The following is a 144,179-nucleotide window of genomic DNA, read 5'->3' as shown; positions in this document are numbered from 1 at the left end:
CTGAGTTTCCCAACTTCCCCTTCGTTTCTCTGTCCAGCCAAGTTTTGCAGCTGTTCCCAGCAAGTCAATGGGTCCCTACTGCACGATCTGCCTATGACCAGCTCTGCACTTGCTTATTCATTTACTCATGTTTCCTTGTCCACCTGTGCATTTGTTTTTTTTATTCATCCAACACATTTTCTTGCCCACACCTGTATGCCAGCTGCTGGTCCAGTTGCTGAGCACACAGCGGGAACAAGACAGACAAGAGCCATGTCCTTGCGGGATTTTCATTACAGTGAGAGGAAAGGTCGCTGATTAAACAATACTGACATCGGTGTAAAATGACAATGGTGGTAAGTGCTGCCCATGACAGCAAGTGGATGCAAGAGCAATTAGCTGGGTGTCTTCGTCCCCCAGCTAACCCTGATGTTGCCCCTCCTGGCCTGTTAGTGAAGCCTGTGCTTCCACGTGAGGACAAAGACCACTCAGTTGTAGAACAGCCTCGTTGTGCTGTTAAGTGTTCTGCCAGCTGCAAAACATGCATCTTGAGCACAGATGTGTGCATTGGTTTGTGCCTGTCCCCACTGCAGCACTGTTTTTGGCAGAGGACTGAGGGACGCTCTGGCTGAAGTGGCAGGGATGCATGACACACTTTAGGGGGTGGATTTCCTGGATAAAGACCAAACAGTGATAACACTAGAGGGTTGTAAAAGCCCCAGGTGGTCTCTGCAGGAAGCTTGGGACCCCAACTGTAGTGCAGGGCAGTGGTCTCAAAGGGTGGGTGCCGGGCCAGCAGTACTGCTTGAGCTTTTGAGAAAGGTGAATCCAGGCCCCATGCAGACCTAGTGAATCAGGAGCTGGGAGGGCCCAGCAGGCGGCTTCACCTTGCCCTCTGGGGGCCACTGACGCAGGATGTTGATGCTCCTGGAAGTTGAGAAGCCTGGGACAGGGTACAAACATGGCTCTGGGGACAAGCAGACTTCGCTTTAAGAACTGGCCTTCCACTTAATGAGACTTAGTTCTCTTATTGTTATTGTTATTATTTTTTGAGATGGCGTCTCGCTGTGTCGCCCAGTCACCCAGGCTGGAGTGTAGTTGCATGATCTCAGCTCACTGCAACCTCTGCCCCCTGGACTCCAGCAATTCTCCTGCTTCAGCCTCCCAAGTAGCTGGGATCACAGGCGCGCTACCATGCCCAGCTGATTTTTGTATTTTTAGTAGACACAGGGTTTCGCCCTGTTGGCCAAGTTGGTCTCCAACTCCTGACCTCAAATGATCCACCCGCCTGGGCCTCCCAAAGTGCTGGGATTATAGGCATGAGCTACTGCTCCAGGTCCATTTCTCTTATCTTTAATAAGGAGATAAAAATAGCACCTAACTTCTAGTACTGACTTCTAAAATTGCAAAGATTACATTAGGCAATGCATGTCAAGTGCCTGGGACCTAGTACAAGTTTCATAAACATTAGCTAGTTATTATTTTATTAGAATGATGATTCTTCTGTGTGCTTATGGAGAACAGGCCTCCTTAGCGCAAACATTGGAGCATTAGGAGGTTATCAAGCAAACCTCAGTATAACCGTAGCCCTTTCTTGAGCTGGCTGCCTGCCTGGCCCTGTGCTCTCTGCCCACCAAGCAGAACTGGTGAGGCCAGAGATGCTTCCTGGCTCAGCACCTCCTTAGCCCGAGGGCTTATAGGACAAGAGTTGTCAGGAATCCGGGCCTCAACTTGCTCCAGGAACTGCAGCCCACAATCAGGCTACATTTGCAAACTGTCATCACAACACCAGATAGTGCAAAATCAGTGCCTCATGCATGATGTAAACAAGGGTGTTGGCTTTGTGGGGAGAAGAGGGCACGGGAGGGTGACGTGCTAAATAGGTGTGTGTGAAGGGCAGAGTGCCACAGAGTTTTCCATGGAAGAGCCTCAGCACTCCAGGGATTCATGTGCCAGAAGAGCCGAGTGTGTCTTGCCTCTTTGACTTCTTGATTAGTTTGTCTATTTAAGCATCGCTATTTGTTTACCCAAATAAGAGGTTGCTCTAAGCTGTAATAAAGCTCTCAGCTGTGCCACTGCAGGGGACAGCTGCACAGGCAGGTCAGAAAGGCCAAGGGAGGCTTGCAAATGCACTGAGCTGATTTCCAGAACACGCACATTCTGTCCGCCCCACTCCTCTGTACGGAAGTTTTAACTGAGTGATACTGGAGGAATCCTCCTGTGCCTTTAAGACTTCCAGGGCCTGCAGGGCTCAGTGGCTCACAACTGTAATCCCAGTACTTCGGGAGGCCGAGGCAGGCGGGTCACACGATTACAGAAGTTTGAGACCAGCCTGGGCAACACGGTGAAACCCTGTCTCTGCTAAAAATACAAAAATTAACTGGGCGTGGTGGTGCACATCTGTGATCCCAGCTACTCAGGAGGCTGAGGCAGGAGAATTGCTTGAACCTGGGAGGTGGAAGTTGTAGTGAGCTGAGATCGCACTATTGCACTCCAGCCTGCGTGATAGAGAGAGACTGTCAAAAAAAAAGACTTCCAGGGCTCATTGCACGGTGCGACTGAGTCACAGACACACCTGCTTCCCCCACTTGGGACCCCAGAGCAGCCTTGTGTCAGAGGAGACAGAAATGGGTTTTCCTCAGCACCTTCCAAGAATTCCCTGGGAGGTTGTCAAGTTGTTGGGACAAAGTACCAGGTTCATCCTGTCCCAAAGGAGGAGACACAGACCAGTTTGGGGACTGTCTTAGTCTGTGTTGTGCTGCTATAACAGAATACTTGAGACTGGGTACTTTATAAAGAACAGAGATCTTACAGTTCTGCAGGCTGGGAAGTCCAAGTGTCAGAGGCATGTGAACCAGAACAACTCCATCTTGAATAGGAGCTGGGTAAAATGAGGCTGAAACCTACTGGGCTGCATTCCCAGACAGTTAAGGCATTCTAAGTCACAGGATGAGATAGAAGGTCAGTACAAAATACAGGTCATAAAGAGACCTTGCTGATAAAACAGGTTGCAGTAAAGGAGCCGGCCGAAACCCACCAAAACCAAAATGGCAACGAGAGTGACCTCTGGTTGTTCTCACTGCTACACTCCCACCAGTGCCATGACAGTTTACAAATACCATGGCAACATCAGGAAGTTACCCTATATAGTCTAAAAAGGGGAGGCATGAATAATCCACCCCTTGTTTAGCATATCATTAAGAAATAAACTAAAAATGGTCAACCAGCAGCCCTCGGGGCTGCTCTCTTTATGGAGTAGCCATTTTTTACTCCTTTACTTTCTTAATAAGCTTGCTTTCACTTTGCACTGCGGACTCGCCCTGAATTCTTCTTGCACGAGATCCAAGAACCCTCTCTTGGGGTCTGGATTGGTACCCGCTTCTGGTAACATATTTCTGGCGACCACAGAAGCGACTATACAGCAGAAACCCTGACCCAAAGGTTAACCTGGGGTAAGTGTTGGGGTCCAATAACATCTTTCTCTTGGGCCACAAAAGGGACTGAGGAGACCCCCGACCCAAAGGAAATAGACTGTTGCACTGATTGGAGAGCTTCAGGTAAGTGGTGGGGTACCCGGGGAAAGAATGGGATTGGGTTAGAGGCCCAACTTAGGGGATTAGAGTCTCTAATCGTCCATAATTCTCTTTTTTTGTTGTATCTCTGTCAGGCTTTGGTATCAGGATGATGTTGGCCTCGTAAAATGAGTTAGGGAGGATTCCCTCTTTTTCTATTGATTGGAATAGTTTCAAAAGGAATGGTACCAGATCCTCCTTGTACCTCTGGTAGAATTCGGCTGTGAATCCATCCGGTCCTGGACTTTTTTTGGTTGGTAGGCTATTAATTATTGCCTCAATTTCAGAGCCTGCTATTGGTCTATTCAGGGATTCAACTTCTTCCTGGTTTAGTCTTGGGAAAGTGTAAGTGTCCGGGAAATTATCCATTTCTTCTAGGTTTTCTAGTTTATTTGCGTAGAGGTGTTTATGGTATTCTCTGATAGTAGTTTGTATTTCTCTGGGGTCGGTGGTGATATCCCCTTTATCATTTTTTATTACATCTATTTGATTCTTCTCTCTTTTCTTCTTTGTTAGTCTTGCTAGCGGTCTATCAATTTTGTTGATCTTTTCAAAAAACCAGCTCCTGGATTCATTGATTTTTTGGAGGGTTTTTTGTGTCTCTGTCTCCTTCAGTTCTGCTCTGCTGAACTTTTCATTGTTGGCTGCAATGAGTGGGTCTTTCTCTGGCCTCCCTAAGCTCTTCACCTTCCCCACCCTGCCACAACCAATACTTTCCTTCTCTACTTTTCCTTTCCTATCTTTCCTGTTACTCAGGGCAACCATCTTGCCCAGTGACCACGTGTTGAAACTCCAAGTCAGAGGCTGGATTAAAGATGACGGGGTCTATCTAGGGGCAAATTTAAACTTTGCCAGTTTGATATTGGGTGCTATGCAGAGTGGATAATATCTGTTTTATCACACGTATTTTGTGCTGGCCAGAATGAAAAAAAATAATTTTCCTTTATGATGCAGCTTGGCCCCCAGGGCGATGGTGCCACAAGGCGGATCACTAGGGCCACTCAGAGAAAGGGAACCCAGAAACCTGGTATGCTGACAAAAGGGTAAGAATTTCTTACCAGTCAGATTTCTGGCTTCTCTCTCTGTATGCAAACGGTTGAATGAATGGTTTAAAAAAAATGAAATAAAATAAATCAGTGTTTATCTCCTCTGTAAAGTTTTGATTAATGTGAAAAAGAATTCTAAGGCTAGTTTTAAGCTGGTGTATTTTGTGCTATGCATTCGTTTTTCTGTGTTGAAGGGTACTTCAGGATAAAACACGGGCTTAGAACACCTGTAAGCCCGCTTTTCAAGATGACCTGCAAGCTGGTCAGTAACAAACTTGGCTGCAGGTCCCTGAAACCACCAAAAAAATGGGATGAAGTCTCCACCTTGTTTTATGTCCTTGGGAGCTTAACATTTTAACCACGTGGCTGTACTTTCTCTTGGTCTCTGCCTTCTGGGGAACAGGAATTTTAGGGTTCACATCATAGTTAGCTCTAAAAATCATGTGAGATAGTTAAAAGCCTTTGCAAGCTCAAAGTTAATAACTCTAGACTCCTTCTGGGAAAGTCCCTAGACACTGCCCTGTGCTGTAGCTCAGTAGTGAGGTTTTGCTCTTTCCGGTGGCGATCTGGATTCCATTCCCAGCCTAGAAAGTGAGTTGTTTCTGGTTTAATATCTTCGTGACCTTGTCTATTCTCTTCTCCTCCATAGACCGTCCTAAATTTTCCTTTCTCTAAGCACCTGGGAGGTTACCTTTGGTAAAATTCAAAAGCCAGAAATATCGGCAGTTTGGCATAAGAAATTCTAAAAGTACTTTATTAAACAGTGCTATGGTTAAAATCAGTTTAATTAAAAGCGAATACTCAAGCTCTAACAGCCTGGACTCCTTGGGAAAAGCAGGAAGCATCAGAGACACCTTTCCTGGCCCTATTTTTCCAAGAGCTCCACCGTAAAGCCCGTAATCCAATTAAGAAACAACAACTGGCAAATGAGAAATCTTACAACTACCATAGTAATCTTCTGCCTTTCTGTGTAGCTATATATGTGTTGTGTGTAATGCTTATATAAAAGAGCTCTAATTAATTGGCTTAAACAAAAATAAGCACTTAAATAAAATATTTCAAAAGCAAAATAAAAACTGTAATACCTTTTAGTTCATGTAGCTTTAGTAATCTTTGGGAAATAAAAACGGCTTTAAAAATTATTGATAAGCGAGGCATGGTGCCTCGTGCCTGTAATCCCAGCACTTTAGGAGGCCAGGGCGGGCAGATCACTTGAGGTCAGGAGTTCAAGACCAACCTGGCTGATATGGCAAAACCCTGTCTTTACTAAAAATACAAAAATTAGCCAGGTGTGGTGGCGTGCACCTATAATCCCAGCTATTCGGGAGGCTGAGGCATGAGAATCGCTTGAGCCCAGGAGGCAGAGGTTGCAGTGAGCCAAGATTGCACCATTACACTCTAGCCTGGGTGATAGAGCAAGACCATCTCAACAACAACAACAACAAAAATTATGGATAAAGACATTTAGTCTAAATTATGCAGGTTAGATATTAAGCTGCTAAATACTTTAAGGTCATAAACTCCTTTTTGTTTGTTTGTTTGTTTGTTTGTGACGGAGTCTTGCTCTGTCACTAGGCTGGAGTGCAGTAGTGTGATCTTGGCTTACTGCAACCTCTGCCTCCTGGGTTCAAGTGATCCTCCTGCCTCAGTCTCCCAAGTAGCTGGGTCTATAGGCATGCACCACCATGCCCGGCTAATTTTTGTATTTTTAGTAGAGACGGGGCTTCACCACGTTGGCCAGGATGGTCTCGATCTCTTGACCTCGTGATCCACTCGCCTCAGCCTCCCAAAGTGCTGGGATTACAGGCATGAGCCACCAAGCCCGGCCTAAACTGCTTCTTTAACTTTTAAAAATTGTTCAATTTACCTACCTGAAAGCCATTAGTTTCTAGATAAGACCTGGGACATGTGGAATTAGCCATGCCCCCTAATTATACAATGAAGATTATAAAGAAAGAGATTTTATATAAGAAAGGATCTTGTGTGGTAAGTTCTTGTCCTAAAGTAAAACGAATGGTTGTTTAAAAGGAGGGCAAGTCAGAAAGTCCGAGAATGTCTTAGATGGTCTGTGTAAGTCATGAACGGATTCGTGGAGGGGAATTTATGTAAGAAATGCTGTGCAATTCAAAGGTTGTTTGGCCTCCTAAATGCTTCATAAAATGCCACCATGACTCTTACTGTACAACTTGCCTGCTTCAGTAAGGTGAGGCCTGGGGACATGTGGAGTTAGCCTGAATAGGTTAACTTTCTTAGCTATGCTGGAGAGTGAGCCCTTATCTGCACTTCGGCCTGGTGTGTCCTAGGCTAGACCCTGCACCTAGTACACAGTTAAAATTGCTTACTAGGAAAGTTAATCTATTCATCGTCCCTATTCAACCTGAAGAAGTGGCAGAAGATGGATCTTTGCCCCTCTGCAACCCTTAGGATTAAGGGATCTCTTATAAAAGGGAGGGGGTCAATGTCAGGGGCATGTGAACCAGAACAACTCCATCTTGAATAGGAGCTGGGTAAAGTGAGGCTGAAACTTACTGGGCTGCATTCCCACACAGTTAAGGCATTCTAAGTCACAGGATGAGATAGGAGGTCAGCATAAGATACAGGTTATAAAGACCTTGCTGATAAGGCAGCCTCTGCAGTAAAAGAGCCGGCCAAGCCCTACCAAAACCAAGATGGTGACGAGAGTGACCTCTGGTTGTCCTCACTGCTGCACTCCCACCAGCACCACGACAGTTTACAAATGCCATGGCAATGTCAGGAAGTTACCCTGTATGGTCTGAAAAGGGGAGGCATGAAAAATTCCCCACTTCTTTAGCATATCATAAAGAAATAACCATAAAAATAGGCAACCAGCGGCCCTCACGGCTGCTCTGTCTATGGAGTAGCCATTCTTTTATTCCTTTACTTTCTTAATAGACTTACTTCCACTTTGCACTGTGGACTTGCCCTGAATTTTTTCTTGCTCGAGATCCAAGAACACTCCTGGGGTCTGGATTGGGACCACTTCCTCTAACACAAGGTCAAGGGGCCTGCATCTGGCGAGGGCCTGCTTGCTGCATCATCCCATGGCAGAAAGTGGAAGGGCAAGAGTGCACTTGTGGGAGAGAGAGCAGGAAATCAAACTCACAGCCTCAAGCTCTTTTTTAATTGGCATAAATCCATTCATGAGGGTGGAGCCCTCATGACCTAAACGCTTGCCACTAGGCCCCACCTCCCAACACTGTTACCTTGGAGATTAACTCTCCAACACATGCTTTCACTTTGTAAGGGACACAGGCAAACCACAGCAAGGCCCTTGACTGCTGGGATGAGGTCCTGGCAGGTTGGGATGCAGTGGCCTTACTTGAGGCTGACAGGCCCTGGGCCTGTGTGTACAACCTGCTCTTGACTTAGGTTTCCCTCTGCAGGGGGCTCTAATCCCTTCCCCCACCCGGCTCCCTCTCCACCACTGCACACACAACCAGCAAAGGCTCCAGTACATGTCCCCATGTGCTCCCCTGGCTTCCTCATTGGGGCTCACAAAATGGGGTGAAAGAGCTAACACCCCAGCAAAAGATATGCCAGGTCACAGTCAAAGCAGAGGGAAAAAGAGTTTCTATCCCCTTTGACCTCACATTCAGATACCAGTTTTCTCTGGTTATCCTGATTTCTGTTTTATTATTTATGTTTCTTTTGTTGCCTGAATTCTTGAAAGCCACCTAAACTCATTTATTAAAAAGACTTTTTTTCTTTTTTTTTTTGAGCAAAGTCTCTCTCTTGTCCTCCAGGCTGGAGTGCAATGACTCAATCTCAGCTCACTGCAACCTCCGCCTCCTGGGTTCAAGTGATTCTCTCGAATCAGGCTCCTGAGTAGCTGGGATTACAGGAGCCTGCCACCACGCCTGGCTAATTTTTGCATTTTCAGTAGAGACAGAGTTTCATCATGTTGGCCAGGCTGATCTCGGACTCCTGACCTCAGGTGATCCACCCGCCTCAGCCTCCCAAAGTGCTGGGATTATAGGCATGAGCCACCATGCCTGGTCCTTTTTTTTTTTTTTTTCTTTTTAAAGTAGGTCTACTCTTATCTCAAAAGCAGACACAGTGTGATTCTGGGGAGAATATTATCCCCTAGTACGATTGGGCACCACTGCACTCCAGCCTGGGCAACAGAGCAAGACTCCATCTCAAAAAAAAAAAAAAAAAAATGCAAGGTGGTAAATTTTATACTGTGCATTTTTCCACAATTAAAACATTTTAAAAACCCTGAAACTCTGTACCCTCACCTCTTCTTTTTTTTTTGTTTTTTGTTTTTTTTTTGAGAGAGGGTCTTGCTCTGTCACCCAGGCTGGAGTGCAGTGGTGGGGTCACAGCTCACTGCACTCTCTGCCTCCTAGGCTCAAAGTGATCATCTTACCTCAGCCTCCTGAGTAGCGAGGACTACTGGTGTGTACCACCATGCCTGGCTAATTTTTGTATTTTTAGCAGAGACAAGGTTTCACCATGTTGTCCAGGCTGGTGAACTCCTGGCCTCAAGTGATCGATCCACCCACCTTATCTCCCAAAGTGCTGGGATTACAGGCATGAGTCAGTGCGCCCGGCCACCTCATTTCTTTTTGCCTCTACTTTGTCATCTGTAAAATGGGAATAATCAGAATATCTACCTCCTAGGGTTGTGGTGAGGACTGGCCCAGGGAATCAATTTCCTTGGTGCCTGGCCATCTAGTTGCCCTTGTGTCGGTGATTATGTTTCATGTTGAGAAGGGCAGGAAGCAGGTGTATTAGACGATGAACTTTTCTGAGGAAGGGGTTGGGGTGGAGTTGTAAGAGGGAAGTCTGTTCTGAGTCGCAGGAATCAGCCACACAGACAGAGGAACATCAATGCTTATTTGAACATCTGGATCCCAGGAGAACGGCGGAGTTTTCCTAATTATGTAGACTCTAATAATTTTGAATTTGTGATCATTTATAAAGAGAAGGCAGATGTTCCTGAGTCTTTAACCAGGCAAGAGTGAGGCTGACCTCAGTTTTGACATGTACTAGACACACACTAGGTTTAGTGCAGAAAAGATTTCCTTCCTTCCTTCCTTCCTTCCTTCCTTCCTTCCTTCCTTCCTCCCTCCCCTCCCTCCCTCCTCCCTCCCTCCCTCCCTCCTTCCCTCTCCTTCCTTCCTTCAGTTCCTTCCTTCCTTACTTCCTTTTCCTTTACTTCTTCCTTCCTTCCCTTCTTCCTTCCTTCCTTCCTTTTCTTTCTTTCTTTCTTTCTTTCTTTCTTTCTTTCTTTCTTTCTTTCTTTCTTTCTTTCTTCTTTCTTTTCTTTCTGGGGATCTTACTTTGTCACCCAGGCTGGAATGCAGTAATGGAATATTGGTTCACTGCAACCTCCACCTCTTGGGTTCCAGCAATCCTCCCACCTCAGCCTCCCCGGTAGCTGGGACTACAGATGCACACCACCACATCTGGCTACTTTTTTTTTTCTTTGCATTTTTGGTAGAGATGGGGTTTCACAATGTTGTCCAGGCTGGTCTCGAACTCCTGACCTCAGGTGATCTGCCCACCTTGGCCTCTCAAAGTGCTGGGATTATAGGTGTGAGCACTGGAGCCCGGTGATTTGGTGATTTCTAAATTTCTTAACAGAATAAACTGCCTCCCAGACCTTCAGCAGGGGTTTCTAGGAATACGGTTGCGAATTATCTCACCTTCTAGTTAAGCAGATATTCACAGATATTTTTTCTTAATTCATTCTTTAAAAAAATTTTAATGGTTAATTTTGATAAAATACACATAATGTTTACTATCTTAATCATTTTTTTTTTTTTTTTTTTTGAGACAGAGTTTCACTCTTGTTGCCCAGGCTGGAGTGCAATGGCACAATCTTGGCTCACTGCAACCTCTGCCTATCAGGTTCAAGTGATTCTCCTGCCTCAGCCTCCTGAGTAGCTGGGATTACAGTAAGCAGGCACCACCACACTCAGCTAATTTTGCATTTTTGGTACAGACAGGGTTTCTCCATGTTGGTCAGGCTGATCTCAAACTCCCGACCTCAGGCAATCCACATGCTTTGGCCTCCCAAAGTGCTGGGATTACAGGCGTGAGCCACCGTGCCTGGCCTATCTTAACCATTTTAAAGTGTACAGTCCAGTAGTGTTAAGTGCATTCACATTGTTGTGCAAACCATTTAAAAATATATATTCATAAAAAGTCTCATGAAACTATAAAATGTAATTACATTTAATTAAAAATTTCATTAAAAGAAATAAAATAGCCAGGTATGGTGGTGGTGCACCTGTGGTCCCAGCTACTGTGGAGGCTGAGGTGGGAGGATCGCTTGAGCCCAGGAGTTCGAGGCTGTAGTGAGCAATGATTGTGCCATTGCACTCCTAGCCTGGGCGACAGAGCAAGACCCTGTCTCAAAAAAAGCAACAAAAAATCAAAAACTAACAGAAAGGAAAAAAATCACACCTTTTAAAATCTGGGAGATGTAGACCCCAATTCCGCTGGAATCCCACCATACCAGCCAGAGGTCTGGACTCTCCCGTCCTCCCAGTGCTCGCCGCATGACTGGGAGGGAGTAACTGAGCAGAGTCCCCATTCTAAGGAAAGATCCAGCTGTAGATAGACAGCAAAAGCAAATGGAGCAAAGAAAGGAGATTACTCCAAGGGGCTTTACAGCATCTGTTGAACCAAATGTTTTATTTGCAATAACTCTCTTGGGATCTTACTCTGAGGACTCTAATGACCTAATTTCCCCCTAATTTCCTCCTCCAGCCAACCCTCAGGCAAGCCTGGGACATTCTCCTGAGGTGAAGGGATTGACAGAGCCTGGGGCTGAGAGGGGTGAGGGGTGGGAGGCGCTGCCTGTGATCCAGTCCTGCAGGTGTATATGTGCAAGCGAGTGGGCTGGCACGCTGCCACCAGCAGAGAGACCTCCCAAGTCCTTCAGTGCCTCATCCCCTCCCTCTGCCTCCATCCTAATGTGGTGGCCACAGCACTCATGCTGGGAACACTGGAGACATTGGTTTTTCTTTTTTTTTTTTCTTTTTTTGAGACAGAGTCTTGCTCTGTTGCCCAGGCTGGAGTGCAGTAGTGCGATCACAGCTCACTGCAACCTCTGACTCCCAGGTTCAAGTGATTCTTCTGCCTCAGCCTCTTAAATAGCTGGGATTACAGGCACACACCACCATGCCCGGCTAATTTTTGTATTTTTAGTAGAGATGGGGTTTCATCATGTTGGCCAGTCTGGTCTTGAACTCCTGACCTCAGATGATCTGCCCCCCTTGGCATCCCAAAGTGCTGGGATTACAGGCCTGAGCCACTGTGCCTGGCCAACATCAGCTTTTATCTTTTGGTTTATAGCTTTACTGAGATTATAATTGACATATAATAAACAACATATTCAAAGTATACACTTTGATAAGTTTTGACATATGTATATACCCGTAAAATCATCACTACCAGATAGTGAGCATATACATTTTCTCTCAATATACCCTCCAGCCTCTTGTAATCCTTTCCACCCCCTCCGTACCCCAGTCCCTTCCCCCCACTCTCAAGTAACCATTGATCTGCTTTTAAATTATAGACTGATTTTCTTTTATAGAATCTTATATATATAGAACAGCACATTATGTACTTTTTTTAGTCCATGTTTTTTCACTTAGCATAATTATTTTGAGATCCATCTGTTGTTGCACATATCAATGGTTCATTCCTTTAATAGCTGAATAATATTCTTTTGTATTAATATATCATGATTGATTTATACATTTAACTGCTGATGGACATTGGGTTTTTTCCAGCGTGGGGATGATATGGTCTGGCTCTGTGTCCCCACCCAAATCTCATCTTGAATTGTAATCCAAATTGTAATCTCCACATGTTGGGGGAAGGACCTCATGGGAGGTGACTAGATCATAGGGGCAGTTTCCCCATGCTATTCTCATGATAATGAGTGAGTTCTCACGAGATCTGATAATTTTATAAGGGGCTTTTCCCGTCTTTGCTCTGCACTTCTCCTTCCTGCCGTCATGTGAAGAAAGACGTGTTTGCTTCACCTTCCACCAAGATTGTAAGTTTCCTGAGGTCTTCTCAGCCATGTGAAACTGTGAATCAATTAAACCTCTTTCCTTTATCAATTACCCAGTCTCAGGCAGTTCTTTATGGCAGTGTGAGAACAGACTAATACAGGGGACATCACAGATAAAGCTGCTATGAACATTTGTGTACAAGTCTTTGTATGGACATATGCTTTTATATCTCTTGGGTAAATACCTAGGAGTGGAAATGTTGGATCACATGTTAAGTGCATGTTTATTTAAGAAACTATCTCACCCTTTTCCAAAGTGATTATACCATTTTACAGTCCCACCAGCAGTGCACAAGAGTCAGGTTGTTGTATACCCTAGCTAGTATTTGGTACTGAAAGTCTTTAATTTTAGACATTCTGCTAGGTGTTTAGTAATAACTCATTGTGGTTTTGATTTATATTTCCTTAACAGCAAATAATTCTGAGCATCTTATTTGTCATCTGTATATCTTTTTTGGTGAAAAGTCTATTTAAATCTTTTGCCTATTTTAAAAATTGGGTTGTTTATCATTGAATTTTGAGAGCTTTAAAAAATATAACCTAAGTATAAGTTCCTTATTAGATATATATCTTGCAGTCTGAGATTTGTCTTTTCATTCTCTTACCAGTGTCTTATGAAGAACAGAAGTTTTATTTTTAAAAGTCCAATTTATCTCTTTTAAAATTTTATGGATCATATTTTGGTGTCATGTGTAAGAAATCTTTGCTTAACAGAAGGGCACAAAACTTTTTTCTTATGAGCTCCTCCAGAAATTTTATAGCTTTGGTTTTACACTGATCAATTTTGAGTTAATTTTTATGTAGTAGTCCCTCCTTATCTGAAGTCTTACTTTCCACAGTTTTAGGTATGCATGGTCTGAAAGTATTAAATGGTAAATCCCAGAAATGAGCAACTCATAAGTTTTAATGTGCACACTGTCCTGCTCCATCTCACTAGAGTTATGAATCAGCCCTTTATCCAGTGTATTCACGCTATGCAGTACGTATGCGTAGGAAAAAACATGGTCTATACAGTATAGGGCCCAGTACTATCCCTACTAAGGCATCCACTAGGGGTTTTGGAATGTATCCCCTTCGGATAAGGGTGGTGCCTACTATATATGGTAAAAGGTATGAATAAAAGTTTAGTTATTTGAATTTGCATATCCAATTGTTGATCATTGTTTGTTGAAAATACTTTTTTTCTTCATGGAATTGCCTTTGCACATTTGTTAAAATAAGTTAAGTATTGTATTTGTTTCCTAGGGTTGCATAGCAAATTACCACAAACTTGGTGGCTTAAAACAACAGAAATTTATTCTTTCTCAGTTCTGGAGGCCAGACATCTGATATCAATGTGTCACAGGGCCACCCTTCCTCTGGAGGATCTAGGGGAGAACCCTTCCTGTCCTCTTCCAGCTTCTGGTGGCTCCAGACATCCCTTTGCTTGTGGTAGCCTCCATTTTTATAAGGCCTTCTAGCCTAGTGGCTCTCAGTGTGGCCCTCTTATAAGGATACCTGTCACTGGATTTAGGGCATATTCAAAATGCAGGATAATCTCATCTTGAGATCCTTAATTATATCTGCAAAGATCCTTTTTCCAAATAAGGTCATATTCACAAGTCCCAGTGAACACATTTTTTTGGGTGGGACACAAGTCAATCCACTACACACATTTACGTGCAGGTCTGTTTCTGGATTCTTATTTTTGTTCCATTGGTCCTTTTTGTCAATATTACACTGACTTAGTGTAAACTGTAAACAAGGTATGTCTCTCTATTTATTCACATCTTTTAAAATTTATCTCAGCAATATTTTATAGTTTTCAGTGTACAGGTCTTTCACATCTATTATCAGATTTATCCCTTTTTTTAAAAAAACCTTTTATTTATTTAATTAATTTATTTATTTTAGAAACAGGGTCTCCAGCTTATCATTCAGGCTGGAGTACAGTGGTGCAATCATAGCTCACTTTGGCCTTGAACTTCTGGCCTCAAGCAATCCTCCCACCTCTGCCTTCCAAACCTATTTCATATTTTTTATGTGCTTAAAAAGGGTACCTGATAGGGTTTGGCTGTGTCCCCACCCAAATCTCATCTTGAATTGTAGCTCCCATAATTCCCATGTGTTGTGGGAGGGACCTGGTGGGAGATAATTGAATCCTGGGGGCGGTTTCCCCCATACTGTTCTCGTGACAGTGAATATGTTTCACGAGATCTGAAACATATAAGGGGAAATCCCTTTAGCTTGGTTCTCATTCTCTTTCTTGCCTGCTGCCATGTAAGACGTGCCTTTCACCTTCCACCATGATTGTGGGCCTCCCGAGCCATGTGGAACTATGAATCCATTAAACCTCTTTTTCTTTATAAATTACCCAGTCTCAGGTATGTTTTTATCAGCAGTGTGACAATGGACTAATATAGTACCATTATTTTAATTTCAATTCATTGTTAGCATATACAAATACAGTTGATTTGTATATACCCACCTGAATCTTGCAATCTTGCTACACTCACTTATTAGCTCTAGTGTCTTATTTGTAGAGTCAATCAGATTTTCTTCATCGATGATTGTATAATCTGAGAATAAACACTGTTTAACTTCTTTCTAATCTGTGTTTCTTTTCCTTCTTTACTTATGCATTGGCTGAAGTCTCTAGTAAAATGTTAACAGAAGTGGTGACAGCAGACATTCTGATGGGCTCTTGATCTTCGGAGGAAGGCATTCAGTCTTTCACCATTAAGTCTGATATTAGTTGCAGGTAAGGTGACCAGTGAGCTCGGTTTTCCTGGGACTGAAGGGTTTCCAAGGATGTACAACTTTCACTGCTAAAATTGGGATAGTCCTGAGCAAACCAGGATGTTTGGTCACCCTACTTGTAGGTTCTGGGTCTGTTTCAAAGATTAATTTTCCTCCTCATTATGGATTGTATTTTCCAGTTTCTTTGCCCTCCTGGTAAGTTTTTCGTTGAATACTAGACATTGTGAATTTTACTTTTTGGATGCTGGATTTTTTTTTTTTTTTTAAACAGAATCTCACTCTGTCACCCAGGCTGGAGTACAGTGGTGCAATCTCAGCTCAATGCAAGCTCCGCCTCCTGGGTTCAAACAATTCTTGTGCCTCAGCCTCCCAAGTAGCTGGGACCACAGGCACACGCCACCATGACAGGCTAATTTTTGTATTTTTAGTAGAGATGGGGTTTCACCATGTTGGCTAGGCTGATCTGGAACTCCTGACTTCAAGTGATCCGCCTGCCTCAGCCTTCCAAAGTGTTGGGATTACAGGCATGAGCCACCACACCTGGCCTGGATATTTTTTGTATTCCTATAAATATTCTAAAATTGGAATTTTGTTCTGGGGCAATTAAACAACTTGAACCAGGTTTTTGGTTGTTATTTTTTGTTTTGTTTTTGGTTTGTTTCGAGATGGAGTCTCGCTCTGTGCCCAGGCTGGAGTGCAGTGGCGCAGTCTCGGCTCATTGCAAGCTCCGCCTCCCAGGTTCACGCCATTCTCCTGCCTCAGCCTCCCAAGTAGCTGGGACTACAGGCACTTGCCACCACGCCCGGCTAATTTTTTGTATTTTTAGTAGGGATGGGGTTTCACCGTGTTAGCCAGGATGGTCTCGATTTCATGACCTCGTGATCTGCCTGCCTCGCCCCCCAAAGGGCTGGGATTACGCGCCTGGCCTTGAAACAGTTTTGTATTTCAGGTCTTCAAGATTTGTTAGGTGGGATGAAAACAGTATTTAGCCTGGAGCTAATTCTTTTCCACTGCTGAAGCAAGATCCTCCTGAGTGCTCTCCCCAATGCTCGGTAGATAATGAATTTTTCTAGGCTGACTGGTGGGGCTGGAAAGTAGTCCCAGCCCTGTGTGAGCTCTGGATACTCCTCTTTTATCCTTTTGGATAGTTCTTTTCTTGCACATATGCTGGTCAGTGCTCTGCTCAGGACTTGCAGAGAAGGCTCTGCAGATTTCTGGGGTTCTCCCTCTGTGTGACTCTCTCCTCTTGGGTACTCTGTTCTGTGTGCTTCGCTGCCTCAACCTCCCCAGACTCCCAGCTCTTCCTCACTTACAAAATCTGCTGGGCTCCGCTTTGGTATCTCTTCCCTGCACATTCCTCTCCCAAGACAGCAAACGGCCTTGTAAGGCTTGCCTCGTTTGTTTCCCATCTCTCAGGTATCACTGTCTTTTGTTGCCTGACACACAGGGTCTTGGAAACTATTTTTCCTATAGCCCTCCGTTGGGCTAGGAGCTCCCAGAAGGCAGGGGCTATGCTTTTTTTTTTTTTTTTTTAAATCAGACTGGGTACTACTTGAGAGCAGGCAAGATCTAAGCCTCTTCCTTCCTCCTCATCCTTCCCTTAAAGCATGCAAAACAAGCCCATTCCAACAGATACTTAACGCCATAGCATTTTATGGAGTGGTTATTCTCACCCAAGTTCATGTTTGCTTTCATGTAACACAAATTAAGCTTCAGTCCCTTCAGTTTGCTCTTTCTTCCATTAGGTGTCTCCTGAGGTCACACATCCTCCAGGAAGTGTTCCTGGAGGGAGAAAGATGATGCTTCTTGCCACACTATCAGCCCAGGAGTTTGCAAATCCTCTTTCCTTTGTTTTCCATTATCACAGAGAACGCCTGGGAACTCCTCTCCCCAGTCTCAGGTTTCCCCAGGAACATTTTAATCAACCCTACCAGTCCTATGAAACATCTGTGATTTACAGTTCAAATACCTTTGGGAAGTATTGCCGGCCAAATCTCACCCATGAAGCCTCACAGCACATATGATGATTTTAGAGGCCCTGATAAGTGTGGTAGTACCGAAACCTGTTTGCTTTGTTGACCTGTTTCCTAAATATATTTGATCCCATTAACTCTTATTTGCTCTCAGAATCTCTCTGGATTATTTATTAGTCCTAGGAACAAACTTGAAAGAACACTAAACCAAGTCATCATGAACAAATATGAGATTCTTCTTTTTTTCCCCTTTTCCCTGAGAGCTGCAGAGATTGCATCAGATGAATGTTTGTTAGGTAAATGGTTAAATGCAATACGTGAAATGATTCTCAACATTGTGATTGTAACTGCCCTCATGGATCGGGTTGGATTTCCATGGGACTGCCCTCGGTCTCTCCCACTGCAGGTGCAGCTGTTCCCCCTACCCCATGTTCTTTGAGCCCCACTTTAGTTCGTTTCCTCCTGTTTGGAATTAGTTGAATGCAACATGAGTAAGGCTGTGTGCACAAACTGATAAGAACACAGCTGAAGGGCAGGACCACAGTATTGCACAAGCTCAGTGGACACCCTGAGGTGTCCCTTGGAGTTGTAAGGGAGGGTATGCAAGTAGAAGCTCCATGGCTTTGTCATTTCTAGATCTCTGATCACACTATTTCTCTGCTTGGAATGCTGTTCTGCTCGTTTATTTGTCAAAATTCTATCCAACCTTCATGGCCTGGCCAAATGCTAACTCCGTGAAGTCTTCCTAGGTTCCTCAGGGGGCGTTAGTATCCTCTATGTCCTCCCATGGCTTATCAGAGTCTGTCTTTGAACACGATTAGTTGTGTCCAGGCTTTTCTCCCAGACTATAGTATTTCATAAAAACAGGAGCCATGTCTTACTCGTTTCTGGATCTCTGGTTCTTAACACAGCACCTGGCCTGGAAGAAGGTCAGTGGCTGTTTCAGGAGTGAATGAATGGACAAGTGAACTGACATCCAGTGGAAACACAAAAGAGCAGGTATTCTCAGCACTTCTGGGAAAGTCTTAGGTGTAGCATACAATAATTTTCAGGAACCCATGGCAGACTGACAAGGGAGGAAGAAAGTTTGGGACATTAGGGTACATGTGCATGTGTCGTCTCTGGGTAAAGCCAGGGAAATGGCAAGGCTCAGTTCAATGTCCAGCCTGCAGTGTGGATGTCGTCATGCTGCTGGACATTAAAACCTGGTACATGAATGCTCAGTGTGTTTGCAAAAGAAGATCCAGAGTGCACACAACTATGCACACTCATGTATGCACGGGGACAACTTAGGCAAAAACAGGAATTGTCACACGTGATCACACCCACATGGATATCTGCAAACGTACACTTGGATGGCAAGCCATGCAGAGATACTTGTAAAGTGCCCATGAACACACACACGCTCAGTAATCTTTGTGGCCCAAGAAACAAAGCTGAATGTGATAACAAGTGTTAAGGGGCAGGGACATGAGAGCCCCAAGCAAACATCTGAGCTCTCTCTTGACCACCAAAGTCAAAGAAAGTTGTAAAAGCTAAATGTTGAACTACTCCCCACCCTCCTTTCTCTTTTCCAGAAAGTAGGACTTCAGGCAATAGGCAGGCGAGATCCTTACAGCTATTGCCTCCTATAAGGACCACAGCATCCTGTGAGGATGCCCAGCAAGTAGCAAGCTATTTTAGACATTTATCTGCACAGCTCTGCACTAGATGATAGGGAAGCCTCAGGGAGGTGGGCAACTTCCGTGCTAATCTTCACCTTTGGGCCATGCCCCTACTGCGATGGGGTTAGTTCTGGCCTCCTGTTCAATGCTTATATCTTGCCTATACCTTGTTCCAGCTCCTATCAGTAGCAATCATGGTGTGTGTGGGTGCGTGTGTGGGGTGTGTGTGTGTGTGTGTGTGTGTATGTGTGTCCATATCCTCTGTCTGCCCAGGAGCTTCCTAAGAGCAGGGCTCATGCCTCCCACAGTTAGGCTGAGCATTTCTTTAGGGGAGACCATGTCTCTCCTGGGATCCTCCAGTGGGAAAAAAGCATTGTTTTTTGTTTGTTTGTTTTTGAGACAGTCTTACTCTGTCACCCAGGCTGGAGTGCAGTGGTGTGATGTCAGCTCACTGCAACCTCTGCCTCCTGGGTTCAAGTGATTCTCATGCCTCAGCCTTCTGAGTAGCTGGGACTGCAGGTGTACACCACTGTGCCCGGCTAATTTCTGTATTCTTTTGGTAGAGACGGGGTTTCATCATGTTGGCCAGGCTGGTCTCGAACTCCTGACTTCAAGTGATCTGCCGGCCTCAGCCTCCCAAAGTCCTGGGATTACAGGCATACGCCACCATGCCTGGCCAGAGAAAAGCATTGCTTTTTCCTTGTCTTCACACTCGCTGAGGGCCCTGAATAAGCGTGGTTTCTGAGTCGGGTTTCTGTCAATGGGCTGTTGCTGTCTCGCCCCTACAGATCTTTTGAGAAATCCTTGCTGCAGATAGCTTTTCACATGGGGTCCTAGTGAGCCATCAGACTTTGGGATCCAATCATTGGCAGGCTCAGAGGCCTGCAAGCCTGGGAACTGATGCCAGCTCAATCCTAGCTGCAGCACCCCAAGGGCCGAGCTCTCTCAGGTTTCTTGGCATATTTGAATTGCTAGGGAATTGTTGAGGACCTGAGATTTCCTTAATAATTTATATCCATGTTCCTCCCTTTACAGGATCACGGGGCCCTGGACAAAGTCAGTGAACATTATCCTGGGGTAACCCAATCTCCTAGGTCTGGTAACAACAACAAGGGAAACAATCCAAAGGATTACCTTGAACTCTGGCTAGCACCATGGGAGACTTGGACCTAGTGAAGGCCAGTGACCCAGAAGGGCCCCTTAAGCTCAGTAATGGGCCTCCACTTGCTGGGAGGTAAAGGGTAACTGAGAAAAAGAAAATCAAATGCTTTGAGAGACTTAGGAAAAAAGATGGAGGCTCTGTTTTTCCCAACCTCGTAGCCTGGGGAGAGGCTGAGTGAGATTACTGTCACCTTCTAGGGCACTGTCTAAACTGGAGTGTCTGTTAGTCATTCTTGTTCCTTTTCCTTCCACTTGTGCTCTGGGCCCATCCCCTCCCCCGTCCCATAGTTTTGCTTCTACTCCCTCCTCATCCTCTCTTTCCACTGTATCTATCCCCTCAACATAGAAACATTCCAGGTCTTGGAATGTTAATGTCCCTTTTGTCTTTCCAGTTGCTACTCTACCTCTGTCCTTCCCTTCCTGGATAAGCCACTGAAAAGTGGCTCTGGGCTCTACCCACTTCCTCTCCTCCCACTGCCCACTGCCCCCTGGTCTCCTCCTCCTGCCCCACAGAAGCAGAGCCCTTCTGTGATTTATTTATTTTTTATTTTTATTTTTTTGAGATGGAGTCTTGCTCTGTTGCCCAGGCTGGAGTGCAGTGGCACGATCTCGGCTCACTGCAATCTCCACCTCCCGGGTTCAAGCATTCTCCTGCCTCAGCCTCCCAAGGAGCTGGGACTACAGGCATGCACCATCATGCCCATCTAATTTTTGTATTTTTAGTAGAGATAGAGTTTCACTGTGTTGGCCATGCGGGTCTCAAACTCCTGACCTTAGGTGATCTGACCACCTCAGCCTCCCAAAGTGCTGGAATTATAGGCATGAGCCACCACACCTGGCCCCCTCTGTGATTTAAATACCCAAATATATCACAGACACCTGGGTGTTCCACAGGAAACTAAAAACTTGATGTTCATCAAAAGCTGATTGAACACCTCCTCTGCACCAGACATTGAACTATAAAGTCAATACTATGAGGGTCAAGAAGCTTATGGCTTGATGGTAAACAGCGATGTAAACTGACTATTACCAGTCTGGTTGCTAAGGGATACAATTGATATATGCCCAGATGTTATGGAATCCAGGGAAGAGCATCGAACTGGGAGAGGAAGAGCAACTCGTCCTTCAGAGAAGGCTTACTGGAAGAATGGGACTGGAACTGAGATCTGAAGGATGTGTAGAAAGTGAGAAGAAATTGGGATTTTGGCTATGGAATGCTTTCAGTTTCAAATGACAGAAACCTTACTCAGGCCAGAGGAAGCAAACCAGGGAACTGTATAACTGGGACGACTGGGTGAAGCTGGCCTCAGACACACAGGCATTCAGGTTTGCTGCTTCCCTCAGACTTACCTCTGCTGCTTCTTCCACTGTGTTGGACTCATTCTCTCCTAATCAGGTTAGCTTCCTCCAGGTTTCACAGGCAGGAGGGCCCTGGCCACAGGCAGTTCCAGGTTTATATTAACCCAGTTTTTTGGCTACAGAAAAAAAGAGAGAACTCTCCCAGCACCCATATGTAAAATCCCAGGGAAGGGCTCTGATTGGCCCAGCTTGGGTCATGTGCCAATCCCGGGTCAATCACTGTGACCAGGGGATGGGTACTGTGTCTGAACGGGCCTGGATCTGCTACCCAGCACTGGGGGTAGGGGACAGGATACTGTGGTTGGCAGTTCCATTAGGACCACATGGAATGAGGGGGGATGCTGAGAACACTACAGCAACAGATGTTCATAACAAAGAGATTTCTAGACAGAGAGAATCACACATGCAAAACCATTCAACAGCCAGAGAACACGGCTGAGAATTACTAGTAGTTTTATGTTGCTGGAACTAAGGATGAACTTGGGTGAGTGACAAGAAATAAACCTGGAGAAGAAGAATGAATGTGGAGGGCCATATGTGCTATACAATAGAGTTTGAATGTTATCATGAAAGCTATAGAGAATCTTTGAAAAATGTTGTATCAGATATTTATATGATCAGGTTATATTTTTGGGGGAAAAACCCTTTTGCCCATAGATCTATTCTCTTGCTTTCTTCCTTATTTCAGTTAATGGTATCTTCCATCCCTGCAACGTCATGAACTAGAAACTGGGGGAATCTTGGGGCCATTTCCCTCTGCCAAGTCCTTTTTGGGGCCTCTCTCAAGGAGCCATTCCTTTCTATTCTGTGACATTGTCTGTGTCTGTTCAGGCCTCTGCCTGTTCTTGCCAGGACTGCTATCGTGGGCCCCCCTAACTTGTACTAAGGTATCTGCTCTTTCAGGGAATTTCCTGTTCCCCAACCTAGCCTGGGTCAGATCTGGTTCTCTCTGCTTTGGTAGCTAATGTGGTTGGATGTTTGTCCCTTCCAAATCTCATGTTGAAATGTAGTCTCCAGTGCTGGAGGTGGGGTCTGGTGGGAGGTGTTAGGGTCGTGGGGGTGGATTCCTCATGAATGTCTTAGTACCCACCTCACAGTAATGAGTCTCATTCTATTAGTTCACAAGAGAGCTGGTTGTTTAAAGAAACTGGCACCTCCTCCCTTCTTTCTCCTGTCCTCTGTCACCATGTGACGTGCCTGATTTCCCTTCGCCTTCTGCCATGATTGTAGGCTCCCTGAGGCCTCACCAGAAGTAGATGCTGGCGCCACACTTCCTGTACAGCCTGCAGAACCATGAGCCAAAATAAACTCCTTTCTTTATAAATTACCCAGTCTCAGGTATTTCTCTTTAGCAACGCAAACAGACTAACACAGTAGTCCATATCCCTCTCCTAGCAGCCATCACCCTCCCTCATAACCATTTACTGTCTGGCTCTGCAGCATGTGCTGTGTGTGCGTATGCTCTAAGGACGCTTCAGGGGCAGGAGCTCTGGTTTTCACTGCTCAGCCCAGCTGCAGGGATAGCACCCAGTGCACTGTAGACACTGGATAAATGAATAAACCAACCCCAGCCCTTCAAGAAGACTGGCAAATGAAAGCACCCTATAGCTTAAAAAAAAGAAAAGAAAAAAGTTCTAAGGCCTTAGTGAACCACTATGAAACAAAGGTTTTTTTCTCATCAACTTCCAAACTCCCAATGCTCATGTTCTTTTTTTTTTTTTTTTTTAGATGGAGTCTCATTCTGTCAGCCAGGCTGGAGTGCAGTGGCACGATCTCGGTTCACTGCAACCTCCACCTCCTGAGTTCAAGTGATTCTCCTGCCTCAGCCTCCCAAGTAGCTGGGATTACAGGCATGTGCCACCACACCCAGCTAATTTCTGTATTTTTAGTAGAAATGGAATTTCACCATGTTGGCCAGGGTGGTCTCGAACTCCTGACCTCAAGCGATCAATCCGCCTCAGCCTCCCGAAGTGCTGGGATTACAGGTGTGAGCCACTGCTCCAGGCCCATGTTCTTTTTCTCTATCCTTCTATCTCTCTGTAACTCTCTACCTTGTCCGACTATAAATGTTACAGAACTGAAATCTGCAGTGTGTGTGGATGTATGTGTGTACATGCAATGCTTTATTTACCTGTTTTAATTTGAAAATGTGAATAGTCACGTAGTTTTTCTGAATTGTGTGGTGAGTTTGAGTTTTAATTTTCATATTACAGTAGCCCTTGGTAGTTTTAATTTTCATACTACAGTAGCCCTTACAGTAGGAATACAGGTTTTGTATTCCTAACATAGCTGTATAAAAAACACTCCTTAAGCTATGCACAGGCACACACACACACACACTCACACTCATAGTCACTCACTCTATCCTTGTTGTCCATGTTACAGGTATTGATGTAATGTTCTTTAAGTATTTTTGTAAGAAAACGTTTCTAGGTTGAATCCTCTGAACTGAATATTGTGCCATAGAAAAGATATTCTCAGAATCATCTCTTTGCAGCTCATGGGACTGAAAACATCCATGGGCTCAGCACAAATGGACCTAACACTTTCCACTCCTTTTTCAGAGGTAACCATATGGAAATAAATGATAGGAATAATGCCAAATATATTTCAGTTATTTAAAAGCAAGTAATTTACATACTTAAGTGCTTTGAGTACACAGAACAGCTCCTTGACTTCACTTCTGTTTGTTTATTCTGTTGGTTTTTTAAAAATTCTGTCTGCTTTTTATATAATGGGACTTTTATTACCAGAGTTGAATTCAGTATCTATTGCTTTGTAACAGATTACCCCAACATTTAGTGGCTTCAAACCACATGCATGTATTATGTCCCAGTTTCTGTGTGTCAGGAATCTGGGTATGGTTTCGCTGGGAGTCTCACCAAGCTGCAGTCGAGGTTCAACTGGGCACTGATCCGCTTCTAAACAGTTGGTGGCAGGATTCAGTTTCTTACAGGCTGCTGGACCGAGGGCCTCAGTTCCTGGCTGGCTGTTGGTGAAAGCCACCTTCAGTTCCTGGCCATGGGGGCCTCTGTAACATGGCAGCTCGCTTCATCAAAGCCAGCGAGAGAGACAGCCTGCATTACAACCTCTTGTGACCTAATCACAGACATGATATTCCATCACCTTTGCTATATTCTACTTGTCAGAACAAGTTACCAGATTCAACTCACACTCAAGGGAAGGGAATTACACAAGGATATGAGTATTGAGATAGGGGGGTCATTGGGGACCATTTTGGAAGTTGGTCTTCTACAAGATGAAGCCATTAAAAAAAGAGACTATTTGAATATGTCACTGTTACTCTTTTATATTGAATAAGAGAGCCATCAATACTTTTTTGTTAACCCCCTGATTAAAACACACTGGTTTACTTAAATATTCTCAAATATTAAATTGAAAACAAAACATGATTTCTTTATTTTTTATTTTTTTTTTAGTTTTTTGAGATAGGGTCTCTTGCTCTGCCACCTAGGCTGGAGTGCAGTGGCACAACCATAGCTCACTGCAACCCTGACCTACTGGGCTCAAGCAATCCTCCTGCCTCAGCCTCTTGAGTAGCTGGGACTACAGGTGCGTTCCACCATGCTCAGCTTGATTTCTAATGTTGCCCAGCTTGATTTCTTTTTTTTACTGACCTCTTCATTACCAACACAAGCTAACATTTATTTTTGCACTGAGATGATAATTCAGACTGCTGTGGTTGCCAGTGACAGAAAATAAATGTGAACCTGTTTAGGCAAAAGAGGGGAAAGGGGAAATAAGTTGGCTCAAGTAACCAAGGCATGGAAAGGGCCTTAGGGACGGCCGCAACTAAGATCTCCAGGTCCACCAGGCCTCCCTCTGCAAGCCCTGTGTCTGCTCTTCTGAGTGCCTTGTCCTCGTAGCCGCCAGCAGCTTGAGTTCCCAGCTTTGCCATTAGGATGGAACTGAGACTCACACTGTCAGGCCCTGAGATCTAAATTGCTAATTGGCTCTGTTTTCCTCAACTTGAATCACACACTTATCTCTGGACAAGTTGAATGCAGTCAAAGGTGTCAAGTGTTGGGCCCCAGGTAGCCCCTGTACCAGGAAGAGGGTCCTACTAGAGCATGGTGGCCTCCATGGAGCCATGTGATTGGAAAAGCTTGATCTGCCATAAGAAGAGAGGAGAGAGCTGGACAGACAAGACAGCAGCTCTTTTCTGCCCTCACTGTCTGTCTGTCTTCCTTGCACATAACATACATACAAGGTGTATGTATGTGTGTAAAACTTGGGTGAGGGCTGGGCACTGTGGTTCACACCTATAGTCCCAGTTACTTGGGAGGCTGAGGCAGGAGGACCACTGGAGCCCAGGAGATCAAGACTGCAGCAGTAGGCTATGATAGAGCCACTGTACTCCACCCTGGGCAACAGAGAGAGACTTCATCTCACAAAAACCAACCAAACAAACAAAAAACAAAAAACTTGGGTGGGGAAACAGTCCTGGAGGAGGAATTTAAATCTGTGATCTATTCCCGCCAACTAACTATATAACCATAGGCCAGCTAACTTCTCTTCTCTAGACCCTGGCTTTCCAACTTATACAAAGGCAATTATAGTACTTGTCTTTCTTGCTCCAGTGGGCCACTGCAAAGATAGAGTGGGTTGAATAGTGTCCCCCTAAAATTCATGTTTATACCTCAAAGTGTGACCTTATTTGGAAATAAGTTATATTGCAGATATAATTAATTTTGGATCCTACGAGGGAATCATCTTGGCTTTAGGGTGGGACCTGAATCCAATGACTGGTGTCCTTAGAAGAAAAAGAGAGGGCACAGAAAGACTCAGAGAAAAGGGTGATGTGCAGATGGAGGCAGAGACTGGAGTGACATGTGACAAGCTGGGGAAAGCCAAGGATTGCTGGCAGGCACCAGAAGCCAGGAGAGGCCTGGATGCTTTCTCCTTGACAGCCCTCAGAAGGGTCTAACCTTGCTGACACTTTGATTTTGGACTTCAGGTCTCCTGATCTGTGAAAGAAAAAGTTTTTTGTTTGAAGCCACCAGGTTTGTGGCAATTCATCATGGCAGCCCTAGGAGAGAGATTAACACATAAGATAGCATAAAAAGTGTGAAAAATGCACAGTGTCATGGGATCGAGGATGTTATCCTAGCAAGCACAGTGATTCCATAGGCTCTATGAACCTCACAGTTACTCTGCCTGATTCAGAGCACAGATCTGTACCTATGACATTGTTGCCACACCTTAATCCAGTCAGCAGCCACCTTTTATTTGTGCAGGAGTGACCTGCAGCTTGGAAGTCAATGTTGAACTCAGAGGCAGATGTGAAATGGGCTCAGTACCAGCTCAAGATTCTGTTTACTGAGTGTTTGCTATGTGCCAGCCATTGTTCTAGGCACCCCATGGGCACACTGTGTGCTTGGTGCTCTTCTGCAGACAGGGGAAAAGGCACAACAATTAGTATACGGTTGAACTAAGATCTGAATCCAAGTGGTCAGGCTCCAGAACCTGTGCACTGACTGCCTCGCCATGCTGCTTCAAGGCAGAGGAATCATCCCTTCCCGATTCACTGGGCACAACACAGCTACCGCCAGAGCCCTGGGCTGCCAACTGGTCCTTCCTTCTCTGTCTCTTTCCCCATTACCTAAGGGGAGAGCAGGCTCTGAATTCCCACGTTCTCTAACCCAAGTCCTGCTCAGGCCAACCCCTGCCTTTCTTCCTCTCACTGGATGTCTAGCCCAGTAGCAAAAAATCTTTTACATAGGGAAATGAGCTGGTTAGAAATACGAGCCAGCTATAAGCCAGCTCAGGTGCTTAATGTCAGGTGGGACAGAATGAGGGCGTGGAGGAGCTGTGGATGGGCCCCAGGCTGGATGGTAGATCCTGTTACTCACAGGGAGGCTGGGTTCCCGCCAGCGTCTACAGAACAGGGCTGCAGGGAGTGCCTCCTCGGTTTCCAAGCCCTGAGATTCCACATTTCTCAGATCCCCTTTCACCACTCTCACAACCAGAAACATCAGCTGCCTCTCAGCCTGTACTCCCACCTGTGTGGACCCTGTCTGCACACTCAGCCTCTCTTGCCACAACCCACTTCTGTCTGAATCCTGCAGAGGTTCCCAACTGCCCACCAACCCTCAGGGACCTCATCCAGTTTAATCGCTTCTCAATTTCTCTCTCCAATTCCGACACACCCCGAGCTTGATTCATGTATTCAATCACTCACATGTCCTTAGATATTTAGCAAGTGTCTGAAACTTAACATGCTCATAATTGTCCTGCCCTAGTCATCCCCATCTCAGCAAATGGCAACACAATCCATCCCGCTATTTCAGCTCAAAACCCAGGAGTCATCTTAATTCCTGTCTTTCACTTTCTACATTTAATTCATCAGCAAATCAAGCTTAACTCTTCCTCCAGAATAGACCTGAATCTGTCTGCAGTGCCACAGTCTTGATGGAGGCTATGCCGTCTCAAGCCTGGATAGTGCAGTCACCTCCCAACGGGACCTCCACTTCCAGCCTGGTCTCTCTGGCTCATTCCCCACCCAGCAGCAGGGCATCTGTGAACACCATAGATCAGTTTCGTTGTTCCGCTAAAAACTTTCCAGTGGCTTTCATGGGACTAAGAATCAAAGCCACAGTCCTCATGTGGCCCCCAGGGGCCTTCTCTCAGCCTCCTCTTTTATTTATTTATTTTTATTCTTTTGAGAGGGAGTCTCACTCTGTTGCCCAGGCTGGAGTGCAGTGGCGCCATCTCAGCTCACTGCAACCTCTGCCTCCCAGGTTCAAGCGATTCTCCTGCCTCAGCCTCCCAAGTAGCTGGGATTACAGACATGCATCATCATGCCCGGCTGATTTGTGTGTGTGTGTGTGTATATATCTATATCTATATCTATGTCTATGTCTATGTCTATCTATCTGTCTATCTATCTATCTATCTATCTATCTATCTATCTATCTATCTATTTTTTTTTAGTAGAGACGGGGTTTCACTGTGTTGGCCAGGCTGGTCTCAAACTCCTGGCCTCAGGTGATCCGCCTGCCTTGGCCTCCAAACGTGCTAGGATCACAGGCGTGAGCCACTGCGCCCGACTCTCTGCCTCCTCTTGTGTGATGCTTTCCTCTCCCAGTTGCTCCACTGTCCAGCTGGGTTCTCAATCTGCCCTGGCCATGCCCACCATAGCTTTCCCACCCCAGGGCTGGTGCCCCTGCTGTTCCCATCTCCTGGAATTCTCTGCAAAGGTCCTCACATGGCTGCCTGCTTCTTGTTATCCCAGTCTTAGCTCGATTGTCACCTCCCCAAAGAGCCTCCTGGATCACCAGCCCCCTTCCAATCATACTCTAATCTATCCCCATTTGATCTTCTTTATCAGACTTATAAATAAAATTACTGTCCTTCCTCATTATTTGGCATAGCTATGCTTTATAAAGTCACCAGGAACACTGAGCTAGTGAGTACTGAACTACTGGGGAAATGGAGGTTAGGTTTTTGCAAGCCACTGGCTACAACATTTCCATCCTTCAAGCAATATATAACCTTGTTTTATGTGTGTTTCTGCTTAAAGACACCTTAGTTAATACAGCTGACCCTTGAACAATGAGGGTGTTAGGGGTACTAACCCCCACTGTGCATGTCAAAATCCATGTAGAATTTTTGACTCCCCAAAACTTAAATTACTAATCGCCCACTGTTAGTTGGAAGCCTTACTGATAACATGAACAGTTGATTCACATATGTTATATATATGTATTACATATATTGTATTCTTATTACAGTAAAGTAAGCTAGAGGAAAGAAAATGTTATTATATTAAGAAGATCATAAGGAAGAGAAAACGTATTTACTATTCATTAAGTAGCAGTGCTCATCATAAAAGGCTTCATCCTTGTCTTCACCTTGAGTAGGCTGAGGAGGAGGAGGAAGAGGAGGGGTTGGTCTTGCTGCCTCAGCGGTGGAAGAGGTGGAGGTGGAAGGGGCAGCAGGAGAGGCAGGCACACTTGGTGTGACTTTTATTGAAAAAAGTTTGCATATAAATGGACCTATGCTGTTCAAACTCGTGTTGTTCAAGAGTCAACTGTGTATACTGCTGATTCATTTGTAGTGAACTCACGGCCAAGAGCACTAACTCACACCTGAACGAAGCTTATCTAACATACGTATTTTCTCTGTCAGGCCTGTCACTGCTTCCTTGCACTCAGAAACACGAGACAGCACTTCAGCACTAAGCTTGGGGGCCTTTTTAAATAGCGAACTCACCAAATAAAAACACAACAACGCAAAAAAAACTGCAGCATCAAACAGACCGTGAAAAGGATGCTTGTTTATGATATGATAGCAGAAACAAAAAGATCTCGAGCAACTCAAAATTGCTGCTTCTCTGCACTTCTGCGAATGACTCCGATAGTCTATGAATATTGATTTTGGTGTTTCAAGTAAGTCTCATTGAGTGGGCATATTTGCAAAAATGGAATCTGTGAAGGAGGAGGGTCAACTGTATTTTATTCAGTTGTTTTGCTGTCTCGTGTTTCTGAGTGCAAGGAAGCAGTGACAGGCCTGACAGATAAAATGTGTATGTTAGATAAGCTTCGTTCAGGTGTGAGTTAGTGCTCTTGGCCATGAGTTCACTACAAATGAATCAGCGGTATACACAGTTGACTCTTGAACAACATGAGTTTGAACAGCCTAGGTCCATTTATAGAATACACGCTCCAGGAGACCTTGTCTGTTTTGCTCCCTGCCGAATGCCCAGCACCTGGCACAGTGCCTAGCATGCAGTAAGTACTCAGTACATATTGACTGAAAGGAAGGGGAGAAGGAAGACTAAAAGAATAAAGTCCAGGCTCCTTTTCACTCCCAATTATTGGTGATGCCTGTGCAGGAAGCTCCTGCTCCCAAAGAGACCACAGGGCCACTGCCGTCCTTGTCCCTTCACACAATTATATACCATTTCAGACCACCAGCACGGTTCTTCGGCTCCTTCCAGGCAACCTATGTCTTCCCTCCTTCCTTTGTCTCTCTGCTGCCCATTCATACAAGCCTGCATGTGCCAGGGCGTCAGTGGCCTCAGGCTTGGGAAAGACTGCTAGCCCTTGCTTTACGCTTTCTCAGCTTTCCCTCCTTCCCTCTAGGAGCTTCTTGGGTGGTGCAGGAACAAACACGCCATCTCCTTCATCTGGCCACCTCCCCAATCCCCTGCTGTCTGGCTCCTCCCTTCGGGTTTCTGCCAGTCCTCCCAAGACTTCTTGACACTTTCTTCTTCCTTTCCTGGGACTCAAATTCCACTCTATCCCCTCCCCTTTTCTTTGTTCTGGCCCATGATAACCACCACCATAATGGTAAGGACTAACGTACTCCTGCCTAGGAAGAGGGTGAGTATTTATTTTGTGCACTGACGGTCAGATGTTCCAGAAAATGTTTCCGGATCTTGTCTCTGCCTCCCGGTCCACATTAGGCCTGATGAAAGGATGTGTGCTGTGGAATCAAGGTAGAAAGCTTTTTCCCCCAATCATTACCCCCTGCATCTCCGCAGCACTTGACCACCTAGCGTGCCCCTGTGTAGAACCATTCACATCTAACATGACCCTTCTGGGAACCCAGCAGGCAGACAGGGCAGGCATAATAACCTCCTTTGTCAGATGAGTCACAAGATGAGTCACAAGAGGCGACAGAAAATCAAGGAGTTTGCCCAAGGCCACGGAGCTCCGAAGAGCTGGATCTGTGCATTCCTGGCTCTGAAGCAGGATCAAGTGCCCCTGTGGGCCTGAGACAACCCACAACCGGCCTGTCTGAGTGTCCAGTTTAGACTCCAGACCAATGGGAGCTTGCCAAGATAACAAGTTCCACATAACAAAGCCCACTGTGTGTGCCACGGGAGAGCGTAGGAGAAGGCACAACAGCAGCAAACGGTGGTTATTAAATGTTATGTTTACATAAAACTCCATTGGTTAGAAAATTCCATTCTCAGGTGTGATTTCATTTGATCTCACGGCAGCTGATTATTGTCCCAAGATGTGGAAACTGAGGAAATGTGACCTATCTGGCTAGAAAGGAGCTGAGCTGGGGTATTGCCCTAAGATTCCTGTTTCCTATGCCTGGATCCTTCCCCGTCGAAAATTGATTAATAACAATGATCAACTTGCTTCTCCGCTCGAAGGTTCAGGGGTTCTGGCCTGGGCAACCTGCCGAACCCATTTCTCAGAACAATGTGGGAGTCAACAAGGGCCTAGAAAGTGGTTTCCAGGAAATGTGGGCAAGAAAGAGGACCTTGGGGAGGGAAAGACTTGGCAAGGGGATCTGAGCTGGCCTGCTGGATCCAGGGCAGTGTCAGGCGGGCAGCCAGGTGGAGCCTGGAGGCGAGCTGCTGCCCGGGTGACTGAGGATGGAGGCAGCGCAAGTCTCCAGCATCCTTCTGCCAGCAGTGAAATGTGCTCTGAACTCTTCCCTGAGCTTTGCGCCTCCCTCTCTAGGCAGCTCCTAGGGATTAACCCTTGCCGCGAAGCACTTCAGCACCGCCACAGTTAATCTCTGTGATGCCATCTGCACATGTCAACATGTGACTGTAATGGTGGCAGAGCTTGTGTCCCATCCCCAGCCCCCTTTCCAGTCCACCCAGTAGACACATTCTGCAAACACTAGCTGACTGATCCGACCCCTTTGTCCTGCTTTCCTGTGCAACCTGGCTTTGGTTCCGTGGTGTGACTGCACAGTGGGTGGGAAAGGGGGCAGCTCAAATAATGGACAACTGCAGTCATTGAGGCAAGGAAGGTCACATTAATTCACAGAGCAGTGCAAATGTTATTTTGTCCACAGACCTTGCGGTCCCACCCCATGCTGCCCTGGGAGGTTGGTTCCTCAGGAAGTCTGGTGGCCCCTGTGCAGAGGTCTTAGGTGCCCCTGGCCATGTTCCCTTGGCTCAGTGCTCAGCTGTCCTATGGCAGGTGGCTCCTGCTCCATGGGACTCACGCTCGCCCCGGGCATCATCTTTCCCACACCTTGAGCCTTTCAGCTTTGGGCCTTGTGGCGTCTCTGGTGCCACGGGAGCCTTTTCCACCCACTGCAGGGGCAGCCCTTAATCACCAGGGGATGGTCGGTGGATGCCTGGTCTCCTGGACTTCAGGGCACAATTCTGGGATGCCTTGGCGGGCTAAGCTTCCACACCCTACAGTTTGCTACTCTCATCTCCTCCTCTCTAAGAGCATCCTGTGCAGTGCCTTGGCAGGAGGGACAATGAGGGGACATGGACCACCTCCACGGGCCTGGCTCCTTCCCATTCCTCATTTCCTCCTTCATGGTCCTCGTGACAGGGCAGGCTTCATGAGGTGCTTGTGTTTTACTGCTCTTCTGTTGCCAACTTGAAATTCGTAATGCTCTTTGAACAGGGAGTTGCATTTTCATTTTGTACTGGGCCACACAGACAATGTGGCTGCTCCTGCCTGGTAGTTTGCTGCTTGGGGAGAGGCCTCTGCAAGTGACAGAGCAAAATGAGCCCTGTCCTCTGGCCAAGCTGAGCTCATTGTTTCTTCCCTCCTCTGAGCACAACAGAAACCCAGGCACAGTGGGAGCTTTTATCAGGGTCCCTGTGACAAGGGCACATGGAAGTTGGGAGACAGGCCTTAGGGGCCAGCTGGTCCATCCCCCACCCAGAGTGGGTTCTCCCACTCATCACCCTGGCACCGGCTCACCCAGCCTCTTTGTGAATTCTTCTAGTGATAAGGGCCATTTTTTTTTTTTTTCTAATCGTGGACTCGAATTGTCATTGCCCCTCACTCCGGGGAAGTATTCTAAGGTTCTCCAAACCCTTCCATGAGGATTATCTCACTGGATTCTCACCACCCTCTCCTTGTGCAGCAGGCATTTTCTAAAGACTGGAAATTGAGGAAATTCCGGTAATTTTCAGATTAGCAGCCCTTGCACCTCCCACTCAGCCTTTTCCCTTCCTTCAACCAGCGATGGAAATCTCTCCTCACCTAGGAAGTCTTTCAGCCTGTCAAAAGAGAAGAAATGCCTCCTAATTCCTTGTACTAAATTATTCCCTCCCCCTCCGCCCCAGGCTGTAGGTAATGTAATATCTTTTTTCAGATGTCCTTCACTTTGAATAACAGTCAGAAAATGGCATGAGGTAGGCAGCCTTTTCATAGGCTTGTTAAATGTATTAGACCCCGGTGGAAAGATGGGAGAATAAAGGAGGATCACAGAGCCTCCCTCTCCTACTGATAAGGGTAGTAGAGCACACACCTTTTAAAGTGCCAGTCAAGGAAAGAAACAGAGGCTTCTAAAAGGCTGTGGTTTTTATGCCACCCCCACCTGGAGGAAATACGCCCACCAAGAACATCCTGAGCACTTCACCAGTACCCTTCAATTAGGAAAGCGACTGCCAGAGGGGATGGGCAGGGACAGTACCCAGAGTGGAGGTCCCTACCAGCTTTGGCTTGTGTCTTCTGGTAGGCTGCAGGGTTGAGGGGAAAACTGAAGCCCATGCCAAGAGGAACCCAGGCAGAGGAAGCCTCACTGTGAGGCCCCCCTGGGGTGCACTGGCAGACAGACACACATACTGAGCTTGAGATGTCTGGGGCTGAGGCTGTGGCAGAAGCCCCTGGAAGGAGACACACGTGTCCACTCCCACAGGCCCAGTGCTCCTCCTGCTAATGCAGCTTACAGCAAACCCTCAGGTCTTTACTTTCACTTTCTTCTTGTCGGTGGTTTGCAGATTCCTAGTACCTATGCTCTGCCCACCCGTGCCTGTCCCTTCTCTCCTCCCACTCTCCCCTAACAGTAAACACCTTTCAAATGAGAAACCCTCTGGGCACCCCTGCTTGCTGGCACCCTCTGTGCTAGAATCTCCTGCTGCAGTCAGACAGGTACCTGGGAAGGGGGTGAGGGGGTGCTGGAGCTGGACTGGTGAGGTAACCCTGCTGTCCTTCCTCTCCTTCCTCTTCAAGGCCTAATAAAGAGGAAGACAGAGTCTGAGGCAATGCTTCCTGTGACACCAGGTTTCTGTATCCCTCAGACATTGCTCCAATGACTATTTCAATTATTATTCCTGATCTGACATGGCACAGATTCTGAAAACTGGCTTTCAGTAGTCAACCGTTCCATTTCTCTGCCTCCAGGAAAAAATGCTTTATTAATTCCACATTCATTAACTCCTTTATTCCCTTGCTTTTTCTAGCCATCCTTTGGGAAAACAAGGACAGGTCTTCTTTATAATAAGCCAGCCCAGGACCACTCTGAATATCGTAGTGCCTGAGCAGCCATCTCCATATCTATGAGTTGCTGTTTATGCCAAGCTTCCCACCAGGTGATGGCTCTGAAGTATTTCCAAATCTTCTCTAAGAGAACAGTTCCATAACCTCATCATGGCCCTGAAGCCTCTCCTGGAATCCCCACTTTCTGGTGTTACTCTGAAGTTCTGTGAAAGGTGGCCTGGACAGCTTGTTGGATATTTGCCTGGGGAATCAAAGGCTCTTAGGGCCAGATGGGGCTTTGAAACATCACCTGCTTCTCATCTCCTCACCCCCACCCCCAGCAGGGCAGAGCTTCGAACACACGCCTGCTAATCCAGCTTTGCCTCGTTTCTTTGTGCTCTACCATGATAACCTCAATAGCCATAAGCAATATTTTATTTTAATCTGCCCACTTCCTTCTGGTACCCACTAAGAACTGAGCACCCAGAACTTACCACTGGAAGGTAAAGTGTCAATTCTCAAAATAAAAACTTCTGAGACTTCTGCAATTAGAAAGGAGAAAGGTTTTCAAAATTACTTTCAATTTCCTGAAGCATTAGAATACTTTCAATGTAGTTTTATATTTAGAATCATATGAATTATACAGAGAACCATGGGATCGTGGACAGCTTCCAAATACTAGAAATTATATTTCCCTCCATTTTGATAATTAGTTCAAGGTCTTCACCACAAGAGACATCATGTCTCAGAAGCAAAAATAGGTCCCTATTAAGCCTATGTAATGTCTTGTCTAGCAGATCTGATTTCCTCTTTATGCCCTAGTCTCCTCACCTTCCTAATTGGCGCTCCAACCTCAAAGCTTTTTCTCACTGCTGTCTAGAGCCTTAGATATATTAAATATAGTCTGACAGTGCAGGGCTAAGGATTTGGGTATGCTGATTGCATGTATCTAACTTAGAAACCCAAGGGACCTAGGGCATGATAACAGCTCATTGCAGCCTCAATTCTTTCAGGCTCAAGTGATCCTCCTACTTCAGCTTCTCAAGTAGCTGGGACCACAGGTATGCACTACCATGCCTGGCTAATTTTTTTTTTTTTTTTAAGTAGAGACGTGGTTTCACCATGTTGACCAGGCTGATCTCCTGTCAGCCTGGTGTCAAACTCCTGGGCTCAAGTGATCCTCCTGCCTTGGCCTCCCAAAGTGCTGGGGTTATAGGCACGAACCACTGCATTGGGTATGCATGGAACACATCACTTGGAGTTTAGGCACATCTCAATATGAGAATAATTTACATCCTCTGTTAAACCCAGTTGGGGTGGGATAAAAACAGTTTTCTTACTGCACATTCGGTATAATGTGCCAGTGTCTTATGTGCTTCCTGTATACAATCTCACTTAATACTGAAAATAAGTCTTGGCTGGGCACGGTGGCTCACGCCTGTAATCCCAGCACTTTGGGAGGCCGAGGTGGGTGGATCACGAGGTCAGGAGTTCAAGACCAGCCTGGCCAACATGGTGAAACCCCATCTCTACTAAAAATACAAAAATTAGCCAGTCATGGTGGTGCGCACCTGTAGTCCCAGCTACTTGGGAGGCTGAAGCAAGAGAATTGCTCGAACCAGGACCCGGGAGGCGGAGGTTGCAGTGAACCAAGATTGCGCAGCTGCACTCCAGCCTGGGCTATAGAGCTAGAGAAAGAAAGAAAAGAAAGAAAAGGAAGGAAGGAAGGAAGGAAGGAAGGAAGGAAGGAAGGAAGGAAGGAGGGAGGGAAGGAAGGAGGGAGGGAGGGAGGGAGGGAGGGAGGGAGGGAAGGAAGGAAGGAAGGAAGGAAGGAAGGAAGGAAGGAAGGAGGAAAGGAAGGAAGGAAAGAAAAGAAGTCTTCGAGCGTTTCCCATTTAACACATAAGGAGAGTGAGGTTGAGAGGATAAGAAACCTGCCAAAGGGCCAAGGTCGAATTCAAGTCCCTGGTTCTGCTGCTCTTGGGCTCCTACTTGGACAAGCCCTTAAAACTTGATGGCGCCATGACAGAGGGATATTTTGGCACTAGTGGCAATCGTGGCCTAGAACTTATTACGCAATCTAGTTTCACACCTAGAATTCAGAAAAGAAAGAAACTATTATGAGATTGAAATCTGTATCCCCTTTGGTCTAACATAAAAATGTTCTTTTTATCTTCTACTATATAGGGCAAAAGTTTTTAAATGCACTTCACTTCCACATCCAAAAAAATAAAAATAATTAATTTCTGGACTTTTTTCATGGTTAATTGTATCTCTGCAGTGGCTGAGAGGAATATTAATAAAAATTATCTTTTGGGGTTTTGGGGTTATTAAAATTGAGGATAAGGATGTTATGGAAGCTTTAGCTTCTAGATCCATCACCCTTTTAACAAGTATACTTGTTCCTTTAGATTTAACTCTTATTTATGAAATACATAAATCTGAACCAAAGCAATATGCCATTTTAGGGAAAATATATGAATGCAAATAAAAGAAAGCTGGTTCTAGTCCCCACAATTTTACTAAGTAGCCATTTGATGCTACCAGCAATGTACCAAAATTGTATCAGAATGAAATCTGCAACCCAAAACAAGGTGACTACTTGCTCTGAAATTCTAAGGGCCAATGAGTCATGCATCAATCGGTGCCAAAAATAATATAAAGATTATGTCCAAACAAAACCTCTATTCTTTTAGCTAGGTGTCCATTTGATTAATGTGACTTATATGTATGAGGGATGGATCAACAAATCTAATCCTCTTAAAGTATTTGGGAACTCAAAATATTTCTAACTAATGGAAATTATGGGCAAGCCTGCCAAAGGGCAAGAACTCTTTTAGACCCATCTAGTGTTCTTTATTCAAATAGTTTAGGAGTTTTTTTTTTTTTTTAAACTGTGGTAGCTGATCTTCAAAGACAGCTCCCAATGAAACATGCCTCTCAGTATTCGATAGTATTCTATCCATTTATAGACCTTCCCATATTGAATCCGGACTGGCTCTGTGACATATTAACTAAAGGAATGTAGCACCAAAAGTGACTCTGTGCCAGTTTTGAACCTACGCCATAAGAAGTCTTGGTACCTTCTACTTCTCTGAGTCCCGAGCTGCCATTGCTGTCACTGTCCCACACTAAATATATCAGAATTCAATACAGCCAATGCAGGCCCAAATGCACCATTTCTGATGCCATCCTTTGTCCTTACTGAAACATGCATAAATCAGAGAAAGACAAAAAGTCTGATTGTGGGCTAAGATTCCTTGATTGAAAGAAGCTTCTGTGTCATCAATATTTTGAATTGTCCCTTTGTTTGTTACCCTGGAGGGGCATCCCTACTGGCTAAGGTATGCCTTTGCCTTTCCTCCGTAAAGTGGGCAGTTATCTGAAATGGGAGGTGGGATCTTTTACAGGTGAGTTCCCAGGGAAGGCACTCTTAGGTCAGAGTTCTCATGGAAGTTGATTTCTTCCTTGGAAGTCTTTGTGTATCAAGGATGTGTGTACCTGTTTGTGGACAGCAGCCTCTGGTCTTCCTTTTGTCCTCTAACACTCCTGGCTTCCTCTTCCTAGCACTCCAAGTTCTTCTGATCTCTCCACTTCTAGGTACCTATTTGCGTTTCCCTCAAATGTCCATCAGCTGGTCCTGATACAGTGTCCACTGGTAAGAAACTGAAGGTAAGACCCCTTTCAGGGAGTTTTTCCATCAAAAATGAAACAAAGGAATAAAGATGCAACCACTGATATTTTAAGGGAAGTATCCTAGTGCCAGGTTTTTTCAATGACGCCACACAGACAGCTGCTGCAATCAAAGAATGGCTGAGTGTTCTCTTGCCTTGGGTAAGTGAACAGTGAGAACTTTACCATCTCCATCTCCAGTGCTCCCACACCCAAAAGGCAAAAAGTATTCCAGAGTGGGGCACTAAAATCTTTCCAGGCAAAAACTCAGAAATGAGCTCTGTGATATGCTCCCTGCTCACCAGTAGAAAACATTGTTCCAGTTTCTTCCTTTGTACCTACTAGAGAGTGCTTTTCTGATTATGAAAGGGGCCCATCTCATTTCCAGCGGTTAGCCAACCCTCCTCCCATGTTCCATGTGTGTGCCTGTTTCTATGTGATCTGAACTGTTGAGACTTGGTTTATGTTACTCAAGCCTCTAAGAGTTAAGAACAAGGTTACCCAGATCCTGAGAGGTAAAAATTTATTGATTTCTATCATATCAGCATGTTATGATATGGTCACGCCTGCTCATACAGCTGACTTCTTAGAGCCAAAAGAGAATTTTTTTCCTTTTAAAAATACAGTTGTTCAGCAGGAAAAAACATTTTAAAAACAAGCATTTTCATATTAAGTGGAAATTAAAAACAATGGCTTCCCCCTCCGCCAACTCATGAGGAATAGGGCTGGTCAGCAACAGATCTCTGAGTGCCTCCAATTTGTTTTCAGGCCTCTGTCCCCAGTCTGTTCCTTGTCTTCCACAGAAAGTAGTTCCAGGGGAAAAAGAAATTAGAATCTCACCAAAACAGCAGCCTAAATACAGATAGAAAAATAAGAGGTAGACACAACTGTAACGATTTAACTCATTTGGTAGACTGTGCAAGATATTTTAATATTTAAAATTTTCAGTGGGATCAAATAAGGTCTACAAATACCTAAACAATTGATGTTTTAAATGCTAACATCTTAGAGATGCCTATACCACAGTTTACTTAGCTTTGAGAAATGAAAGTATAAAGCTGACTTTAGAAATATGCAAGCTTCCCATGTATTTCAGTAAACATTTTCTTTCTATCACATTCTTCAAAATCAAAAGTTCGCTGTGTAGGACTGACATTAATGCTTTTCCTACCCTTTAAAGCCCTTGGCAGGGTCAGTGATAGGAATTTCCTGAGTTCAGCAAGTACATAACTATGAGAAGTTTATTCAACACTAATAGTTAAGAAAAAAAGGATGGGGCAGTGGTGTGCTGGATACAGCCCCTACTGGCTCCCAAGAGCCAATGGTTACATTTTAGAATTTTGCCTGCAGTTGTTAAGCATTGGTTATTAAAATTGAATCATATAAATTTACAACTAATGTTAAAGCTAAAAGTGGTTTCGGCTTAATAAGTCTAATATGTACTATGGTAAGAAACAGTTTTAACAGTAGAGCACATATCAGATTGAATGACAATAAATTCATTGGGAAATGAGTTAGATTAGGACGGTCTGCTGTTTTTCAAATCATGGTTGAAATACAATCAATCATAGGTTGACTGTAGTAGTTCAGCAAAAAGCAATTAAGCATCCTTTTAAAAAAGCATTTTAGTTCTTTCCTGAGCTGGATACAGCCCCTACTGGCTCCCAAGAGCCAATGGTTACATTTTAGAATTTTGCCTGCAGTTGTTAAGCATTGGTTATTAAAATTGAATCATATATATACACAGTATACTTGAGACATATATATCTCAAGTATACTGTGAGAATCAATTGGCTATATGGGATTTACAATAAAGTATTTATATCTTATTATTTGTTAATTGTGTTATATGTTCTTGCTATCAGCAAAATTTGTAACAAACATGTACAGCTGAATACATAATTTCTTCCCAGAAGAGTGGACTGCTAAACATTTACCAGCACACCACTGGATTGGGAGAATGGGGAGAAAGGGGGAAATATTTTTAAACCAAAGAAGGAAGTCTGATGTTTTTTCATTTGGTTTTTCAGTTTGCTTTCAGCATCCAACTGCCACAGTGAGCTTTAAGTACCTGCCTGCAGATGTTAATGCCCAAATAGCTCTGGTAAAACACACATGCCCTCTCCCCACTACTAAGAATTAAAAGCACTTTACTTCAAAAAAATCAACTTTATTTTTTCTAGGTTTAAAAAAAATAGAACCAGCTATTAATTTTTGTTGAGAAAACGCTTCTTTTGGTGTTCACGTCTAAACTTCTGAAAAGGTGATCTGGTTACTAAAATCACCCCAAATGCATTCATAAACCAGATCCACGTGTGACCAGCCCTTTACAAAAATTAATTACAGTTGCCACAGCCTTTACATTCATTCTTATCACACGTTACAACATGCAGATAACACAAAGAAAGGTCAACAAGCTGAAGTAAACATTACAGCATCAGGAAAATGAAAACCCATCTGTATAAAATAAATACAATTTTGTAATAATTGTAAAGAAAATGAAAGCACTTAATAAAAATAATGGCAGTTGAATGTATAACTGTTTCATCACTCAATCATAAAATAAGTTACTGTAAAATGCATAGACTCCTTACACGTAAAGAATGTGTGCATCACAGTCATGTGTTCAACAGTTTTACACAATAAAAATAAAGCCATTCAAGATATGTGTGCATACTTTGCAACTAGAATACACTTAAAAAACGTTTTTTCTTTAAACTGTCTTAAAAAAATATTAAATGTAAAAACCCTCAGATGGAAATTTTGCAGAAAAACCCATATTTTATCTTCCATATGGCTACAGTCACCCTTCCCCAACAGTTCAGCACCCTCAGCTTATTCCCAGGGTCCAGTTCCTAATTGTTGGGGAGTGGTGCAAAATGATTACAATAAAGCACCAACCAATGACTGCTCCAGAGAATACCCAGCCCCTCTGTGATCTGGAAATCTCTAACTTAGATGGTTTTGGTCCCAAACATAATAGTCTCTACCCTTCCTGCTGCCCACTGCTGCTTTTGACTTTGTTCTTCATGTTAACAGATATAAGGCTCATAGCACTGCAGAGCAAAAGAACCTAACAAACCATTTTTATCCATCCTCTGTGGACCAGAGCTGAACACACTCATAATGGTAACTCTGGAGTAAAGTCCTGTGTAATGACTTCAAAAAAAGAACAAAAAAACAATTAACTCTTCCTACTCAGTAGTGCAAATAAAACATTTTCTTTTCAAATATAAAAATAATCCAAGAAGACTATCCATGATTAAAGGCTACTCTGTATGATTAGCCAGGTCCAACTAGTTCAGAAGAGTCTTTAGGGAAGTGATTGTCAAAAAACACTCAGACAAATCCACAAGAAGTGAGCAACATGAGCAAAGAATGAAGAGGCATTCTTAACATGAATCCAAGACAGTAATGCTCGAATAATGCTCCCAGGTTTACATTTGGTGATTTCAGATTTCATTTTCATAAAAAGGCTTGAGAACAATGCCAATACTGTCAACTATTGATTATTCAGGGATGCTTTTCTAACCCGTAGATTATTCAGGCTTCTGTATTTACTCTTCCTGATAGCTGTTTGTCTTTCCATATAATTTCACTACTCATTAACAGTCATAAATATATAGGCAAAAAACCCCTAAGAAACAACTTAAACCATTTAATTAGTAAGCATCCCTAGAAAAAAAAATGAGTCTGATGAGAATAAGAATTCAAACTCCTAAATAAAAGTAATTTTTGATTTACCTATCATTTATTACCAGATTATCTATCCAGAAATTAATTAATCTAGTAATCCTTCCTTTACAGTGGAAAGTTAAGGATTGGTTGTAATATTAAAGACTAATATGATAGATCTGAACTCACAGCTATCTTCTTTTTTAATATACTTTTGGAATTCTCAGTGAATTTGTTTGCTTACCCAACACATTATTTTCCGTTCTGTAATTTTTCTTTACTTTCCGTTACTTATAGGTCTCTCTGCCATTTAAGTATAGTTCACCACCAATAATTGTTTCTGAAGTTAAGGGTGATCTGCTGGCTTGGTCACTTTTGTAGTGACTGGGCCTGCCTGTGGTCATGCAGATCTCCAATTACTGTAACTCATCAGTACCAAGATTCCAGTAATGGATTCTCAACCTTGTCTGCCCTGGGAATCTAGGCAGTCTAGCCAAGACCAAGAAGAGCTGAGCTTCTACAAGCTACTGATATAAAACTGGCATAGTTTTATTTTTTTTCCTCTTGACAAAATATATACACTTTAAACGTCCTTTCATCTCCCTTCACAAAGTACAAATTAGGAATTTTTCTTCAGTTTTGTACAGTGGCATATTGCTGCTTCCCCAAATTGCCATATAAGAACACTGATTCTCTCTTTACCTTCTCTAGTGCAAGCAGAAGAACTCCAGTTATTGATAAGGAAAGCACTACCAATGCTTTCAAACATATTTTGCAAACAGAAGAGAGAGAACATGTTAAATAATCAAAGAGGGATAGGGCACATCAAATACACATCTATTTACAACTCACAAAAATATTTTCAAAAATTAACTCACATATCTATTGGTATTTGCCACCCTGGAGACTGTGAAAATGATACTGCACTTGAAAAGTAAAGCATCTTATAGGATAGTTTAATGTGTACAGTATATTTAACAATATCATGTTCCTTTGGAGCACAGTGATGTCAAAAGTGGCCCTCAGCCACATTTATGTATGCATGTTCACATTTATTTTTGGATAGGAGAACTGGTCACTCTACCCTGTGGCTTGCTGTAGCAATGAGGAAAAGGTCTGTCAGCTAGGACTGTGCACGCTGTCTTTGACAGTGAGCAACTTCTCCCCCAGATGGTTGACTAATCCCTCAAGTGAACAATTTCATTTCATCCAGTAATTTAGTGGTGCTTGCTGGGCCTCAAACAGAAGCATCATTAAGCTTCTATTGGGCTTTCTGTCATCATCCATACCTCTAAATTGAGATTGGTTTCACTTATTCACTGTCACTGTAGAACACATAACGAAATGCTTAGATTTCAAAAAATTGCATTTTATAACAACCAGTCCCCAAACCAAACACATTAACACTGTCTTCTGCATTTTACCAGTGGTAGTATAATATTCAATGAGGTATTTCAGTTAATGCATCATTCTCTTTCACATACGCACTGAGCTATCCTAAATATGAAGCTGCTCTGGGCTTTTATTTGGTGTTGCTTTACCTTTCCCTCATAACTGGGGAAAACTCATATCTTCTCTGTGTTTTTGGTTTATTTAAAAATAGAAAACATTAACCTTTTTTTGTTTAATAGCCTACTTCTCAAAATTGTTATCTGTGTGATTAGTGACAACGGGGGAATCTACAACGCTCATATCACAGTAAACGACCACTGACTTACTAGGATCTTAATAGTCTTACAATCCAAAACAAAAACCCTACTCATCTCACTGATGCAGTACCAGCACTTTTGGAGAAGGGTGTGGTTCTCTTATGAGGTAAATTGTACAAACATAGCAATGTATTTCTACAAAATGTTTTCTAGAAATAGAAACTTGACTTTACCCTCTTCAAAAGCAACTGGAGGCTGGGCGTAGTGGCTCACGCCTGTAATCCTAGCATTTTGGGAGGCCGAGGCAGGTGGATCACCTGAGGTCAGGAGTTTGAGGTCAGCCTGGCCAACACGGTGAAACCCTGTCTCTAATAAAAGTTCAAAAATTAGCAGGGCACGATGGTGGGTGTCTGTAGTCCCAGCCACTCGGGAGGCTGAGGCAGGAGAATCGCTCGAACCCGGGAGGCAGAGACTGCAGTGAGCTGAGATCATGCCACTGCACTACAGTCTGGGCGACAGAGTAAGATTCTGTCTTTAAAAAAAAAAAAAAGAAAAGAAAAAGCAACTGGAAGAGATTGGGGGAGCCTTTTGTGCTGGTCTCTTTCCTAATTACACTCACCCTGACAGGGGCAGCTCCTTGATGTGATGATTCAACAGACCACTGTCTGCACAGGTCCTTGGGGTGCCACAGGAGAACCAGTCACCATTATAAGCCACTAGCTCTTATTTTTCTATAAACTAGCCTATTTCCCCTTAAACTGATCATTTAAATGTTCTATATTAATCTGTTTCAACCATCCCCAAATGCATTTAGTGCCAATGTCAAAATGGAAAAAATAAAGCCTCTGAGCTGCAACAGAGGCATCACGTCAGGGTGGTGTCCAAGGCAGGATGGTGCTGGAGAGCATCGGCAGGCAAATAAACACACAGAGACAAGACAGTTCTCGAGAACCTCACACACTGCTATGCTCCCATTTGTTTTCAGGCTGTATTACTAATTCTTTGCTATATCTGCATCTCAAAAAAGTGCATTTTGTAAAATTACCAATTTATGATATGCCTCTGATACAAAATGAGAAATCAGATAAGGAAAAGCACGAGTGCATGTAAACACAGTGTTGGATCGAGCTAGCCTTTGTAAAGAACACATCCAGTACCAGAAGGGGTCCAGTGGACACTGCTTTTCCCCCAGAGAATGTCAACAATGTACCTCAGTTAGCTGTTGAAGACTGGAGTTTGTTACTGCAAATGACAGAGAAAGAGTTCTTCGCGAGGTGCCAACCAGCTCCCCTCAAGGTTACTGAGTTGGTGGAAATGTGGGCGTTCTAGAGTACTGCCCTAATATAGACTACAGGTAAGAGGGATGAATATACCTTTCTGGGCTTCAACTAAATTGTCAAGTGTAACTGGTGGCAACAGAATTTCTCTCAGATAGTCTTCTAGGATGATTTTATGATTTCCTCTTCTCCAAATGTGATGTTTGCTTAAATATGTGATAGAGTGTATCTTTTTAAAACATGTTCTTAAAATATATTAGCAGGTCATTATATTACTAATCCTCATTTTAGTAGAGTTTTAAAATATCCCAAAGGGGGATAAATACTAATCCATCCATTGAATTTCTTTTGCTTTTTTTTTTTTTTTTAAATATATTCTGATTTGCACATGTAAAATAATGCACACTTATGAAAGAAAGTCTCAACTCCTATGGTGACCTTGACAAGTCCACGTCAATTCCTAAAACAGGCAATGGTAAAAATACTGAATGATGTTGTACCACATATAGCCTGACAAAAATGCAAAAGACTGTATGAGAAATATCCACATGTTGCTGAGGGTCATCTCCCTGGAAACCGCTTCCTTATGGCCCTTGGAAGGTGGAAAAGCTCCTAAAAGACAAGATAGAAATATTAGCTTGTTTTACTCTGTAGCAGTAGGTCTCCTGGAATAAAAGTTGAATATTAGCTTAACTAGAGTTGTACATGTGTGTGTTAAAGCACCTTCAGTGACTTTCCAGGGCCCCAGAGGAGAGATTTTACTTGAAATATAATTTCCATACTACCTAGCCCCTTCTTGCATCTGAGCCTCCGCTTTTTCTCTGCCTGCAATGCTCTCCTCCTCCACTTAGTGATAGCTGGCTCATGTGCATCCTTTCCATATCAGAAAAAATACTCCCCTTCCCATCTCTGTTTATTTCCTTCCTGGAACTTTTCCCAATTGGTCACGATCCCGATTCTCTTTCTTTCTGCAGACGTGTTTGCCACATCTCCCACTGGAATATAATCTGCATGAGAACAGGCACTCTAGCTGCCTTGTCTCTGCTGGATCCCTAGAGATTCCCACAGTGGTCAGGACCCAGGATTATGTGAGATTGATATGAAATAATTTCTGAAATAGCATACTTTATGCTGATTCCTCTATTTACAAATTGTTTTTTGTCAAAAAAGTAGTTGTATAACACTGACATTATTTTCAAAAGGCAATATGCTTTATGAAATATATCTTAATAATAAAAGAAATACAAAGTAAACAGATGTCTTTAAATTCATTTCTGGAAAGGAATGCTAGATCACTTCATAGAGCGATATTACCTAAGGTCATCGTGATAACACTCTTCAGCATTTCAAATAGTCTTTGTCCTTACTGATAATCCTCAGGGTAAGCTGATTCATGAGGGGATTTGCTTCTCACAAGCAATTTACGGAGTGCATTTTCAAGTTTCAAGATCTAATATGCAAACAGCTTTCTTTAAGAGAGGCTTCCATTATTGTTGCTATAATTTAGCAACTATTTAAAGGTTACTGTGTACCTGTTTCATAAAAATATGATAAGAGGTCTTCTTTTTCAACAAACCGTTGATAGAGCCAAGTGGTAAGGTCATCAGTTTCCAGGGGTACATCTTTAATTGGAAAGATCCTTTTAAGGGTTAGAAGAAAAGAACAAAAACTACTTTAATTCAGAAGTCAAAGTTATTCAGAACCACAACTTATGATGAAAAGCTGAATAAAATTGTGTTATCATCTTCTGCTTTAGCAAGGGTTGGTTTCTTCAGCTTTTCAGGTATCTTGGTTATTAAAAATTGTTGACTATACAACAGAGTTCATTTATGCATTCATTCAAACATTTACTAGCTTACTATGTTAGGTCCAGTGTTAGATGCTGAAAACATACTATTAAATTACATTATATCTATGAATAACTACAGAGAATAACTATGTCTTCCCATGTTTGTGGGTTTATGTAGAAATGGTATTTAGAACAGACGAAGTTTTAAAATGCAGTTAAATCAGGATGTTCAGTCATTTAGTTAAATGTCAGGCAATGTTCTTTTGGTGGGAAAGTCTGAGAAGCACAGAGACTCAGCCCAAATTGGTAATATTAGTAGTATCAGAGAAATTGCTTTCATGAATGGGGTAACTTTTACTGGTTGGGAGTGGCTACTGGAACAGTATTCTCAAGACCTGAGACCATGTCCTAACTCACCAGGAAACACTATTGTGATTCATGATACCCATGGACTGAGAGGGGACAGGCAGCATGAGGACTACGTATTTGCTGACCTTGAAAAATAGTTTTATTTTTTGTTTTCCAATTTAGTGGGGGATTTTATTTTGTCCCCTTTATCAAAGGTATAAAGGCACACAGTTTAAAAAGTCAGCAAAAAACATATTTGTATGAAAAAATGGGAGTCCTGTCCCTCTTCCCTTCATTTCTGCCCTCCCCAGAATTGATTATCGCCTTTTTCAGCTGATTATCTTGGTATTTATCACCATGCTTCTTCTTTTCTAGGCCTTCTCTACTGACTTCCCACTATGGAAGATGAGGATGAAGTTCTTTCCTCTTCCTATTCCCATAACATATGCACATTCTTCCCATCTTCCCAATACAGTTGTAGAGTAATTTCAGTTAGCTCAATATTAAGCATTTATATTAATATAATCATGTAAATATATTCATTGCTAAGTCACGGAGTAAATCATGGCTACTTTTCCTTTCTTTACCAATTTTTTAATTTCCCTGGATTGAGCAATTATGTATCATTTTTCATTTTGCTTAATTTTCCATGTACATGTAACAAATTCAACCATAAGCTCTCAGACAATTGTCTATAATCAATGTTCTAAATCAGGTTTATAAGTTTTTTTTTGAAGGGCCAAACAGAAAATATTCTACGCTTTGCAGGTATGAAAATAAATACAATTTAAAAGCTATTGGAATCCCCAAAACACTTTAAATCTTGAGAGAGATGTGACCTTGATCTGAGTCACGTAGCATGTAGTTGCAACTTCTGCTTCTTATAGATTAATTCTCCTCCTCATTGTTCTTGTTCTGTAAATGACTAGGAGACACCAAAGATCAGACCTCCTGCCCTTCTAATCTCTGACCTTTGTTATAGATTAACCACCTCCTTTATTGTCCTGTACCTAACTCAGACCAGATGGTACAAAAGACCTCATGATGGTGACACCTTCGGTGTGGAAAGCTAAATATACCTTTCCAGAAAGAAAAAGACCACATTGCCCAATCAGATCACTGTAACTATGCATTAAACCTTATGTAGAAAGGTGTTGAAATTTTGTTAAGCTTCCCTAAACCTTGTCTATATAAACAACCCCAAACTTCTACACTTTGGAATACTGACTTCCAATTTTTGGAATCTGTGCTTCCTGGGTGGCTGTCCTCAAGCTTTGTGCTCTAATAATCTCTACATTTGACATATTTCCTGAATCTTATTTAAAGTTGACACAAGCTATACTATCTCTGTCACAACTACTCAATTCTGTCTTTGTAGTATGAAAGCAGCCAGAGACAATGTATAAACAATACACAGTAACTGTGTTCAAATAAAATTTTATTTAAAAAACAGGCAGTGGGCAGGCAGACGTGTGGTCTAAATCTTTCTCCTAAGCAATCCCCTTGCATCAGACATCCTTTCAATTTCACCTTCCTAAAGAAATTTCACCCAGATGCTGCCTGTAGTCTCACATTAGGAGGTCCCTTCACCATTGTCCTGGTGAGTCCCTGCACTCCTAAATCGAACAGAATGTTAACTATACCTCATGTCTTTCTCTTTCACTGATTACTTTTGATGAGGACATCCTTTAGCAGTTTCTTGAGAAACAGCACTTGAAATGTTGGATGTCTGTCAATGTCTTTTTTCTGTCCTCAAACTTGGTTGATAGTTTGGTTAGATATAGGATTCGAGGTTAAAAATAATTTTCTTCCATCTCTTATCTTTCTGACCTCCTTTCTGGGAGATTTCTTATTTAACTTCTAAATGTTTTATGGCATTTTAATTTCCTTTATTTTATTTTATTTTTATTTTGCTTTTTCACTTTTTTTCTTTTTATAAATTAATAAATTGCTCACACTCAGGTCTTCTTAATTTTTAAGAGCTCTTATTGTTCTGAGTGTTTCTTTTTTATAGTATGCTATTATTGTTTTATTGTTACAATATCTTATGTTTATAATACGTTTTTAAAATTATAATGGAAATTTTTAAACATTTGCAAGAGGAGAGAAAAAGGTTAATGAACCCCCATGTACTATTAGGAATTCTAGAAGCAGACCTTGCCCTGTGTAGTCTGGTCCTCCATGTCACCTTCTTGTGTTTGCTTTAGTCTTTATCTTTCAAGAGTTCAGGTCTGTTAGATTATTAGTTATCTGACATTCTTTGTTGTTCCATCACATTTACAGATACGGGACTGAATGGCTGATTAAAAGCTCTCAGTTTATGAGTGGAGTCTGTTGCCTGTTTACCCTCACTGAGGATTATCTTGGCTGGGCCATTTAAATTGGTCTCTTCTCTTAAACTTACCCGCTTCCCCAAAGAAAGATCCTCTGATTTCCTGCTTAGAGAGTGAAGGCCCGATTGCTAGCTTTCTGGTAACCAGTGAAATAAGAGGGCTGGGAATCTTAGCACTCAGCACACTGACATCACTTCACCATGCTGTTTTCATTATGGGACCTCTGCCTCAGTTGTATTTGTTGTTCCTCAGTCCACAGAGCCCCTATTTCCCTCTCCAGAGTAAGCCTCCAATGTTTGCCAGGGTAGGGAAAAATAATTACCCAGCTGTGGGATATAGGGTAGGGGTTGGGGTATCTGCATTCTTCTTAAACAGATTTCAACCAGTCTTCCCAAGTTTAGTAATGCTTTCAACCTCATTTCCACAGGTGCTGATGCTGCCAGACTTTTGGAAGTTCTATGGTACAAGTTGGCTTATGGCTTTCCCACAGCTGGCTTGGGGTTCTGTTATGTTATTTACTGCTCGTTCTTTTTTCCAACTTCCCAACTTTTGCTGCCATTGTCTTTCAGACTGTTCTCATCTTTGTGGGTTTACACCTTTAAAAACCCATTTAGTGTTATTTTATGGGGGTTTTAGGAGAGCAGGAAGTAGACATGAGTCCAATCTACTATGTCTTTTGAAAAGTTCACCTGTTATTTCTGAAAGATCTAAAATGATTTGCTATCTTTGGCCAGGGCCTACCACTTGTCATTCTTAAAAGGGCCTCCGTTGCTATTTTGGGTTTAGGCAAAATGATTGTTGGTTACTTACTAGGGGTTTGAAAATTATAATGATGCATACCAGCATAAAAACATTTCAGGCCAGGCGCGGTGGCTCACATCTGTAATCCCAGCACTTTGGGAGGCCAAGGCGGGTGGATCACAAGGTCTGGAGTTCAAGACCAGCCTGGCCAAGATGGTGAAACCCTGTCTCTACTAAAAATACAAAAACTAGCTGGGCATGGCAGGTGCCTGTAATCCCAGCTACTAGGTAGGCTGAGGCAGAGAACTGCTTGAACCCGGGAGGCAGAGGTTGCAGTAAGCCAAGATGGCGCCACTGCACTCCAGCCCGGGTGACAGAGTGAGACTCAGTCTCGAAAAAAAAGGCCTGGCACAGTGGCTCAAGCCTGTAATCCCACCTTTGGGAAGCCAAGGCGGGTGGATCACGAGGTCAGGAGATCGAGACCATCCTGGCTAACACAGTGAAACCCTGTCTCTACTAAAAATACAAAAGAATTAGCCGGGCGTGGCGGCGTGCGCCTGTAGTCCCAGTTACTTGGGAGGCTGAGGCAGAAGAATTGCTCAAACCCGGGAGGTGAAGGTTGCAGTGAGCCGGGATCACACCACTGCACTCCAGCCTGGGTGACAGAGCGAGACTCCGTATCAAAAAAATGAACAAGCAAACAAAAAAACAAAAAAACAAACAAAAAACATTTAAAAAAAATTCTATAGTATAGTCAGAACACGAAGTTTAGACCAGCAAATAAATACTGAAAAAATAATCAGAAAAGAATATTACTTATGAATTACATTACAATGATATGTCTTTCTCTTGTTATTTAAACATTTAAATATCAGATTGGAGGAGCATTTTAAAACCGAAATTTAAGTGCGAGTAGACAGAAAAAAAATAGAGGAAAGAAGGAAGGAGTGTGGCATGAAAAATCTATTAAAAATCAATTTGAAAAACACACAGGGCTGGGCATGGTGGCTCACGCCTGTAATCCCAGTACTTTGGGAGACTGAGGTACAAGACTCCATCTCAAAAAAGAAAAAAAAAAAAAAAAAGGAACTCACCTGCATTTGATTAAAATTTTACTTTCAAAAATTTGAAAGGATGAAAGATAACCAAAATAGAGTTTTATTTACACAGAAATAACTCTCCCACTCTTAATAATCTTCTATCTCCCAAAATACAATACTACATTGCTCTACATCGGTAATATAAAAGCATTTTGGTTGATGAAATATTTTAATGGAGTGGGAGATCCTAAGGTCCAGAAACTTCAAGTTTCAGCTTGCTGCTATAAAATCCCCTATCATCTGCCTCGCGCCTATAATCTTAGCACTTCGGGAGGCCGAGGCGGGTGGATCACGAGGTCAGGAGTTCAAGATCAGCCTGGCCAATATGGTGAAACCCTGTCTTTACTAAAAATACAAAAACTTGCTCGGTGTGGTGGCATGTGCCTGTAATTCCAGCTACTCGGGAAGCTGAAGCAGGAGAATTGCTTGAACCCAGGAGGAGGAGGTTGCAGTGAGCCGAGATTGTGCCACTGTACTCCAGCCTGGGCAATAGAGGGAGACTCCATCTCAAAAAAACAAAACAAAACAAAACAAAACAAAAAACAAAAACAAAAAACCAACCCTATCATCCCTTATTATCACAACTTGAATTTACCATTGCTCTGAATAAGCTAACAACAGAAGGATGAATTAAAAAATGTCTTTTTTTTTTTTTTTTTGAGACAGGGTCTCACTCTGTCACTAAGGCTGGAGCGTAGTGGCACAATCACAACTCATGGCAGCCTTGACCTCCTAGGCTCAGGTGATCCTCCCACCTCAGCCCGAGTAGCTGGGACCGCTGGTGCGCGTCATCATGCCCAGCTAATTTCTGTTGTTGTTGTTTTTTTGTAGAGATGGGGTTTCCCCATATTGCCCAGGCTGGTCTCAAACTCCTGGGCTCAAAAGATACACCCTCTTCGGTGTCCCAAAGTGGTGGAATTGAGTGAGCCACTGTGCTCAGTCAACTTTTAAAAAGAGAAAAAATATTGGAAATGCTTATACTACATAAAATCATCCTATAGGTTAGTATTTGTAGCCCTTTTAAGACCTTTACTCCTAAGTAATTGAAAGATCTCTTTCAAAGTAAACATTTTTCCTCTGCATTGTCCAGCTCAGGTTCTGATATGCCTCATTGAGTGAGTAGGACTCCATGGCTGAGATTCTCTTCTACAAACAGTGTTTGCTTTTTTTTTTTTTTTTTTTTCCACATGGAGAGTCTGCTTTTTAGGCACAATTAAAATAATCCCAGAAGACAGTGTGGCCTAGTGATTAAGAATACAAACTACCAGGCCGGGCGCGGTGGCCCATACCTGTAATCCCAGCACTTTGGGAAGCTGAGGCAGGCAGATCACGAGGTCAGGAGTTCGAGACCAGCCTGGCCAACATGGTGAAACCCCGTCTCTACTAAAAATACAAAAATTAGCCAGATGTGGTGGCAGGTGCCTGTAATCCCAGCTACTTGGGAGGCTGAGGCAGGAGAACAGCTTGAAACTAGAAGGTGGAGGTTGCAGTGAGCCGAGATTGTGCCACTGTACTCCGGCCTGGGCAACAAGAGTGAAACTCCATCTCAAAACAAACAAACAAACAAACAAAAAAACCAACAAGCTATTGGACAGACTGCCTAGGGTTGAATCCTGACTCCACCACTTGCCAGTTGTGTGACCTTGGGAAAATTGTTTAACCTCTGTATGACTTACTTCCCTTGTGTTTAAGATGGGGCTAATCATATTACTTATCTTACAAAGTTACATATATACATATACTTGGCATATGGTAAACACTCATACAAATGCTAGTGTTGGTTGTGACGATTAAGTGCCAGATCATTTAAGGCCAGCATTATTGTGCTTCTGGCTTTTTTGGGTTCAGCAATAGTTGTAGTGACTATACTGGATCTGCAGCTGTCATTGGTTTGGCATTCCATGACTATTTTCATATAGTCAGATAATAAAGTCAATACCAAGAATTTAAAAGATGAAGTCATGACAGAGATTCTGAAGATGCTATTAATATCAATATTGATATAATCAGAGGAACAGAGACAAGGAGATAAAATTTCAAATGAAGGGTATCTACCTAATTAAACAGGTTTATCTTTCCATCTCTTCAAAGGGTAACTTCCATCTTTTGAATTGTAAGAAATGCTCATGTTAGAAAAGACTTCCCAAGAATTTTATTGTCTCCTCTTTGTCCCCCCTACATTTTAACTAAAAATTCCTATGGTGGGAAAGTTATAGGATATAGAAGATCGTAAGTTTGCTTTGATAGGCTACTTCGCTTACAGTGTATATGAAATTCTACAGCATTCAGCCACCAGGCAAACATGTTTCCATGGAAAAATGTTCTGTGTTCACCATATAATGCTAGGCTCACATCTCCTCACCCTGCTGTATCTTGCCTCTTTGGCTGCAAAAAGCCAAACTCCTGTCTCAAGCCACCATCTCCATTTGAAGTGGATTTGAAAAGATGATTAAAAAATAGTTTCATAAAGTACCTTTTCCTAACTTCTTTTCTAAAAAGTTTCCAGGTATCTGGTTCTATGAAATAGTCATTTACATATAAGGGTTAGGCTCAATTTGAGTCAGTGAATGACTGAATGTCTGTACCTACCAAGGAACCTTACAATTTTAATTTGCAGTTAAAAGACAAATTAATGCAAATAATGACAATTTTGTTTTTACCTTTCCTATGTTAACACTTTTGTTTTTCTTGTCATATTGCTCTGGTAAGAACCGCTAGTACAGGGCCGGGTGTGGTGCCTCATGCCTGCAATCCCAGCATTTTGGGAGGCTGACGCGGGCGAATCATGAGGTCAGGAGATCGAGACCATCCTGGCTAACACGGTGAAACCCCGTCTCTACCACAAATACAAAAAAATTAGCCGGGCATGGTGGCGGGTGTCTGTAGTCCCTCAGCTACTCGGGAGGCTGAGGCAGGAGAATGGCGTGAACCCAGGAGGTGGAGCCTGCAGTGAGCCGAGATTGTGCCACTGCACTCCAGCCTGGGCGACAGAGTGAGACTCTGTCTCAAGAAAAACAACAACAACAACAACAACAAAAAGAACCTTTAGTACAATGTTCAATAGAAGTAGTGATAATAAGCATCCTTCTCTTTCATTCTTAATCTCTCAGGGATAAATATTCAACACAATTAAGTATATTACTTGCTGTAAAATTTATTAGGGATATCATTAATCAGATTAACCTTAATAGAAGAAATTCCCTTCTATTTCCAATTTGCTAAAAGTGTTTTCTTATCATGAATGAGAGTTGCATTTTATTAAAAATTTTTTTATCTATTGAAATGCTTATGTAATATTTCCCTATATTCTGTTAATATGATGAACTACTTTGATTGATTCGAATTTTAAACTAAACTTTCAATCCTAGGATGTATGCTGTCACTATATAATATTACATATTTTAATATATATTGCTGGGTTTTATCTTGCATCTATAACCATGTAAGAGGTCTGCCTGTAAATTTTCCTCTCTTCTAATCTCTTCAGTTCAGGTTTTGGTATCAATGTTATGCTATCCCAATAAAACAAGCTTAGGAAGTATCCTTTCTTCTTCTATGCTCTGGAAGAGTTGTGTTTAATGTCCTTTTACTATTTTGTTTTATTTTTTTTAGAGACGGGGTCTTCCTCTGTTGCCCAGGCTGGTTTCAAAGGATTCTCCTGCCACAGTCTCCTGAGCGGCTGGGAATACAGGTGCACATATACCATACCCAGCTCCTCTTTTTAGTAACTGTAAGATTTGTAGTGATATCCCCCTTTTCATTCTTGATACTGGTAATGTAGTTAATAGTGTTTTCAAAGAAACATAATTTTCTGATATTGCTATTTCTACCATATGTTTGCTATTTCAACATTCTCCTTCATTTTCCCTGCTTTCTACTGTAATTGGATTTAATTTGCTTTTTTTTCCTTGAGATAAATATTTAGATTACTGGTTTTTAGTTTTCTTACTTTCTATAATAATATTAGCATTCTAAAGCTATAAATCCTTCCTATGCATAGATTAAGTTACATCTCACAACTTTTGATAGATAATATTTTCATTATCATTCTGCTAACAATATTTTTGAATTTTCATTGTAATCTCTTAATATAGTAAACATTAAATTCCTCTTATTCTCTACTGATAAACAGTTTCTCATCTTTTGTTACTGGAAACAATGTGGCAACAAATAGCATTATACAAATGTTCATTCATATGTAAGTCTAAAGGATAAATTTCCAGAAGTGAAATTGCTATGTCAAAGTCAAATGCAGTAGTAATTTTAAAAGATACTGCTGTATTACCTTAATAAAGATTGTATCAATTTATATTTTCATTAGAAATTTGTGAGACTGATTCTTACGGAAAGACTTTTAAATTGGAGTATTACCAAGTCAGAAGGCTCTCGTTTAGGTATAGAGGATGGCTAATAGTGTTTCTTAACTAACTTGGCTATGCCTGACTGAAGACATAGTCATGGAAATTCATCCATGAAGTCTCTTTAAGATAGAGATATCGGGCCGGGCGTGGTGGCTCACGCCTGTAATCCCAGCACTTTGGGAGGCCGAGGTGGGCAGATCACCTGAGGTAGGGAGATCGAGACCATCCTGGCTAACACAGAGAAACCCCATCTCTACTAAAAATACAAAAAATGGCCGGGCGCGGTGGCTCACGCCTGTAATCCCAGCACTTTGGGAGGCTGAGGCGGGTGGATCACGAGGTCAGGAGATCGAGATCATCTTAGCCAACACGGTGAAATCCCATCTCTACTAAAAATACAAAAAAATTAGCCGGGCGTGGTGGCGGGCGCCTGTAGTCCCAGCTACTAGGGAGGCTGAGGCAGAAGAATGGCGTGAACCCAGGAGGCAGAGCTTGCTGTGAGCCGAGATTGCACCACTGCACTCTAGCCTGAGCGACAGAGCGAGACTCCGTCTCAGAAAAAAAAAAAAACAACAACAAAACAAAAAATTAGCCAGGCGTGGTGGCACATGCCTGTAATCCCAGCTACTCAGGAGGCTGAGGCAGGAGAATCACTTGAACCCGGGAGGAGGAGGTTGCGGTGAGCTGAGATTGCATCACTGTACTCCACCCTGGGCAACAAGAGCGAAACTCCGTCACCCTGCCCCCCTCAAAAAAGAATACAGCTATCTTGTGTTTTCATTTCAACATTAATCTTCACTAATAAAAACATTCTGAATCATAAAGTATCTATAATTAAGTACTACCATTGTTTTTTGGTGCCTACATTTATAACCATTTTGGTACAAAGCAGTACTAAAAAGTAAAGGTCCAGAAAAGTAAACGGGTGCATACTTAAAAGCACACTCTATTTTCTTGCCTCTTAAAATTGATGACCTCTGAACTATGTATGCATGGGGCAGACTCCAAGCAGAATAAAGCTTCACAATTCTTAGTTAATACATTACGGTTCTAAAAGCAAGGGTGCTCAGAGCAACACAGGAGATGTTAACTATTCAGGAAATCTAATTGTTTCTTTCTCTTTCCTCCAATTTAAATGTCCTTAAATGTTTGGATGTTTAGGAAGGTCAATTAACTTCACTTTGATATTAGAGGCATATCTTAAAATTTAAAAATCAGATTTTTCTTAAGTGAAAGGTATTACAAATTACTGAGTTTTTACTTTTAGATAATTTAATATGGTCTTAACACATTTGTGCAGCCTATGTAGCACTTTTAACTATTCACCTCTACCATCCTGAGTAGCAGCCAAATACTTGCATTACTTTTTGCCTCCTAAAACTATTCTATTTCTGCCTTGTTGACACTCATTGCTTAATATAAAAGGCTATGCATGCCACCACTTGCAGGAATCCTCTCACCAAGGGAAAGGATTCTCTAGCTCTTCTTTAAAAAACAAAATAAATTTATCAAAAGCAAATGTCTGCCAATCTGTTATCAGCCAATTCTTGTAGTCTTGGCAGCCTTCTCATTAATAACCCATGTCAGACCTGTCATCATATATCATTCTCTTCATGACAAGTATTGGGGTGTAGCAATGGGCTCATAACCAATTAGGGCCAAGGAGATGATAATGAAAGTTCTGTAGGGGCTTCAGGGAAAAGTTTAAGAGGGATTACAAGAAAAATAAAATCTATTTTTTCTCTTGTCTTTATCTTCATGGAAGTGTGAGGTCTTACATTTCCTCACAGCTACTGGCTGAGGATGAAACCAATACAGAGAGGAAAGCAGACCTGGGAGAAACAGAGTTTGAGTCACCAGATTAAGTACATCATCCTGTCCTATTTTCGAAGTCCAGTTATGTGAGCTAATAAATTCTCTTATTGTGAAAGTCTGTTTGAATTGGACTTTGAGTTACTTAGAGATACAAATAGTTAGCTTGGCTTTTAAGGTATACCAAAATCTGAACTCAACTTTCCAACCGTATTTCCCAGAGCTTCAATTTATGCATGCATATTACAGACTACTTATTGTTTCCTACACGTGTGCTATACTTCCATAGTTCTGTGTGTTTGTTCATAGTTACTACTGCACAAAATGCCCACCCACCTACCCTTCCCATCTCTACCTACCTAAATTCTATCCATCATCTTCTAAAGCCTAATAGAAATAAAGCCTTCATAAAGTTTCCTCTGGTCTAAGAAGGCCATAGTCCCATTGGTTAGCACAGAATAGGTACTCTTTGTAAGACAGATAATAACTTGTTGAATCATATCAGCTAATACTTGCAGTATGTAATTACTTTATAAGATTAATTTAGCTTCTGTTAATATAAAATCAGGTCTAATCAACTTAAGGATAACTTAGCAAGGGCCATAGGGCTAAAAGAGATCTCAAAATAGTATCTAAAATATCTTTATAAGGAGAAAATTGACATTAAAAATAAAGCTGAATTAAACAGAAGAACATTAAAAATAAGGCTGAATTAAACAGAGGAAGTCTGGGTTTACCAGTTGAATTCACGAAAGAATGCTGGTGAAGTATCTATTGCTTCAATAGGGTTGAACATGGGGGTGGGGATATGTGTTGAAAGAGAACCTACTCCACCATCTGCCCAGAATAGCTGGGATATTCTCTTCTCTTAGGAGACAGCCAGGAGGGCAGACCAAATGCTCCCTCAAGAGCAATCTACTTCTATTACTCTGATTGGTCACCATGGGATTAAAATATTAAAGCGACTAATCCCCTAATATGGTAAAGGATTAAATACATGGAATACCAGTCCTCTTGAAATCAAATAAGAGGAGTGCTTGTGGGATTTAAATAAGTAAACACGTATACACCAGAAATAAACCTTTACAATACCAATAGCTGCCCAAATGAAAAACTAGCTCCTAATTTTCAAGAAATGAACATTCTTATTATCAGTAATTCAGAATGTGCTCTTAAATAGAGACTATACTACCAAAATCCAGTCAGATTTAGAAGTACTAGATGAAATTACACTTTCAAAAAAATGTAAAGTAATGCTTAGCAGCTGGCACCCCCTATACTGGAGTTGGAGCATTTGAATTTTTATGTCAAGACTCCAAAATGTGAGCTGACAAACAACATGGCTAAACCTTCAATTCAATTATGTCAAGATTGTGTAAGGAACTAAGCACTGAAGAAGATTCTGAAATAAACAGTTTCTGCTTTCAAATAGCTAATCATCTAGCAGAGGGAAAAGTAACAACCAGAATATTATAAACACTGTGCGAGGATTTTAGAGAACTACTGCGTGAGTTTAAATAAGGGAATGTGTGTATTTACTTATGGCACAGGACATATAAAAGAGGTTTCACTTGAATTTGGCCTAAAAGAGTAAGAAGAATGCTATGGTTTGAATGTGTTTTGTCTCTGAAACTCATGTTCAAACTTAATCTCCAATGTCAGTATTAAGAGGTGAGGCCTTTAAAAGGTGATTTGGTCATGACTGTTCTGCTTTCATGAATAGATTAATCCATTCATGGATTAATGGATTAATGAGTTATCAAAGGAGGAGGTTAGTTATCACAAGAATGAGTCTGTTCTAAAAGCCACTTTGGCTCTCAGTGCTCCTCTCTCACCCTGTGATGCTTTCTGCCATGTTATGAAGCAGCACAAGGCTCTCACCAGAAGCCAACCAGATGCAGCCACCTGATCTTGGACTTCCCAGCCTCCAGAACTGTGAGAAAGAAACTTACATTCTTTATAAATTACACAGTCTCAGATATTTTATTAAAGCAATAGAAAATAAACTTAGATATAGGATTTTTTTACTTTGTTAAGTAACATATGCATATAATTTCCAAAAGTCAAAGCATACCACAGGGTAGACAACAAAAAATAATGGCCCTATACTTTCCTTCCTCAGACACCTGTTTCTCAGATACAACCCCTCTCTTTCTTTTGCTACTTACTTCCATATATATTATAAATGTTTTAATAGCACTATTTCCAGATTATCCTATTTAAAATTTATTTGTTGGTTTCCTATTATGGCAGGTAAGGATTTGACTATCTTAAACCATTGTCCTCTTCTCCTTCAGCTTCCTCCTTCTCCTCTCCTAGGTAATTAAAAATTCCTTCTTGGGCCGGGTGCTGGGGCTCATGCCTATAATCTCAGCACTTTGGGAGGCCAAGGCAGGCGGAGCACCTGAGGTCAGGAGTTCGAGACCAGCCTGGCCAAAATGGTGAAACTCCGTCTCTACTAAAAATACAAAAACTAGCTGGGTATGATGGCACGTGCCTGTAATCCCAGCTACGTGGGAGGCTGAGGCAGGAGAATCACTTGAACCCAGGAGGCAGAGGTTGCAGCAAGCTGAGATCGTGCCACTGCACTGCAGCCTAGGCGACTAGAGAGAGATTCCATCTCAAAGAAAAAAAAAAAAATTCCTTCTCAGTGCCAACTCTGTCTTTTGTAACTATGTCTATGATTATACCTATTAGTTTGTATTCTATTTATTTTCCTATGTGCCTGTTTTGTCTAACAGACTGCACTATTCTCAGCTTTGCACCCAGTGTATAAGTCAGTGCCTAATCCTTAGTAGGAACTCAGGTTTGCTGAACAGAATTAAATTACAGTAATCTGTAAGCACAAAACTTTATGTGGTGTCATCTGTAGATAATCATCAACGTTCACGGACACTACCAGGGTTAGTGTGGCAAGAACAACACAGAAATCCAGAAACTACTTGTTACAAAAAATAGATTTATGGACAAAAACAGAAACTGTCAAATTTAACATATCAGAGTATCTCCCAGCATTCAATTCCCAGAAGTTTTACTTTGAGCCATTATCCTGAACTAAGCTGCTAGGCCTAATAACATACTATAATGTAATATTTATAGCTTCCCCCTGGAACTATTAGAACAGTTTAAAAAAGAAACCACTCAGTTATCTGAAAATAAATTTCAGAAACTCAGATATAAACTTTTACCTACTTTAATACAGGAAATAAACCAAAGCAGATATTTCCAAAGACTATACAGGTAGCAAACCTAGGGACATACCAGCAGATACTTTTGAGACAGGAAGATGGCAAATACTTAGCACCTAGGCCAATGCTTCCCCTTCTCAGTCAAGGATAACTGAGCCCTCCTCTTGAGCCTTGTTCCTTGCAACAGTCAAGAGCCCTCAAAATGCCATTTGGAGATATAAACCATGAGATGGCATTTTTAGAATTGGAATTTATTATATCTTTATTCATTGTATATCCTTTGAGACACACAGTAAGATGCTTAACAAATGGTTGCTGATTGAGCAGAAGTGAACTCTCCAGTAAGCAAAATCTGACATTGGTTTCTCTGCTTAGGAGACTCACTATTACATTTTTCATGTGTCTAATGATGTTTTTAAACTTTTTATTTTGAAATAATTTCAGACTCAAAGAAAAGTTGTAAAAATAGTATAAAAATTCTCATATGCTTCACCCAGATTCCCCAAACGTTAATATTTCTCACATTTGCTTTACTTTATCATTCTCTCTATCCATAGCTATTTTTTCTGTCATTTTTTCACTCAAATTTTGAGAATAAGTTAAATGAAAAGGTTAGACAAAAAGACCTAGGTAGTCTTTCCATTTCTCAGATTCAATAACTAAGTAAAAGATAAACAGCAATTATCAGTGAGAATTATGTTTAACCATTGTTCAATTAAAATTAAAACCCTAGGAATTTTTGTATTTGGGGGCATAATATTTCCACAAAACTATATTAGAAAATAAGAGGTATTTTTGGAATAACAATGGCACTTTGCTAGACCTTAAGGAGACCTAAGTGAAAAAGACATGGTGAACCCCCAAAGAGTCAAGGAGGTGGGGAGAGAATTCTTTATTTCCAATGCTTACTTCCAGTTACTTACCAAATTACAACATTTTCAAAATCATATTATGTCCACATTCATCTATTGATAATATCCCAGTAAATTAGCTTTATCTGTTATTATTTTAGTTCTATGTGTATGGGTTAATTTTTGATATCTGGCCTAAGTCTAGACTGGGCTAAGGGATGCCCAGATAGCTGGTAAAACATTATTTCTAGGTGTGTCTGTGTGGGTGTTTCTGGAAGAGATCAGCATCTGAATTGATGAACTGAGTAAAGTGGATGCTCCCTACTCCCCATGTGGGAGGACATCATTTAATCCACTGAGGGCCCAAAGAGAACAAAAAGGTGGAGGAAGGGCAAATTTACTCTCTCTGCTTGAGCTGGGCCATCCATCTTCTCCTCCCCTTCAACATCAGTGCTCCTGGCTGCTGGGCTTTCAGACTGAGACTGCGACTTACAGAGTTAGTACCCCAATTCTCAAGGCCTTTCGACTTGGACCAGGACTTACACCAGCAGCTCCCTAGTTCTTGGGCTTTCAGACTTAGACTAGAACTGACAACATTGGCTCCCTTGGTTCTCAGTCCTTCAGGCCTGGACCGGAATGACACCACTGGCTTTCCGAGGCCTCCAGCTTACAGACAGCAGACTGTGGGACTTCTCAGCAGCCATAATCACATGAGCCAATTTCTCATAATAAATCTCTTTCTATGTATCTTTATACAGATGATCCTTGACTTACAATGGGGTTACATTGTGATAAACCCATTGTAAGTCAAAAATGCATTTAATATGCCTAACTACTGAACATCATAGCTTAGCCTAGCATACCTTAAATGTGCTGGGAACACTTACATTAGACTACAGTTGGGCAATCATCTAACACAAAGCCTATTCTGTAACAAAGTGTTTAATACTGCACACAGATGGGCATTTTGTAGAGATGATGGGATGTGAAAACACAAAACACAATATCCAAAAAGTACTGGCAACACAGTACACTGTGGAGTATTGGCTGTTTACCCTCATTATCGTGTGGTTGACTGGGAGCTGCAGCTCACTGCCATTGCCCAGTACCTCAAGAAAGTATTGTACCGCATATCACTAGCCTGGGAAAAGATCAAAATTCAAGATTCAAACTGTGGTATCTACTGAATGTCTATTACTTTCACACCATCATAAAGTCAAAAAAATCATGAAGTTAACTACCGTAAGTCAGGGATCATCTATTTGTCCTATTGATTTTGTTTTTCTGGAGAACCCTGACTTACTATGGTAACATAAAAAACTTATTTCACGTATACTTTTTCTAAATATCTGAAATTAGGCATATCTTCTAATTAGAGAATGGAAATTTTACCTTATTTGTAATGATGATTCACCTGATTCTTCAACATCATTACAGAAACACAGAATTTGATTCACAATATAACCAAACCTCAATTGAGACCACTTATTTCATGTCTCCATCCTGAATAGCATCAAACTGAAAAGCTTTTCTGTTTTTTTCTTTTGAGACATAGTCTCACTCTGTTACCCAGGTTGGAATGCAGTGGTGTGATCTTGGCTCACTGCAACCTCTGCCTCCTGGGTTCAAGCGATTCTCCTGCCTCAGCCTCCCAAGTAGCGGAGATTAGAGGCACATGTCACTATGCCCAGCTAATTTTTTTTTTTCTTTTTCTTCAGTAGAGATGGGATTTCACCATGTTGGCCAGGCTGATCTCGAACTCCTGACCTCAAGTGATCCATCTACCTCGGCCTCCCAAAGTGCTGGGATTACAGGCATGAGCCACCAAACCCAGCCTGAAAAGTTTTATTAATTGCTTTTAAAGGAAAGGGGGAAAACCTGCTGGTGTGGAAAATAAAAACCTTTAGGCAGTGAACATTAATAACAACAGCAAAGCAGAACTAAAAACTTGTTTAAATTTAATATGTAATTTTCCATTTTCCAATTGGTAGCTCTGAACAGTGGCTGATGGCAAAAAACATAGACTTTTCTAGGGAAAACAGGATATGGAGGCAAAGCAATAAAAAACAAGCAATGATAAGAAAAGCAGACAAGAAGAAAATTATTAGATAGCTGAAGTAGAGATGACATTATCAATAATTATAAGCAATGATAGAGAAAAGTCCTAGCCTAAGAAAAACTAAAGACAGGACACTGTTTCCTTCTACTAGGGGAAAAAAATGCAACTATTAGCTCAAAAATCTTTAAAGGCAATATTATCATTAGATGAGTAATTTTGGGGCTGGGGCTGAGGGTGGCAAAGACCTGAACATACATCATTATTGTATCCAAGGGTAATATGTTATTTGAGTTACTCACAGTTATTACAAAAAGCTGACCTAAAACTTGGTCCCCAATATGTTGAATAACTGATTTTTACTATATTAATTTTATTTTATTTTATTTTATTTATTTATTTATTTTGAGACGGAGTTTCGCTCTTGTTGCCCAGGCTGGAGTGCAATGGTGCAATCTTGGCTCACCACAACCTCCATCTCCCGGGTTCAAGCGATTCTCCTGCCTCAGCCTCCCGAGTAGCTGGGATTACAGGCATGCGCTACTGTGCCTGGCTAATTTTGTATTTTTAGTACAGACGGGATTTCTCCATGTTGATCAGGCTGGTCTCGAACTCCTGACCTCAGGTAATCCGCCCGCCTCGGCCTCCCAAAGTGCTGGGATTACAGGCATGAGCCACCGCGCCCGGCCTACTATATTAATTTTATTTTACTTTGTCCTTTTATGTCAAAAAATAATTATGTAAATTAAAATCTCTTAAAGCTCAGTTTTAAATTATGGATACAACACTAGAATATGAAAATCTAGACTATGTAATTTGAGTATTTCAATATCCTTGATTTAAAAGGGAAAAATCTATTTAGTATCTTATTAAATGGTATGCATTTTAAATGTGAACTTATTAAATTTTTATACCTACCAGATGAAAATGCTTTTGTTGCAATTATTCAAATAGTTATTAATCCAAAACCCTAAATTCTGTGGGCAATTTCTTTTTTCAATTAGTTATTTTTAATTGAAGAATACATGCATATTGTAAAAAACACTCAAATAGTACAGTGAAAAGTACGAGTCCCTCCCCAGAGGCACCACTGTTAACAGCTGAACTCTAACCACATGGCAGTCACTATGCTGCCTGCCCTTTTTTTGTGGGGCGGGGAAAGGAACAGCACTTATCGTTTAGACTTTTGTTTGAAGTGCTGCCTGCCAAATGTCCAATTAAATTATAACCAATGCATTATTACATTGATTTTAAGATGTCTCCCGATTTCAGAGATGTTAATATATGACAAAACACACATCTCTATTGTGTGGTTTTCAGAGCTTAATTCTGGTATCAATGGTGTGACATTATCTCTATGGAATGGGCTTTGAATACCATTTTTATAACTCTCAGATACAAGAAATATCATTAGAAAATCATCCCAAATCCACTTAAGCATATTAGACTGAGGGGAACAACTGCAATTTGACGTAGGGTGGAAAGAGGACATGTGAGCAGGCCTGAAGGCAGTGAGGGCGATCTTCATACAGATTTCCAAGGGAAGACTCTTTGTGGAGGAGGAAACAGTCAGTAGGAACATGAAGTAGGAATACATTTGGGATGTTCAGTAACAGCAACAAAGCCAGTATAGACACAGGGGAATGACTAAAGAGTAGAAGGAAGAGGTCAAATAAGGCCTTAGATACCACTGTAAGACTTTGGAGTTTTTAGATGGGAAGCCATGATGGAATTCTGAGCCTAGCATTGACACAATTTGACTTTTAAAAGGAGCACTCTGGATACTATGTTGGAATTCGCCAGGGGACAAACGTAAAAATAGGATGACACATTAGGAGGTTATGTAGTAATCTAGGAGCAGGATAGAGGTGATAGTGGCTAGGACCAGGGTGAAAAGAAGTGATCAGGGGATATGTATTTAAATTTAGAAGCAAAAAGATTTCCTAACTGAGTGGATGCAGAATATGAGAGAAAAAGAAGAGCCATGGACGACCCCAAGGCTTCTCATCTGAGTGACAGGAAGGATGGAGGCTGTTATCAATAATGAGATAGTAAAGGCTATGAAGGAGTATATATTTTTAGGGAAATCCACAGTTCAGTTTGAGAGAGTGTTATGGGAAAGAGGTCCTGATCCAGCCCCCAAGAGAGGATTTTTGGATCTTGTGCAAGAATTCAGGGTGATTCCGTAGACTAAAGCGAAAGCAAGTCTATTAAGAAAGTAGAGGAATAAAAGAATGGCTACTCCATAGACAGAGCAGCCTTAACGGCTGCTGGTTGCCCATTTTTGTGGTTATTTCTTGATTATATGGTAAACAAGGGGTGGATTATTCATGCCTCCCCTTTTAGACCATATAAGGTAACTTCCTGACGTTTCCATGGCATTTGTAAACTGTCATGGCGCTGGCAGAAGTGTAGCAGTGAGGAAAACAAGAGGTCACTCCTGTTCCCATTTTGATTTTGGTGGGTTTTAGCCAGCTTCTTTACTGCAACCTGTTTTATCAGGAAGGTCTTTATGACCTGTATCTTGTGCCACAACCTCTTATCCTATGACTTAGAAGGCCTTAACCATCTGGGAATGCAGCCCAGTAGGTCTCAGCCTTATTTTACCCAGCCCCTACTCAAGATGGAGTTGCTCCGGTTCAAATGCCTCTGACGAGAGGACTATTAGACATACTAGTGAAGGAGTCAGGCACTCAGAAATAAAAATCTGTTTAGTATATTCCTTTGAAGAATACATGATATTTTTAATGCTCTCTGCTCTGAGCAAAAAAATAACAAAAAAGAATACACAATATTTTATTTAGTCATCCCTCTACTAATGGACATTTAGATTATTTCTAATTTCTTACTCTTACAAAATATCTTGCAGTGATATCCTGTCTTTCTCTAGGATATATAGCCCCAAGTAGAATTGTTATGTCGTAGATAATTTAAAATATTGCTAAACTGCTCTTCAGATTGGCTGCACCGATTTGTGTGTGTTAACTTCTCTAAAAGCTCACCAATATTTGATATTGATAAGAAAAAAAATAGTATTTTGCCCTGTTTTGCATTTCCCTGATCTTTTCATATATTTTTATTTCTATAAATAACGAAAAGTCTTTGTGTCTTTTGTACATTTTCTTCTGGGTTTTAAATATTACTGATTTGTAAAAATTGTTGAGCTGTTTACATGTACAGTCATGTGCCACATGACATTTCAGTCAGCGACAGACTGCATATATGACAATGGTTCCCGTAGACTATAATGGAGCTGAAAAATTCCTGTTGCCTAGTGATGTCATAGTCATTGTAATGCCATAGCACAATTACTTTATTTTTAAAATAAATTTAGTGTAGCCTATACAGTGTTTATAAAGTCTACAGTAGTATAGGGTAATATCTTAGGCCTTCACATTCACTCATCACTCACTGACTCACTCAGAGCAACTCCCAGTCCTACTAGCTCCATATATGGTAGGCGTATCATTTTAAGAATCCTTTATACTGGCCGGGGACCGTGGCTCACACCTGTAACCCTAGCACTTTGGGAGGCCAGGGTGGGTAGATCACTTGATCCCAGGAGTTCAAGATCAGCCTGGACAAAATGGTGAAGCCCCATCTCTACTAAAAATACAAAAATTACCTGGGCATGGTGACGCATGCCTATACTCCCAACTACCCAGGAGGCTGAGGTGGGAGAACTGCTTGAGCCCGGGAGGTGGGGGTTGCAGTAAGCTAAGATCGCACCACTGCACTCCAGCCTGGGCAACAGAGAGAGAGACACTGTCTCAAACAAAAAAAAACAAAACAAAACAAAAAAACTTTTATGCTGTATTTTTACTGTACCTGTTCTATGTTTAGATATGTTTAGATACACAAATACTTACCATTGTATTCCAGTTGCCTACAGTCTTCACTACAGTAATATGTTGTACAGGTCTGCAGCCTAGGAGCAATAGGCTATGCCACACAGCCTAGGTGTGTAGGAGGTTATACCATCTAGGTTTGTCTAAGTATACTCTATGATGTTCGTACAATGATGCAACCACCTAATTTCACATTTCTCAGAAACTATCCCTGTCATTAAGTGACACATGACTATATACTCAATACTTACTTTTGTTATGTGCATTTCAAACACTTTATTGTGTCTCTTGAACACTCTAGTTTTTAGGGTTTTTTAAATTGGACATTTTATTTTTATTTACTTATTTATTATTATTATTATTATTATTATTATTATTATTTTGAGACAGAGTCTCACTCTGTCACTCAGGCTGGAGTACAGTGGCGCTATTTCAGCTCACTGCAACCTCCGCCTCCTGGGTTCAAGCAATTCTCATGCCTCAGCCTCCCGAGTAGCTGAGATTACAGGCGCTCACCGCCATATCAGCTAATTTATTGTGTTTTTAGTACAGATGGGGTCACCACATTGGCCAGGCTGGTCTCGAACTCCTGATCTCAAGGGATCTGCCTGCCTCAGGCGTCCCAAAGTGCTGGGATTATAGGCGTGAGCTACTGTGCCCAGCCTAGTTTTTAGTTTTGATGTACTCATATTTATGTTTTCCTTAATGATTTATGACTTCTGATTTCTGTGTCTTGTAAGGAAGGGCTACCCTACTTGAAGACATTAAGAGTCTCCTATATTTTCTTCAAATACTTTATTGCCCAGGCTAGCCTCAAACCCCTGGGCTCAAGCGATCCTTCTGAGTAGCTAGGAATACAGGCACGGTTCATTGCACCCACCTAAATACTTTAGGCTCCCATTATTGTTGTTGAGATAAAATCCACCCGGAATTAATTTTGGTATATGGTATGGAGTGAAATTCTAGCTTTTCCTCCCACATTGTGAATCAACAGTCCCAAAACCATTTATTGGATAGTTTGTCCTTTCTCCATTGATAGGAAAGGGCTACTCAATCACACGTGAGTTCACAAATAAATCTTGACCTGAACTTTCTAATCTCTCCATTGATCTGGACTTTCTCCTATAACTACACTGTTTTAATTACATTAGTGTAACTAAACTTGACATCTAGTAGGAAGAACTCCTTTGTTTTGTTCATCCTCAAAACTATCTTAGCTATTCATTTATCTTTACTCTCCCAAATGAATTTTATAACCAAATTTTTGTCCAGTTTCTTGAAAAACCATCCTGAATTCTGTTTGGAATTACATTAAATTTATAGGTTAATCTGGAAGAACTGTCATCTTTATAATATTGAGTCTTCACCTCTATGAACACACGTATTCTCTTTCTATATATTCAGGTCTTTCATGTTTTTACATTTTAGAGAATACATAATGAAATATTTACAAATGACATTGTATGATGTCTGAGGCTTGCTTCAAAATAATCCACTGGGGTCTGAAAATAACATATAGGAGGTAACATTGACCATAAGTTGGTAATTGTTGAGGGGGTGTGATGTGCACATGAGATTTCATTTACAAGTCTGAAATTTTCTGTAATAAAAATATTTTGAAGGAATAACTATTTCTGAAATTACAGCCCCTAAAACATATAAAAACTCATGACTTTTTTGTTTTGTTGTCTTAGGGAGTAAGGGTAAAAGCAGAAGGAAAGACCAAAATGGTATATTAATCAAAAATACATACAGGGTTAGGCATAAAATTACAAAATATTATTCTCTGTTTTTAAGTGTTGGTAATTTTTCTCACAAATAACTTTTCCGTCATCTCTTTGACAATAATTCTCACTGTGCAGATGTAATTTTAATAATACTCTGCAAACTAATGTAGGCTATGTATGTGCCCAGCCATGGAAATTGCTAGATCACAGAGTATGTGCATTTTCAATTTATAAGTATAGTCAGCTAGTCCTCAAAGTGATCACAGTAGATTGTAATCTCATTAGCAGTATATAAGAGATCACCTTTTCCCATATTGGTGACCAAGTTACCATCTTTGATTTTTCCAAATCTGATTGGCCTAAAATGGTGTATCATTTCTTTTATCAATTACAAATACCCTAAAGCAAATATGTCAAAATGTTAGTTTGTTTACTCTTGCTAGACAGCATATGTATCTTTAAAAAATATTAATATTTCTTTTCTAAATTAATTCCCCCTCCCCAAATTAAAATAAGTTATTTCCCAAAGTTCATACTTGAATGCCTTCTCCCAAGTAACCAAAGTCCTAATCAAGTTACACATGAAAACACCACCTCTGCTTTTAGTAATCTATCTATGCCACTACACTTATGGTTATATCTTTTCTCAAGATTTTAAACACGAAAAAATAAGCTACTACTGCACAAGGATCATTTTCTCTAACTCACTGTCCTAACTGAAGGGAAACAGACATTTATATTAAGGACAGACATTACTTTTGTCTTTACCCCTATAAATACTCTCCCTGTAATTAAAATCTAATCATGTTTAATTTTCCTATTAACCACTGAACAGCAGTGCACTGTGCCCACTACTTGCTTAGCAGGAATAAGCTGTCTTCCAGTTTGACAGAAATAAAAAGAGGTCAGGAGGAGGAAAAAGTTCTTTACGCTCAGATGTTTCCCTTAGATAAGTCTTAGTTCTTTTAAAATAAGCATTACTTTTGAAAAAGTTCAATAATGTAGTTGTATGCAAGCTAATAAAAAATATTTCCCTAAACAATAAATAATATTGGTAATAAATGCATTTTTTAAAAAGCATCTTTTCTCTTAAAGTAATAAATGACTGCGATCCAATATATATGGAGAATGCTGATTTATAAATACCAAACTTATCAATAATCTGTCATTCTTTATATATTTTAATAATGGTGCTTTATATTTAAAAGGTGCTTTGTGTTTTTTAGAAGTCTTTTTTTTTTTTTTCTTTTGAGACAGAGTCGTGCTCTGTTGCTCAGGCTGGAGTACAGTGGCACAATCTCGGCTCACCACAACCTCCATCTCCCAGGTTCAAGCGATTCTCCTGTCTCACTCCCAAGTAGTAACAGGCACATGCCACCACACCTAGCTAATTTTTGTATTTTTGGTAGAGATGGGGTTTCACCATGTTGGCCAGGCTAATCTCGAACTCCTGGCCTCAAGTGATCTGCCCATCTTGGCCTCCCAAAGTGCTGGGATTACAGGCATGAGCCACCGTGCACAGCCTAAAAGACCCTTTTACCTGTACATCATTTGCATCTCACAACAATGCATCTGCCAAAGTCAGGGCAACTTCTGGCCACCAGAGTCCCAGCATTAGCAAAGTTGCCTGGGCACTTAATCACCATTTGCCACAAATTTTCTGAGGAATATGCTCTCAATGCATGCCCTAAAAGTTCAACTTTTGAAACATAGCAATACTACCTATTTGTAAGACAGGCTCTAGTATACAACTCTGCCACAAATGTTTACTTTCTCATCTATGTGGTATTTTAAGTACTTCAGTAGCATTTTATATAAAAATAATGTGTATTTTATGGTATTTCATATATAACATGTCATGTCTTCTAGAAATCCTAAAAACCAACATAAGCCTGAGTAGTAAATTAATGGAGAAAACTGCTATTGGAAGAAATAAACAGTTTCAGAGTATTTAAAATAAGTTATTACATTCTTATGCTTTTTTCCTAAGTGTCAGTACAGAAATTTCAAATCAAGAAAAACATTCTGCTGTACACTCTGGCAATCTAGATATTATTTTTCTATTTAAAGAAAGATTTTTTTTTTTTTTTTTTAAAAAGAACTTATTAACACAGTATGAAGCGAGTTACTCTATGGGAAAATGCCACTTTTGCTCAGAGATCTCCATATACTTGCTTGTCACGTTATGTTCCAATGAGGTACAGAACAGGTAGTGGAATTTATTTGGCAGCTTGGACTATAATTTGTAAGAAGTGAAAATAAATGTATTATGGAAAAATAAAATCTAGCCAGGCATGGTGGCAGGGGCCTGTAAACCCAGCTACTTGTGAGGCTGAGGCAGGAGAATTGCTTGAACCCGGGAGGCAGAGGTTGCAGTGAGCTGATATTGCGTCACTGCATTCCAGCCTGAATGACACAACGAGACTCTGTCTCAAAATAAATAAATAAATAAATAGACAAACCACTGATTAATGTTAAATAAGTTATGCTAACTATATTGTTTCCCAAGTGAATTCTGATGGTAAGGAATGCTGTCGTATAACAATATAATACCCCAGCCACCCAGAGCCATCTTTTGTGGCTCTCAGCAGATACCAAGATGTACTACATAGGAAGCACAGTTATTGCCCTCTATGAAATCTACCTAAAATATAATAGAAGTATCTCAAATATATATACACTTATTATAGATTTAACACTTATGAATTGTTAACCTTTCTCTTAACCTGTACTTTCAACTGGGAGTTTCTCTTAGAATTCTCTTTCATGGCTGGGCGCGGTGGCTCACGCCTATAATCCCAGAACTTTGGGAGGCCACGGTGGGTGGATCACCTGAGGTCGGGAGTTCGAGACCAGCCTGACCAACACGGAGAAACCCCATATCTACTAAAAATATAAAACTAGCTGGGCATGGTGGCGCATGCCTACTGTAATCCCAGCTACTCGGCAGGCTAAGGCAGGAGAATCACTTGAACCCAGGAGGCGGAGGTTACAGTGAGTCAAGATCACACCATTGCACTCCAGCCTGGGCAACAAAAGCGAAACTCCATCTCAAAAAAAAAAAAATTGTGTTTCATTTAATTACTACTACCTATGAATTTGTTTTGATTTGATCCATAATAGCTGCCTTTTAAGTGGTACTAGTGTTCTAGGACTCATCTACGTTAGCTTTTTTGTTTTTTTAAATTAAAGAACTCTCTAGGCTTCTCATGCTTGTCAACTCTATAGATAACATTTTACCAATCACATTATTTCTTTTAAAACGGAGAAATTAAAATACATGAAATATCTTAAGTGGAATCTAATAAAAGTTGAGCAGGATGGATTACTTTGACTGTCATATGTCACATTTCCCAAGATTACACTAAAAAACTAGCAACAGGCCAGGTGTGTGGCTAAAGCACTTTGGAAGGCCGAGGCTGTCAGATCACCTGAGGTCAGGAGTTCGAGACCAGCCTGGCCAACATGGTGAAACCCCACCTCTACTAATAATACAAAAATGAGCCAGGCATGGTGGCATGTGCCTGTAATCCCAGCTACTCAGGGGGCTGAGGCAGAAGAATCACTTGAACCCGGGAGGTGGAGGTTGCAGTGCCCACTGCACTGTAGCCTGGGCGACAGAGTGAAGCTGTGTCTCAAAAAAAACAAACCAGCAACAGTACTGACTTGCCCAGTTATATACCATAATCTCTAAGTGATCACTTCAATTAAATTCTCAAGAATGAGGGCTGCTTTATTTATCTTTTTAAGTCTGCTAAGATGAAAACAAATCCTTTCTACATCATGTGAAACAAAATTGGCTGGTCCCATATGGTTTAATAGTTCTAGAGTTCTGGAGAAATTATGCTTAACTGCAGAAAGGGAGAAATTATGCTCAACTGCAGGAAAAAAAAAAAAAAAAAACTTTCATGAATAGTTTTTCAAATCTCCCTATAGGTGAAGATAAGCAAGCCAAAAATGAACAAAACTACTATTTTTTAGTGAACTTTATAGTTTCCAGACCACCTTTTCCTATGCTTTGGACACCCACTCCCCACTTTAAGCAGTTGATACTATCCAGTTTTTCTTTTTTTTTCGAGACAGAGTTTCGCTCTTGTTGCCCAGGCTGGAGTGCAATGGCGTGATCTCGGCTCACCGCAACCTCCGCCTCCCAGGTTCAAGCAATTCTCCTGCCTCACCCTCCTTACTAGCTGGGATTACAGGCATGTGCCACCACGCCTGGCTAACTTTGTATTTTTTTAGTAGAGATGGGGTTTCTCCATGTTGGTCAGGCTGGTCTCAAACTCCCGACCTCAGGTGATCTGCCCACCTCGGCCTCCCAAAGTGCTAGGATTACATGTGTGAGCCACCATGCCCGGCCGATACTACCCAGTTTTTCTTGCCAACTTCCCCACATTACAAGAGAAGGGGATCTAATCCCAATTATTTATATTATTAACATTTATATATATAATGTGATTTCTAATGCTGCATTTTAAAACTTTTATTGAAACATCTTGTCCTTGTTTAAAATTTTAAAAATATAACCAAATGAACAAAAAGTCTGAATTAAAACCACTGTTTCTTTCCCTATGCACCATGGTGTCCTGATGGCCAAGAACAATACATGAGAAGTCACTCTATAGTTGATAGAGACTATTCCTGGGAGCTGCTAAAGACATGGCCCATATCCCCTCTCACAGGCTTCCTGCAAAAGCACAGTACTATCCTGACACCAGGACACCTCTGTTCTTTTCTGCTCTTTTCATTTGCTCTCCGTTTCTGAACACAGGTCCTTACTCTCCTGTCTAACATTGGTTAGACAATAATCTTGATTAAATTCCTGGGAAGAAAAGTGTATCTCCTCACCTGTCCCAAGACTCCTAGGGTTTGTATATGTGCATATTCATAATCAGGCATAATTTGTACTTTAATATCTTGGAGTATGATTCTATAACATGATTTAATCTCTACTAGTTTAACATATTAAATTTTCTTTATTAGAAGTATTTTTCTGTATCAAACTGACTATTCCTCATCTTCTATCTATTATGAGGTTTTCATCTTTAAGTTAGGGGTCCTTAATTTCTTGAGGTCATAAATAATTTTGAGAACAGAGTGAAAGCTATGAACTTTCTCTGTAGAAAGGTATAAACATTCTCAAAATTTCATTTATTCAGTTAAAAAATTCTCTGAGGTCTATCCATGAGCCCCAGCACTAAGAACCTCTGTTTCAAGTGAATGTAAGAGCCTGTTAAAGTAATCTTGCTAAAAGTAGGCCATTTCTTCCCTTTCTATGATCCTTTATGATTTGATTCATTTTTTTCCTGATTATAAACTAAAATTTCCTCTATTCATTGATTCAAAAAGAAAAGCAGGGTCACCTATACTAGAATGCCCATACCACACAATGTTTTCTTCCTCATCTCAGTTCTTTTTGGGGTATGATTTGCTAGGAAGATCTACATACATCCAATGCACATATATCGAATGCACATATAGTCATATATCCAACAGCCATGTATTCCTAGCTTGGGCATTAACATTGTCCTTCATTCATAGATTACAATGTAAAAACTTACTGAAGGTTTGCTATGTTTCACATATGTGGAAATAAAACTGTTCCCAGAGCAATTCTTCCAGGGCCTAGCACATTGCCTTATACAGAGTAAGTGCTCAGTAACTTAAGTAAAAGGGAAACCTGTGCAAAGAGTCGACTGAGAAAAGAGACACAAAGAATTACACTCTTACCTTACTCAGTGTAAGCCACACACCAGAATCAACTGTAATTTTATAGTCATCCCTCACACATCAAAAAGCCCAACTATTAATTATGTAATTTTAAATTTCAGAATTTAATTTTCATTCAAATTCTTCCAACTCTGTACTTACATTTGTACTAATAAAACTCTGATGGTTTACACATATAAAAATATGCTACCTATGTACTATCAATGGTACGTAATTTGAGTTGTTTTCCTCTAGAATTGAGGGCTTTTGTGGCAACTGTGATGTTCCTTGGGACCAATTCCTCACCTTTGTAAGGTAGTTGCCAGGGGTTGAGGTCGTTCACATGGAAACACAGTAAGGCTAAAAGGCCTATAAAAGTGATCAAAACCCAACAGGCCTTATCAGCCTATGCTTCATACAAATACCTATCATATTTATATAAACTCCTTTAAAAAACTACATTAAAAAAACAAGAAGCTAGCATACATATTCAATAAATGTTTTTGCTATTGTTTGTGCAAATGACATATTAAAATGTTAAAAATTTAAAAGTGTAAGTCATAGCTACATTACCAATTTAATCATTCAGAAAATCTTATGTGGATTAATGATTTAAAAAGAAATTCAATTTCCGTCACAGGTGTGTGAAGCAGAGCAATTCTATCTTGAATACAGGCTGGGTAAAATGAGGCTGAGACCTACTCGGCTGCATTCCCAGACAGTTAAGGCATTCTAAGTCACAGGAGGAGACACGAGGTCAGCACAAAATACAGGTCATAAAGACCTTGCTAATAAAACAGGTTGCAGTAAAGAAACCAGCTAAAAACCACCAAAAGCAAGATGGCCACGAGAGTGACCTTTGGTCATCCTCACTGCTATGCTCCCACCAGTGCCATCACAGTTTACAAATGCCATGGCAACATCAGGAAGTTACCCTATATAGTCTAAAAAGGAGAGGCATGAAGAATCCACCCCTTATTTAGCATATCATCAAGAAATAACCACAAAAATGGGCAATCAGCAGCCCCTGGGGCTGTTCTGTCTATGGAGTGGCCATTCTTTTATTCCTTTACTTTTGTAACATACTTGCTTTCACTTTACAGACTCGCCCTGAATTCTTTCTTGCTCAAGATCCAAGAACATTCTGGGGTTCTGGATGAGGACTCCTTTTCTGTAATATCTCTACTAATACATACCTTCTTAAGCCAAGTGAGTATATATTTATCCTTGATGTTTGCCCTTTAAGTTAACTTTTACTCAAGTGTCAGGCAACCGAATAAACATAGTGCCTCTAGAATATCACTTTTAGAGATCTCTATAACTGAGTGAAATACCTACTTCAAATGATATTTTAATATTAAAAATGCAGCATAAGAATGAACTTGAGCCAACTATTTCTACTGTATGATTAAAAACTAAATATTAAGACATTCATACTGTCCTGAGGTAATATTGTTGGATATATACTGAGTACTAATATAGAATTCTTACCTATAATGTACATGTGTGACTGTTGGTTTCCTGTATCCAAGGATCCAGGTTTGAATATCTATAGGTTCAGCTTTGGGATAAGCTATCGTCGTATCTATTATCCACTGGAGGCCTTTTGATTTGCTGTCTGAGAACAAAGAAAGAAAGACTTAAAATTAAATCAACTTTTATATTATCTATAGCAAATAACATAGATTACTTGACCAGTGTAAGGTATATCAATATACCTTCTGCTTTAAGAAAAATTCTAAGGATGAACTTTGGTGCTACTGTTCTATAATGTTCTTTAGAAGAAATTAAGCATTACTTATTGTGTTATAAAATGGATGAACCTCGAAACAAAGAACACTATTATCTACTGGACATGCACCATTCAAGTATCTGATACAATTATGCACTATGAAGATCTAATTTATATTTAACACTCCTATAAAAAACTGACCTATGAAAAGGTCAGAAGCTAAACTCACATCACAGAAAAAACAGACTTCAAAACAAAACAAAATCATTCACTAAATATAACATAATATAATATAATATAATATAAACACCAAGATTTGTGATACTGAGGATAGGCATTAATAAATATTGGAACATGGCAACAAAATTAAGCATTCTTTATGGACACACTTTGTTGCTGCTCTTGAGGCTGGGCGTAGTGGCTCACGCCTATAATCCTAGTACTTTGGAAGGCAGAGGTGGGCAGATCACCTGAGGTCATGGTGAAACCCTATCTCTACTAAAAATACAAAAAATTAGGTGGGTATGGTGGCGCGTGACTGTAATCCCAGCTGCTTGGGAGGCTGAGGCAGGGTAATCGCTTGAACCCAGGAGGTGGAGGTTGCAGTGAGCCAAGATCACTGCCACTGCACTCTGGCCTGGGCACAAGAGCAAAACTCCGTCTCAAAAAAAAAAAAAAAAAAAGGCCAGGCGCAGTAGCTCATGCCTGTAATCCCAGCACTTCGGGAAGCCAAGACAGGCAGATCACCTAAGACAGGAAGTTCGAAACCCTGTCTCTACTAAAAATACAAAATTAGCCAGGTGTGGTGGTGCACCCCTATAATCCCAGCTACTTGGGAGGCTGAGGCAGGAGAATCGCTTGAACCCAAGAGGTGGAGGTTGTAGTGAGCTGAGATTGCACCATTGCACTCCAGCCTGAGCAACAAGAGTGAAACTCCGTCTCAAAAAAATAAAATACATAAAAAATAAAAATAATAAATAAATAAAAAGCAAAATATCTCCCTCAGTTTTAGCAAGAGTTATATGTACACATAAAGCAATAAAGCTTCCTGCCTTTTGGAAGGTACAACTGGTGACTACTGTTGTGGAGAGGGGATGTTTAAGTTCTGCTAAGTTTGATCCTTTGCACATTGTTTTTATCCCAGCATGGGGTACAAAGGTGAGCGAGAACTGAGAGCAGAATCATCACAGAGGATACTGATGGCCAGACTTTAAGAGTATAATGGTCCATTCTTTATTTGAAGTATGTAAGAAATTCCTTAAAAAAGAAAACTCATTTTCAAGCATAAGTCCAAATGTGCATTAGGAATCAATGATATATTACTTTCGTATGTCAAATAATTTAAAACTGGCCTTAAATTCTGTAAAGATTTTAGAACAACATTGTGAAGGAGAAAAATATACTTGTAAAACAAGTAAAAAAAATAATTTAAAAATAACATATTGCTAAATGAACTGAGTTTATGTAAAGAAACACACTTTAACAAGCTACCAATGATATGCATGCTGAAATGTTTAGGAGTAAAGCATACTAATGAAGCTTATTTTTAGACACATTAAAAAATGAAACAACCAAGATGGATTAATGGATGGATAAAATGATGAAGAGATAATCTAGTCAGCTCACAGATATCCACTGCAAAATTCTTTAAACTCTTATGTATGTTTGAAAATTTTTATAATTAAATGATGAGAAAAAACACCAAAATTCAGTTTAATATCTGTTAAATCACGTGGTAACAAAAATACTAATCTTTTTAAAGTTAATCAGACAGAACTTAATTTTGGTATATGTGTATGGATCACATATTAAAACAAACACAAAGGCATGGTTTGTGTATACATGGAATAAAATGCTAGTTAATATAAACACAAAAGAAAATAAAATGTAAAATACCAAAACATGGAAAATAATAATAAAATACAGGTAAAACTAGTTTTCAGGTATACTTACGGTTTTTCTTCTAAACAGGTAGAATGAAAAACTTTAAGGTAGGATTAAAAAATAAACTACTCTGCTTTAGTTACAAACGTAAACTAGTTCTCTCTAAAAGAAAACAACCATTTTTCTTCACTATTATGCAATCAGTATAACAGTTGCCCCTACATTTGAGATCTAGACCACCACAGGATATTGCCTGGGTGGAACTATTTTAAAACAGCAGTCTTTATTAGTGCAACTAATCCTGTTTGGAAGACATTTGCCTTCAAGCTTTGGCTTGGCTGCCATTGCCACAGTGTCTCTCCAGCAGTGAAACTATTCTGAACGTTCCTTTTCTATTAAAAGACTCTTCCAATTTGTCTTTTTAATAGATGATGAAAGATTAAGAGAGCTGACTGCCAAGCAGCTGCTTGGGAAAAACAAATAAAAGGAAAACCCAGTTAAATCTGAGTTAAATCACAGACATTATTTCTATGTCTGGTCCTAATTGCCATTTAAAAACATATTGTTTCTGAGGGCCAATCATTTCAATTATTATTTTATTTTATTTAAAGAATATGAAAAGAAATAGCAAAATACTGCAAAGGAAACAGGCCTAGTGAATGCCTTTCAGCTTTCTAACTTATAACCAGACTTTCACAGTAGTATCTTAGGTAACTTGTTCAAAACAGTCTCCACGCTATGGGCACAAATATCTTCTGCAAAACTTTATAATTTACCAGGCTATCTGCAAGATAGTTGCATCTTTGAGTATGATTTGCTTTTTGATGGTGAGAAGGTAATACACACACATTATTTTTAAAAACGGAAAATTCAGAAAAGCATTAATAGAGAAAAATAATCTATAATGTTACAACTCAGAAAAGCAATCACTGCTAACATTTTGGTGTCCTTCCTTTCACGCATTTCCTACTGCCTTGTTGTTTACAGACTTGAATTCAAATTGTTTTCAGAAGAGTTGCATGTTTGCCCACCCTATTAACAGAAGAGCATAAATATTTTTCCAAGCCAATACAAACACTCCATAAACATCATTTGTAACAGCTGTGTTGTATTTCGTTGTATGGATATTTGATAATTACTAATCCATTCTCACTTCTAGCTAATTCCAATGTTTTGGATAGCCAAAATAATCTGTAATAAACTTCTTTGCCTGCATTTCAGATTATTTCCTTTTGATAAATATTTGCAGTGGAATAACTGAGTCATTTATTAACACTTAATGCTCTTAATACTATCAAATTGCATTAAATTAGTTCTCTGTATTAAAAACAAACAAGGCTGGACACAGTGGCTTACACCTATACTCCTATACTCCCAGCACTCTGGGAGGCCAAGGCAGGAGTATCACTTCAGGTTAGGGGTCTGACACTAGTCTGGTCAACATAGTGAGACCCCCATCTCTACAAAACAACTAAAGAATTAGCCAGGCATGGTGGCATGTGCCTACAACCCCAGCTACTCAGGAAGTTGAGGTGGGAAGATCGCTTGAGCCCAGGAATTCAAGACTATGGTGAGCTATGATCATACCACTGCACTCCAGCCTGGACAACAGAGCAAGACTGTCTCCCAAGAAAATCCAGGAAAAAAACAAAAACAAACAAACAAACGAAAAGAAGACCAAAAAGCTTTCTCAATTTGATAAATGAAAATATTATTTGATAAATGAAAAGATTAGTTTTTCAAATATGTCATTTCTATAGTTATATCTTTTAGTCTAGCAATTCTACTTCTAGGAATCTGTACTACAGAAATAGTTCCACCAATATGTAAAGACATTTGTAAGAATGTTTACTGCAGCCGTGGGAATGGCCCCATATAAGTAAGACAGGAGAAAGACATCTTTGACTTTATGCATTTCTGTATTATTTGAGTAAATTACTAAAAGCACAGACTATTTTTGTAAATGGAAACATTTTTTAAAAATTACAGTTTCATCTTCTCCCTAAGTATTATTTTTAACACAAATTATAAATACAAAAAAGAACAATGATCATCTTCTGTAACTCCAGAAAATCCTTTAACTCCAACAAGGTAAAAAATGCTAAAAACCATCATACCTAATTCTTTAGCATCTCCTCCTGCTGGACTTCCATTTTTCTGTTGTGCTACAAGTGCATTCAAAATAATTTTTGTTGCCCCAGACCTTGGCAGAGTAACATTTGTAAGAAATGGCAAGTTATTTTTCTTGGCAAATGCCTGACTTGTTTCTCGCCGCTTCCTGAGGAAGCCCCCTTCTGGAAACAAAACAATCCATTTTCGATCTCTGCTCCTGTAATTATTTTCTAAGTGCTTCTTGAGAAGCAGCAGCTGTTGGTCACGATAAGATCTTCCCTAGAAGGCACACACACATGTAATAAGTACAGGTACATCCAAAATTAAAATGCCATAAAATTAAATAGAAATTACAGCTTCTAAATTAAAATCCAGTCATAGAATAGAATAGTGATTTCCCTCCCCCGGCACCTTACTTCCCTTTTTGACCACAGTGGTAAAAAGAGAGGTTATTAGCACTTATATAAATAAATCTGTCTTTCTGAAGGAAAAGGAAATTGTTCTGATTGCCCTTGAAAGTTCAGCCATTCATCAATTCAGCGACTATTTACTGAGTGCCTGCTATGTGCCATGCACTGTCCTAGGCACTAGACATAGAGGAGGCAATGAGAGACTTTCATGGAGCTTACACTCTAGTTTGGGAAGATGGTATATGTGGAGTGGAAATTCAACTAGTAATATGTGTTAGGAAGAAAACAGCAAAAGGATAGAAAGGGTCAAGAGGGTCAGAGAAACCCGCTATGAGGAGGTAAAAATGTGAGGGAATAAGTCATGTGAAGATGCAAGGCAGAATATTCCAGGTGACAAGAACGAAAAGGACAAAGGTCATTTATTTGATGGGAATGAGTATGGCATGTTCAAAGAACAGCACCAAGGCCAGTGTGGCTGAAATGTGATAAACAAGGAAGTCAGTGGTAGGAAAAGAAGCTACAGAGGGAGGTGGAGACCAAATGAGAAGAGCCTTATGCATGGTAAGTAGTTTTGGAGGGGACATCTTTGGATAGTTTTGAACAAGGAAGTGTTATAATCTTATTTATGTTTAAAAGTCTGACCAGCTTGGGCAACATGGTGAAACCCCGTCTATACAAAAAATACAAAAATTAGCCGGGTGTGGTGGCACATTTAGTGGTCCCAGCTACTCAGGAGGCTGAGGCGGGAGGATCATTTGTGCCCACAAGTTCGAAGATGCAGCGAACCCCGATGGTACCACTGCACTTCAGCCTGAGGTGACAGAGTGAGATCCTGTTTCAAAAAATAACTAACTAACTAACTAACTAAATAAATAAAAATAAAATCTGCTGGCTCCTGTGACCAAAAGACCACAGGAGATAATACGTTAGAAGACTTGCAGTATTGCACACAAGGGAATTTGACGAGATTCAATTATATTGCATTGATGATAAGTAGTTACATTCGGGAAAAAATGTGAAAGAAAAGCTAAAAAGACATTCTAATGGACTGTATCTTAGTTGAGAGGGAAAGAGAGAAAAGAAGATGACCTGAAGTCTAAAAAGAAGAATCTAGAAAAATTTGTAGGAAGGCCCAAAGCTTACAACAAAGGTTCTTTCTTTCAGTGTGATCAATTTGTCAATATTTTCCAGCCAACAAAATTACAGAAGCTCCTCAAAATAATTAGTATGCTTTCAGTCTTTAGATCAAATGTATCCCAAATGGAAAACATGTAAGACATTTTCTTAGTTTACTGAGGTGAACTGATTATGATTAAGACAGCTATTAAGTTCTCAAGATTATACACAAAATATTTTTACTATTCTTGGAAAAGCTTGTCAAAATGGTCTAGTAGTAAAGTTTCAAGAGAATTTTTCTTTTAAACATTAATGCTTTTTCCCTTCCTTCCCCTCATGTTATAGATTTTTATTACTAGTCTATCAGAGAAAAAAATGTTGCTCTTTAGAAATAAATTTGTAAACTTTCTAGATACTTCGAAATATAATCTTTATGTATGCAAAACTTCACATAGTAATCACAAGAAAATATTTTGGAGTACCTAATTTTCGACTTTTATCTAAAAGTACACTGATAATCTAGTATAATTTAGCCTCTTTTTTTTTTTTTGAGATGGAATCTTGCTGTGTTGCCCAGGCTGGAGTGCAGTGACACAATCTCGGCCCACTGCAACCTCCGCCTCCCAGGTTCAAGCGATTCTACTGCCTCAGCCTCCAAAGTACCTGAGACTACAGGTGCGTGCCACCATCCCAGCTAATTTTTGTATTTTTAGTAGAGACAGGGCTTCGCCATGTTGGCCAGGCTGGTCTCAAACTCCTGGCCTCAAGCAATCTGCCCACCTCAGCCTCCCAAAGTGCTGGGATTACAGGCATGAGCTACAGAGCCCAGCCCCTCTTCTTGATGCCTGAGGATCATCATTAGGGTCAACTGTTACACTACACTATAAATTCAATTATTTCCTAAAGCTGGAAACGAGGTAAGGTGCTCAGCTAGCTTTTCAGATCCTTGAGACTGCTAAGATTTCTAATTGTTGGTTCTGCTGCCTTCTCTGAGCTATTACACTAGGATCGCTGTTAAGTTGTCCTGATCAGTTTATTTTGTCTTGACCTTGTGTCCACTCCCAATTGCCACTTCTTGTGGTTCTAGGCTATGCTTATATTTGTTTCTCTGCTCAGAAGAACAAAGGGTGTTTCCAAAAAAAAAATGATATAATGTCCAGTACATAAAACTGGAGTAAAGTATAGGTGTCTTGTGACACCTATTTTCGCAGAACTTAGAAGTTTTTCTACTCACTTCCAGCTTATTTCTGAATTTGCAGTTCTTGGAAAAGGCTTAATTAGATTCACCAGTTATTTATTAAGTAATTATTATGTGCGAAGCACGGCACAATCCAGGTTGTTAAATATGTAAACACCAAATAAGTGTGGTATTGTCATACATAAAAACGTTTACATATCATATTTCAGTCATCCATTCTGGTGAAAATAAAGCATGTAATACTAGTAACAAGTCAAGAAAATAATGTAGTGCTGATAAGAGGCTATCACTCTTCTTCCTACCTAAACTATTCCTAATGCTTGGGACTTCCCAATACACCTTCTTCCATCAAATCCATACTTATTATTTAAAACTTGTGCCAAGTATCATCTTCTTCTCTGAAGTTTTTCTGGATTCACATAAAACTGATAACTTATTTTTCCCACTATGAATTCCCAAAACATCTCCCATTATTATTATTACATTAACTTATTTATTATTTATTAATTTATTTAATAATCTGCCTACTCGTAATTTAGATATCTACTATATTATACAACAGTGCCTTATAAATAAAAATAATAGTGATACAATAGTAGTAATCAAGATAAAAATGATGATGAAGGTAGCAGGCATTGTTCCGAGTGCTTTATAGGTATTACTTCATTTAATCCCCACAACCACCATTGTGGGGGATATTACATATTATTCAAGTTTGGAAAACAAAGAAACTAGAGTGTTGAAGTAATTTGCCCAATTCACATAGCTAAGAAACTGAATAGTGGGCAATGTTTACTAAACTAAATTGTACCCTCTAAATGGGAGAAGAGTAGAGGTTAGAATGTTTGCATTTTAAGTATTTTAGTACTTATCCATACTCAAATTGAGATTGAAATAAATGGTTAGGGAACAAAGATTCAGAGAAAGAGCTCCCTGAGCTGGGCACGGTGGCTCACACCTGTAATCCCAGCACTCTGGGATCCCAGGCGGGTGGATCACTTGTGGTCAGGAATTCCAGACCAGCCTAACCAACACAGTGAAACCCCATCTCTACGAAAAATACAAAAATTAGCTGGGCGTAGTGGCATGCCTATAGTCCCAGCTACTCCAGAGGCTGAGGCATGAGAATCACTTGAATCCAGGAAGTGGAGGGTTACAATGAGCCAAGATGGTGCCAGTGCATTCTAGCCTGGGTGACAGAGCAAGACTGTCTCCAAAAAAAAAAAAAACAAAACAAAACAGAGCTCCCTGAAACCGGTTAGCAGTAGCCCTACCTATTATAATTGGTTTTGTTATACCTCTTTTTATAATCAATAATCAATTTGACCGGCTATCACTGCGGGAAAAAAGTGCTTATTACTTACCTGTCTTATAAAGAAGTCTCCATGGACCAGAGAAACAATTCCAAAGTTTGTGTACTTAAAAATATGATCCATCAACCACATCATCTGAGCAACAACCTAAAATATTGAAAAGCAAGAAATAATATTGGATAGAAGAAACCTGACTATAGTCAAGCCGAGTCTCCAAGCTTTAAATATAATCATCCAAGCATACTTTTAATTAACCAAAATATTTTAAATCTACCTCTATTTCTACAAACAAAGCACAGTTACTAACACTGTCTACATGAAAAATTACAGGTCTTGATTCCAAGTCTTTGAGTCCTAAGTCATAGGTACATATATCACTATATAAAAAATGAAATTCAATTAACTTCTTAAATTTGGACTTAATGATTTCAAATTTGTTCTACCCCAAACAAAGTCTCTGGTAATTCTTACATAACTTGCAAAATATTTTGAAACAATACAACAAAATGGTTAAGTTATCAAAGAAGACTATATATTTAATGAACATTCACTTATAGCTTTACAGAATCTGAGTGTAGCTTCATGGCAAAGTATAAAAAGTTAGTGTCCAAAATAAAAACATTTAAAAATTAATATAATAGAATGATTTACATATTCTATTATGAAGAATATTTATTAGTGTATGCAAAATCATGCTCTTTGCCAGGATAAAAATATTTGTAGTGCCTTAGTCCTTAAATAGAAAAATATTATCCACTGCTGATAAGGGTTAATACCTATATCGAGGACAGAAGACTTTCTTCCATGCAAATTTAAAAATTAAAAGTACAGGTCAGGCACAGTGGCTCACGCCTGTAATCCCAGCACTCTGGGAGGCAGAGGCAGGTGGATCACTTGAGGTCAGGAGTTTGAGACCAGCTTGGCCAATAATGGTGAAACCCCAGCCAGGTGTGGTAGTGCATGCCTGTAATCCCAGCTACTTGGGTGGTTGAGGCAGGAGAATTGCTTGAATCTGGGAGGCAGAGGTTGCAGTGAGCCAAGATTGAGCCACTGCACTCCAGCCTGGGTGACAGAGAGAGACTCCGTATCAAAAAAAAAAAAAAATTTAAAAGTACAAACAGGATCTAATTAATGAATCAGTTAATTGTTCTTTCCTGCTGAGGAAATAGCATTCCTTGTTATAAGCCTTAACTGAAGTGAAAGCTGCAACCTCAATCAAGAATGCAGTAAGCTCTACTTTGGTTTCCCATGGGAACAATAGATGCAAACATCATCTCTAAGAACCAATTTATGTGAATCTACACATATGGAAAAAACTAAAACACTGATATCCATGTGCTGCTTTTATAAAAGCCCACAGATCATATATATTACAGCTTCTGCCTTAGTTTTCCAGCTACACAACTCCTACTCCATCACCTTTACAATATTAAATCATTTTTTAAAATGAAGATATATGCCTAATAAAGAAAGAACTGATACCTCAAGCAATTAATATAGAGTAAGATAATCACCAGCATCCCATCTTGTTTCGCTTTAAAATGATGATTACAGTACTTTGTTTAAATAGACTGAGATTTGGACTAAATGAAATTTGTTGAAAAGTGTCCCCAAAACAAACAAAAAGCAGTGGATTCAACCTATAAAGCATTTTAGCTTTAGCCACATTATGAACTGTAGTTGTAATTTATTGACTTTTGGGTTTTAAATGCCAAATAACTAGCTTTTATATTTAACCTTTCATTCACGATGGGTTTATCTCTTCAGTTAGAAGGGTCACTTAAAACATAAATTCAGTAAAGATAGCCAAACTATTTTCTGAGATTTGTAAGGATAGCTCTGTTCCAACTTATTTTAGGGGAAATGTTATAAGTCAATAAATGTTTATAAAACATTTAATAAAGTTCTTTTGACAGAAATAAAAATTCTTAGTTTTATCATAAATTGTCATAAAAGGCCAAGACAATTCACAGACACTTATTATAAAGGTGCCAGGCCAGGCACGATGGCTCACACCTGTAATCCCAGCACTTTGGGAGGCTGAGGCCGGTGGATCACTAGGTCAAGAGATTGAGACCACCCTGGTCAACATGGCGAAACCCCATCTCTACTGAAAAATACAAAAATTAGCCGGGCATGGTGGCGGGCACCTGTAGTCCCAGCTACTTGGGAGACTGAGGCAGGAGAACCGCTTGAACCCGGGAGGCGGAGGTTGCAGTGAATTGAGATGGCACCACTGCGCTCTAGCCTGGCAACACAGCAAGACTCCGTCTCAAAAAAAAAAAAAAAAAAAAAAAGGACCAACACTTTCAGAAAATACAATTAATCCTTTGTTTCATATTCTTCAAAAGAAGGATGAGTAAACATAAGCTGCCTAAATCAACTCTGTCAATGTTTGGTAGGTCTGTCACTCAGAACTTTTTCATTATTTCTAAGAGACAAAATCAATCTATATCAATTATTCTTTATCTGAATGCACAGATTTTTTACATATCAGAACACCGTATAGAGACTTAAACAAATGACTGCACTCTTTTTTCCTTTCGAAATTATAATAAGGTCAATGGTTCTCCATTGGGTGAGTATGGAAACTGCAGGATAATTTTGGTCCTTGTGGACTAAGGAGTGCTACTAGCATTTACTGTGGACTAAGGAGTGCTACTAGCATTTACTGTGTGGCAGTTGGGTACACAAAACGTCTGGCAGTGCCCAGGACAGTTCTCAGCAACACTGTTGTCCTATTAAAATGCCAATAGTACTCCCACTGAGAAATTAATAGGGGCTTCAAGAAATCCCCTGAATTCAAAAAGCTATGCTATAATTACATTACCATCAAAGTAATATTTTTTAACTGGCTCACAATAGCCTTCCTTCTTCGAATGTATCCATAAAGTATAAAATAAATCAAATAAACATTCCTACTAGTGAATACAAATTAATATTGCTCTGTAATTATTAGGCAGCAGGGAGAGATTATAATGCTTCTACCCTTATATTTCTCAGTTATTCCTTTATAAAAGAAAGTAAAATATTCTTCTAGATTTCAAATTATTCAGTATTATCAGAGCATTATTTAGAATGCTCAGTATTAACTAATCTGAAATGAAAAAATTACTTGGGACTTAAACATTTTTATAAAGGCAAACAAGTCAACCAAACTTTCTTTTGTCCACACGAGTGGGGAATTTTAAATTACCTAATATTCTGGTTAATACAGTTATCATCTATGCCAAACTGGTGTTAGAATACAGTTAGACATATTTATCTTGACCATTTTAATCACCCTTTGAGATTCAAAAAAACACTTAAGGACACTGTAGGCCCTCAGGATAATCACTATAAATGTAATGATCCCATCTGTAAGAGTAACAATGTTAACTAATTGGAGAGTCTCTTTTATAGAAAGCCAAATCAACTAGTTTTGCTTTATTCTATTCTATTCTATTCTATTCTATTCTATTCTATTCTATTCTATTCTATTCTATTCTATTCTATTTTATTTTGAGATGGAGTCTCGCTCTGTCGCCCAGGCTGGAGTGCAGTGGCCGGATCTCAGCTCACTGCAAGCTCCGCCTCCCAGGTTCATGCCATTCTCCTGCCTCAGCCTCCTGAGTAGCTGGGACTACAGGCTCCCGCCACCGTGCCCGACTAGTTTTTTGTATTTTTCAGTAGAGACGGGGTTTCACCATGTTAGCCAGGATGGTCTCGATCTCCTGACCTCGTGATCCGCCCGTCACAGCCTCCCAAAGTGCTGGGACTACAGGCGTGAGCCACCGTGCCCGGCCTAGTTTGGCAAAATTTTAATGTCATGAACTTAGGGGACAGGCAATAAATATTATTATAAATGCAAATATATCTACACAGTGATACTCTTTTAACAATTCAAGATCCTGAATATAAGAAAAGATTTAATGTATTCCACATTCCAGCAAGATTATGCCACTGCTTTTCAGATAGACAAGAAAAACAGATTCTACAATAATAAAACATATTTTTCTTTAATTTCCTCTCATTTTCTGACTCTACCCTAACCTAGTGAATCAAAACCTCTGAAACCTAAACACACTAGGGCTTATTCTCACTTTGATGTTTTTGCCAAGATTGCTTCATTAAGAAAGGAGTCCTTGCTTTACCACTCTACCTAACTAAACTCTACTCATCCTTCAAGGCCAAGTGTATGTCCTCTCCCCTTCATAAAGTTTTCCATGTCCATGAGGTACACGGTGCACTTACCCTCCACTGAAGCCATCTCATTTGGCAATTAAGTATTGTTTATGGCTCATGCCTATAATCCCAGCACTATGGGAGGCCAAGAGTGGGTGGATCACCTGAGATCAGGAGTTTGAGACCAGCAGCCTGGCCAACATGGCAAAACCCCATCTCTACTAAAAATACAAAAAGTAGCCAGGCATGGTGCCCATGCCCACAGTGCCAGCTGCTTGGGAGGCTGAGGCACAAGAATTTCTTGAACCCAGGAGGCAGAAGCTGCAGCAAGCCAAGATTGTGCCACTGCACTACAGCCTGGGCAACAGTGCAAGACTCCATCTCAAAAAAAAAAAAAAAAAAGCATTGTTTGTGATACCCTTCTTCCACCTGCCACTAGGCTGTCAGCACCCTGATGAGAAGAATTGTATCTTATAGGATGGTATTTACACTTCGTATAGTCAGTGATCATAACTACTAAGCCCTTAATGAACTTCCATTGATTTGATTATTTACTATTATGTCACACATTAACTCCATTAATTTATACACTTTATATTTATTTAGTTTTCTATGAACATAACCTCTTAAGGCTAAAGACTGAATTTATTTTTTAAATCCACTCAGTTTATAAATATTTATTCCATCATAAGCAATATTCCCCCAACCTTTTGTTTTAGAGATGGGGTCTTGCTGTGTTGCCCAGGCTGGAGTGCAGTGGCTCTTCACAGGCATGATCCCACTACTGATCAGCACAGGAGTTTTGGCCTGCTCCATTTCCAGCCTGGGCTGGTTCACCCTTCTTGTGCAAGCTAGTTGTTCACTGCTCCCAGGAGATCACCATATTTATGCTCAACTTAGTGCAGACCACCTATCAGCGTAAAGAACTACAGCCCAAACTCCTGGGCTCAAGCGATCCTCCTGCCTTAGCCTCCCAAGTAGCTGGGACTACAGGCTGCACCACTGTGCCAGGCCGAAGCAGCTTTTTGTGTTTGTATTTTTCAAACTGGCAATCCACTGCTTCATCTCCAGATAGCCCTCAATTTGAACTATATTAACCTGCTTTCATCCCAGTTACTATTTTTTAAAACAGTCTTATTGAAATATAATTCACAGGCCGAGACGGGCAGATCACGAGCTCAGGAGATCCAGACCATTCTGGCTAACCCAGTGAAACCCCGTCTCTACTAAAAAATACAAAAAACTAGCCAGGCGGGGTGGCGGGCGCCTGTAGTCCCAGCTACTCGGGAGGCTGAGGCAGGAGAATGGCATAAACCTGGGAGGTGGAGCTTGCAGTGAGCTGAGATCCAGCCACTGCACTCCAGCCTGGGCGACAAAGCGAGAATCCGCCTCAAAAAAAAAAAAAGAAAGAAAGAAAGAAATATAATTCACATTGTCCCAGTTTTTATTTAAGTCTCTACATCCCACTTCTGGGTGACTTAGAATGATATATTTTTCCTTTTAAAATTTAATATGTTCTAAACTTTTATTGAAAGTAGTATACATACTAAAGTCTATGTCTATATTTCAAAGCACAGTAAGATATTTGAATGGATTCCCTTTTTTTTTTTTTTCTTGAGATGGAGTCTTGCTCTGTCTCCAGGCTGGAGTGCAGTGGCATGATCTCGGCTCACTGCAATCTCCACCTCCCTGGTTCAAGTGATTCTCCTGCCTCAGCCTCCTGAGTAACTGGGACTACAGGCACGCACCACCATACCCAGCTAATTTCTGTGTTTTTAGTAGAGATGGGGTTTCATCATGTTGTCCTGGATGGCCTCAGTCTCTTGACCTCGTGATCTGCCCACCTCAGCCTCCCAAAATGCTGGGATTACAGATGTGAGCCACCACGCCCGGCCGAATGGATTCCTTTTAATCTTCCTTTCTGGATGTCTACCTACTGCCTTCAGGGTAGCTTACCAGTCCTTTGTCCTGGAGGCACATCATCAGTGTGCACACATCTCCTGTTGCCTGATGATTCACCAACATCACTGCTTCATCTTTTGAAACTGCTTTAATATCTTCTCCCCATTCCATCACTGTAAGAATAAAAAGTTTCAAAGCTGTCATTTTAAAGATTTTTATAATATCACAAACCTTATATTAGAAAAACTGATGTATATTAATGATATGTCACCTAGCTAAAACATCCAAAAGTTTACAACTAAGTTTATTTCCTATGCAAATCAGAATGTTAATATAACTTTTATAGAGCCCCCAAATATACATTAAAATATAAAATGATCTTTCTTTCTTTCTCTCTCTCTCTCTCTTTCTTTCTTTCTTTCTTTCTTTCCTTACTTATTTTTGAGACAGTCTAGCTCTGTCACCCAGGCTGGAGTGTAGTGGTGCGATCTTGGTTCACTGTAACCTCCACCTCCCGGGTTCAAGCAATTCTCCTGCCTCAGCCTCCAAGTAGCTGGGATTACAGGTGCACACCACCACGCCCAGCTAATTTTTGTATTTTTAGTAGAGACGGGGTTTCACCATGTTGGCCAGGCTGGTCTCAAACTCTTGACCTCAAGTGATCCACCTGCCTTGGCCTCCCAAAGCGCTGAGATTACAGGCATGAGCCACCATGCCCAGCTATGGTCATACCTTTGATCTAGAAGTTCTATTTCCTAGAATTTATCCTACAGAAACTTTTGTTCAAATAAGCAAAGATATATGTATAAAGAATGTTTATCACAACTTAAATGTTCACCAACAAGGGAATGGACAAGAAAATTACGATGTAATAGGAGAGTATAAACCCATTAAAATAATGGAGGATACCTCTTATTCACTAACCCAAAAAAGACATATTATCAACTAAACAAAGCCAAATCACAAAACAGTAAATATAGCATGATCCCATCTTTTTAAAGCAAGAATACCATCTATGTGTTATTCAATGCACTGAAAAAAGTCTAGAAAAACAAATTTCAAACTGTTAATACTGATCATCAATGACAGGTGGTTCCCAACCCTTCAGATTCTATTTTTATAAGAAAATATTCAGACATAATAATACATACTTTCACCTTAAAAAAAGAAAACTAATAAAAATGCCAAATTATTTGAAGTTATCAGATGAAAAGTCACTGCACCAAAATCCATCGGTACATTCTAAGGGAAACATTGGTATTTCTATGTAGTTATGCCTCATTTCGTTTTTTATTTATTTTTAATTTTTTTGAGACAGGATCTTGCTCTGTCACCTTGGCTGGAGTGCAATGGTGCAATCACGGCTCACTGCAGCTTCAAGCTCCCTGGGCTCAGTGACCCTCCTACCTCAGCCTCCTGAGTAGCTGGGACTACAGGTGTGTAACAGGCATGCGCCACCATGCCCAGTTAATTTTGTAGTTTTAGTAGAGACGGGGTTTTTGTTGGTCAGGCTGGTCTCAAACTCCCAACCTCAGGTGATCCACCCACCTCGGCCTCCCAAAGTGCTGGGACTACCGGCCTGAGCCACCACACCCAGCCTAGTTATGTTTTTAAAAAGGACAGAGAATATACTAACCAAATATACGTCCAGCTAATTTTTGTATTTTTTTTGTAGACACAGGGTTTTGACATGTTGCCCAGGCTGATCTCAAACTTCTGGGCTCAAGCAATCTACCAGCCTCAGCCTCTCAAGGTATTGGCATTACAAGCATGAGCCACCGCACTCGGCCACCTCATTTTGCAGTAAATTTATTTCAAGCCTCAGTTTTCAAACATCAGAATTCTGCAAAGAAGCTTCTAGCATTTTTTGATATGAATTACCAAAGGTCGATTCTATATTAGTATTCCCTTTTACCCTATCTTTATCTCACTCACTGCTACAAGGAAAGAAGTCAAGCCACCTGTGTGTAAAAGCTCTGGATGAAATAGGGATAGGGAGACCTATTTAGAGCCAATTTTGCACTATATTTCAAAATTAACAAATGCACAAACCTTTTTACCTAGGAATTCTACTTCTAGAAATGCATCCTACAGATACACTCATTTATGTGCAAAATGACATGTACACAAGGCTACTCACTGCAGCTTTGATTGTAAAAGCAAAGATGAAAACAACTAGAAAGAGAGGCTAACTCAAATTCACAGAAACAGTAGAACGGTGGTTGCCAGGGGCTCGGGGAGGGGGAAATTGTTGTTTAATGAGTACAGTGTTTCAGTTTTACAAGATGGAAAAGTTTTAGATATTGGTTTCACAACAATGTGAATATACTTAACAAGACTGAAAAATTAAGTACATTTGAAAAATTAAGATGAATTTTTAAAATTCAGGTGAATTTCATGTTAGCATATTTTACCACAATTAAAAACATTTTTAAGGGAGACCAGCTAAGTAAATTATATCTATGAAATGGAATATTATGCAAACATAGCACTTATGTACTAATATGAAATGATATACTTTAAGTAATAAAAGCAAAGTGTAGAATAGGATGAGGGATGCCATTAGTCGTGGTTTTTTTGTTTTGTTTTTGAGATGGAGTTTTGCTCTTATTGCCCAGGCTGGAGTGCAATGGCGTGATCTCGGCTCACCGCAACATCCAACTCCTGGGTTCAAGCAATTCTCCTGCCTCAGCCTCCCGAGTAGCTGGGATTACAGGCATGCGCCACCATGCATGCCCAGTTAATTTTGTAGTTTTAGTAGAGATGGGGTTTTTGTTGGTCAGGCTGGTCTCGAACTCCCAACCTCAGGTGATCCACCCACCTCGGCCTCCCAAAGTGCTGGGACTACCGGCCTGAGCCACCACACCCAGCCTAGTTATGTTTTTAAAAAGGACAGAGAATATACTAACCAAATGAAAACTCCCCATATGCCCCTCTTGACAACCCTCCAATGGAGACACACGGACATACGAACACACAAACACACACATACATGCACAACATTCTTTCATTAATACATTCTTCATTCAATAAATCAGCATCAGGCACGGTTAGGTATTGTGGATATAAAATAAATAAAAACATTTCAAGTATTATTCTAAAGTGAACAGCAGTTAAAACTCAAGAAAGACTAGCTTGGTTCTATAAATAGCGGGTAATGTGGAAAGTTTTCTGGCTCTCCATCTGTATTAATAGATGTCTCATAACCAAATAGTCCTTTAACACAGTCTGTGCTGCATGAGTGGAAAATACTAGATACCTAGGCCCATGCAGTGGGAAGGCATATATGTCAATATAACTGCAAATAAGAATAAGATTTTACATAAAATATATCTTATCTGTTTGCTTTATATAAAGCAGATAAATCTAGTAAGTGTGACTGGTTTAAATATGAAAATATAAATTGAATTTGGATCTCTCTGTACTGGGTTGAACAGTATACTCTAAAAATTCATGTCTACCCAGAATCTGTGAATCAAGATAAGGTCATACTGGATTAGGGTGGGACCTAAACCTAAATCCAGTAAGACTGGAGTCCTTATAAGAAGAGGAAAATGTGGTCAGAGAGACACACAGGGAGACCACCATGTGATGACAGAGGCAGAGATTGAAGTGACGCACCTACAAGCCGAGGGACACCAAGGATGGTGGACAACCACCAGAAGAAGCTGGAAGAGGCAAGGGAGGAGCCTCCCCAAGAGTCTTTCGAGAGAGCATGGCCCTGCTGACACCTTGATTTCAAGACTTCTAACTTCCAGAACTGTGAAAGAATAAATATCTGCTGTAAAATCCAGTTTGTGGTAATTTGTTATGGCAGCCCTAAGGAATTAATATAATCCCTCCCTCAATTTTTCCCATTCTCTCTTTCCCCTTTCCATTCTATTTTCCCCAAAATTATAGTCTTTCTTTTCTTATCAAGTATAGGAAAAGAATTGCATTATACTTTTAATACTGAGAACATTATATATAATCTAACATTATGTATTATAAATGGTTTTTAATGTTCACTTTTAAATACTTTCAGAAATTATACTTTAAAGTATAATTATTAAGAGTTAATCCACTACATGTTTTATCTCTCAACCAGAACTTAGTCGAAACTTATTTTCAGACCAAATGTCAGTTTACCAAGACTCACATAGCATGCTAAATCAAAAAAGTGAAGGTGGTCAGGTGTGGTGGCTCATGCCTGTAATCCCAGCACTTTAGGAGGCCAAGGTGGGTGGATCACTTGAGGTCAGGAGTTCAGGACCAGCCTGGCCTACATGATGAAACTCTGTCTCTACTAAAAAATACAAAAATTAGCAGGTGTGGTGCCATATGTCTGTAATCACAGCTACTTGGGAGGCTGAGGCACAAGAATTGTTTGAATCTGGGAGGCAAAGGTTACAGTGAGCCGAGATTGAGCCACTGCACTCCAGCCTGGATGACAAAGTGAGACTCTGTCTCGAAAAACAAAACAAAACAAAACAAAATGAAGATACTTAGATCAACTCTTCTTTTTTTCTTTCTTTCTGTGTGTGTTTTTTTTTTTTTTTTTTAGTCAGGAACTCCTGGGCTCAAGCAATCCTCCTGTCTCAGCCTCCCAAAGTGCTGGGATGACAAGCATGAGCCACCACACCCAGTTTGGATCAACGTTTTACTAAGAAATTATCCTGAGGTAGCAATAAGGTCATGTTGAATTTTATAATAATCCTAATTTTATTCAATAACAAATTTAATTTCCAATATATATGGTATTCTTTTAGAGCATCATTTAAGGACAACTGTTAGAAAGTTAAATCACCAACAAAATCAAGATTAAAATGAGCAATTTATTACACAGATGAAGTAGTTATGCTCCTCAGATTATGCCCTGCTATCCCAGGACCAGTAAATAGAGTAATAAAGCTAATATCTTAACCAAGGGATAGAAAAGAAGCTATGGATGCCTGCCAGTTCTTACACTGCACTTCACTGGAAGAACAAAAATATTCTAACACACTGCTCTATGAAATGAATTCTCAAAAAAGAATTGGGTCAGGTCTACTACTTCCAAAGGGAAAAAGGACAACTGAATAAAAACTGGAGGAAAAATTTTCTAATTGTAATAAATTTTAAAATTGTTATTGAAAACCAAAGCTAAGGGTTATCATCTACTACATACACACACAACACACGCACACACACACACACACACACTCTCTAACATGTATATCAATATACTTTTCCCAAAAGTTACAGATTAGAATTAATCCGGACAGTTCACATCTCAAAAAGAAAATAGAAACAACCACCCATCAAAAACTCCTTAAAACAGTGACACTAAAGCCATTTATACTGGCCCACAAAACAGAATTAACGGAGAGAAGAAAGGTTGCTTATTATGCCCACAAGCTGATGCAACAAACTATTCTATCCTTCTGTGCCTTCATTTTCTCACTTATGAAACAATATCATTAATGCTACTTAAACTTGTTGCAAAAATGAAGGAGATCTAATTGATAGTACCATAGAGATCCTGAGCAATGGGATTAAAGTCACTTTTGGAATCACTAGTAACTAAAAGAGCCCTATGCCTACTGTGTCATACGAAAATCAGTCTAATAGTAAAGATTAAAGAGCCAGCTGGGCACGGTGCCTCATACCTGTAATCCCAGCACTCTGGGAGGCTGAGGCAGGAGGACCCCTTGAGGCCAGGAGTTCAAGACCAGTCTGGGCAACAAAGTGAGAATCTGTCTCTATAAAAAAAATTAAAAATTAGCTGGGTGTGGTAGCATGTACCTGTGGTCCTAGCTACTCTAGAGACCACAGGGACCTAAGGCAGAGGATCTCTTGGGCTCAGAAGCTCAAGGCTGTAGTAAGCTGTGATCATGCCACTACACTCCAGTCTGGGTGACATATATAGGCACTCTCTCTAAAAACAAACACACAAACAAACAACAACAACAACAACAAAAAATAAGAAATTAGAGAGTCAAAATAATCATAAGTGAATTTCACATAGCTGGAGAACTGTGGTTTTCAGCAGTTCAGGTTTGAGGCAGACCGGATTAGATTCATCCGAGGGAGGGTGTTAATTAAGAGTGGCCATGAGAGAGTGGCTTAAAGTACTGATTAATAGAGGAGAGACTGGTGAGGGAAAGAAGCCTTGCAAACAAACAGCTGACTACCTAGAAAAGAGATGGAGGGAGGGCAATCATACATAGAGATGCTAATGTCATCCCTTTCTCCACAACATTCTAGTCAAGCTTCCCAAGGGAAGGCCCAGACTTTTGAAAATCCTTCTAATACATATCTCTAAGTAAGAACCACTGGAATTGAAGTGCTGATGTTTAATTTTATTTTTTTTTAAAGCAAGTACATTGTACACACTAGGAAATCATGGTCAGTATCCCTTTGGCACTTAAATTTTAAGAGGTTAAAATTTGAGAGGGCAAGGCTCAAGAGGTAGCTTTTGGAGGGGTTACATAACTAAAATACTAATAGTAGCAGATATTATTAAACAGATGTATAAGTAATAATCTCAATAGCTAACATTTATGGAATGTTTATTTTGTGCCATGCACTAGAATTAGTAATAGAAAATAATTTACATTATTTTCTGATTTAATCTTCACAAAATTCCAAATGTACAGATAGTATCATCCCCAATATGCGAATGAAGAAAATGAGACACAAAAGGTTAAGCACTGTTTTCAAACTTATACAGTTAGGAAGCAGGGGAACCTACTCCTAACCACAATATCATATCATCACTGCTGACATGCTTCATGTCAAAAAATGTTAAGGACAGGAACTCGGATAAACTGTACTTGCAGCCCCTAAAGTTGCCCATGATTATGCCAGGGAATAGGGTGGACAAGCCAAGTCCCAAAATCCTCAACAAATAAGGATGGTGGATGGCAACAACAAGGAGGGGTAGAGAGGTATATAGCCAAATAATCAAGTATTTTTTTCAGTGACAGCTGAATAATAACCAAGTCTAAAGGGGCAAGGTATCTAAGAAAAAAAATCAACATTGTCTTTGGGCCCAGATGGGATTATCTTAAATATAATATGCTTGATACAGAACTGGCTCTTTTCCCTAGTCTTCCCCATCTTAGCAAAGAACACTGCTGTTCACCCAGTCATCTGAAGATGAAATCTAAGACTATCTTCATTCCTCCCTTTCCTTAATCTTCCACATTCAATCCATCTCTAAGTCCAGTGGCCTCTGCCTTCAAAATATATTCGGATCCTCTATTTTTCTTCTTCTTACTACTACCATTTATTATTATTATTATTATTATTGAGACAGTCTCACTCTGTTGCCCAGGCTGGAGTGCAGTGGCACAATCTCAGCTCACTGCAACCTCTACCTCCCAAGTTTAAACAATTCTCCCACCTCAGCCTCCCGAGTAGCTGGAACTACAGGTGTGCGTCACCACATCTGGCTAATTTTTTTCTTTTTTTTTTTTTGTATTTTAGTAGAGATAAGGTTTCATCATCTTGGACAGGCTGGTCTTGGTGATCCGCCCACCTTAGCCTCCAAAGTGCTGGGATTACAGGCATAAGCCACCATGCCTGGCCCTCTCTACTACTACCATTCTAATCCAAGCCACCAATAGCTCTTGCCTGGACTTCTGCAATGACTTCCTAACTAGTCTTCTTGCTTCCACTCTGCCTACCTATGTAAAAGAAATCTTTAGAATTCCAATTTCAAATATCATTAAAATCAGAAACACCACTGTCAAGCATGAATTAGGGAACAGCAGGAAAGTCAAAGATAATACCTGGGAATTAACTTTCACTGGCATTAAGATTTGGTTTAAGTTAAACTTGTACTGTTTTCAAAAGGGGAGCTAGTGGCATTTTGGGTGAAGCAATTCTTCTTCCTACAGCTCACCAGTATTGCAAAACTTTTAGCTTGCCTGGCCAATAGTCTGTTACAATCCAAAAGGTAATTCCAAACATCCTGACTCCACCCCAATCTCCTTTGAGAAGAACTAAGTTAAAATTATGTCAATACAAGCCTGTGGTAAAATCAGGGTGAGGTTAAATAACAAGTTAGAATCATCCTGACAACATTAGGACTAAATAAACATGTGTTTACTGCCAACAAAGATCCATCTCTATGATTCCCTCCCCTTCACCCACTAAGCTCCCAGGATATGGCAGCCAAGAGTTTGGAACAATCTCCTCTAGGAAATCTATCACCTCAAGAGGAAAGACCTAAAAATATTGACATTTGGGGTTCCCCAGTGAAATATTCCAATAAGATCACCCTACAATGAGGCTCAATGTTGATAAGCCACAGCCACTTGCTTGGCTACAAATCAACATTTTAATCCCTTACTCGTAAAACAAGAACAGACAGCTGAAGGGGATGAGAAAAGCAGATGTGTGAAGGGCTCTATGTCATCCCCACTTCTGGCTTGAAATAAGGCATACATTCCCCATGCGAAAGTTACCCTCCTGATACTAGGAAGAAAAGAATATTCTTATCACCACGAATGGGGAGTCAACACGGGGATGAGTCTGCACAGCAAACCATATTAAAATAATGCTTTCCTTCCATTAGTTTCCCCCATGTAGTTCCTAGTCACCTTCCTACAATTTGCCACCCTTAGAAGCTCAAACCTGTTTCCTTCATCCAGTCATTTCTCTTCAATTTATTACCCTTTGTTAAAATGGATATAAAGCCAGGCTTGGTGATTCACACCTGTAATCCCAGCACTAAGGCTGACGTGGGAGGATTGCTTGAGTCTAGGAGTTCAAGATCAGCATGGGCAACAAAGCAAGACCTCATCTCCACAAAAAAAAATTTAAAAAGACATTAACTGGGCATGCTGATGCATGCTTATAGTCCTAGCTACTTGGGAGGGTGAGAGGGGATGATCACTTGAGTCCAGAAGTTCGAGGCTACAGTGAGTTATAATCACGCCACTGCACCCCAGCCTGGGAGACAGAGTGAGACCCTGTCTCTTAAAAAAAGAAGAAGAGAAGAAAAGAGAAAAAAAGAAAAGAGAGAAAAGAAAAGAAAAGGCATGGTGGCTCACTCCTGTAATCCCAGCACTTTGGGAGGCTGAGGAGGGCGAATCACTTGAGGTCAGGAGTTCAAGATCAGTCTGACCAACATGGTGAAACCCCATGTCTACTAAAAAAATTTTGTTTTAAATTAGCCAGGCATGGTGGCACACACCTGTAGTTCCAGCTACTCGGGAAGCTAAGGCAGAAGGACTGCTTGAACCTGGGAGGTGGAGGTTGCAGTGAGCCAAGATTGCACCACTGCACTCCAGCCTGGGTAACAGAGTGAGACTCTATCAAAAAAAGAAACAAAAGGAAGGAAGGAAGGAAGGAAGGAAGGAAGGAGGGAAGGAGGGAAGGAGGGAAGGAGGGAAGGAGGGAAGGAAGGAAGGAAGGAAGGAAGGAAGGAAGGAAGGAGTATATAAAATCCTGAATCTAAATGCTTCTTTGGAGTTTTCACTTCTTTTCTATGAAGCCCCCTGTGCCACATAAAAAATGCTAACATCAAATAAAATGTGTATCCTTTTCTCTTGTCAATCTGTCTTTTGTTAGCCTAATTAGGCTAACAAAACAAGCCATAGCTGCGAAACCTGAGAGCAAAGGAAACGTTTTTCCTTACCTACATAGTCCTGTATTGCCAGAGACCTGAAAAAGGTTAACGTGAAAGAGAACAAAGCAAACAGAAAAATAAAGAATCTGAGGAAACAGGCATTACACAAAAAAGAAAACTTCAAGAGACCATCATTAATGTCTATATTGAGGTAAGGGATGAGATGATGATAATAACCATGAGACAAGAACAAGAAAAAAAAGGACCTGCTGGAAATTAACATAATTGTAAAAATAAAAGTCTCAATAGAAAAACCGAGAGATAAAGTTGAGATAATCTTCCAAACAGGAGATTTAAAAACAAGATGAAAAACGAGAAAAGACTTGAACATTAGAAGACAATTCCACAAAATCCAGCCTTCAAATAACAAGAGTTCCAGAAAAAAGAACAGAGAAAAAGAAATCAAAGATGTAGTTAAAGAGCATTTGAGGGTGTGGATTTCCACTCTGACATGGGACATCAAATAGCTAGCACAGTGGATAAAAACAGACCTATACCAAGACATACATCCCCATGAAATTTCAAAACAATAAATAAAAAGAGAAGATCCAATAAACCGTCAGAAAGGAAAAAGAAGACACATATAAGGATAAGGAATCAGATTAACTTGGAATTTCTCAATAGCTACTGAAAGCAAAAAATCTTGTAGAGATTATTATTAAAATGATAATGACTTCAAAATCCTGGAGAAACGTAGTGAGTTATTTCAATCGATTGTTCACAAAGACTGAACTTGTTCTCCTCACTACTGCACTTGACTTGGGGGAAGAAAAAAAGGGAAAAAAAAAATCCCAAAGAAAAACTACTTTCAACCTAGAATTCTCCACCCAGCAAAATAATCAATCAGGTGCAAGCAAAGAAAAATATTTTCAAGTGTGTGACATTTTGAAAAATTAACCTCTTGCTCTCATGAAGATATTGGATGATGTGCTTCCCTAAAATGAGAAATAAACCAAGAAAGAGAAAGACATGTGGAAAAAAAATTGGGAATACAACCAAGGAGAGAGGATGATAGGGAAGAAAGATAATCAGGATGTCGGCTGTATACCAGACTTAGTGGATAACCAGTCCAAACTGGAGCAAGTTAGGCATTTCCCAAACAGACTTTCCAAAAAAGATGAAATTGACAGAGAAGCATCTGAATGACTTGAAAGGAGATCTAAAAATGAAAAGGACTTGGGGGTGAATTAGTGATCATTTCATACCAAAGTAAGCAAAAGAAACAAAAATTATTAAATCTAGGAACAACTCTGTGCAAGAAAGTAAAAGTAAACAGTTTTATACATAGCTCAGCTCTGAGTAGATTTACATATTCACAATAAAGAAAAACTCCAAATACTGACACTACCAAAATTACAATAAAATTCAAATACAAACTAGAAAATGCATTTATTTTTCAGTTTCTTTGCTTTTCTTTCTTTCTTTTTTTTTTTTTTTTTTTTTTGACACAGTCTTGCTCTGTCACCTAGACTGGCGTGCAGTGGCGCAATCTTGGCTCACTGCAGCCTCCACCTCCCAGGTTCAAACAATTCTCCTACCACAGTCTCAAGTAGCTGGGACCGTCAGCATGCATGATGAAATACAGCTAATGTTTGTATTTTTAGTAGAGACAGGGTTTTGCCATGTTGGCCATGTTGGTCTCAAACTCCTGATCCCAGGTGATTTGCCCGCCTCGGCCTCCCAAAGTTCTGGGATTACAGGCGTGAGCCATCATACCCAGCCCTCAAAATTGGCTTATTTTTATTTTTATTTTTGAGGTTGGGTCTTGCTCTGCTACTCAGGTTAGAGTGCAGTGGCACAATCAAAGCTCACTGCAGCCTCAACCTGCTGAGCTCAAGTGATCCTCCTGCCTCAGCCTCCGCCACCATGCCCTGCTAATTTTTTTACTTTTTTTACTTTTGTAGAGACGGGGTCTTGCTTTGCTGCCCACACTGGTCTCAGATTCCTGGGCTCAAGCGATCCTCCCACCTTGTGCTCCCACAATACTGGGATTACAGGTGTGAGCCACCATGCCCGACAAAAATTTATTTTTAAAACATTATTTTAAATAGGTTTCTAAAAAGATAAGGCTTTCTGAATATTAAAACAACATATATTCATTGTAGTAAATCAGAATACTGAAAAACACAAGGCAGGAAATTACCCCAAATCTCACTATCCAGGGATAAGAAAACACTATTAAAATTTTATACTATATCTTCCAGTTATTTTTCTCTGCGTATATGTATACTTTTTTAAATCAAAAATGAATGATTCTTAAATTCTGGTTTATACAACTTGAAATTCAATATATCATACAAAATTAGCTGTCATTATTCTCCCACAATATGATTTTTAATGGCCACATAATAATTTATTACATGTAAGTGCACAGATTAGTTAGTTCTCTAATGTTGGCTACTGGCTATTGATTATCGTAAAATCCTTGACCAGTAAGTATACAAATCAAAGAACTAATGGGTGTGTGTTACAAAAAGTACTATGACTTTCCTAAAATAAAGAGTAAAAATATCCCTACCCACAAATGTTAAGTCACCAAAGCAAATAAATCAAAAGTATAAAAATTTACTTTAGGAGGTAATGGAATTGTGGTGGTGGTCATATAACTGCACATTGTAGAAGACACAGAGACTTTTTAAAATGTTCTTCAAGCCAGCCATTGAATAAATTCATAGAGAAACTTAAAATTGGGGGGATGTAAACAAGTTCCAGATTGACAGAATACTAAATACCAAAGAATCAAAAAACAAAATACAAAAGTCAAAGGCAAACACAGAAATCAATGAAATGAAAAAAAAAAAAAAAATGGAGAAAATCAATGAAAGCAAAAGTGACTCTGAAAAGGCCAATACAAGTAATCGAATTAATTTTTAACAACAACAACAAAAAAACCCAGAAAAACCATAAATCACCAATATCAGAAATGAAAGAGAAGACATCACTACAGATGTTCCTTGATTTATCATGGGGTTCCTGATAAACCCATTGTTTATCAGGAAAATACAGCAAGTCAAAAATGCATTTTTAACACAAAGCCTATTTTATAAAAAAGTGTTGAATATCTCATGTGATTTACTGATTACGGTACTAAAAGTGAAAGACAGAATGGTTGTATGGATACAAGCATTATTGAATGCATGTCACTCTTATACCATCATAAAGTCAAGAAATTGTGAGTAAAACCATGAAAAGTCAGGGACCATCAGTACTATGAACTACTTTAGAAACTAAATTTGACAACTTAGGTGAAATGGACCAATTCCTTGAAAACCACCAATTACTAACTATCAAAACTCATCTAAGATGAACAGATAACCAATTTCTATTAAAGAAATTGATTTTAGAGTCAAAAACCTTCCAAAAAATAATTTGGCCCAGACGGTTTCACTGGCATTTTCTACCTGACATTTCAAAAAAGAAATAATACAAACTGTATGCAATCTCTCCTAGAAAACAGAAAAGGAAGGAATGCTCTCAAGTTTATGAGGCCAGTATTGCCCAGATACCAAAACCAGAAAAAGACAAGCAAACAAAAGCTACAGACTAAAACCATCACGAACAGAGGCAAAAATCATCAATAGGATATTAGCAAATGGAATCCAACAGTATATACCATGACCAAGTTAGGTTTACCCTAGGAATGCAAGGCTGGTCCAATATCCAAATATCAGGCCGGGCACAGTGGCTCATGCCCGTAATCCCAGAACTTTGGGAAGCCAAGGTGGGCGATCACTTGAGGTCAGAAGTTTGAGACCAGCCTGGCCAACATGGTGAAACCCCATCTCTACTAAAAACACAAAAATTAGCTGTGTGTGATGGTGCATGCCTGTAGTCCCAGCTACTTGGGAGGTTGAAGCACAAGAATTGCTTGAACCCAGGAGGCGGAGGTTGCAGTGAGCAGAGATTGAGCCACTGTACTCCAGGCTGGGCAACAGGGTGAGACTCTGTCTCAAAAAAAAAAAAAAAAAAAAAATTCAATCAATATAATTCACCACATTAACTGTCTAAAGAAGAAAACCTTCCACAGCAATTAAAAAAAATAAAAAAAAAAAAAGAATGAAATCATGTCCTCTGCAGCAACATGGATACAGCTGGAAACCATTACCCTAAGCGAATTAACACAGAAACAGAAAACCAAATACTGCATGTCATCACTTATAAGGGGGACCTAAACATTGGATACACACAGACACAAAGATGGGAACGGTAGACACTGAGGACTCCAAAAAGGAATGGCATGGAGGGAGGGGGAAATGATGGAAAAGCTACCTATTAGGTACTGTTTTCACTATCTGGGCTAGAAGCCCAAACTTTAGCATCATGCAATATACTCATGTAGCAAACCTGCACATGTACCCTCTGAATCAAAAATCTAACAAATAAAATTTTTTAAAATAAGAAAGTCTCATAATCATATGAATTTATGCAGAAAAAGCATTCAATAAATTTCAGTATCCAATCATAATAAAAACTCTCAGCAAACTAGGAGTAAAAAAAATTTTCTCAGTGTGATAAAGTATTACACATAAAAACTACAACAAACATAGTATTTAGTAGTATTTAGAATGTTTCTCCCTAAGATTAAAAACAAGGCAGAGATGTCCACTCTCATCGCTCTTACTTAATATTGTACCAGAAGTCCTAGCTAGCTTAATAAGAAGAAACAAAAAATTGGAAAGGAAGAGATAAAATTCTTATTCACAAATGACAAGACTGCCTATGTAGAATATCCTAAATGATTTACAAAAAGCTCCTATTCCTAATAAGTGAGTTTAGCAAAGTTGCAGGATACAAGACTGACATGACTATCAATCATATTTATTTACACGAGAAAAGAACAAGAGGAAATTGAAATTTTTTAAAAATACTATTTACAAAAGCTCCTCTCCAACACATGAACAAGATCTATATAGTCAAAACTACCAAACACTGAGAAAGAAATCAAAAAGGCCCAAAATGAAGAGACATACTATGGTTGTGGATTAAAAGACTCAACATAGCAAAAATGTCTATTTACCCACAACTTGATCTACAAATAAAACTCAAATCTAGTCAAAACCGCATTTAAAATGTTTGCACATAAGTGGTTATTAAAATTTATATAGAAAAGTCAGCAAACTAGACTAGCTAAAATAACTTTGAAAAAAAATAAAGTTGGAAGAATCGCACTACCCATTTTTAAAACTTACCATAAAACTATAATAATTAAGATGGTGTGGTATTGGTGAAGGGACAGACACATAAATCAACAGAACAGAAAAGAGGGTCCTGAAATAGACTATGTAAGTATGGTCAAATGATCTTTGACAAAGATGTAAAGTCACCTGAATGGAAAAAGAATAGTCTTTTCAACAAATAATGTTGCAAAAAAAATGTGAACCTTGACCCAAACCTCACACCTTATACAATGATTAATTCAAAATGGATCACAGAGATGTACATAAAATGCAGAACTATAAAACTCCTAGAAGAAAACACAGGAGAAAATATCCATAACCTGGGTTTGGGCAAAGTACTCTCAGACATGACATGAAAAACACAATCCATAGAAGAAAATAACATCAATGAATTGGGGAGTCTCTCTTAACCCACTCTGGCTTGGGGGCTGCCCAATTTTTTTTTAAAAAGTCAATAAATTAGACTTTATCAAAATGTAAACATTTTAATGAGGAAAAGACACTGTTAAGAGAATAAAATGAGAGAAAATAATATGCAATCACATATCCAACAAAGGGTTTATATCCTGAGTATATAAAAAACTCTCAGCCGGGCGCAGTGGCTCACACCTATAATCCCAGCACTTTGGGAGGCTGAGGTTGGCGTATCACCTGAGGTCGTGAGTTCGAGACCAGCCTAACCAACATGGAGAAACCCGGTCTCTACTAAAAATATAAAATTAGCTGGGCACATGCCTGTAATCCCAGCTACTCGGGAGGCTGAGGCAGGAGAATCATTTGAACCCGGGCGGGGGTACGGAAATTGCAGCGAGCCGAGATCATGCCATTGCACTCCAGTCTGGGCAACAAGGGCGAAACTCCATCTCAAACAAAAAAATAAAAAACAACTCTCAAAACTCAGCATTAAGATAACAAACCGCCCAATTAAAAAAATTAAGAAAAGACTTGGACACTTCACCAAAGAGGACACACAGATGGCAAATAACTATATGAAAAGATGTTCAACATCATTAGCCACTAGGGAAATGAAAATTAAAAACACGACAAGCTACCTTCATACATTTACTAAAATGAGTAAAATTTTAAAATATTGGCAATATCAAGAGCTAGTGAGGGTAGAGAACAACTGGAACATTGCTGACAGAATGCAAGATGGTACAGCCACTCCAGAAAAGAGTTTGGCAGCTTCTCATGAAGTCAAACATACATTTACAATGTGACTCAGAAAACCTGCTTCTGGATATTTACCCTGGAGCAGGACTCAGCAAACTTTTTCTGTGATGGGCCAAATAGTAAATATCTTTTTTCCTCCAGATCAAAGTAATAATGGGAGACATTACTAAATGGACTGCACTCCTTTTGTTTCGTGTTTATTTGCTTCCATTTACTATCTAACAACCTCTCCCCCAAAGTAGCCTGGTTCAAATTAATTGTGTTGGCAGGGCGGGGTGGCTCACGCCTGTAATCCCAGCACTTTGAGAGGCTGAGACGGGCGGATAACGTGGTCAGGAGACCGAGACCATCCTGGCTAACATGGTGAAACCCCGTCACTACTAAAAATACAAAAAAAAAAAAAAAAAAAAATTAGCTGGGTGTGGTGGCAGGCGCCTATAGTCCCAGCTACTCAGGAGGCTGAGGCAGGAGAATGGCATGAACCTGGTAGGCACAGCTTGCAGTGAGCCGAGACCGCGCCACTACACTCCAGCTTGGGCAACAGTGCGAGACTCCGTCTCAAAAAAAAATAAAAATAATTGTGTTAAACCACTCACAGTTGAGGTAGCTAAGACTTTACATCTTAAGTTTCTTTCTATAGTATGTCCCAATAACAGCACTTCCACCTGTACAAAATCCCCAACTTGCTCAAAGGTTTCTTGTCTCATCCTTTTAAATAGCTCCTTTCATTTATGCATAAGTTGAGCAATAGGACACTACACTAAATTCAGAGATTCAAATGTAAATCAAAGGTCCTTTAATTTTATAACATTGGGAAAACTTAAACTAAGTAATGAAATTTAGCAGTATTTGCCTTAGATTCCTGATATGGTTTGGTTGTGTCCCTGCCCAAATCTCATCTTGAATTATAGTTCCCATAATTTCCACGTGTCGTGGAAAGGATCTGGTGGGAGGTAACTGAATCATGAGTGGCGGTCTTTCCCACACTGTTCTCATGATAGTGAATAAGTCTCAAGAGATCTGATGGTTTTATAAAGAGGAGTTCCCTTACACAAGCTCTCTCTTGCCTGCCACCACATAAGATATGACTTTGCACCTCATCCGCTTTCCACCATGATTGTGAGGCCTCTCCAGTCATGTGGAACTGTGAGTCATTCAAACCTCTTTCCTTTATAAATTAGCCAGTCTTGGGTATGTCTTTATTAGCAGTGTAAGAACAGACTAATACAATTCCTAAAATGAGCAAATGGAAAAAAGGAAATTCTAACATCTCCTAAAGGTAAAGGATTACACCAAATTGCCAGGAATACATGTACAACATGGATACCTCTCTGTTTTGCTAGCGCAGCTCTAAAAAGCTTTAGAACTGAACTATTATATATAGTAAGGGTTTTGATCTTAAAGAAATTTAGAGCCGGAAAGGAATTTTGAGGTATTTTAAGTCAAGCAGAAGAAATGTAACTCTATGGTTCCTCCCTGTCTGACTGAATTAGTTGCAAAGAAAAACACAGATGGTAAATATAATTAATTTACACCACCTCCTGTTCACTATCCCCCAAAGCACTTATTGATACGTTCATTCATTCAACTGGTTTTATTTTCTTCAGAGAGACACAGGGTTCTACCACTGCAGAAGATATAAAAGTATACTAGAATTCTATCATGAAGTCATTAATGCAATTCAAGAGAAAGTAGAACATGAAGGAAGATAGAGGGTGGAAGGAAAAAAGAAAAATTAAAACAGATAAACATTTTAAATAGTATACACAATTTGCCTGTCTTTCCAGTCAACAGATGTATGCCCTGGAGTATGGATAGACCGGAATCTTGAATATGCTGTTCCCTGTCATATTCAGCTCTCATGCCCATCATCATGCCAGTATCTCATATGCCCATCATCACGCCAGCATCTCACTTAGTTGTGTGATTTTTGTTTTTTAAAGGTATGTTTCCTTCCATATAAAACTTAAGTCAACTTTTAAACTGATCTAATACAATCCCCGTCTTCAAGAAGTTTGCTCACTTATTGGGAATAAAAAACAAACTGTGAAATAATACAATACACATGAAAATATGTAACACAGAAGCTAGGAAAAGAAGTCATTGTGAGCTGAAATATGAAGGGAAGAGATACCAAAGACAGGGAGAACATGCCTGGGTAGTAAACTTCTGGGGGAGATAGCTGGCACTGAGAACAAGAAGAAATAAGATTATATCTATAAATACAAATTCAGGTTATAGGATTACTTTTAAAAGTCAGATACCAGACTTTAGGCCAGGGAATACAAAATTCCTATTTTATCACCACACAGGTGACAATAGAGGGAAGTAGGCTTCCTATATGACAACAGGGAGCAGTGGGACTGTGTTTAAATAAAGAGAACATTCACCACCCAAAGTGGGGAGACACTATTTAGCTCCAGTCTCTTGCTGATATTTGGAAACATAGACCCAGGCTACCATATCCTCCAATTCTTTAAAAGTATTGGAAAGTCAAGAGTTTTTATGAAAGTTAAAGAAAGAGGACATTGACAATGAAGGAAGGTTTATGAGCAAGCAGGGAGGAATGAAATCCAAACAAAAGGACTGGGTCTTGATAGGAGGGACATTCTACACTGCAGCAGAAAGCATAAAGGGAGGGAGCACCCAAAAGACAAGACAGGCTTGGGTCAGGTTATTAGAGCATCAGAATCCTTAATGTTATGTTACAAACAACAGAAAAGCCAGTAGGTAAAAGGAACTGATAACATATGGGTCAGAGGAAAGGAATGAAGAGCTGTTGGGAATGATGGAGGCTAGTTTGCTAAATGTGGAATTTTTTTAAAGATGGGAGTATCTTGGCTAAGCACAGTGGCTCATGCCTGTAATCCAGCACTTAGGGAGGCCAAGGTGGGTGGACCCCTTGAGGCCAGGAGTTCAAAACCAGCCTGGCCAACATGATGAAACTCTGTCTCTACAAAAAATACAAAAATTAGCCAGGCATGGTGGTGCGTACCTGTAGTCTCAGCTACTCAGGAGGCTGAGGCACGAGAATTGCTTGAACCTGGGAGGTGGAGGTTGCAGTGTGCTGAGATCCCGCCACTGCACTCCAGTCTGGGCGACAGAGTGAGACTCTGCCTAAAAAACAAAAAAGATGAGAGTATCTTCATATCCTGCAGGATAAGAGCAAAGATAGAAGGAGACAGTACTAGTGAGATGAAGCAGCAAGATGGGATATTAACCCTGCGAAAGAGACTATCTATAGATAAATGATGGTGTGAATAAATTACAAGAGGGAGACAAGAAAAAAGAGGAAGTCTCCAGAGCACAGTTCCAAGCCACCAGCTAAACCCATGGCAAAGAGGTAATGAGAGGAGTTAAAAACTGACCTAGGAAAGAGAACTGCTCAGAAAGTTATCACAAATGTAGATATCCTAAGTAGAATTGAGCTACACAAAGTTGGGGATGCCCCTTAAAAGAACAGAAAGCAGAATGTAAGAATTCACAACAGCCAACCAAATATCTAAGAGGTTTTAAGCAAAGAAATTCATAGTTGGGGTTAATGTATCCTCTGGTTTGAGGTTTGGCCACATTCCCAAATCTTGAAATCTAAAAAAGGAAAAGAATAAAGTATTAAGAATATTCTAAAATGAGAAACCAATTAATTGTATTTATACTACATAGTAGCAAAATTTTTCTATTTGGAGGGCTTTCAATCTATATTTTCTCAATTTCTACAAGAGCTCTAAAAGACATACCACCCAGATATTAGTGTTATTTAAAGCTAAGGATCAGAGAAGATACTTGTGCAAAGTAATACTGTAAGTAAGCACTGTACATGTGACTAGAACCCAGTGAAAACAAAACATAGGTAGCCCCTGTCTAATGAGATTACTAACCATTTAACTAAAAGTGAAGCGTGCTGTGTTTTCATGGTATAATGAAAACACACGGGCTTTAGACAAGACCTTCACTCAAAGACTAGCTGGGCTCTTGCCAGCTCTATCACTCACATTGTGCACGTAACCTAACTTCCACAGACCTTTATTTGCTCACTGATACCACCTTTCCTCGACAGGATTGTTTTCAATATTAAATAACAAACCACGTGTAAGCATTGTCAAACGGCCTGGCACAGCAGATACTCAATCAAGGTGTTTCTTCTCACTAGAAGCATTACTGGTTATCTGTGTTGGCACAGAAGTTAGTCTCCCTACTGCAGAATGAAGTAAAAAGGCTTAGGGAGGGCTTTCTTTTTAACAAGAAGCTTATCAAAGGATAAACAGTTCCTAAGGGAATCAGAGAAATTAACCTAAACAGCAAACCATACATGGAAAAATCTAAAGTTACAAGAAAAAAACATCATTTTGAAAATGGTATTAATGGGATGATGAATGTAAGCATATGACACAGAGACAGGAAAGAATAAAGAGATTAACTAGAACACACTATAGGTGTAAGGTTCTCACTGAGCAAGGAGCCCAAACCTAGAGTCCATAGGATCCATAAACGGACTTCAGAGTTGTGACTCCTTGAAACTGTAAAACTGTGACCATGTGCAAAGGTTCTATGGAAAGCTGAAAAATGTACCCCTCCACAACCCCAAAGATATCTATGTCAAATCCTTGGAACCTGTGAATGTTACTTTATATGATAAAAAATGTGATTAAGTTAAGAATATTGAGAGGAAGTGCTTATCCTGGATTATCCAGATGGACCTTAAATCCAATGACAAGAGTCCTTCTGTAAGAGATACATGGAGACGAAGGGGCGGCAATGTGACCCTGGAGACCGAGGCTGAGTGATGCAGCCACAAGCCCAGGAACGCAGCCCAGATGTTGGAAGAGGTGAGGGATCTCCCTTAGAACCTCTCGGGGGGATCTCGGCCCTGCAGATACCTTGATTTGAATGTCGGGCCTCCAGAACAGTCAGAGAATAAGTTTATGTTGCTTTAAGCACTCCTGTAGTAATTTGTTTTGGTAGTCACAGGAAACTAACACGGGTGCACCCTTCTAGAGGGAGGGGCTATTTACTTTTGTCAGATTCTGAAAGAGGTTCTAATAAACCTCCAAAGGTAAAAGAACTACCACTGTAGAAAGTAAGCAAAACTGTCTATAAACAAAATAACTAAAAAATTTTTAAACCAGCAAAACAAGTAGTTACTTGGATAAGGTCTCATAGTTAATAAATGCTGAAGTAAGAATTTATCCTCTGACATATAACTAACTCAATATTCATTTCATTATCTCTCAGGGTTCAACTCTACGAATGCACTAAAAGGAAGTGATTCCCAAATAATTCAATAATTTGTTAAAAATGTAAGTTCCCAGGCTCCACCCCTGATGTACTGATTCAGAATCCCCAGGGTAGAGGAATATATATATTTATGCTTATAAATATGTATATTTTCTTAAAGTTCCTCCAACAATTCAGATATTAAACAAGGTTAGAAACTATGACTATGGGCTGGGCGTGGTGGCTCACGCCTGTAATCCCAGCACTTTGGGAGGCCGAGGTGGGCAGATCATGAGGTCAGGAGATCGAGACCATCCTGGCTAACACAGTGAAACCCTGTCTCTACTAAAACACAAAAAATTAGCTGGGCGTGGTGCTGGGCGCCTGTAGTCCCAGCTATTCAGGAGGCTGAGGCAGGAGAATGGTGTGAACCCGGGAGGCAGAGGTTGCAGTGAGCCGAGATTGTGCCACTGCACTCCAGCCTGGCAACAGAGCAAGACTTCGTCTCAAAAAAAAAAAAAAAAAAAAACCTATGACTACGAAGCAGGGGTCCTCAAATTTTTTCTATAAAGGATCAGACAGCAAAATTTTCAGATATGCAGGCCAAGAGGCAAATGAGGGTATTATGTAGGTACTTATAAAACAAATTTGTTTTCTAACAAATTTCTATGAGAATTTTATTGACAAAATTCAAAATAAAAAATTAATAATAATTGAATATAATTTATATAATACAGTTCTACTAATGACAAGAATGGAATTATTTCTCAGGAAGAACATTTTGCTTAACTGGAGTTCAAAGTTAGTGTTCTCTTAGCATCAGGTTGATTGCAAAGGTTCACCTGTAAAAGCTTCTTAGCTGGAAGGGAGTTATGAAACAGGCAGTGAGCTGGATTTGGCCCAAGGGCTGTAGCTTGCCAACCTCTGCAGTAGGGTACAAGGAAGAAGAAAGAACCACAACCCCTGCCCTTAAGTAATTTACAAGTCTGTTAAAGAGACAGGAAAAGAAAAGATAATAGTCAAGAACATGAAGGAAAACTCAATGTTGTAGAGCCATGATTCCTAACCTTGTCAAGTATGAACATTCTTTTTTAAGTTCAAAAAATGTGTCCAGCCTTAATAAATCAGTTCTTTTAGAACTGAGTGAAAATATCCATAATAAAAGTAACAACAAAGTTTAAAAGCTTTTAAAGGATTTCTTATTAATCAAAACAGCAGCCACATACATTTGAAAAACATTAGCACATATTTACAAGACACATTATTTATTCATCCACAGATGGCACTTAATATGCGTATGGATTCCTGACCCCCTGAGATAACTCTGAAGCACTGCAGGAAATCTCAGCCCAATAGTTAGGAACCACAATTACAGAGTTGATGCCAAAGAGGGTCAGAGGGAAGAAAAGAGTGGAAACTGGAGCAGTGTGGAAGCGTGTCATGGGGTTAGATAGGCAGGTAGAAATTTTCAAAGAAACGAAAGAATAGATTTTGGGGAGAGGAAGAATGAAACTGAGAAAATGCAGAGGGGTTGCAGGAGAGCATCCTTACTAAAGAGCTTGGAACAGGACCAGATCCAATGGGGGCTCTGGACCACTCAGCCTGATTCTGCCAACAGAGTCAACATTTAAACGCTTTCCATGTATGGAGTGCTGATATGCATTCGTTCATTCAATCCTCACCAAGAAGAGTTTCCTAATACACTACCTGTGTAAGTAAATGATCCTGGTTTCATCAGGTACAACCCTAAGTGGGTCAGGACCTAGACTTTTCCACCTTAAAAAACAAAAAATGTAAAAAGTCTTCCCTTGACCCTATATCACCCCCTCCAGTATCACCCTCTATTCTTTCACAGCCAAACTTCTGGAAAGTCATACATTCTTGTTTCCATTTTGTCCCCTCCCATTCATCATTCATCTCCAACCCATTCCAGTCTAGTTACACTTCTACCACCTCAATGAAGCTGCTCTTGCTAAATACAATAAAAGATATGTCAGCTCTCATCTTGGAAAATGTAAATAAATGCTCAGCTGCATTCAGCAGGTCCCTGCCTTGAAACACTGTGGACTTCTGTGACCCCACACTCTTAAGGCCAGCATTCCTTCTGCTTCTTCTCTTCCCATCTTCCTCTCTTAACCTCCAAATGGTGGCATTCCCTCACAAGTTAATCCTGGGCCTCTAATCACTTCGTACTGAGATATCTCTAGGTGATCACAGCTTTAAACACCATGGATAATTTGCCGATTTCTCTTTCTAGCTCAAGTTTCCCTTACAAGTTCCAGACTGCACATCCATGTCAATTTCATAGCTTCACTTGGATGTTTTTCATCTACCCTATGCTAAATTTTTAAACTTCTAAAAAATTTCCTCTCAATGTTACTTCCTCTCTGAGCTTCCCCATCCACCCAGCAGCTCACACCAGAAATCTCAGGGGCGTCCCGGTCACCTCTCTCTCTACCTCATCCTCCAGGTCTAATCTCTAAGCAAGTCCTGCCAATTTTCCCTCCTATAAAACTCTCCAATCAGTTCACTTTCCATCTCCACTGCCATCATCACTAGACAACCAACTATCACCCTCACCTGAAAAGGTGAGAATCTTCCACAGGGTCTCCTGGCCACACACATTGGCTTCTCTTGAGTTCATTTCTACAAAGCTGCAGAGTAGAATTACAAATAAGAATCTGATTTCATCATTCCCTTACTTAAAACTCTTTAATGGTTTCCTCTCAAGATAAATTTCAAAATCCTTAATATGCACTACAAGGCTTTAAAGGATTTGGCCTCACCAGCTTCCCTCAAACACTAAGCTCCTCTCCCCCTTACTCCCTCCCTGCTGCAGTCACTGGCCTTCCCTTTGTTCCTCAAACATGACAAATTCTTTTCTGCCTTTGTGCATGCTGTCCCTCCTCCTAGCTCCACCTGGCCAACTCCTACTGATTCCTCAGGTCTCAATTTCAATGTCCCTTTCTCAAGGGCACCCCTCCCCGGTACCACTAGTCTCAAGATCAAGTCCTCTGTCTCATCCTCTCCTAGCCCTTTCCACACGTGATTCCATGGTTATGACGTGACTTCTGTTGTCTGTCTCCCACACTAACCTGTAAACTTCTTAAGAACAGGAACTATGTTGTTTTGTTTGCCACTGTACTCCCAGCCACCAGCACAATATCTGACACAGAGAAGGCACTCAAATGTTTGCATTAGAATAGGTGACTGAATTAATAAATTGCTTTGAAGCACTGCAAAATTTACAAACATAAAATCTAATTAGTTAATATTTTATTTAGACTATGGCCTAAATTATTTTTATTGATTGATTAAAGCAAGAATTTGACTGAGCTACACTACTAGCTAGGCCTGAGTAGCCTCAGATATATTTCTAAGACTACCTCATATGTTAGTTTTTATTCATTTACACATGCCTTTTCCCAAAAGGCTAACATAATTCTTTTCCTAGGCATTAATATAATAATGATCATACTAATAATAATGAAATCATCATTTATAGAGTACCAAACACCATGTTTCACTTTATATTCAAGTTTCATAACCTCCATTTTTACAGATGATGAAAATGAAGCTCAAAGAAATTAGGCAACTAGCTCAAAGATACAACTAGCAAGTGGTAGAAACAGGATCCAACCTCATATTAGCTCAAAAATCAATGTTTTTTCCCCAACACATCATGCAACCTCTAATATCATACTTATTTTGCAACATCTATTATTTGTTGAAAATACATCTATATACAAGTATCTGAGGCTTAACACAGCTTAGAATGATTATTTACACTTTACAATAGCTGCTCAATTCAGAGTCTCATATACAAAAACAAGTTCTATCCCAACTGTATAAAATAGCCTGCAACAATTATTCCAAATGACATTCTTGTTCCTTATCCTTGTAACCTATACTTACAAATTTAGCCTCCAATTAATTTTCTTCCCTTCAAGGACCTCAATTAACTTTAATAAATGGAACCATCATATTAGGGGGAAATGTATATATTGATCTCTGTTTTTCAAAAAACTTGTCACAAATGCATTTTGAACATGCAGTTCATAACAAACTCAACTATATTCATAAAACCATCCATTGTCAGGTGTGGTGGCTCACACCTGTAATCCCAGCACTTTGGGAGGCAGAGGCAGGCGGATCACCTAAGGTCCAGAGTTCGAGACCAGCCTGACCAACATGTTGAAACGCCACCTCTACTAAAAATACAAAATTAGCCAGGCGTGGTGGTGCACGCCTGTAATCCCAGCTACTCGGGAAGCTGAGGCACAAAAGAATCACTTGAACCTGGGAGGCAGAGGTTGCAGTGAGTCAAGATCGTGCCATCGCACTCCAGCCTGAGCAACAAGAGCAAAACTCCATCTCAAAAAAAAAAAAAAAAAAATCCATCAAAAACAACCAGAATAAAAACTATGCCAAAAGTCCTTTTGGTAGGAATTAATCTACATCACACTCCCAACCCAGTATTTATAAATCAATAACTTTGCTAACTGGTAGTAGGTAGTCGATAAAAATTTGATCAGTCACACAATAAACACAATTCTACAACGGATGTCCAGCTTTTTAAAGAGAGTAAACAGCAACTATTGCTATTTCTAACAATGAAACACATAACTAGTAAATATTTCCTCAACATGGAGATAAGGGTCATTTAACCCAATTATGTATATTAATTCTTGAAAAACATTGTTCTAACTCAGTAAACACTTTTAAATCCAAAACTGTTTTAAATTAGTATTTCTATGTCATGAACTAGCCTCATTATTAAAATCATAATACATAATAAAAAGGACAAGGATTTTTCTTTTCAAAGACAGGGTCTTGCTCTCCTGCCCAGGCTACAGTGGGCAGTGGTAAGATCACAGTTCACTGCAACCTCAAACTCCTGGGTTCAAGTGATCCTTTCACCTCAGCTTCCCAAATAGCTAGGACTACAGGTGCAGACTACCACACCTGGCTAATTTTTAAATTTTTTGTAGAGACAGGTCTTGCTATGTTGCCTAGACTGGTCTCAAACTCCTAGCCTCAGCTTCCCAAAATGCTGGGATTACAGGTTTGAGCCACTGTGCCTGGCCAGAATTATGAATTTAAAAGAAATTAAAATACAACAAAATTATTTAACACTCAAAATTTACTACAAAGCTACACTAACTAATCAAGATAGCGTGGTACTGGCACAAGGACAGACATACAGAACAATGGAATAGAATTGAGTCCAGAAGTAAAGCCATACCTCTACGGTCAATTAATTTTTAACAAGGGTACCAAGATCACTCAATGTGGAAAATCATTTTCAACAAATTATTCTAGGACAACCGGATATCTACACGTAAAAGAATGAAGTTTGGACCTTTACCCCACACTACATGGAAAATTTAACCCAAAATGGATCAAAGATTTAAATACAAAAGCTAAACTCAGCCGGGTGCAGTGGCTCACAACTGTAATCCCAGCACTCTGGGAGGCTGTGGTGGGTGGATCACTTGAGGCTAGGCGTTTGAGGCCAGCCTGGCCAACATGGTGAAACCCCGTTTCTACTAAAAATACAAAAATTAGCCAGGCGTGGTGGTGGGCGCCTGTAATCCCAGCTACTTGGGAGGCTGACGCAAGAGAATTGCTCCAGCCTGGACAACTGAGCAAGACTCCACCTCAAACAACAACAACAACAACAACAACAACAAAAACACTAAACACTCAACAGAAAGCATAGATATAAATCTTCATGACCTTGGATTAAGCCATGGTTTCTTAGAACACTAAAAGCATAAGTAACCAGTGAAAAATAGATAGGGTCTAGTATACAGAATACAGAAAGAATCCTTATAACTCAACAATAAAAAGAAAAATAACCCAACTTAAAAATGGACATAGGACTTGAATAGACATTTCTCCAAAGAAGACATACAAATGGCCAATAAACACATGAAAAGATTATTATAGTCATTAGAGAAATGCAAATCTAAACCACAGTGAAATACCACTTCACACCCACTTAGGATGGCTAGCATAAAAAGAAAAAAAAAAAAAAAAAACAGAAAATAACAAGTGTTAGTGAGGATGTGGAGAAATTACAACTCTCCTACATCGCTGGTGGGAATGTGCAATAGTGCAGCTGCTATGGAAAACAGTCTGGCAGCTCCTCAAAAGTTAAACACAGAATTACCATATGACCCAGCAATTTAACTCCTAGTCCAAAAGAACTGAGAACATACATTCACACAAAAACTTCTACATGAATGTTCATAGTCACATTATTCATAGTAACCAAAAAGCAGAAACAACCCAATGTTCAGCTGATGAATATATAAATAAAATGTGTGTCTATCCACACAATGGAATATTACTCAGCCACACAAAGGAATAAAGTGCTGACACATAATAAAGATGAATATTAAAAACATAATGCTAAGTTAAAAAAGCCAGACACAAAAGATACATATTGTATATAATTCTCTTTATATCAAATGTCCAGAATAGGCAAAAGCATAGAGACAGAACATAGATTAGTGGTGGACAGGAACTAAAGGTAGGAGAGAACGTGAAGTGACAACTAATGCGTTTGAGGTTTCTTTTGACGGTGATGAAATGTTGTGGAATTAGATAATGGTAATGGATGCATAACTGTGTGGATATACTCAAAGCCACTAAATTATATACTTTAAAATGATTAATTTATGGTAGGTGAATTATATCCCAATTAAAAAATACATATGTACATATGTGTGTAACACTAAAGCTGTACTAAACATAGTTTTGTCTTCTTATGATTCAGAAACATCTTGATGTATTTAAATTTATAATTTTTTTCCCTTAGTGTCAAATAATACAAATTTCTAATTAAAAGCACATGCAAAATGTGCATTAGATACTTGATTCATAGCGGTTCTTCTCTTTTCTTTCTTTCTTTTTTTTTTAGAGCGATATGATATCACTCTGTCCCCGAGGCTGGAGTGCAATGGCACAATCACAGCTCACTGCAACCTTGAACTCCGGGGCTCAGGCAATCCTTCTGCTTCAGCCTCCCAAGTAGCTAGGACTTACAGGCGTGTACCACCATGCCCACCTAATTTTTTAACTTTTTGTAGAGATGGGATCTTGCTATTTTGCCCAGGCTGGTCTGGAACTCCTGGCTTCAAGCTATCTTCCTGCCTCAGCCTCCCAAAGTATTGGGATTATAGGTATAAGCCACTGCATTCAGCCTCATATGTTTTCTTAATGTTTAATGAAGAAAAAAAGTTTGGGGAAAGTTTCTTTGTACTAAAATTTGATGAATCTATTAAACCTTAAGAAAAAGTATAACCAGTAGTCACAAGCCACATGTGGGTATTGACTGCTTGAAATGTAGCTAATGTGACTAGGATACTGAAATTTAGATTTTATGTATTTTAATTCATTTAAATTTTTTTTTTTTTTTTGAGACAGAGTCTCACTCTATTGCCCAGGCGCTGGAGTACAGTGGCGCAATCTTGAGTCACTGAAACCTCTGCCTCCCGGGTTCAATCCATTCTCCTGCCTCAGCCTCCCAAGTAGCTGGGACTACAGGCACGTGCCACTACCCCCAGCTAAGTTTTTGTATATTTAGTAGAGATGGGTTTCACTGTGTTAGCCAGGATGGTCTTGATCTCCTGACCTTGTGATCCACCCTCTCAGCCTCCCAAAGTGTTGCGATTACAGGCGTGAGCCACCACGCCCGGCCTTAAATTTAAATATATAGAGTCATATATGGATAGAACTGGGAAACTGAATCTAATTCCAGGCATTTGAAAGGCAAGGCCTGGCTGGGTGTGGTGGCTCACGCCTGTAATCCCAGCACTTTGGGAGGCCGAGGCGAGCAGATGACCTGAGGTCAGGAGTTCGAGACCAGCCTGGCCAACATGGCAAAACTCCGTCTCTACTAAAAATACAAAAATTAGTCGGACATGGAGATGTACGCCTATAGTCCCAGCTACTCGGGCGGCAGAGGCAGGAGAACTGCTTGAACCCAGGAGGCGGAGGTTGCAGTGAGCCAAGATTGCGCTATTGCACTCCAGCCTGGATGACACATTGAGGCTCTGTCTCAAAAAAAAAAAAAAGAAAAGAACAAGAAACGCAAGGCCTATGTAACAAAGTGAAAAGTATAACCAAGAAAATAAAATGTGATGAAATAGCTTTACAAAAAAAGAGAAAAAGTATAACATCATAACTAATCATTCTATAATACTATCTATATTTCATTTTTAGTTATTTGTACTATAATTTAAAATAAGAAACAGAAATCAACCAGGTTTGCTTTGTTTTTCATATTTTAAAATATAAAACAGAAAATAGAAATAATTTTTAGCCAGGTGCTGTGGCTCACGCCTGTAATCCTAGCACTTTGGGAGGCCAATGCAGGTGGTCCAGCTGAGGTCAGGAGTTCGAGACCAGCCTGGCCAACATGGCAAAACTGCGTCTCTACTGAAAATACAAAAATTAGCCAGGCGTGGTGACGGTCGCCTGTAGTTCCAGCTACTCAGGAGGCTGAGGCAGGAGAATCACTTGAACCTAGGAGGTAGAGGTTGCAGTGAGCTGAGATCATGCCACTGCACTCCAGCCTGGGCGACAGAGTGAGGCTCCATCTCCAAAAAAAAAAAAAAAAAAAAAAAAAAAAAGAATGTTTAATAATCTAGATTTTAGATAATTATATTCTTAAGAAGAAATGAGACATTCTACTAACTAATGAGTGTATAAACAGCTGGCAACATTTTACCATGTCAGTAATAGGGTACATGAAACTTGAAAAACCTTGTGACCACAGCTTTTGGTAATAGTGCTTTATTTTTCAGTTTCTATTAAACGCCTCTGCTTCATAAAATCAGCAGTTGAGATTACTAACAAATGCTCAGTTTTTTATTTTGTTTTGTTTTGAGACAGAGTCTCACTCCGTCCAGAGACAGGGTGGAGTGTGATGGTCCTATCTCAGCTCACTGCAACTTCCGTCTCCTGGGTTCAAGCAATTCTCCTGCCTCAACCTCCTGAGTAGCTGGGACTACAGGCGTGCACCACCACGCCAGTCCAATTTTTGTATTTTTAGTAGAGACGGGGTTTCACCATGTTGGCCAGGCTGGTCTCAAACTCCTGACCTCAAGTGATCCACCTGCCTTGGCTTCCCAAAGTACTAGGATTACAGGCGCGAGCCACCGCGGCCAGCCAATTTCAGTTTTTAAGGGTAGAGTTCATTGGTCTTAGGCACTACTAGGGCATATAAATGCAAAACTATGCTTAACAGAAATAGACTAGTAATTGTAATTTAAATGTTTTAAAATGAACATCACCCAAGTCTCTGGGATCCAAGCAAGTACTCTTAATGAGTAAAGTAGGCCCAAAACAAGACAAGCAGCAGCAGGATCTTGGATAAACTGGACAGTAAAGGGGGTGGTCATCACGCAGCTCCAGCAAATTGTTACTATGCAGGAACGAGGGCTCAGCATGGCTGGATCTCTAATTTCTCAAGAATAGCTGGAAATGTGGCATTTGTTTTCATGTGTTGTGAAATCTCCCAAATTTGAAATGTTGACAACTAATTTTTTTTAAGTTTAAATAGTGCTAAGACCAACATATCAGCTTCTGAATATGGCCACTAACTTGCAAACTCTGAAAAGAAACTCCTAAAACAAAGCCTAAGTATTCAGTAAATCCTAAATTTAGATTAGGAATGGTAAACTCATATGTAACAATATTTGTCAAACTTTGGGGGGCACTAGTGATCTTTAAAGTTCTCAAGGCAGACCAGACCCTAGAGCTTTACTGTATTAATGTCACATTTATTTCATATTCCTTACTAAACTACCAAAGGTAACTCACTCCTTCCATTCATTTTGATGACATTTTCTTACTGCAGCCAAATGGAAATAGAGTGGATGTCTTAAACGTATGCCACTGGTAAGCAGTCTAAGAATCAAAACAGTTTGGAAACCACTGGGAGACAAAAGAAATACATTTTGGAGGCTACTTTATGCTTTTAAACAAACCTCAAAGAAAATTAATTAGATGGTAAAATTGCTCTCCATTTTCTAATAATCAACCAACGTACAATAGGATGCTGACAGTGCTATTTGAATTATAATTAGTTAAACAAAAATCTTGTGTTGTACTTTTTGGTATGGACATAGTAGCATTATAGGCATGAATCTTCTGGGAAAATACAGATAGCAACAAGGAGAAAAAACTGCACAAAACTGCTTTTTCAGAAAACCTAGGAGAAAAACAAAAATATAAAAATCCCAGGCCAGGTGCGGTGGCTCATGCTTGTAATCACAGCACTTTGGCAGGCCAGGTGGAAGGACAGCCTGAGGCCAGGAGTTTGAGACCAGTCTGGGCAACCTGGCAAGATTCCATCTCTACAAAAAAATTAAAATAATTATCCAGGCATAGTGGCACATGCCTGTCATCCTAGCTACTTGGGCTGAGGTGGGAAGGCTCATTTGAGGCCAGAGTTTCAGGCTGTAGTGAGTTGGAATGCACCATGGTATTCCAGCCTGGGTGACAGAACAAGACCCTGTCTCCAACAACAACCACCACCAAAAAAGCCAAAAACTTTAAACTTAAAAAATAAAACCACCAAAGTACCTGAGAGCAAGGCTGAGATCAAACAAGGCAGGCAATCCATGCTGCGGTGGAGAACAGCTTATAGGGAAAGACACTGTGGCATGTGATGAGGAGGGCCTGACAGTGGCAGATCTCAGAAAGCAACAGTTACAATACATTTCCTTAAGAAAAGGGTTGCTGGGCACAGTGGCTCACGCCTGTAATCCCAGCACTTTGAGAGGCCGAGGCAGGTGGATCACCTGCGGTCAGGAGTTCGAGATCAGCCTGGCCAACGTGGTGAAACCCCAATTCTACTAAAAATACAAAAATTAGCCAAGCACGGTGGCAGACGCCTGTAGTCCCAGATACTTGGGAGACTGAGGCAGAGAATCGCTTGAACCCAGGAGGCAGAGGTTGCAGTGAGCTAAGACTGCACCACTACACTCCAGCCTGGGCAACAGAGGGAGACTCCATCTCAAAACAAACAAACAACAAAAAAGGTGGTGGGGGGTGGTTTGCATTGGCATGCTGGAGCCATGTCCCTCCAATCATAGCTGCAAAGGAAGGAGTGGGAAGTTCAGAATTAGTGGCAAAATGCCTTCTAGACTTGTTCTGGTTTGGAGAGGCAGAAGACTTGTGGCAACACAGAGACACACACCCAGTTTCATATGTGAAAAAGACTACCTCTGAGGCAGAAATCCGGAAATCTACCCTGGCCCCACCCAAACCTCCTACAAATAACAGATTGAGGTAAAGCCAATTCATTAAATCACAAGGAAAAAAAGGTAACTGGCATGATACTGACTGAGAGATACTTTAAGAAAAATGATAGATAATGTACCGACACTCCAAAAAAATTACAATGGAGAAGACAAAATTTATAACTGAATAATTTTGTTTGATTTTAAGAAAATCAGTGAAGCCATCATCACTATGAGCAAGACCACAAATAAGAAATACAAGAACTCAACAGAGAAATGTCTAGATAATAGGAATAGGGAAGCATGAATTGGCAAAACTAAACAACAACAACAACAATAACAAAATAGAAGAATAAACAAAGCCATCACAGAAATGAAGAAGAAACTGATAGGAGAACAAAGAAGAGACATTGCAGAAAATACAGTAAGAGACATGAAAGAAACAAATGAAAAAGTGTTTAAAAGGATTAAAGGAAAAATAGATATAAAAGACATAACAAAAAAAAAGTGGGATTCAACATACATATAACTAAGGTCTCCAAAAAGGAAAACCAAACAATGAGACAAAGTAAATATTTAAAGATATGATTAAAGAAAACTTTCCTGAAATGAAAATACATTTGAATCTGAATATTAGAAAGGCACACATATACTATTAAAAATTGAGCTAAACAGTCAATACCACTATATCTGAATAAAGTCACTAGATATGAGAGATAAAGGGAGAATCCCTTTTGGCAGACAGGCAAAAAGACCAAATCATTAATATAGGAAAAAAATCAATCTGGCTTCATATAACATTTAATGCCAGAAGACATTTGTATAATACCTGTAAGATACTCAAAAAAAGAATGTGTGAGCCAAGGACTTTATAACCTGCTAAGTTATCCTTCAAGCATAAAGCAACAGGCTGTGGGCATGGTGGCTCACACCTGTAATCCTAGCACTTTCAAAGGCCGAGGTGGGCAGATCACCTGAGGTCAGGGGTTTGAGACCAGCCTGGTCAACAGGGCAAAACTCCATCTCTACTAAAAATACAAAAATTAGCCGGGCATGGTAGTGCATGCCTGTAATCCCAGCTACGCAGGAGGCTGAGGCAGGACAATTGCCTGAACCCAGGAGGCGGAGGTTGCAGTGAGCTGAGAACGTACCACTGCACTCCAGCCTGGGCAACAGAGTGAGATTCCGTCTCAAAAAAACAAAAAACGTATAAAGCAACAAAAGACAAATTCTGAAAATGATGTAAGAGTAATATCCCCATCTTGTTCCCCTGAGCCCTTATTGAGAAACTGCTGGAGGATAAACTTCAGCCAATCAAAGAATGACTCTGCACAAAGTACCTGGGTGAACATTACATTCAACTGAAGAATTAATACAAAAACAGATGGAAATGAGGTTGATAAAATAGAATGCAAATATTACAGGCTATAACACTATAAATTCAAATAACATAAATTGAAATAAGGGAGAAAGCAGAGAGAAGTATAATAAGCTTACTGATTACCTTGATGTAATAGCTGGGAGTCAGTGTATAGTCTTAAAGCTCAAGTCGTAGAAGCATAAGTATACATGATAGCACAGATGTATACACTATTTTAAATGAATATTACTGACTAAGATTGGGTGAGGAAGAAGAGAAAGGGGAAGAGAGAAGGATTAAAAAGAGTTTTACCTCTGGTTATAGAATAGAATGAATGGTTACTATCAATAGACAACTAAGAATATTAAAGTAATAAGATTGAAATACAAACCTTCCTAAATATCAGAACTGAAAAGCAAAGAAAAAGATACTACACAGTGAACAACTTAACATTCATTTGTATATATAAATAGAAAACATAAAATACAATGGCAGAACCATGATAAATTTTTGACATATGAATATGGATTCAACTCATATTAACAGAGATTTTCAAATTCACTCATAAAGCAAAACCTAACTCCATGCTATATACTAGAGACACATCTAAATCAAAGCAAATCATAAAAGTTTGAGTTTGAAAACAAAAGGATTGGCAAAGACATGCCAGGCAAATATAAACAAAAATAAACCAAAAATTACTCTACCCAGCTCTTTCTGACTCCAGAACTTGAGGTCTTACTACAAACATTGCAAATACTGCCCCCTGAGCTTCTGTAACAGTGTATGTGAAGGTGTGTGTATGCAACATTATACATTTTTCAAAATAAGTATCTAAAATAAATTATTCAATTATAAACTATCTTTGAAATAAGACCAGACATCAAAGGTACAGTACCACCAGATTGCTGAGTTTAAAGCATTTAGTAATATTTACCTTTAATTACCTATCACAGGATGGAGAAGAACAAAAATATTTCCTTTCATGATATATTTTCCATATAAAAATCAAAACATTGTACTGAAAACTCCTCTCCTGGATTTATGTCAAGATCAGTTGTCAGCCAGGCGCAGTAACTCACGCCTGTAACCCAAGCACTTTGGGAGGCTGAGGCGGGTGGATCACTTGAGGTCAGGAGTTTGAGAGCAGCCTGAAACCTCATCTCTACTAAACATACGAAACATTAGCTGGGCATGGTAGTCCATGCCTGTAAACCCAGCTACTCGGGAGGCTGAGACAGGAGAATCACTTGAACCCAAGAGGCGGAGGTTGCAGTGAGCCAAGATTTTGCCATTGCACTCCAGCCTGGGTGACAGAGCAAGACTTCAAAAAAAAAAAAAAATCAGTTGTCAACCTAACACCATGCAATAATAACTCCTTACTCTGATGATAATCCACTTTCAAGCACCAAAACCAAAATTCCAGTGGAGTTTTTGTTCTCCACATGAGTAGAGAGTTAAGGAAGTTAGATTTTATGAAATTTCCATTATACTACAACATTTCCATTGAAGCACCAAGTTTTTAACCTCTTGAAGAAATCTATAGCTATGATATTGCTTTCAGATGTTAAAGAGTTGTATCTTCAGAAAGAGATTTCATGCCTCAAAAGCAAAAGGGCATATGGCTAGTAAAAATTAAGAAACACTCTAGGCGGTGGCTCAAGCCTGTAATCCCAGCACTTTGGGAGGCCGAGACGGGTGGATCACGAGGTCAGGAGATCGAGACCATCCTGGCGAACATGGTGAAACCCCGTCTCTACTGAAAAATACAAAAAACTAGCGGGGCGAGATGGCGGGCGCCTGTAATCCCAGTTACTTGGGAGGCTGAGGCAAGAGAATGGCGTAAACCCCGGAGGCGGAGCTTGCAGTGAGCTGAGATCCGGCCACTGCACTCCAGCCCGGGCGACAGAGCGAGACTCCGTCTCAAAAAAAAAAAAAAAAAAAAAAAAAAAAAAGAAACACTCTAGGAACATAACCTAAAGGTCAGTATTGGCTCTTTAAATACAAAAATCAACTTGTGGCAACATCAATCCAGTTAATGCTTCTGGGGAAGTAACTGTGAAACCTCTTTGAATTTCAACATCCATAACAAAAGGAGAAGTGATAACAGTACCACCCTGATAAAATTTATGTGATCATTAAGTGACTGAAGCACTTAGGTCACTGCCTGGTTTATTTTTCAATAAATCTCAGCTAATATCATTACCACAAAGATACACATTGCATCTTTTAAATGAATTATAATTACTAAGGATTCAAAGGAATTGAAATTCCTTCGAAGCCTCTGGCTAAATCCCCTATTCCTTCCCTGTCAGCCCCCACCACTGAAGCTAGATCAGGAGCACCTCCTCTTACCTCCCTTTGTACCCCTGTATATTTTCATTGTTGGTGCAGTCTCCCCAACAAGGCTGCTGTGAGCTCCTTAAAGTCAGTGATTATGTCTTGTGCCTATCAGGTACCTCCAGTGTACCTGTTCCCACAGATAACTGAAGTTCAATAAAGGTGTGTTAAATTAGTAAATGTGGCCAGGCATGGTGGCTCATTCCTATAATCCCGGCATTTTTGGAGGTCAAGGAAGGAGCAGCCCTTGAAACCAGGAGTTCAAAACCAGCCTGGGCAACAGCAAGATCTCATCTTTACAAAAACTTTTTTTAAAAATTAGCCACGCACGGTGATGCACACTTATAGTCACAGCTACTCGAAAGGCTGAGGCAGGAGAATCCCTTTTGAGTCCAGTAGGTCAAGGCTGCAGTGAGCTATGATCTCGCCACCACACTCTAGCCTGGGCAATAGAGTGAGAATCTGTCTCTCAAAAAAAAATTAACGAATGTGGTATGGTAAGAGATTACATATATAAAACATGATGTGATTCAAGGTTTCATATTTTGTGGATTGCAATGACCTTGATAATAGACCTTTCAGAAAGGTGGGCAGCTAGGGAATCTCAGAACCAGGAAAGGAAAAGAGAACATTTGCCCTGGTGCAGTGGCTCACGCCTGTAATCTCAGCACTATGGGAGCCAAGGCGGGTGGATCACTTGAGGTCAGGAGTTCAAGACCAGCCTGGCCAACATGGTGAAACCTTGTCTCTACTAACAATACAAAATTAGCCAGGCTCGGTAGTGGATACCTGCAATCCCAGCTATTCGGGAGGCTGAGGCATGAGAATCGCTTGAACCTGGGAGAGAGAGGCTGTCGTGAGCCAAGACTGTGCCACTGTACTCCAGGCTGGGCAACAGAATGAGACTGTCTCACAAAAAAAAAAGAAAGGATCATTCAAGAACTAGACACTTATTGAGTACTCTGTGAGCATCAGGTAACAAATCAGACCCTGGGGTTATAAAGAAGATCCATCCAGTGGGCACAGAGTAGGTAAGGATCTTACCCCTACCAGTGAGAACAGATTTAAAGTTAAAGCTAGACCACCGACTCCCAGAGTTTTCCAAAATCCGAGTGCTCTTTCCATTAGAACAATGCCTTTCAAATGTTGACTGTACTCATAGTAAAAAACACATTCTGCAGCACCACTCAGTATAAACACATGCACTTCTAATATATTCTATTGAATTCTATTTTATTTCACATTCTTAAAATGTTCATCTTCACATACTAAATTGCTTTTATGGCTCGAAGGTTATAAGATATTGCTCTCGAAATACATTTTTGAAACTTTCTGTAGAATTTCAAGGTCAGAAATAATTCCTAAAAATTATTTTTTGTCACACAATGAATATGCATCCCTCCCTGAAAAGCAGGACACTATCAAATAATCAAATAACCCAGAAAGACATAGCAGCTGTCAGTTGGGGAGTAGGAGGTAACTAAACGTAATCTCCATCAGTTTTCCCTAAAGCCTCCCCAAATAATGCTCAATTTAAGGAAAACTGTTTGCTACACAAAAACAGGTTGGCAGCAAGTCCCCTGGCACCCCAGCTCCCTTCCAGTCAGACTTTGGCCCATGACTCTCATCCTATACAAAAATAAAAATTCTGGAGTTTCTATTAACAATAAATATTTTTAAAGTATTTCATGCACAGTCTTTTTTTTTTTTTTTTTTAAATAAAGACAGGGTCTCTGTTGCCCAGATTGGAGTGCAGTGGCATGATCACAGCTCACTGTAACCTCAAACTCCTGGGATTATGTGATTCTCCCACCTCAGCTTCTCAAGTTGTTGAGATTACAGGCAGAAGCCACTGTGCCTGGCTGAGACTTTAATTAAATGTGTTTGGATGACAATTCCTTTACTAAAATAAGTAAATGAAAATAAAAATCAACCATTTTAAATAAATAGAATATATTTTGTTTGGTATGAAATCTTTCTCTCAAATTTGCCAGTCGTCACTTAAACTCCGGGGGGGTGGGGTACTGATTTATCCTAGATCCAAATAAAGCATGCAGCAGTGGATCATTAGTTAAGCTAGTATCTCTTTTGGTTCGCCCTTGAAATATTAAGACAAAGGCAATATAAAATGTTATTTCAGCATGAGATATCTGTACAGCACTTCCTACTAAAGAAAATGTAAAAACAGGCCAGGCACAGTGGTTCACGCCTGTAATCCCAGCATTTTGGGAGGCCAACGTGGGCGGATCACAAGGTCAGGAGTTCGAGACCAGCCTGGCCAGCATAGTGAAACTCCCATCTCTACTAAAAATACAAAAATTAGCTGGGTGTGGTGGCACACGCCTGTAGTCTCAGCTACTCAGGAGGCTGAGGCAGAAGAATCGCTTGAACCCGGGAGGTGGAGGTTGCAGTGAGTCGAGACTGCGCCATTGCACTCCAGCCTGGGCAACAGAGCAAGACTCCATCTCAAAAAAAAAAAAAAAAAAAGGAAAATGTGAAAACAACAATCATTACTACTTTAGTAGCAAGCCAGGGATGAACAAACCCCAGTGTCTTCAGAGTACTTTTTAAAATGTGCAACTTAAAGTCAGAAACACACCAGAAAATCCCTTTTCCATCTTCTGTGTCTACAGACAGTTCCCCAGCTCTGAAAATGCAAACTAAAGTACAAGAATGTTCATTTACGTTCTTGGGCTTACTGGCCTCACCATTCCCCATCCAAGAAGCATGTATGAATTTAAAGGGCTCATTTTTGTGATGACTTAAGAGACAGTTTAATAAAACTTTAATAAAACTTCTTGTCTTTTACAAAAGAAATCTGTTTAGAACTAAGGAAAGATTTTTTAATAAAGATAAAATTTAGTTTCTCTAAGAAAAGAAAAACATGCTTACTATATCAGCTTTGTTCAACAGTACTTGCTGTGATGATAGAAGTGTTCTGTACCTGCACTGTCCATACAACAACTAGGTGGCTACTAGCCACCTAGTACTGAGCACTTGAAATCTGGTTGGTGTGACTGAGGAGCTAAATGCTAAGTCTTATTTCATTTTAATTAATTTAAATCTGAATAGTGACACGCAGCCAGTGGCTACTATATGGGGCTGTGTAGGTTAGATAATCAGCATAGTCCTCATCAGCAGAGCTGAGAATTCACTCATATTACACTGAATGTCATAATTTGGAAAAAATATATATATTCTATACCAATATACCAATATTCAGTTTTTAGCTTCCTAATTAGTATTTAAGGTTTCCTCATAAGTGGTTTTACAACAAAGTTTTGGCAATTTTTATTCTAAAACATGAACATACTTAATCTGCGGAGCAGAATTCCTTTGGCAATGTTCAATTTTCCATCTGTGAAACGGGCATAGGGAAAAAAGAACTTCACAAGCCCACCCTCCTATTGATGTAAAGGGAAGAAGTGAAATATATTATCTAAAGAAAGGCTAATATAACCCCTGAGATTGTTTTATGGGTACACCTGTTCATTAACCTCTGCTTAGATGTGCTTCTTTAAACTCAGCTGAGGTTTTCAACCAAATTCATTCCTATATTTGTGTAACTTCTTGACTATTTTCTGTTATGATCAGACTATGACCAGGCCCTCTGAAATCAAGTATTCTACCTATAGGAAAATCTTTTAAAATACATATATTAAAACAGTCTATATTTAAATAAGACAAACTGATCAAATTGTCAAAATTCAGTAGCCTGAAGAAGAGCAGATGCTTCAGAGAGACTAAAATATGCAGATCATGCCAAGACCACATTCCAAGCAGGTGGCAAAAGAAATTACACAGTTCTACAGTCAGCAAGGAAGAGACACCCCAAGAAAATATGCTTAAAAATACATGCTTAAAAATGCTATGGCCATAGGATAACTAACTTTGACTTCAAGCAGCGCCACTGCACTCCTAATCTCAAGGTCAATGCCAAATTAATTTTACCTTCCCATCATGCTAACATTTAAATACACTATACACAAGCACAAACATTTCAGTAATTTCATTGTTAAGCAGAATGAACTTCTAGAACACATTTCTGAAAATACTATAGGCTAATTTAAAACAAGCAAACTTAAGTATACTATACAAGAATAAAGCCACTAGTACCATATAACATATATTTGGGAATGCTCAAACTATACCAAGCCAAGCAACTCTAAGACAGCAGTGCAATTCAGGTAAGAATTCAGCACCATAGACTAGAACTTCATTTTTTCTCTATTACTGCTATTGCTACCACCAAGCCCTAAAAAAGGGCTAGAAGCTCACCTACTATATCCAAAAAGCACTAGAATCTCAACAAGACAGATGACAAGGAATCAATGCATACACTATCCCAGGGGCTTCAGCTCTTGCATAATAATAAATGGCACTGCTGGAAGGAGAAAAGGCTTCATCTGGGGCAACTGAGAGCACTCAGACATAGCAAGAGTCTGTCAGACTCCACAAAAGCTGTATACTATCAGTCCTTCTCTTGTGTGTGTGGATAAAATGTGCAGGTGCAGCCTGGGTAGGAAAGAGGGAGACAGAATTTCAAATGGAGAACCACCATACTGCTTGACCCTGGGAGTACCCCTCCTCACTCTGCCAAGCTATGAACTACAGCCTCCACTGACCACAGCATCTGCATGATCTCCAAGGAGCCTGCCAGGTAGAAATTTCTGTGCTAAAAGCCTCCACATCTGACAAGTGCAAAAAATCTCTATGATTTTTTTCATTATCTTAATTCTTAAGGGAAAAAAATCAAATAAATACAATAAACGATACAGAATTTTCACAGCAAGGGCATAAGTTCTCAAAGCATATAAGGTTTACCTCAGAAAATAAACACTTCTCATTTAGTTCTATAAAAGTCCACTTCTGAATAGTGTTACTCTTGCTTCCCCAAATGCAATTTAAAGGCAGAAATTACAATCTATTTAAAGACACTCAGAAGATAAATTAGCTTAACAAAGTTAACTTTATTTTTTATATTTAATACTCTCAGATTTATGAGATAAAATATAGATTCTAGTAAACAAAACATACATGAGAAAAGAAAGCCATTTTGCTTGCTCAAAATGCTAACAGTACACTATCACATTAAATGATGAAGAAACTTATTAAACTATCTTAGCACAAATATGGTTCCATCATTTTTCTACATTTCCAAGGGCATCCTCCATGAAATAGATTAAATATCTTACATCTTCACTTTATAAGTTCTCAAGTCCTATGCAATGCACTCCTATTCCTCTACCAGAGCTTTTGCAGACCAGTTTTCATCAATGTATGCCAATCACAGTAAAAACATTTTGAAATTTACCAATACACAATTATGAAATTATACTTCTGAAAACATCAGTCTTCCTGAGATTCTGAAGAGAAACCCAATAGAATTGTTTTCTTTTTATTTTTTTTCAACAGTGAAGACATGAAAGCAACCTGAACCCAAAGTGTAATATATATTTAATCATGGCTCCTGACAGATTTTTTCTTATGCATTAAACAAAAGTGTTCTCACTCTTACCTGTATATCCAGCATACCATCCCCAGGAAGCCACCATTCCTAAAAGCCATTTATACATGATTCCTTCGATATACCAGAACCGCTTACTGTCCAGCACTCGAAGGGGCTGGAGTATAATTACATAGCAGATGTAGGATGGAATAGCAACTAGGTTGTTGGCGACCATGAAGGCAAACCTCATCAGTGCTTTCACCAAGAGCCAGCCCAGCCACGGAGCTTCTTCCAAAGTCATAGCCATTCTCACATTGGACTCCGTCCTGTCTTTCTGGGGTGAAAGAAAAATTAACTTAAAAAGGAAAATGCATAAAACATATCTAAACAGTCACCAACATAGAAATTGCCCCCAGCACAAAATAAAAAAGCGAGGGTCGAAGCTTTCCGGGTGTAGGACCTCGGTGATCTCTCAGGGGAAATTCCAGAGGGGGACAGAGAGCTAGGGAGGAGGAGCCGCACAAGGTCAAGGGAGCTGTTCACCGAGGCACAGAGTATGTCACAATATATTTAGCAAATGATAACACAATTCCCATTCAGTAATTGGTGACCGTCCCCGCACTGTGTCTCACTGCAGTCGTCTATTGGACTTAGAAAAATAGATCCACTCGCTTCAGACACCCTCATGATATCCAAACTGAAGACATGAGTGACATGACTGAAACAGAGTCCTCTCGATCAGATTTCCCAAATACTATGAACCTCGGTCTCCTCACCATCACCATTCCTGCACACTGATGCAGTCCTTTAAAAGGTCTCTGGCTCTAGCGAAGAGTTACCCTCAAAATTCTCATTTGTAGCAAAAGGGTTTTTCTTTACCTTTTTTTTTTTAAAGAAAAAAATGGGGGGGCCTAGAAAAAAAAGCTTAAAAGGTGAGAGGAAGAAAGTAGGGGGTTATAAAGCGAAAAAGAGGAAGGACAGGAGTAGGGGGAGGGGAGCAAAAGCCAGAAAGAGGTAAAAGCCAAGGAACTGGGGATGAAGGGAATGAGATCTCCGACCAGAGGGCAGGGAAGCGAGGGATGATGAAAGGAGCAAAGAAGAAGAGGCGACCGCAGCGCGGGGGGGCCGGTGGAGCCTGCAGCGGTTTCCGCGGATGTGGAAGGGTCGTGGCGGCGGGCGCGGCCCGCGCGCTGGGCTCACCTCGGCGGGAGCGGACGGCGGGCGGCTGCGGAGCGCGGGGGCGGGTGTCCCCCGCCGAGGGGTCGCGGTCATGGACGCGGCGGCGACCCAGGCGGCCCGAGGAGCGGCGCGAGCGGGCGCGCTGGCGCCCTACTCCCCTCGCGACTGCCTGCGGACAGAGGGACGGCGGGGACTCAGAGGCCGGACCTGTCACCGGGGCGGGTCCCAGGGAGGCGGGCGGATGCCCCGCGCCCCCGCCTCCTCCCCGGGGCCTACCGCGCCCTCGTCCCTCAGGCCGCTGCCGCTTGCCCGGGCCACGCGACGGCGACACCCCCTTTCCCGCCCCCAGCGCCTCCCCTGGTCCGGCTCCGCTGCCGCTCCGGGGCCTGCGGCCGCCGAGCCGGGGGTTACCTCGGGCTGGCCGGGCCCCGGCCGGGGCTTTGGGAGTCAGAGGAGCCGGAAGAATGCATGGCCGGCGGCGGAGCCGGCGGAAGAAGGCGGCGGCGGGGCCCTGCCCCGCTCCGGCTGTGGCGCGGCCCGCGCCCGTTCCCCGGTGGCGCCGAGACTCGGTTCCCAAGGGCCCGGCCGCGTTCGCCGGGACTGGCGGGGAGGGGCGGCGGGAGGAAGCGGCGGGAGTCGGGACTGCGGCGGAGCCGCCCCCACAGCGCCCTCTAAGGAAAGCGCGGCCGCAGCTGCCTGGCCCGCTTGCCTCGCCTGGCCCGCGCCCCCTACCCCTTCGCCAGGGAGTCGGGGCCCTCGGGGCTACCTGGACGCTCGGCCAGGACCTCAATGAGTCCAGAACATACTGAGGGAAAGGGCCGCTCGGAAATGTCTAGGAATGAACACCCATCCTCACACCCCGGGAGTGCCTTGGTTTCAGTTGAGAGCCCCCTTTCAGCCAACACGGCCGCCTTTCATTGTTAGGGCTCTCTTCTCTGCCCAAAGTAGGAACCTGTCTCCTTGAAGACTAAATGTCCTCTTGATCATTCTTAATGAAACCCAGTTGCACTCATGGCTTTTCTTCTTAACCTCTGCGGAGTATTATTGTCTAGAGTTTCAAATTCATTCTTTTTAGGGTCAAAAGTCTTGTTTCAGGAAAGCAGCTGGAACGTTAATGGCAATTCCACTTTCCCATTCATCGCCCCCGCCCCCACCACCCCACCAAGAAATTCAGTGGGAATGAATGGCCTACACAGAGAAACTGAAATCTGGCTAGTCAAGAAGGAAAAAACAGCCAAGTGCCTAGGTTTAAGTAAGTACTCACCCGCCCCCCGCCCCACCAATAAAAAGAAAAACCTAAACCACAAAAAACGGTGGCCATGGGAACTCCTAGGCAGACCCCGTCACTTGGGATACTACAGCTGCATTCTGGTTCAAAGGCTGGACCACCTGAAAGAAAATAGAGAAATAGTCCATTGACCTACCCTTGAACATTCTTAAATGATCTGCCTAGATTTCAGTTTTTAAAAACCCTGTTTATAAAACCTTGTGTCCCTTAAGCACATTTGTAAATGGAGGGGATAGGGGCAGGCAGATTTTACACTCCTTAGGGAACCGCCATATTTGAATCAGAATGCCACGTATTCTGCCTGCTTTGAAAATGTTCATCACAGGGTTTGCTGTGGACTCTCAACTTTCTCTAATTTCAGTTCCGGAAAGATACGCCCCATGCTATTCCTTACATTCTCTATTGACAAGGTAGTAAGATCTTTAAATAAATCTCATGAGAGAGATAATATATATACTTTATTGTTCAAAATATGTCATTATATTCTTAAGTAAGATAGGTGAGGCACATATTTATTTCCAGAATCAAGAATAAACTCTAAGGATTCCATCTGGTCCATCCCATTTAGTTTTCCAACATGCTGCATAAACGTTGGCTGACACCTGGAGAGAGATAACCTACAATGGGATTTACACGTGATTCCTGGATCAGGGACCATCTGCCAGAGGACCAGACACAGCAGCACTTGATGAAATGCAATTAGTACCAGGCCCAGAACTCATTTTCAGGCTCAGAAAAGAGCCAGAGGTTGGGCAGGACCTCTGGCTCTTTAGTGTACAAAAACAACACTTGAAGTGTCTACCAAAGAGACAGATTCTTAGGCATCATACCAGAACATTTTAATAATCCAGGTCCACTGGACCTGAGAACCTGCTTTTTGAAAAGTATCATAGGTGATTCTGATGCAAGTAGTATGCAGACCTTGCTTTAAGAAGGCCTGACCTAGAGGTATTCTGAGATGATCCCATTCTTTTCTAGACCCTTAATAATTTTAAGTCATTTGATCATATGTATTCTCATGTGTGTTACTCAACTAGAGCTGCCATAACAAAATACTGCAAACTGGGTAGTTTAAACAACAGAAGCTTATTTTCTCAAAGTTCTGAAGGCCCAGGTCAGAGATCAAAGTGTGGGGAGGTCTGGTTTCTTCTGAGGCCTATCCCCTCGGCTTGCTAATCACCATCTCTCATTGGATGTTCGCTGCAGAATTCTGCCATTTCAGTATCTCCTCATGAAAGGAATAGGGAACACCTAATCTCCTTGATCTTTTCAGATGTCCTCCTATTAACTGCTTCTAACCTCGTTAGACTTTTCTTGAAGCTCAACAAACAGTACAACACATTATGTTCCAGGTATAGATATGCCCTGGTTTTGTGCCAAGGGTGTCGGAGAGGGGTTATCTTCTTAACTTTCTGACCACTGTATCACAGTTTCAAGATAATCCAGCTCCTATCCTTATCTATTGATAAGAAACTGTTAGAGCTGACTTAAGAGAACAATTTCAGATGATGCTTGCATTTATTTCTCGCATTTTGAAGTTCATTTTAGTTAGTTGTACCTTCCTCTTGCCTATACTACAACTTTTTTGCCCTGCCTCCTTTCAACTACTTAGGAAGCCTCCTGAGATTTTTCCATAGTCTATTTTATTGCACCATCGACAGAGAGATGTATGAATGCTCTGAATGAGTGTAACAGGAAGGTTGAAACAGCCAATTCTCCAGGGTAGACTGTTGTGTGGAAAACAAGGATCTTCTTTGATGACTAGTTAGCTTCTAGTCCCCTATCCTGCTACCTTAGAGCCATCTTTATCAAAACACAAACATGAAGCCAACAATTTCAACACCTTCATGTACACCCCAATAGAGAAAAAAGGGAAACAAACAGACCCCACCTTATAGCCACAGACGTTATTGTTTCTGTTTCAAAAGCCCACATTTGAACCACAAGAGAATGGTCCTTTGAAAGACAAAGAGAATTTCTTACATTTCTTGGAATCACTGGTCATTTTCACATCTAACCACAATACCTTGGCAATCTAACCACAATACCTTAGAAGGTTTAATTCCACCCATCTGGTCCACATACACACAACAAATTAGGTTATAACCAGGGACGGGTTCCCTTGGGCAGAAGAGTACCTCCTGGGCCCTCTCTTTTTCCTAGTGGCAATTATAAAAACATTTTTACCTACCCTGTTGGTTTCTGCAGCACTAAAGCTCCAATGAACTATTTCCTGTCTAGGGAGAAACCCTACCAGCAATAACTTTCAATGACTTGGCACAGGCCCCCCACATTACTAGGAAACAGTTGCAAGCTTGAAATCAGCAGCCCAAGAGAGTCATGCATTCTGACTGTTGTCGGCTTTAACTTCAAACAAAAAATGGAAATATATGTGGATGTTCTCTTCTGTATTCACGTCAATAATTATTTTTATATAAAATGCTCCAGGGCTTATAACCTCAAAATTTTTTAGACAGGTGAGCCAAATCATCCACACTTGGCCGAGTGTGGTGGCTCACTCCTGTAATCCCAACACTTTGGGAGGCTGAGGCAGGCAGATCACTTGAGGTCAGGCGTTCAAGACCAGCCTGGCCAAAATGGTGAAACCCTGTCTCTACTAAAAATACAAAAATTAGCTGGGCGTGGTGGCGCCCGCCTGTAATCCCAGCTACTCAGGAGGCTGAGGCACGAGAATCGCTTGAACCTGGGAGACAGAGGTTGCAGTAAGCCTAGATCATGCCACTGTACTTTAGCCTGGGCGACAGAGCAAGACTCTGTCTCAAAGAAAAAAAAAAATCATCCAGACTTGACTGCAACTCTCAGCCATTTCAGCAACTCTTTTTATTAACATGATTGACCCTAAACAATACTGTAAAGTAAACAATTGTGTCTCCTCCATGCTCCTCTCCTGTTCAGCTAGCTTCTCTTTTTCCCTTCTTAAAACTAAAATTATTCCTAATTTCCAAAGGGCCCTGAAGACTCCACATGAGGCCTCCCTCTGCTCCCCAAACAGATGATTAGAACCTTCCTTCTCACCTGTCCAATGTTTGCTCAATCCTTATCTCCCCTTCCTGGTGTGGTCAGCTAATCCATGACAAGGGGCTTATGGTTAAAAAATGGAAGAGAGAACTCTATTCCTAAAGCATTAGTATTTTATAAAGAAACTAAAACCCCCAAAGCCTTAACGTATTTCTGCTGGCAGATTATCAGGTATTGTAATGGATGAGTATATTTATAAGATGTTTTGGAAAAGGATATTTTGGCAAGTTCCTCTACTCACAGAACCTACAAAATCACATAGTACCCCTATGAATAAGACAAGTTCAGATTTAGACTTGTATTTTCATAACATACGATTCAAAATTATGACATGTTATTGCTGATTATGTCAAAAAAATAATAATCACTGGCACTTACTGATCACTTTCAATAGTCCAGGCCATGTTCTTGGTGCTTTACATACATTAATTCATTTAATCTTCACAATGACTTTCTTTTTCTTTTCTTTTTTTTTTTTTTTTTTTTGAGACACGGTCTCACTCTGTCTCCCATACTGGAGTGCCATGGCCTGATCTCTGGCTCACTGCAACCTCCACCTCCCAGGCTCAAGCAATCCACCCAGCTCAGCCTCCCATGTAGCTGGGACTACAAACGCATGCCACCACAGCCAGCTAATTTTTTTGTATTTTTTGTAGAGACAGTGTTTTGCCATGTTGCCCAGGCTGGCCTTGAACACCTGAACTCAGGAGATCCACCTGCCTCAGCCTCCCAAAATTCTGGGATTATAGGCATGAGCCACCGCACCTAGCCCACAACGACTTTAAAAGGACCGTATTGTTACCCACATTGTACAAATGGGGAGATTAAGCTGTTTGCCCTGATTTCTACCCTCTTTCCTCTGTCCTCACCTGCATCTCCAGGAGACCACTGAATCTCACATCTCAAGCTTTCTTTCATATTATAACTTCAAGTCTTATCATTTACAGCAAGCCCCTAATTTCTTCTGGAACCTTTTATCTCCTAAGTACCTAAGTTTCTGGATTTCCCCACAAATTTTTTTTTTTTTTTTGAGACGGAGTCTTGTTCTGTCACCCAGGCTGGAGTGCAGTGGTGCAATCTCTGCTCACTGCAAGCTCCGCCTCCTGGGTTCACACCATTCTTCTGCCTCAGCCTCCTGAGTAGCTGGGACTACAGGCACTCGCTACCACGCCTGGCTAATTTTTTTGTATTTTTAGTAGAGATGGGGTTTTGCCATGTTAACCAGGATGGTCTTGATCTCCTGACCTCGTGATCCACCCTCCTCGGCCTCCCAAAGTGCTGGGATTACAGGCGTGAGCCACCGCGCCCGGCCCCCCACAAATTAAAAAAAATAATAATTGGAACATCTTTGTTCTAGTGTTGGGATGGTGTAATTTAGTGATATTTGACAAGAGAAAGGAATTTTTTTTTTGTAGAAAAGGAAGATGGGTGTGGCGTGGTGGCTCACGCCTGTAATCTCAGCACTTCGAGAGGCTGAGGTGGGCGAATCACTTGAGTCCAGGAGTTCGAAACCAGCCTGGGCAACATGGTGAACCCCGTCTCTGCTAAAAATACAAAAATTAGCCAGATGTGGTGGTGCATGTCCTCAGTAATCCCAGACACCCAGAATGGAGGAGGAGGCTGCAGTGAGATCACGCCACTGTGACCCAGCCTGGGTGACTGAGACCTCCAAACTCAAAGAAAAAGAAAGAAAGAAAGAAAGAAAGAAAGAAAAGAAAGAAAGAAAGAAAGAAAGAAAGAAGAAAGAAAGAAAGAAAAGAAAGAAAGAGAGAAAAAGAGAGAGGGAAAGAAAAGAAAGAAAGAAAGAAAGAGAAAGAAAGAAAGAAAGAAAGAAAGAAAGAAAGAAAGAAAGAAAGAAAGAAAGAAAGAAGGAAGGAAGGAAGGAAGGAAGGAAGGAAGGAAGGAAGGAAGGAAGGAAGGAAGGAAGGAAGGAAGGAAGGAAAGAAAGAAAGAAAGAAAGAAAGAAAGAAAGAAAGAAAGAAAGAAAGAAAGAAAGAAAAAAAGAAACTGAATAATTCCACTTATGAATGGGGAAAATAAGTTGTGGAGAACTTATGCAGCTTGTTCATCATAGAGTAGACCAGAAATTGAATTGGTGTGATATGTGACCAGTTCATCCTGGCTTACCCAGGACTTTACCCATAGTTTTACTATGGAAAGTCCTGCATCCCAGGAAATTCCTCAGTCCTGACAAATGGTTGGTGGCCCTGTGCGTGGTCTCCTGACTCCTGGATTCCCATACAGTCCCTTAGGTTACAGAGATCCAGCCTTCCTGCTCCCCTTCTTCCCCACTTTTTGATCTGCTCTACCTACTTCCTGATGATCTGATATATCAGAGGTTAACAAGACATTCAGAGTCGATAGTGGTGTTTAATGTTTCCTCTAAATCCTATTAGTTGTCCTTACCTGGGTTAAATTTCCCCCTCTTATCCAAGCCTTCTGTAGTGTAGCTTGGCTCTTTCCATGCTTCTCATCACATCAGCTTAAATCATAAGAGATGTGAGCAGAACTTTTCACTCTGTTCCTACTCCAACTGTATGTTTAAGATTAATTTATATTTTTGGGGCTAAGCCCATTGGCTAATACTCTGTTGTAATGAAAGTCATGCCACTTTGCGTTTCTCCAGCGCTTTTCAGTTGACAAAGTTCTTTCACACACACACACACGCACACACACACACACACACACACACACACAATCTTGTTAGATGCTATCAATAATCCCCTTAAGTAAGAAGGTACTTATTGGTTAAAAGAAATAAGAATAAGGTTAAGGAAAGAATTTCTTTACAAGTGATTTTCTCTTGAAATCTCTTCAAGAAATATTTTATGAAACACAATTTCAAACCTTTTGTTTCTCTTAAATTTTATCTTCAAAGCATAAGCTGAAGTAGAGATCTGAATTATTTGGAACCAGCTGCTGGCAAGCCTACAGCCATGAGAAAACCCAAAGTGGGGCAGGGGAGGTTCTCCTGCTCTAAGTGCTAAGAATCAAACCAAGCTATGGGCAAAAGAGTGATGCTAAAATGCTGCAGCTTAAAGTATGGGATTTAAAAAAATTTAGAACCATTCAAGTTGTATTAATACATTGTTTAATTTCTTAAGTTTTGGTAGTTTCAGTTACTCCATGTTATGCTGAACTGAATGACATTATTTCAAAAAGCTGCCTACTCATAAACAGGTCTAATCATAAAAATCATCTAGGGTTCTTTTTAAACTCAGATATCAGTGTATATGCAGATCTGCTACAGAGTTTGTTAAAATGCAGATTCTGGGGTCCCATCTCAGAGATTCTGATCCCATAGGTCTGGAGTGGGACCCAGGGATCTTTTGCTTTAAAATGCATCTTCATGTGATCTGGGGCAGATAATCTGAGGATCTCTACAGCCTTGCTATTTACATCTGCCAACACTGGCATCACCTTGGATATTTTATTTATTTTTTATTTATTTATATTTATGCTTATTTATTTATTGAGACAGGATTTCACTCTGTTATCCAGTGGTGTACTGGAGTACAGTGGTGTGATCTCAGTTTACTGCAACCTCTGCCTCCTGGGCTCAGGTGATCCTGCCACCTCAGCCTCCTAAGTATCTGGGACAAAAGACACACACACCACCATGCCTGGCTAATTTGTGTGGGGTTTTTTTTTTGTTTTTTTTTTTTTGGTAGAGGCAGGGTTTTGCTATGTTGCCCAAGCTGATCTCAAACTCCTGACCTCAAAGATCTTCCTGCCTTGGCCTCCCAAAGTGCTGGGATTACAGGCATGAGCCACTGCACCCAGCCCCACCTAGAATATTTTAGAAATACAGAATCTCAGGCTCCACCCTCAATCTCCTGAATCAGAATCTGCATTTTAATAGGATTCCTAGGTGATCTGTATGCATATAAAGTTTCAGAAGTAGTGCCTTACAATACAGCAAATACCACCACATCAATTCAGAAATTGAAACCAAGTGAGAACTCTAAGTGGATAACTTGGAGCAATGGGGGCTTTCAATATGTACTTAATGGTTGAGTGTAGTGGCTCACACCTGTAATCCCAGCACTTTGAAAGGCCAAGACAGGGAAGATCACTTGAGGCCAAGAGTTTGAGAACAGCCTGAGCAACACAGCGAAATCCTGTCTCTACAAAAAATTAGCTGAGCATGGTGACATGCACCTGTAGTCCCAGATACTGGGAGGCTGAAGCAGGAGGATTGTTTGAGCCTAGGAGTTTGAGGTTGCGATGAGCTGTGATTGCACTACTGCACTCCAGCCTGGGTGACAGAGAGAGATCCTGTCTCCAAAAACAATAAAATAAAACCAAACATGTTCTTAATAAATATTCATTAAGTGCGTATATTTTCGCAAGAGATGGGGAGAGAGACTACAGAAGTCCCCTGGTGGTAAACTAACCCTGAAAAATCCTGAATAAAGCAGTGGTCCACATGAGAATTAAAGGAGTTAAGTAACGCTATTTTATATATTGATCAGTAAGTATTTACTAGGTGTTTGCTATGTACCCAGAACTTTGCTTCTTCCACTCTATTTGGAGGACAGAAAGCTAATATAGAGGAAACTTTTAATGAGCTAATCAGTAAAGTGTGGGTAGAATTTATGTAGGTTGACAGGAAGCCCTCCCAAGTAGGAGAAAAAGCAAGGAGAGTAAAATCGAAAATGAGTTTGATATGTCTAGGAAACAGAGAGGTTAGTGGCCCATTGTGGCAATGGTTTAAAGTGAGTGAGAGGTGGAAAACTAGAACATTACGTAGAATGAAACTAAATTGTAGATAATTTTGAAAGTCCTAAGTAGAACTTGCTCTAGCGTGTGTTTTGCAGATGCTGTTATTTCCCCCAATATCCATTCTTTCTTTCTTCCTTATAGGAGGATTTTTTTTAAGTTCAGCCTATGGACAACAAAAGCATGGACTACATTTCCCAGAATCTTTTGCGGTAAGGTCTGATCATATGACTATAATCTGGCCAATGAAATATAAACAGAAGCTGTGACTTCTCTAAGGTATCCTTAGAGGATGAGGGACACATCTTCCTTTTTCCTGTTAACTAAATAGGGATTAGGAAACTGGAGCCCAGGTAGCCATTTTGGACCTAAGATGGAAGTCACAAGCTAGGGAGAGCAAACAGCACATGTGTAGATCCCTGATGATCAGGTCATCCTAACCCTGGACTGCTTTCCTCTGGTCTCTTTAACAGAAGAGGTTAAACAAAACACACATGGTTCTTACGCTCAAAGAGTTTACAGGCTGGTATGGGAGTCAAACATAAAACTACTAATGGAAAATTATAGAATGACAAACTAAGGTACATGACCTGAGGGAAAGGAACAAAATATTCTGAGAGCTTGTATTACAGGAACCTAATGTAGTGAAGTGCAATTAAGCTGGGATATGAAGGATGAACCTGAGTTAACTAAGAGAGGCAGAAAGTACATCCTCTGAAGGGAAATGAAGGGCAAAGTTCATGTGGTGAAAAAGATCACAATGAATTCTCAAAATTAAGATAAAACTAATGCACTCACAGTGGTGAGTCTGAGGGGAGCCTAGTCTGAGATGAGCTGGAGAGGTAGGCGAGAGATACACTCTATGGGGCCTTGCAGACCATCATGAAGGGTTTTATTCCAAGGATGTCTGGAAGGTGCTGGCAGGTTTTGAGCAGAATCCTAGGGTGTCCAACCATCCCAGTTTGCCTAGGACTGAGGGATGTGAGACTTTCAGTTCTAAAATTGGAGCAGCCCCAGGCAAACCAAGGGATTGGTCACCCTTGTAGTTATATGATCTGATTTTTTCTGTAGGAAGGAAGAAGTGCAATTGATAAGAGAGGAGATTATTGCAGTATCCAGACAAGAGAGGATGGTAGCTTGGGCTAGGGTGATGATTGTGGAGTTGAGGAAAAAAGGATGGGCTTGAGAGAAGTTTAGGGGTAAAATTGGCAGGGGTAAAATTGGCAGGACATAGTGAGAGATGGAAATGCTACTTCTAAGACCGCATGGATTAATTCGAATACAAGAGGGAAATCTAGATTCAAATTCTACATATGACTACTCTATATACTCTTGAGCACTAAAATACTGGGGTCTATGTCAGAGGATTTTGCCTTATCCAAAGTACAAGCGTACCTCTGAGATAATGCAATTTTGGTTCCACACCACTGCAATAAAGTGAGTGATAAAATATTTTTTGTTCTCAGTGCATATAAAAGTTATGTTTACATTATGCTGGAGTCTATTAAGTGTAAAGTAGCATTATGTCTTAAAAAAATACAAACCTTAATTTAAAAATACTTTGTTGTTGAAAAATGCTAACAGTTATGAGTCTTCAGTAAGTTGTAATTTTTTGCTGGTGAACGGTCTTGCCTCCATGTTGAATGGCTACTGGTTGATCACAGTGAGGGTTGCTGGAGGTTGAGGTGCTGTGGCAATTT

General features: G+C 40.6%; 1 protein-coding gene and 1 long non-coding RNA gene across 9 annotated transcripts; both read right to left on the bottom strand.

The window, feature by feature from the left end:
• Nucleotides 1-32,301: 32,301 nt before the first annotated feature.
• Nucleotides 32,302-35,785, bottom strand: LOC110741381. Its single transcript, XR_002517490.2, has 2 exons — nt 35,210-35,785; nt 32,302-34,471 (listed from the first exon to the last, which is right to left on the bottom strand). It is a non-coding gene; the product is annotated as an uncharacterized LOC110741381 (long non-coding RNA).
• A 3,108-nt stretch (nt 35,786-38,893) lies between these two features.
• LPGAT1 (lysophosphatidylglycerol acyltransferase 1) lies at nt 38,894-134,100 on the bottom strand. 8 transcript variants are annotated; one of them, XR_004178749.1, is made up of 10 exons: nt 133,842-134,100; nt 133,452-133,599; nt 132,321-132,585; nt 90,737-90,855; nt 84,668-84,763; nt 80,585-80,858; nt 76,343-76,469; nt 46,521-46,657; nt 45,085-45,600; nt 38,894-39,239 (listed from the first exon to the last, which is right to left on the bottom strand). XR_004178749.1 is itself a non-coding variant. In XM_031655902.1 (9 exons), the coding sequence occupies exons 2-9, from the start codon at nt 133,521-133,523 to the stop codon at nt 45,449-45,451; spliced, it is 1,242 nt and encodes a 413-aa protein (XP_031511762.1). In that variant the 5' UTR covers nt 133,524-133,599; nt 133,842-134,100; the 3' UTR covers nt 38,894-45,448. The 8 variants fall into 8 exon arrangements, 7 of the variants coding, with proteins under 7 accessions (XP_031511762.1, XP_031511770.1, XP_031511772.1 ...); XM_031655902.1 differs by having other exon boundaries at nt 38,894-45,600; XM_031655910.1 differs by having other exon boundaries at nt 38,894-45,600; nt 46,521-46,627.
• Between the last annotated feature and the right edge of the window lie 10,079 nt (nt 134,101-144,179).

This window comes from Papio anubis, chromosome 1 (assembly GCF_008728515.1).
Source record: "Papio anubis isolate 15944 chromosome 1, Panubis1.0, whole genome shotgun sequence".
Taxonomy (NCBI): Eukaryota; Metazoa; Chordata; class Mammalia; order Primates; family Cercopithecidae; genus Papio; species Papio anubis.
This window is presented reverse-complemented; position numbering and strand designations above follow the sequence as displayed.

Excerpts from the sequence above, each read along its gene's own strand:
- LPGAT1 (XM_031655902.1), bottom strand. The coding sequence starts at position 133,523 with ATGACCGCGACCCCTCGGCGGGGGACACCCGCCCCCGCGCTCCGCAGC. Across the intron at positions 84,764-90,736 it reads GCCTCCAGGACAAAGGACTG|GTTGTTGCTCAGATGATGTG; the intron begins GTAAGCTACCCT and ends TCAATATTTTAG. Across the intron at positions 45,601-46,520 it reads ATCATATTTTTATGAAACAG|GAGCTTTTCCACCTTCCAAG; the intron begins GTACACAGTAAC and ends CTTGTCTTTTAG.